Source organism: Mercenaria mercenaria, chromosome 11 (genome assembly GCF_021730395.1).
Source record: "Mercenaria mercenaria strain notata chromosome 11, MADL_Memer_1, whole genome shotgun sequence".
Taxonomy (NCBI): Eukaryota; Metazoa; Mollusca; class Bivalvia; order Venerida; family Veneridae; genus Mercenaria; species Mercenaria mercenaria.
In genome coordinates, this window is record NC_069371.1 from 75,345,781 (window position 1) to 75,479,580 (window position 133,800).

The 133,800-nt window shown below is 34.8% G+C and overlaps 2 protein-coding genes across 2 annotated transcripts; one reads left to right on the forward strand and one right to left on the reverse strand.

The window, feature by feature from the left end:
* Window positions 1–16,801: 16,801 nt before the first annotated feature.
* Window positions 16,802–29,334, reverse strand: LOC123531200 (polypeptide N-acetylgalactosaminyltransferase 11-like; the record flags this gene model as incomplete). Its single annotated transcript, XM_053518215.1, has 10 exons — window positions 16,802–17,575; window positions 18,417–18,563; window positions 20,736–20,840; window positions 22,029–22,106; window positions 23,814–23,945; window positions 24,694–24,846; window positions 25,871–26,016; window positions 26,670–26,886; window positions 27,884–28,011; window positions 29,121–29,334. Coding segments are annotated over 10 exons (1,458 nt in total), but the record flags the coding sequence as incomplete, so codon positions are not given.
* Window positions 29,335–30,150: 816 nt separating this feature from the next.
* Window positions 30,151–93,351, forward strand: LOC123532218 (phosphatidylinositol 5-phosphate 4-kinase type-2 alpha-like). The gene is made up of 7 exons (XM_053518216.1): window positions 30,151–30,232; window positions 56,278–56,384; window positions 62,292–62,441; window positions 82,292–82,466; window positions 87,256–87,437; window positions 88,424–88,700; window positions 91,122–93,351. The coding sequence occupies exons 1-7, from the start codon at window positions 30,151–30,153 to the stop codon at window positions 91,304–91,306; spliced, it is 1,158 nt and encodes a 385-aa protein (XP_053374191.1). The 3' UTR covers window positions 91,307–93,351.
* Window positions 93,352–133,800: the final 40,449 nt, after the last annotated feature.

Below are 133,800 nucleotides of genomic sequence, written 5' to 3' on the forward strand. Positions count from 1 at the left end.
AAAAATGTCCCATTTCAGAATTGAAAAAACTAAAAAAAATACGGTTTGCGGTTTCGTAGAATACCAACAATTTCATAATGTATAATGTGTCAAGTTAAAAATCTGAAAATTCTATCCACCAACTAATTTGCGTTTCAAAGATATGAATATTTATTTATAAGGACCTAAATTTACGAGTAACGGAAGTTAATTTCTGGTTCATAAGATTTCTTGGGCAACGTATATGTCATTTGATACAACTAATGCACATTTTCAACACTTCTGTACTCTACAAACCCTGAATAAGATAATAAATGTGCTATCAGTCCAACTTAGACAAAAAGTTGCTCTAGATGTGCCTATTTTGATATTGCATTGTTTCCCAACAAACGATTTTTATTTTCTTCTGTTAATATTTTGTTAGCTAGATGAAATTATTTCATATAAGGTATCTTTAGTTATGCAAAAATAAAACGTCAGAATGTGTTCAAAAAGAAGGTGTCATTTTTTTCTGACAATTCATTCAATTATAACGTAACTGTTTGTGATTTTCAAACCAGGTGATAAGTAACGGATGTTAAACTTTTGAATGAAGTAGTTTTATTTTGTAGTATTTATATATTATAGATTACACATTCTTTTTGTTATCATAATGCAACAGTAATGATACTGCCGAATCTGTAACGGAACAGCTGCGGCATTTTAGAAGAGAAATTTTATACATGTACTATGTTTACTATTTCTTGAAGAAATATAGAAAATTGGGAATAAAACCGAAACGAACTGGTGTGATCGTATAACAGACCACTACTTTATGGTATTATCTATTTAATAAAAACTGTTTATTATTGGGAGCTAACATCACGTATGTGCCCAAACTGATATTTGCCAAGAAAATATACTTAAATGAATTAACAGAGATTGTAACGGATGTTAAACAGAGGACAGTGCTTTATGTCGATGGCAGTATAAATATAATTTTAAAGTCGGGAACTAATAACCAGGTATAATGACGCATTTTTATATCTAAAGAAACTTTTATATATCCTGTTTAAGGCAGTGATCTCAGTGTTTCGATAAATTATTTTTCAGGAAGTGATATCAATGTTTCTACATACCCTGTTTCATTGGGTGATCTCAATGTTTAGGGCCTACATATATTCCGTTTCAGGGAATGTTCTTAATGTTTTGATACATCCTGTTTCAGAAAGAGGTCTCAATGTTTCTATATGTCTTGTTTCAGGGAGCGATTTCAACGTTTCAATATGTCTTGTTTCAGAGAGTGGTCCCAGTGTTTCTATATATCTTGTTTCAGGGAGCGATTTCAACGTTTCAATATGTCTTGTTTCAGAGAGTGGTCCCAATGTTTCTATATATCTTGTTTCAGGGAGCGATTTCAACGTTTCAATATGTCTTGTTTCAGAGAGTGGTCCCAGTGTTTCTATATATCTTGTTTCAGGGAGCGATTTCAACGTTTCAATATGTCTTGTTTCAGAGAGTGGTCCCAATGTTTCTATATATCTTGTTTCAGGGAGCGATTTCAACGTTTCAATATGTCTTGTTTCAGAGAGTGGTCCCAGTGTTTCTATATATCTTGTTTCAGGGAGCGATTTCAACGTTTCAATATGTCTTGTTTCAGAGAGTGGTCCCAATGTTTCTATATATCTTGTTTCAGGGAGCGATTTCAACGTTTCAATATGTCTTGTTTCAGAGAGTGGTCCCAGTGTTTCTATATATCTTGTTTCAGGGAGCGATTTCAACGTTTCAATATGTCTTGTTTCAGAGGGTGGTCCCAATGTTTCTATATATCTTGTTTCAGGGAGCGATTTCAATGTTTCTATGAATCCTGTTTCAGGGAGTGCTCTCATGTTTCGATATATTCTGTTTAAGGGATGGATTCCAATGTTTTATATATCCTGTTTCAGGGAGTGGTCTCATTGTTTCTACATATCCTGTTTCAAAGGGAGTATTCTCAATATTGTCAGTATTAGGAGCAAGAGTAGCCACTGCACTGTGATGTTTAAAAACATGAATTCCACAGCTGGTTATCTCATGCTGTCGGGTCTTGGTTTCACGCGCTATGTTACTTTTCTCAGCTTCAGCAGGTAAAAGAAACAACAGAACTACGATAAATTGAGAAAGTGATAGATATATCTTTTATTCCACCATTAAATAAGTTTGCATAAAATGAGTAAATACATACACCAGTAAAAACATACATACAACACAAATATAAACAAAAAAGAATTTCAAAATTATTTGGCAATGTTGAATAGATGGGTAATTTAAGTGGAAAAGCGAGAAATATCGGGTATCTATAGGCCTGTGGAGTTCCGCATTGACGAAATACACTCCTACAATATGTCAAATAGTGCCTACATAGCTGAGTTTTTTTTGTATATCTGCGTGCAGGAGTGGCATTCCCGAATAAAAAAGCAAAACAGATAGCCGAGTCTTTGATCATTGACACTAAGAGTTATTGTAATCACATCTATTCAACTTACTTTTTATAGTTGAAGCTTTATCTAGATAATGCAGTGAAATTATATTTCATGTTCACAGTAGTATTAAAACATTACAACATTCTTTCAATGTCCGATTGGAAGAAACAAACATCTATATATCAAATTTTAACTTCCGTTACATTGTATGCCGTATTCAGGTTGTCACTGTTCGGTTTATGGTTTTTTCCTGCTATAAAAACATTTTTTAAGTTAAAGGAATTAAGATAAATGTTATGTTTCAACAGCAGCTCAAATAGTGTATTAGTAATCCTTAACTTAAGCTTCAAAATATTGTAATATATTTAACCTCTGTTACTACTGACACCAAATTACACCTAAAATTGTTCTCCAGTAAAATATTAACCTAGAGTCACATTACCACTTATGTATTTAACTGGTAGAGTAAGGAGAAAATACATTTCCAAGTAACTGGATCATGGGCAAATTAAATATATTTTCTTTTTCAAAGATTTTAACCTCCGTTACATTGCCGATCTGTTGATTGATAAACCATATATTCAAGTACAGTGGAATTAAAACTGTGTTTCTCTTTCGTCTTTGGTCTGTTAATACAAATCAAACATTTACAACCACTCTGAAACTGTGACAAAATAGAATGTACTAAAATCTATTAAATTTATCTTAAAATATTTACCTTACCCGTTAAAATGCCGTGTCTTTAAAAAAATATCCAATGTTGTCAGTTGCAGCTTGCATGTACGATTATGATGTAGATTAATCTATGACGCAACTATACAGTAGTAAGAAAAACCACGGGTGACGTTGGGAAAAAAAACTAATAGATCATCACTAAATTTGTAACGGAAGTTAGCAGTAACGGAAGTTAAAAAAATGTGCATTTTCTGGCTGATTTATCACGAAAAAAGCAAAAAAGCAACTGGAGTTACATCAATACTGGCAAAACACATTGGCGCATCACTCTTACTAACCTCAGAATAATTCATAATCTCGATATTTTCTCAAAATCCTGGTCACGGAGATTAACTGACATTTTCAACGATCCCAGTCAAATATACATTTGATATTCATATCAAAATATTATGTGATGTATCACTAAAACTTAATAGTTAGATAAAACAAATGACATAAAAGAAGGGCACAAGCACCTTTCTACTGTTATAACAAATATTTATGCGGTATTTTTCATCGTCTTAAGTGTGATAACGGGGGTTAAAGCTATTTTGGGGACAATGGCATAATAGTTGATGAAAATTTATATCTTCTGTGGCTACAAAATAAATGATATTCATTCAAACTATGATTTGTTTGAAATTATTTAGAGGTAGTCTTTTTCTATTCAGCATTGTTTATGCTTCTTTATCTCTTGGTTATATTTATGCACCCTTTCATGGGACAGCCAAAAATGCAAATTTCTGCATGTTTTAGCCGACATTTTAAGATTTAATGACCTTCTATCTGAAAATTTTCATTTTTCAAAGAGAGCACATATATATACTGATAATTGAACACAGTGAACATCCGTATACAGCTCTTTTTCTACTAGTAAAATGACAAGGACACATAAAAATGGCAAATGGGACATTATTTCTGGAATGGCATGATGTATTCCAGTTGTCAAAATTTTCAACAGCATATGTTGGATATGTATGAAATTGGGTTTCTTCTGGTCAGAATTGATTAAATTACAAAATAAACAGCAAATGTCATACTATTGGGATCACTTTTGTCTCCCTTAAGGAGGCAGTAAACAGTTTTCAGCTGTTAGTGTCGAATTGGCCAGGTCAAATTTACAAATAAGAGGCAATTTACGGAATGAAGTGCATATTTGTACTTCTAAATAATAATAATTGCTAGAATTGAAGTTTCAGCGGCTAGAATTGAGTTTCACTTATTTAAAGAAAATCAGTTGAGTAGCCTTAATCTTGATAGTATGACGTGATGACTTGCAGGAGCGTATACATGCTTCCTCTGAGCTAGCTTAAAGTGGGGTTGTCATTTTAGCAGGGGCCTCAGGAAAACTGGAATAGTGAAAAAACGGTACGGATGGCACATATATTTCAGCTTATTTTCAGATTTTACAATGTTACTGGAGTATGGAACAGTGTAGCAATTGGGGCAATCATTTGCAGGGAATTTTCTGCAGCGATTTAAAAATTGGCAAATTTAGCTTTTTTCAACATCAGTTTCCGCGACCGGGAGAGCACAAAATTCAGGTCTTGTAAACAGAAAACTAGATATTAGAGATGTATTGCAGATGGTTTGTAACGATAGACATACAGTGGTGTTAATGTTGCAATATCTTTATTTCAGGTGTGTGGTAACAGACTTTGTGTGAGGTTTTGAAAGTTAGGTAGGCGACTCTAGGCCGAGAAGCTCAGAAAACTGTTTACTGCCTCCTTTGTGGCGAGGGATTAATAATAACTTTCCAAATACCTAAAGGTAAGGGAAATAATTACGTAGAAGATTGAAGAAAAGAACTATTATTTTATTAGTCCGATTTCTTTGTTTCTAAAGAATCAACTTGAAACACTTATGCGGCATTGTTGTTAACTGAACACATTTAAATGTACAGCAACCGATAGTTGCTTTTATAAAACATTCCCCATAAACACACTTTGTGCAGTAAGATGCACATAATGAAACTTTAAAAAGACTGCTTCAGTCAAAATAAGAAAAGTTATATTTTGAAAGTTATTTTTTCGTACTGGTAACAGGAAGAGTTTGGTATATTGGGTTAAAAGCTATATATAATTTCCTCCACCTTTTTTACACAAACATCTATTTCAGCTGGATCGGAAAAGAACAGAAAAAAACAATACACAGTCCAAGTGCTTGCACCATATCACATTTAATGTCTACTTTTGTGGTACAAGTAGTTAATAAAATCTATCAGACGAACCGAACGCAACCACACAAAAATAAAGTTTGACTGCATAAAACATTTTGTACAGTAAACATTGTAACAGGAAGTAGAATTATACATTGTTTATGGAGATAATTTGAGCCGCACCATGAGAAAACCAACAAAGTGCATTTGCGACCGGCATGGATCTAGACCAGCCTGCGCGTCAGCGCAGTCTGGTCAGGAACCATGCTGAACGCTAACGGTTTCTCTAACTGCAATAGGCTTTAAAAGCGAACAGCATGGATCTGACCAGACTGTGCGGTCTGGATCCATGCTGGTCGCAAATGCACTATGTTGGTTTTCTCATGGTGCGGCTCATTCGTTACAGATTTTTTTCAAAGATAAAATACTTGGGTAGTTGGATTTTAAATGTCTCAATACAGATTTAATAGGAGGTATTCAGACAGCATGTTAAAAGATAAAATTATAAAGGTTTACGAATTTAATGAATGTTCATTCAGTAATGATTGTAACACATTATATTGTACGATAAATAATTTAAAGTGTGTAAAAAATATCGGAACTATATTTTATAAAGCGTCTGTTTGTACTTGAAAACAGACTATCACAAAGTTAGGTCGTAGGGAACCAACTAAATTTCCATATGTCCATATTGTAATGTTTCCGGTCATGGGACTTTCCTAACATTTAAACTTTTGATGCCACCTACTCAGGTTGAAAGAACTATCCAAGAACAGTCGAAAAACTGCAGGAAATATATATGTTGACCATCACTTTTGGGCACTTTTCTCTCTTTGAACTCGGTTACCCATAGTCCGGCAATGATTTTTTTTTTATTTTTCATAAAAATGCCCTACTGATAGAACATGCATATTTCTCACACAAAATGCATCATTTCATATTATTTTAGCCAGTAATCATGGATTACAGTTTTATTTTATGAAATAAGATATTTTTCAAACACATCCAACATATTTTGCACCAATGGGAGATCACTTTACATGATAGATATATACTGCAGAATACCATATACTTTTTCAATTAATCAGAGGCCTCGTTGGTTACTTCCCTCTGACCTTTAACAGAAAGATGTTTGGTAGCCACTTGATTTAGGATCAACTGAAACATTTGAAGCTTGCAATATCTGTTTGTTTGTGTTAACTTGTCAAAACAGTGTTTTATTATGTTAATACGGTATATTATTAGTATTGTGTCACAGTGTGATGTTAACTTGTCCAGATAGTGTCTTATTATGTTAACTAGGCATGTTATCTTGTCTAAGTGTGGTGTTAACTTGTCAAAACAGTGTCTTATTATGTTAAATGCTATGTTATTATGTCAAAATACCATGTAATCTTGTCTACCCAGCGTGCTGTTATGTTAAAAAGCTATGTTATCTTGTCAAAGTGTTGTGTTAACTTGTCAGAACTGTATTATTATGTTAATATGTTATGTTATCATGTCAAAGAGTGATGTTAATTTGTCCAAATAGTATCCTCATTATGTCAACTAGTCGTGTTATTATGTCAAAATGTGGTCTTATTATGTTAATATGCTATGCTATCATATCAAAGAGTGATGTTAACTTATACAAATAGTATTATATTATTAATATTATTATGCTATGTTATCTTGTTGAAGTATCACATACTTGATCTTGTCTAACTTTTTTAACATAATGATACGCTCTTTAAACAAGATCACACTGTACTTTGACATATTAACATAGCTTTTTGACATAATAAGACACTATTTGGACAAGTTAACATCTCACTTTGACATGATATCATAGCTTTTTAACATAATAAGACATGTTTTGACAGGTTAACACCAAACTTTGAGAAGATAACATGACTAGTTAACATAATAAGACACTGTATTGACAAGTTAACACCATACTTTGATATGATAACAAAGCTTTTTAACATAATAAGGCACTGTTTCGACAAGTTAAGACCACACTCTGAAATGATAACATGAAATGTCCCGACATAAGACAGCTGCGGCGTTCCATATTTAAACGTTTATGAAATTTACTACATATTGGTTCAGTGTATAAAACAAAAAGATGGATACTACGATGTGTTAGATTTTAAAAACGGAAATTAAAGAAAAATGGGAAATACTTTTGCAAAGATCTGTAGAGGATTTATTAAGCGTCTGTTTGTAGATGAAAGGACATATGGAACTCAGACTATTACAAAGTTTACAGAAAGGCTAACAAACTTCGACAGTGTTGATTTAGGATCAACGGAAACATTTGACCAAGCATGTAATATCTGTGACTTATACACGGAAAAGGAAGCAGTAGGATATTGTTGTGTCTGTGAACAATATATGTGTTTAAAATGTTGTAAGCACCATGAGAAAATATCCTTGAGCCAGAACCATAAAATTGTTGGAAAAGAGGATTTTGGTGACTTGACAAGAGAAACGTTATTGTTTGACATGCATTTGGTACCTGAAACTGTTGGGTATCTGCCTGGATGTGAACATGTACCTGGATATACATGCTACGATAAAATGTACTGCCCTCATCGCAGTCATTTACTCGCAGTCTTTTCCATACAGAGCGAAGGCCACATATGTTATGTAATGTGTCCAACTAAAAATTTCAAGAAGTCTGATAACATAAAAGTAGGACTTTTCACTCGTGATGGTTCATACAAAAGGATTGAGCGTATCAAGAAAGACAGCATGGCAAAAAATGTAACCATCAAATACTTTGCTTTGGAAGGAATGGTTTGGTATATGAAATATGATAATGACGGCGTCTTCTACGAGTTATTAACAAGTACAAGCGGAACATTACACAGAGTTGTTCCATTTGACAATGGCTTGGCAATTTTGGTACATATACAAACCGGATTTTCCCTTCCAAACTGGCAAATACAATACATCGACTTTAAAGGCAACATAAAACGACAGATATTTTACGATTCCACTGGAAAACAGCTTTTTATAAGTCCAAACCACCTAGCATCAAATGAAACAGAAGATATTCTATTTGTATCAGACAGTGAGGATAACTCAGTTATTGCACTTGGTCCAAAAGGGAATGTTATTTACAAATTTACTCACGACTCTATCCGATGTCCTCGGGGATTAGCATGTGATGAAGAAAACAATGTTTATGTAGCTTGTACAAATAAAGTCATTCAAATTGACAAACATGGAAAAACATGCCGAGTTTTACTTAATTCAAACTCTGATAACAGCATTACGCACCTTTGCTATGACAAAATGAGAAAGAAATTAGCAGTTGTTGAAACCAGAACTGTAACACTTTTTACTTTCTATCAATAGTATGTATTTACTTGCAATTTGTCTGTCTGCAATCAGTTGTCAGATTTCTATAAACAACTGAATGCCTAATGATGGCTAGTGTCTCATGCTAATTGCCAAAAGCTAAGTGCCACATAGTTACTTGAAAATTCTATTTGCCAAATGTTTAATTAATGTCAGATATTGATTAAAGAAGTGGTAATTGTCAAATGATACATATGCTAATTGTTAATTACGAAATGTCGAACAAAAAATGCCAAATGTGTATTGCTAAGTGCATTTACAAATGAAGAGCTGAATATATCAGTAAATAAATGCACTATTAAAAAGTCAATTATCTCCCTTTCCATTGAGAATAAGAAAAACATTAGAGTAATAAATATAAATTTAATGCCATAAATCAATGAAGAGCTGCATATATCAGTAAATAAATGCACTATTAAAAAGTCAATTATCTCCCTTTCCATTGAGAATAAGAAAAACACTAGAGTAATAAATATAAATTTAATGCCATAAATCAATGAAGAGCTGCATATATCAGTAAATAAATGCACTATTAAAAAGTCAATTATCTCCCTTTCCATTGAGAATAAGAAAAACATTAGACTAATAAATATAAATTTAATGCCATAAATCAATGAAGAGCTGCATATATCAGTAAATAAATGCACTATTAAAAAGTCAATTATCTCCCTTTCCATTGAGAATAAGAAAACACTAGAGTAATAATATAAATTTAATGCCATAAATCAATGAAGAGCTGCATATATCAGTAAATAAATGCACTATTTAAAAGTCAATTATCTCCCTTTCCATTGAGAATAAGAAAAACACTAGAGTAATAAATATAAATTTAATGCCATAAATCAATTAAGAGCTGAATATATCAATAAATAAATGCGCCATTAAAAAGTCAATTATCTCCCTTTCCATTGAGAATAAGAAAAACACTAGAGTAATAAATATAAATTTAATGCCATAAATCAATGAAGAGCTGCATATATCAGTAAATAAATGCACTGTTAAAAAGTCAATTATCTCCCTTCCCATTGAGAATAAGAAAAACACTAGAGTAATAAATATAAATTTAATGCCATAAATCAATGAAGAGCTGAATATATCAGTAAATAAATGCACTATTAAAAAGTCAATTATCTCCCTTTCCATTGAGAATAACAAAAACACTAGAGTAATAAATATAAATTTAATGCCATAAATCAATGAAGAGCTGAATATATCAGTAAATAAATGCACTATTAAAAAGTCATTGGTCTTCTTAAATCATTTTATCTCTATTAAATTTGTTTTTCTAAACATTTTAGGGGAAATAGTTTCAGTCGATGTTCACATGACCAGAAGACCATGTTATTGCTTTGAATCAGACTGGAAGAACATAAAGTGTTTCCAAATAATTAAATGTTATATTCATTATTTTAAGAGATCTGTAACTCATACAACTAAAGAATTTGACAAAAGCAGGTACCATTTGGCAATAAGCTTTAGTCATTTAGTAATTAGAATTTACACATATGGCATATAGCATGTAGTGTGAAGCATTAAAGTGGCATTATGCGCATTTTTAGGTAAAAATCCAGCTGAAATAGATGTGTATGTATAAAGGGTGGAGGAAATTATAGCTTTTAACCCAATATACCAAATACTTCCTGTTACCAGTACGAAATAATAACTTTCCAAATATGACTTTTCTTATTTTGACTGGGGCAGTTTTTTTAAGAAAAGTCAAACTGCACGCAGGAGTTGCTTCCCTTCAGCCTCAGAAATCTCTACCTATAGGTAAGGGAGATCACTGCGCAAAAGATTTAAGAAAAGAACTATTATTTTATTAGTCCGATTTCTTTATTTCTAAAGCATCAACATCAAATACTCATGCGGCATTATCGTTAATTTAACTCATTTAAATGTACAGCAACCGAAAATTGCTTTTATAAAACATTCACCAAAAACACACTATGTAAAATGCGCATAATGCCACTTTAAGTATCTGTTTATGAGCGAAATAAAAACTAAGCTGCTGTTCTTATTCAATCTTTGTCTTTTCTTTTCTTTTCTACTTTTTGCATGAAATATGTGCACATGATGCATGTGATGCACATAATGCATGTTTGTTCAACCTATTAATATCTTGAGACAATCATTACAATGTAAGTGATTTAGTCATCTGTTCTTGTTTACACACTGAATAACAAGACGGATTTTGTTAATGAAAATGACACTTTCATAATTGCACCAGTGTTTATTTTGTACTTTGTACATTGTATGTATACATGTTGCAGAATAAAATATTTTACATCTCTTACAAATGAATACATGTTTCTTTACTGTAAGGAAGACCCTATACATATCATGGTAGTTTAACCATGGACTCAAGTTCGAGACATTAAAAATGTGCATGTCTTAAGCCCAGACAAATATTTAACAAACCAAGCTTTTTAACTGCTTACACTAATTCCCCCAATTCCCCCAATTTAAAACAACCATGGAAGATTCTTTTATGTGCAAGGTGTATAGTGCCTTAACCTACTAAATTTCTATAATGAGCTTGTCCAAATTTCAATTTGGACAGTACCATTAACTGTTAAAAGGGGTGTTTACCAAAAAGATACTGACTGAATAGCGAACAGTGCAGATCATGATCAGACTGCATGGACGTGCAGGCTGATCATGATCTACACTGGTTGCAAAGGCAGAATCAGATGTGTCCAGCATGATAAGGGTTAGAGTGGTCACCACCTCTGGTTTCATAGTGTCTTACCTCTGGATGTTTTATCTCTAACACAACATAATTTCAGTACTTATTGTTTTCATAATTTGGGATATAGGGATATGGATATATGGATAGATTTTTCAATTTTTAGCTCTGGAGGCCCCTAAAAGGGGCTAAGATAAACAATCTGAACAGACTTGATAGAGGTGCATGCAAGGATGCTACTGACCAAGTTTGGTGTAATTCTGACCAGCAGTTTCAGTAAAATTGCTGACGCAGGACGATGGACCCAGGACAAATCCAACTTTACTGATAACTCACCCTTCACATAGTTCAGGGGAGCTAAAAATGTAACATTGGCAGACCTTTGAGCAAGCACGAAGTTTGGGGTTTTTTTCTCATAGAGATGATTTAGCTCCTCCTTTTACGGAGAACTCCATTACTAGTATCTTTCCAATCTTTTTCCAAGGGGTTTGTAATTGAAACTACTTGATTAACTCTAGGTTACAAATCTAACACCGAGTCACTACACTGGCTCTCACTATGCTTGGCATTCTATTTGTTAACACTTTAAGGTAATAACTGAACTATCATGTAATATATTCTTATATATAAATGTACATATATATGTCAACAACTGTTTAAAAATATGTGTATTAACAGAACAAATAGGCCAGTATATGAATATGTACACAGAATGTAGTCAATAAATAACATGTAAACAATTTTTTGAAAAATGAAATTGATTATATCACAAGAAAATAAATCAGTAACTTCAAATGGATTACACATTTACACCCATGTATTTTATGGCACAGAAACAGGATAAGGTACACTATAGATATATATAATATAGGCTCTAAGAAACGATGCAGAAGATGACCTTTCAGAAATGAGGTTTTACTTTTCAATGTTCGTTCAAACACTGATTGTCGGCCATAGAATGTATTTCTTTTTACATATATGAATCTAGGAAAATACAGTATAAAATACTGTAAAACCATTAACATTTGTGGTGGGACTAATTTTTGTGAATTTTGGGGTTGGGTCAATCCACAAAATGAAATCCCAATCAACTAGTAAAAAAACTTCCATTCATTTTATGTTGAACAGTTGAAATTTACAAATTCATATGCAATGAAATGGTCATTTTGGCATACAGCACAAAATTAAATTATTTCACAGTAGATAGAAAAGCTAGCATAATTTTCATTTTGTTCATAATTGACAGTATTTCTTCTCATCTTTCCGAAGCATAAATCTGTATCTAACAGCATTACTTAGAACAAATCCATATGTAACATTCAACCTAACATACAGTCGAGACTGTTTTAAAAGACCGACTTTGGGAAGCAGCATATGACAGGGAGTCTCTTAAAACAGTCTCACTCAACTGGCTGACGCTGGTTTCATATATACAGATATCTGCTTGATTTTTCATGTATATTGGATACTTATATATAGGCCTCTTTTAAGGTACGAGTAAAAATGTTTAAATACTATTTCTTTACTTACATTTTGATAAAATATAACATTTAAAATAGTTTGCATAATTCGTTTGATGTTGATAAAACAAATTTAAGCTCATGATCTAGCAAGAGAATAAAGGCGAGTGCGAGTAGTATTTGGGATTTTAAAATATAAATGTTCCATTAGATGAACTATTTACACACTGAGGTTAATGTTCATTTTTTCTTTGTGTATTAATGGTCCCGTGATATTTATTCGTTTATTGACAGCATCTTAAAACCATGTTTACTTCGTCGTTTTCTGTTAAATATTGCCTTCTTTTTGTTCCACAGGGAACATTGTTAATGTATGCCCCGACTCCGAATTCTTCAGCGACTTTATACTCTGGTTTTTCCAAATCGAGTAATTCTAGTGCCTTAACACGCTGCTCTAATGTCAAAACAGTTATTTTTTCACATTTTTCATCGGCCATTTTTTTTTAGAAATAAGTTCTCGCCTCAAACAACTTCACGCGAGATACAAACGGTAACTCTGTCATGTAAAATCTTGTGAGGGAGCGTCTCAAAGTTGCTGAAAACGGTCTAATAATCGATTCTGGAGCCTAATTTCACAGTCGCTGGTCGCGTAAGGCAGGGGTTGCTTAATTCAGACTATTTTAATAGTAAATTGTGTCAGGAGCATAAAATAGTGTCGCATATAGGGAGTCGCTAAATTCCGGGGGTCGTTAAGGCAGTCTCGACTGTAGTTCTTAATATTGTTTTAAGACACATTTCTTTTTATTCAAAATAGGTGAGCAATTTTAGGTTAAGGAAGGCCAGTTAATATGAAAAACTCTTTCTGAAATTAGCATATAGGTAGTTATACAGAATTTCAGACAATTCTCCTATCTTAAAGACCAAAAAGATAAATAGATTGGCAACTTGAAACGCATATAAAGAAAATCTCGCCAACATCACGTGGCAGCTGAATGAGATCTTGTTTTACCGGTGTATGAAACAGACAGCAGAAGGATAAAAATCTGTGTTGTGAAAAACTTTCTATCAGATCGTTTGTTTGTAATGATAATGGTGTTTTTTTTTCAAATGTTATTAACATTTTCTACACGGGGAAGGAATGAATTTATTATCGGAAGTCTGAGATATCAACAGTTGTCATTTGAAAATTGGACCCAATTAGATTTATTACGTGCCGGCCATATCGCCAGTGTAATACCATAATAAGAGTCTGTTGACTTGATCACGATTGATCAGGTCGGCAAATGCTTCAATAAGGTAATGTGCTGACACGAGCTTACGCGGGATTATCTCCTGTTGCCATTCTGCGTATTTTGTACTTCTTTGCTGGAGCGTATAGCAATTTTATAAGAAAATCGGTCTGAGCGTGACATGAAATTTGCCTCGATCAAACCCTTTATATGAAATTCAGTCTAAATTGGACTGATCACATTTTCACTCCTTATGAACAACTATAAATATGAATATGAAAATCTGTCAGAAATTAAAACTTTTACTGTATAAAATATATGAAATATTTCTGAATCAAATGACTGAATATTGAGACTGACTAATAATCCACTCTATCTAGTGTCTTAAATGACAAAAATATCAGCAAACATTTAAGTGGTACATTGTACATAATCTGTTCATTGCTTAAATGCTATCACTATCTCCCTTTCATCATAAAAACAAAGTTAGTTTTACATATTGTTTCAAAATACACAATCATACAAAGCACTAATGGGATTAACTGGAATGTTATTCTATATTATACAACCTTTCAAAAAGACAGGATAATCAAATGGAAACTACACTCAACAAAATTCCTAATTGGTCAGTTTATATTGTATTACTATTTTGTTAATAATGCATGTATTCACACAAAATTTCACATACCGACATTTCAATAGGTACTGCAGGTAATTATTGATTTATTTTTGACAACTCACAGCCAAAGTAACCGCATTAGGCGTTTTGACTAACATTACATATTTTGCACGTGCAGGGCATGTGCGCCAACATGCACATGTTCGTTTACACTTTTGGCATTACTGACAAAAGTCCTACTAGAAAAACACATATCATGGTGAAATTGACACAAAAGCAATGCGGTCGAGCTGTCGGAATGTTGCTAGCCGGGATACATTTACGACACGTGTGTAACAGGGCTCCGGAAATTTTGATAACTCAATCGGTCCGAAACGAAAATCCTGACATCGGCGCTACCCCACCCACCGCATTCCCAAGGCAATATTACATATTTTGTAAAACGTGATAGGGTAAAGAAATAAGCATGTCATGCATTAAAACTGAGTTACCAGTCACCACGCGTTACCATGCAATGAAGACAGTTATTCAGTGTTATGTGTGATCGTTACTTTGTTTAAATTTCGATGTTTTTCCGAGATAATACGAGGCATTGACACCGTGTGCGTAACTAGTCTAAAAGCCAACGCACGTGACTTCGCTACCGTATACACGGCAGATACTTTGTGATGTTTCCTCATTCTTTGATGGAATTCTATAAAATACAATGCGTCAAAGTGAGTTACACGACACATATTCTCTGCTTAACAGCCTCAGTATTTAAAGAATACTCTGCCGCGGACCGAATGTGTACGTTATTTGAACGCTGAGATCGAATTTCCCGCATGTATAGTACCAAAACGTCACGCGGGTTGGCCACGGATATTTCATTTCACTTACGTTGTACTTCAATAAGCAACTATATTTTATAAAGTTATATGCTCTTCTGATGTCAACAAAATTTCATTTTGGAACGTTTTTTAAAAGACCGATTTGATAAACAGTGCCACTCCAGTTTTCTTTATCATTCGTGGTTGCTCGTCCATTTTTTTCTTTTTTGTACAGTCGGGTTGCAAAGACGATTTTCTGCATTTGTTTCAACTGGAGCCCCAACAAATGAATCATGTAATTTTTTCAAATCAAGTAATTATGAAAATTATTTTTATCGGTTTTCCGTGTGATGTCTCATTAAATCAAAGACCTATAATGTACAATTATAGCTCTTTGATTAAATGCAGCGACCATTTGTTTCTTACCGTGATCAAACATAGCCTTTTGAAATAAACCATCCGTCGGATTCTAAATAAAAGAAGTGGATCCCCGTCGAAATGATTTGGATCCAGTCAGAAATGTTAGGAAACCAGTCAAAAATGTTTAATACACCGCAGTCGGCTGTCTGCAAACATTAAAGGATGTGCCGCGCGAGCACTGATTGCGTCACGCGCTAATTACGGACCGATTCTCAAAGTGACAATCAGACCGATTGACACGTTTATTGATTATCTGAAGGTGCGACCAACAATTTCCTACTTGGCAGGTGATCGTGAGTTGAGATATCAGACCGAAATTTATACTTTTCTCCATTTTTACGGGACCGATTTTTTTCGTTTTTTCACTTCACGAATCGGGCTGAAAAGTCAAAATTCGGTCCAAAACCGACAAACCGGCAAATTTCCGAAGCCCTGGTGTGTAATTATTTTTGCTATTTAAAAAGAATTTTGATATAATTTGTTTGCAGCTGTTACTTTGATGATTATTTCCATTTTTAACCTTATTTTCGTTTACAAGAACCTTCAATCGTTGGTTATCTATCATCCGCACACTTTTGGCAAAATTTAACCCAAGGACAATTCTAAGAAGTGACTGATTTTGAGATTTGTTGTAAAATTCCGACAGCCCGGGCGCGTTGCTCTTGTGTTAATTTCACAATGATAATGTGTTTTTCTAGTAGGACTTTCATCAGTAATGTCAAAAATTTTCACTGACAAGTGCATATTGGTGCACATGCCCTGCTCATGCAAAATATGCAATATTGGTCAAAACGACGAATGCGGTTACGCTAGCCGTGAGTCAGCCAAAAATAAATCAATAATTAGCTGCAGTACCTATTCAAATGTCGGTATGTGAAATTTCTTGTAAATACCTGCATTATTAACAAAATAGTAGTACAATATAAACTGACCAATTAGGAATTTTTTTAAGTGTATTTGTAGCGACATACTTGTGATAAAAACTTATAAATTATTCAATAATTTAACAAACATTAACATTTTATTGTCAGTAATCTCCTTCTTTTGTAAAAGAATGCCAAAGAAAACTTCTGAAATTTTGTAACACTTAAAATGTAATATTGATTGATGAAATATTCAATAACTAATCAAAAATGTATTTCATGTTTTTTCTTCAATCATAAATGGTTATATTTTATTGGTTGATGCTATCTTTCCTCCATCATAGATACTGACATTTTATTGTTCAATGCTATCTTTCCTCTTATCACAAATGTAGACATTTTATTGTTCGATATAATTGTTCCATCATAAATGCCAACACGTTACTGTTCAATCCTATATTCCTCCATCATAAATCGTTACATTTTATTGTTAAATGCCATCTTTCCTCCATCATAAATGCTGACATTTTCCTGTTCAATGCAATCTTTCCATAAATAAAATGACGACATTTTATTGTTCAGTGCTATCTTTCCTCCATCATAAATGCTGACATTTTATTGTTCAACACTATCTTTCCTCCATCAGAACACTGCCATTGTATATTTCAGTATTCTTCCTCCATCAAAATGCTTACATTTTATTGTTCAATGCTATCTTTCCTCCATCATAAATGCTGACAATTTATTGTTCAAAGTGCAAATTTCCAATGTTAAATGATATTTATCACCGTCTTTTACTGGTGCCAGGCATTTTCCACTGGTTGGGTTATACAACTGGTATACATAGTTCTGAAATGGAAAACAGAAATTATGCGCATAATGTCACCTTAAAGGAAATGGGGAAATATTTTTGCAATGATCATTATATCATCCACTTCACAAGCACAATCATGCTACCAAGTTTGAAGGTTCTGGGCCAAGTGGGTCTTCAGTTATTAGGCAGAAACAATTCACTCCTTATAAACGGAAAAACATACTGACTGAAATGACTGACCGGGGGGTTTGAACCTCTATAAGCAGCTCGTCTGGGCATACCATGTGATGCTTTAAGCACTGGTATTAGCAATAGGGGTAAAATGACCTCAAGGGGAGTGGTGCGGTCATGACTGTTTGTTACAATTAGGCTGTTATTATTATTGTCATTATTAATATTGTTAAAATAATAATTATTATTATTATGTACAACTCCATTGAATATAATTATCATTGTATAAAAATAGGCGTTTAATCAAATTATTCAGTTTCAGTTCAAAACTGACAGAGCAAAGTCAAAGGTGTTAAGAAATATACCACCGCTTCTTCGAAATGGGGCATAAAATGCATCACAATCATAAATAAAATGCTGTATAACTATAAGTAAACTGAGCCGCGCCATGAGAAAACCAACAATGTGGGTTTGCGACCAGCAAGGATCCAGACCAGCCTGCGCATCCGCGCAGGATCCATGCTGTTCGCTTTTAAAGCCTATTGGAATTGGAGAAACTGTTAGCGAACAGCATGGATCCTGACCAGACTGCGCGGATGCGCAGGCTGGTCTGGATCCATGCTGGTCGCAAACCCACTATGTTGGTTTTCTCATGGTACGGCTCAACAACTTAAAAAGATGTAACACAGTTCTTGTGTATCTTACCTTTATAGACCAGACCCAAGCCTGTGTACGTTTCATACCATCACACTTGCCAAGTTTGGCATACACATTTTTACGCATACCATCTTGAGCATCTAGACAAAGATTATACACCAGCATCAATTCTTTGTCCTCCGTTTCATTCCATACCTGAAATAGTGCACCTCGTTAATGCAAGGTAATACTACCTAATTCAATTAAAGGTATATTAGATCCAAATATCATATTTAAAAACATAAAAAATTACTTCATATAGTTTATGTAAACATAAAATTAACCAGTTTATGTGCATGTAGTACTATGAATTAGGTTTAAAATAATACACACTGTATACACATATAGGTAAACACAGTATAAATGTGTATTTCCACTAAAAAACTGGAAGTTTTTTAACACTCAACTGATACTACATGCCATTTTATTATGAATGTAGTTTATATGCAAACATGATTTATATATTTGGTGAAGTTAAATACATTTGTTGAGGATTTTATACATCAGAAGCAAATATCTTGAGATAAAGTATTTTAGTGAAAGATAGCCATTGGATAATTAATTTTTAGACGTAAATTTTTTTTTATGTATTTGTAAAACGCCACTGAATATGTTTTACGCAAAAATAGGCGTTTCATCAAATAAAACAGTTTCAGTTTAATTAGCACAAATACTAGTACATTAATTTTGTTTCTGTGTTTAGAGTCACAGTGACACAATCTAGATGATATTACAAGTTTTGAGGCTATTTGATGCTGGAAAAGGATCTAAGGTGCCTTTCACGGCATTATTTCAAGCATTGGCAGGCACCTATGCCACAAACATTTCAAGTTTATGGATGGGCTACACACTAAGCATCACAAGAAAGCTTGTTATCATACTACAAAATCATTTACTTTCATAGGAATTTAATTTCATGGTTTTGGCTTAAATGGCTATTTTTGCATGGTCTTAAAATCATGCATCTCAAACAAGAGCTGTCTGTTGACAGCGCGCTCGACTATTTGAAGAATTGATGAAAGTATGGGGTCAAAGTACTACCAGAGATTTTCAGACAAAAGAAAAATAACAGATAAGACGAACAATGTACCTGTATTTGTGGATTTGGTTAAGTCTTGCACTATATGGCAATATGTGACCATGATGGTAAGCAAGTGTTCAAAGTTTCAAAGCCATATATCAAACAGTTTAGACAAAAGATGGAATGGTATGGAAAACTTAACTAATTTCTATGTCAAAATAGGGCAATAACTGAGCTAAAGTCCTTGTCCTAGTTATGTAGCCTTACCTACATATGTAGAATATGATGGTTAACAAGTGGTCAAAGTTTCAAAGCCATACGACGAACAGGTTAGGAAAAATATGGACAGTTATGAAAATTTTAACTGGTTTCCAAGTCCAAAAAGGGCCATAATTCAGCCAAAATAGTTGACAGAGTTATGTACTCTTGCCTACAGATGGAAATCATGATGATAAATAAGTGTTTAAAGTTTCAAAGCCACATGTCAAATACTTTTGACAAAACACTGACTTGTACGAAAACTGAACCAATTTCCATGTCCAAAAAAGGCCATAACTCAGCCAAAATAGTTGACAGAGTTATGTACTCTTGTCTACAGATATAAATCATGATGATTAACAAGTGTTCAAAGTTTCAAAGCCACATGTCAAATACTTTTGACAAAACACTGACTTGTACGAAAATTGTACCAATTTCAAAGTCCAAAAAGGACCATAATTCAGCAAAATTACTAGACAGAGTTATGTACTCTTGCCTACAGATAGAGACTGTTTTAATAAACAAGTGATAAAAGTTTCAAAGCCATATGTCAAACACTTTACACAAAATATGAACTGGTACGAAAAACTTAACCAAGATTTCTCAGATAAAAGGGGCCATAATTCAGCCAAATTCCTTGATAGAGTTATTTACTCTTGCCTAAAACTGGACATGGTGATGGTAAACAAGTGTTGAAAGTTTCAAAGCTTTATCTCAAAAGGCTTTGTCAAAAAGTGGACTGGTACGAAAAACTTAACCAAGGTGTGACGCCGATGCCGTGGTGAGTAGGATAGCTCTACTTATTCTTGGAATAGTCGAGCTAAAAAGTAAAACAAATAGAAATTTAAAATCTTGGATTGACATAACCAAGGAGAAATGCATGAAAATTAACCCCCCTCCCACCCCCCACATGGAAATCTATGATTTTAAAGTACATGAAACAAATAGTGGTTTGTTTTATTGGGTTGCCATAATAACAAACCTTGCACTACTCAACAAAAACAACCAAATTTTAAACAAACAAAATATTTAACAGGCAAATATTTTACCTGATATTTCTTCTGGATATCACAGCTGCCTAAAGTAAGTAAGGAATTTCTCACAGGGACTTCATCTTCTGATACAATACACAGCCCTGTCTCTTTGTTCTTTATCTGTTAATAATGAATATGAAAAAAATGATACAATTATGCATTACATTTTATGAGCCAAGGACGTAGTCAAAATGTGCAGCAACAATAACTTCTCTGTATTACCAACATTTTTTTAAATTCAAGAAGTGTCTGCTACGTTGCTCATTTCACCCCCAAATAATCCTCCCCCAATGAATATTCCAATCCAAAAATACAGGTAGGTTCTAAATTTAGCATCTCACATACATCACATGATGGTCAGTGGATTGGAACAGGCATTAGGATCTCAAAAACAAATTAATTCTTATATGGACATGACCATTAAAACAAAATAAAAATATTTTCATAATAATCTTGCTTTTAATGCGAAAAATCACTTTCCTAAGCAATTATAATGGCGCAATATACCCTTTATTTTAGAACAGCATCATCCTACAATAAATTCAGTATTGAATACTTACAGGATAATGTACCTTATAAAGTTCTACTATAAATTCGGTATTAAACACTTACAGGATAATGTACCTTATAAAGTTCTACTATAAATTCGGTATTAAACACTTACAGGATAATGTACCTTATAAAGTTCTACTATAAATTCGGTATTAAACACTTACAGGATAATGTACCTTATAAAGTTCTACTATAAATTCGGTATTAAACACTGACAGGATAATGTACCTTATAAAGTTCTACTATAAATTCGGTATTCAACACTTACAGGATAATTTACCTTATAAAGTTCTACTATAAATTCAGTATTAAATACCTGCAGGATAATGTAGCCTATAAAGTTCTACTATAAATTCAGTATTAAATACTTGCAGGATAATGCAGTCTATAAAGTTCTACTTTATAACCGCCTCGATAGCTTAGTGGTAGAGTGTCCGCTTCGAGTGTGGGAGGTCGTGGGTTCGATCCCCGGCCGCGTCATACCAAAGATATGAAAAATGGTACCAGTAGCTCCCTTGCTTGGCGCTCAGCATTAAAAGGGAAACTGGCCTCTTCTCTCATACCCTCGTGGCGATGGACTCCATCAGGAAAAAGGTGTCGAGAGTGATTAATATAAGTTGTAGAACTTGTTTCACAATCGACCTAAAATAAATTAGTATAAACTAAACTAAAGTTCTACTTTGAATTCTATATTAAATACTTGCAGGATAATGTAGTCTATAAAGTTCTACTTTAAATTCAGTATTAAATACTTACGGGGCCTCCTCTTTTAAATTTTGCCTTATATTTTGGAGGTAAATTTCTAGATCTACCATGATCCTTATCTGGTATAACCTGAAAAGTAATATAACTCAATTATTTATATAGACTATAAATAAATGGTTTCTGATTGGCCAGAATGACCCCGCCCCCAAAAGAATGAAATACTGCATGGTGTTGAATAGTTTATAGCTCAGTATTAAGATATTGCTGAATGCAGAATCACTATTCTAACACGATCCGCAGCAATTGCTATATAAATATATAGCAAAATCGCCTATACATGAATCTACGATAAAATATGGATGGCTGTTACATTTCACTCCCCTATGATTGTGACATAAGAGAATCAACTTCAGTTCCATTACATACGAATTATTTCAGGGCCAAACGGTTGAAAACAGCATTTCAGAAGACATAAATATGATAAAAAGTCATACTGACTTATGTTAGAACCGTAAAACACGTTTTGATCTTTACGAGCGAATTCAATTAGCTCAATTATGATTCAGCGGTGACGTCATAAATGTATGACATAAAGTATGACGTCATATTGATGTGACGTCATATAAAAGTTAAGCTCGTAACTCGTAACACAGGGCCAACTCGCCTAATTTGATGATTTTGTTCATAATTAGTTTGCGAGTTGTTAGATTACTAATTTATAAATACTTCTCAAAATTCTGATAAAAAAGAAACAAATATCTATACGTTCCATTGGCTATGCAACACCTTCTAACCATAGGGGGTAAATTGTAACAGCATATGACCCGAATGACGTATTACGCTGAAAATGTAGTACTGTAAAATGCGAATTATTTGCGTTGTTAGAATCGAAATAATAAATATGTTCCAATAATTTTATCAATTAATAAAACATGGGCAGTCGTCTGGATGCGAATAATTAAATCAATCGTGCTACGCACTCGTGATTTAATTATTACGCATCCAAACTCCTGCCCATATTTTATTAACTGATAAAATATAGGAACAGATTTATTATTTCTTAAACAGAAGCTGTTTAATGACAGTTTGCTCAACTATTTGAAACCCTTCCAAATAAAACTAGCTTACATACAAAAGATTTACAAAAAATTTCTAAATCAAAATGGGTGCCTAAGATTGTAATCTATAAGTCTGAGTTATGTAACCTGGCTAATAGTATTCATACCATAAGTAACTGAATTAAAAAAAGAGGAAACATTCTTACAAAAATGTAAGCCAAACTTATAAAACCAGTCTAGGGAGATCAACTCATGATGTCAAAGGCTAGTGACGAGTTTGAAAGCATTTAGTCACATAGTTATGTTACTTGCCCCGTGAGGTCATCTCATGATGCAAAAGATTTGTCTTGAGTTTGAATGCATTTGGCTTAGTAGTTTCTGAGATACCTGCTTAAATGCAAAACTGTGATGCCAACAAAAGCTCAACTATTTGAAAAAATTCAAACAGTTGAGCTAAACAAAGCTTGTCAAGCTGGCCAATGAGAATTCATACTTTATGCAACAAGTTTATAAGATTTTTATGCATGTTTATAAGTTTTTAACTTTTCAGCTGTGCATTATGGCGTGGCCTGCAATGTAATATGTTCTGTTTTTGCAAAGATCTCATCATATAGCACAACACAAAAGCATAATACTGCATGCTTGCAGATTGAAACATACGATAGAATTAATCATGATAAATCATATAAGAAGGCTATGCAAAATTCCATTTTACAAGATCTTGAATCAGTACAGAGGACAATGCATATGAAAGAAGTTTAACTACAAAAGATATAACCTGTTCCGGATAGATGATTCTAAGATACCACTGGAATGGTTTACATTCTAATTTCTTCCTCAAATCAATCCTTGCTGTAATGTTTCCATAGTCTATACTAGCAGCCGCTGGTTGAACTTGAAAGAAATATTGCTGAAAAAAAGGAAAACAGACATTAGTTATCTCATTCTGCTTGTTAAAATATCTTATCTGTTAACATGCTTTCCACAGGTATAGACTTTTTTGTACAATGTGGTAAATTCTTCATTACAATAAAGCCAATTGCTTACAGTTGTTTTTTGTTTTTTGCTTATTTTTTGTTTTAAATCAGCATGACACAGCACAAGTCGTATGGCAACTTTTCAGCTTTTAATAATGTACGAGGACTCCTGATGCATTATTTCAAACACAGGCACCATAGATTATACTAATTTATTTTAGCTCGATTGTGATGAAAGCTATAAGCTTATCTAAACCACTCTCGAGTCCGCTTTCTAAAAAAACCTGTACTGGTGTCATATAAGCAGTCATGGTCATGACCCCAAATGGGGCTCAAACCCATGACCCCTGGGTTGAGAGGCCGACACTTTGACCACTAGACCACCACTACCCTTATGGCACAGGCACTTTGATACAACCATCAATCTTCTACAAACCAGCTTGTGTGCTTAGTCATGTTAGGCCTACATGTTGCTCTAACCCACAGAGGTGAGGAGCAAGTGATTTGAAATCAGAGATCTATACCACTACAAAAATATGTTTTATTCTCAACTAAGGTCGACAACAATATATTCCATCTCATGCAAAATAGTCTATTTCTAACAACATTTTCTATCTAACCCTATATTGTCTATTTCTAACAACCTATACTGTGTCACCAAATATATAGTCTGTTTCTTACAATATAGTCATCCATCCAAACACGAGCTACTCTAACGGAATTTCTCAACATGCTATCTCCACCCCCGGGTGATCCGTATGGACGTCTCTGTCGGAAAACATGACCAACACGTGAACAAGGAATGATCTCTAACCTTCCTCCACATTGCCAAAACTGTTAATGAATACAAGAAAAATCCATTCTGATAAACTAAAGACATAAAAAGTAAAAGAAATATTTATTTTTTATGTTCAACAAACACTGGTAAGTAACATAAATACAAAGACAAATAAAACTGGCAACAAGGATTTAACATCTGTTACAGAAAAGTAGTGATATATTTAAATGGTATTATTTCTTTTTTGTCAATTATGTCTCATCCTTTTTCACTTTTCAATCGCAATTGACAGAGAGTAACAAAGTACCTTGGTAACTCTTTTAGTGTTGTAACATTGTGAAATAATTAACCCTTACCCTGCTTAATTTCTAAAATAGACTAGTCCATCATTCAATTTGGGCAGTACCATTTATTATTCGAAGGGGTTTTCACTAAAAATTTACTGACTGAACAGCAAACAGTGCAGGCCATGATCAGACTGCACGGATGTGCAGGCTGATCTTGGTCTGCACTTGTCGCAAAGGCGGAATCACTTGCCGCCAGCAGGCTTAAGGTTAATATTCATGGGCTACTCAGCATCAATCTACAAAATTAAATGCAAACGAATAAGTCAATTTTACGTTCATTTTGTCCTTAACATTTTGAAATCCAATTCATGTTCCCATAAAATAGTAATTTTTCAAAAACCAAAAAAAAATTATGCACCAAATTAAATAATTTGCAGTTATTTAGGACAGTGTACATTAAAAAAGCTGCTCAAATTCCAATTATCTCCCTTTGCTCATTTGTAAATAGTACATGTATCTTGCTTAGAACATAAATCAACTAACAGTTTTATTCATCAAGAGAAGCTAAACTGAATTAGTGGCTGCTAGTTAGGTATTCAAATTCCTAACTAGAGGTCACGTCCACATTCAACAAAGGTTTGATTTGCTAACAGATTTTTAAGTACAAAATTATATATTATAAATTAAACTATCATATCTGAAAGGTTTGCACTAATGGAGAATTGCCAGTATAAATTTGTTTTCATAACTTACTATCGAGCAAAAGTTACATATCTTTCATACAAGTCCTTACCCTAAATGATATTTCTAGATTTTCTCCACCCCACGTGTCCAGACCAGGGTCATATTCTCCTTTCTCTCTGAAATACTGTCTGTTTACAGCAAACAGTCCACCTGCCATAGTTGGTGTCTCTATTGGCTCAATGTAGCTTCTCTCATCTAGAAAAATTTGATAGGGGGGAAATTTGAATAGGGTTCAAGAACCAAATATACACAGTGACAGGCCAAAAGCTGTCAAATGTCAACAGTTGGTAATGACTATTTAGACATTTCCACACTTAGTCTAATTAATGAAACATTGAATTTAGGAACAAAAAATTGAGGTTTAGTAATTTTGGAAATTCCTCATCTATTTCATCAAGGAGGCATGGTCTAAGATGAAATTGTATCATAGCTCAGTGTTTTTTCTTAACAAATTTGGTGCAGGTAATTCGTATACTCTGAGTACAGAGTGCGGTAACTAAAAGTGTGCAGGTATTTAATACCCGCACGCTAGTTACCGCACTGTTGGATAGGAAAGTATGCCAGCGTGTCTGGAACAGTACAGACAGCGAGGTGTATTTTATTGATTTTCTGCTCTAGCATTGGTTTATTTTACCTGGGCTTTACACATTTGTAAAGCAAGGATTTTAAGTACTCACTGAACTGCTGTATATGGCAGTGTGGAACGCCCACAATTACCATATATGGATGGCTATGATACAAAACAGAAAGAACATTAAAACTCTCGGGTAAACGATTTATACTCGGGGGCTACGCCCCCTCGTACAAATCGTTTACCCTCAAGTTTCAATGCTCTTTCTATTACATACCTTTAAAGTAATCTTGCGGTAAATGTTCCCATGTATAATGCATTCCCCAGTTGAAGCCACCTTTAACCAGAGAGGACTCCTTGTATTCAAACGTGCCGGAATTTATCATGTCAATCACAGGTATGGCTATAGTCCTACGACTGTCTGCAACTTTAGCAAGTAAAGGTTCCAGCCACTGTTTATTGACCTCACAGTGACTGTCAAGGAATACCAAAACCTGTATCAATAAAGTAAGTTATGATATATACTTTTCAAGCACCTATATGTACTAAAACAAATTCCACAGCTAAAGATATCTTTCTTGGTATGCTTAAACATAAAATCAAAGCAGATAAAAATGATGTTAAATAAAAATGAAATCAAATAACGTTTTTTTTTGAAACTGTGCTTTATTTTACCCTTAGCATGCATAATTTCTAAAATGGACTGGTCTATCATTCAATTTGGGCAATACCATTTATCATTCGAAGGGGTGTTCACTGAATATTTACTGACTGAATAGCGAATAGTGCAGACCAGGATAAAATGTTCTATGCAGTAAGCAAGCATTTTAGTGTACTTTTAACACATATAAAAATTATAATTTACTACATTTAACAATACATACCACCTTTAACGTATAGAATCGTATTGCCTTTACTATATGTACACAACAGCATACAAAATTAAGTAATTTCAAATAAATTATGATAAATAACTATCTTCTTTAAAAGTCACTTCTTTATAGAAAAAAAAACTTGGAGATCACATAAACTGCTTGTGTAAACCCTGGTATTTGAGCCGTCGATGCTCAAACAAGTAACGTTTCTCTGTACCAAAGTTCCAACTCAAAACTGATTGTGATTTTAGTTGTTATAATGCTATTGGCAAGTATAAGTACTGTAATTAATAAATACAGTCTCCACCTCTGTTTCAACCAGAGACTTCAGTATGCTATAACTTGATTAAATCTAAGTACAGTAAATAATACTGAAATGTGTGAAATCCTCCATTACATGTATATACTGCAAAGTTTCTGATAAATTTTCAAACAAATTTTATATGTGGCTACGGTACTAAAAACAGAGCAATGAATAATTATTGTCTTTAGTTTCAAATTAATTGATGTGATACAGTTTTGTTTTTTTTATTGGAGAAAAAACTGCTAACTAACTGTACAGAGGCAAGTAGGGACTTATTACCTCCCTTGTTCAATGTGGTAAGGAAAAACTTACCTCCCCTGTTGCCACATGTGCACCATACAATCTGGCTCGGATGAGTCCCTGTCTGTCAGGTAATCTCACCAATGTTATGTTTGGATGTAATGACCACAAATACTCCGCCAATTTTGCTTGCAGATGAGCTGAATAATGAATATTAATGTGAATTTAATCAGATTTTAGACAATACCTTAAAATAGTGACCAACTAAATGCATAAAATTGTTAATACATCTACTGAATAATCATGGATATTCTCATGCTGCCTTTGTTAATGTTATCAAAGGAAAAGTATCTAGTGGGCCTCACATTTACTTTCTTTCTCGAACTGCACAACAGTAAATCCAATTTTAGTAGCATGGTTTCTACGTAAGTACAAGTAGATCTATCTCCACAAATTTTTTTATCTCATTTTTATTGCATTCTTTTTCAATCAGTATTGAATCTAACAGAAATTTAATAGTTATTTTAAAACTTAATATATAAATACAAGTTTTTACCCAATTGTACTGTCAAACACACATTTCGGATTCATTAGAATAAAAACTTTCAGGCAGCTAGCCATTGATATTGTCACTATAATGACTTAGTTTTTTCTTAGGTAAATAATCCAACAGAATTTCTGCATTTTAATCTGCCCTTCTTGGTACTGCGCCAGCTAGGACGGTTAGTTGCAATGGTAATATAATATTTACCCGTTCAATGCTATGGCTGTACTTATTAGCTGCTATGGTGATGCTGTACTTACCAGTTGCTATGGTCATGTTGTACACTAGCAATGCTGGATATACCAGTTGCTATGGCAATGCTGTACTTACTAGTTGCTATGGTCATGTTGTACAGTAGCAATGCTGTACTTACCAGTTGCTATGGCAATGCTGTACTTACTAGCTGCTATGGTCATGTTGTACAGTAGCAATGCTGTACTTACCAGTTGCTATGGCAATGCTGTACTTACTAGTTGCTATGGTCATGTTGTACTTATCAGTTGCTAAAGCAATGCTGTACTTCCCAGTTGCTATGGTTGTACTTACCACTTGCTATGGTGAAACTGTACTTACCAGTTGCTATGGCCATTCTATATGTATTAGCTGCTATGGAAATTATGTACTTACCAGAAGCCATGGCATTTCTGTAGTTGCTATGGCAATTCTGTACTTATTAGCTGCACTTACCGGATGCCATGGCATTTCTGCACTTAACACATATGGCAATTCTGTACTTATCTGCTGCTATGGTGACAGTGTACTTACCAAGTTCACTGGCATCGTCAACCAGAACAATCTCATGCAATAACTGTGCTGGAGTTCTGTTCAGGACTGAATGAACTGTGCGGATCAAAGTCGACCAGGCTTCATTGTAGAAACAGATAATGATACTAGCTTTTGGGAGATCAGACCGATATTTCTCTGCTTGACATCTACAAACAATACAAAAATATATGCGGTTTCTTTTGCTACATCTATTATATAATCAGACAAGTGGAGTAGGACAGTGGCATGCCCTTGATTGATATGACATCTCCATACAGGTTTCATTTTTTCGTATATGCAACCACACATGTTAGCGAATATTAATATATCTCATACAGTGGTTTGCTCAACAGATGTGTTTGTTGTAAATTTCTTCATGTACATTTAATATTCTTAAACTTTGTCCTATTTAGCATGCCACCCTATGGCACTGGTACAGCAGATATGAAAAAGGAACATGTATATTTCTACGAAACATCACTTTCCAGATAACATATGTTATGTATCGTGATATGGTGTTGGCCTATCATAATATATCACGATATGAAATTTTTGACAATATAGGGATAACACGTTTTTTCATGTTATAACACCTGCAGAATCCCGAGGGATTGGCTGGTGCCAGAGACCAGAAGGGCGAGGATACCAACATATCGAGAGGATTCTGAAGATTTTATAACATGAAATGAACATGCGCTAATGCTATTCTAGCATAAAACGCGTAAAAACTAATAAATGAATATATTGTCCCTCAACGTCATTAAATTTCCATAAAATGCGCGGGAATGTCCGAGTTGTTTTTTCACGTTGACGTCATTTCTGTGCCACGGAACAAGCATACATAAAAAGGTGTTTTAACAGCACATGAGTATGAGAATCTCTCTAATAACACACGTTTTCTCTCCTGTTAAAACACCCCCAAAAATTGACAAGAACAGCAGTTTTATGCTAGAATACCCATCAGTAATGGTAAGTGTAGGTAAAACTGGATTTAGGTGATGAGCAATGTAGAAGAATGGGAATGTAGATAATGGGGAAAGTAGGTGAAGAATGTAGATGGGGAATGTTGGTGATGGGGAAAATAGGTGACAAGAATGTTGGTGATGAAGAATGTAGGAGAGTGGGGCTATCATTAAACAAGAGGGCCAAGATGGCTCTAGGTCGCTCACCTGAGAAACACACCATAACAGTGTTGTAAACATGTTTGACCTAGTGATTTCATGGAAATAAATATTCTGACCAATTATCATTAAAATTGGAGCAAAAATCATGAGTATAGATAAGCATTTTCTTTGATTCGACTTGTGACCTAATTTTTGACCCCAGAGCACGAGACCCATATTCGAACTTGACCTAGATTTCATCAAGACTATCATTCTGACAAATTTCATATAGATCAATTGAAAAATACAGCCTCTATCGCATACACAAGGTTTTTCTTTGATTTGACCTAGTGACCTACTTTCTGACCCAAGATGATCCATTTTCAAACTCGGCCTAGATTTCATTAAGGTTATCATTTTGGACTTAATTTCAGGAAGATCAACTGAAAAATACAGCCTCTATCGCATATACAAGCTTTTCCTTTGATTTGACCTAGTGACCTACTTTTTGACCCCCAGAAAACCAATATTCGAACTTGACCTAGATGTCATCAAGGTTATCATTCTGACCAAAATTCATGAAGATTAATGGAAAAATACAGCCTCTATCGCATACACAAGGTTTTTCTTTGATTTGACCTAGTGACCTAGTTTTTGACCCCAGATGACCCATTTTCGAACTCAGCCTAAATTTCATCAAGGTAATCATTCTGACCAAAATTCATCAAGATTAATTGAAAAATACAGCCTCTATCGCATACACAAGGTTTTTCTTTGATTTGACCTAGTGACCTAGTTTTTGACCCGAGATGACCCATTTTCGAACTCAGCCTAGATTTCATCAAGGTAATCATTCTCACCATAATTCATGAAGATTAATTGAAAAATACAGCCTCTATCGCATACACAAGGTTTTTCTTTGATTTGACCTAGTGACCTTGTTTTTTATCCAAGATGACCCACTTTTAAACTCAGCCTAGATTTCATCAAGGTAATCATTCTGACCAAACTTCATAAAGATCAGTTGAAAAAAACAGTCTCTATCGCATACACAAGGTTTTTCTTTGATTTGACCTAGTGACCTAGTTTTTGATCCTAGATGACCCATTTTCGAACTCGGCCTAGATTTCATCAAGATAATCATTCTGACCAAAATTCATGAAGATTAATTGAAAAATACAGCCTCTATCGCATACACAAGGTTTTTCTTTGATTTGACCTAGTGACCTAGTTTTTGACCCCAGATGACCCACTTTCAAACTCTGCCTAGATTTCATCAAGGTAATCATTCTGACCAATTTTCATGAAGATCAGTTGAAAAAATCACCCTCTATCGCTAACAAGAAAATGTTGACAGACAGAGGGGCCCGGGACCCCGGGCGCAGGACATAGAGCGTTCAGAAAAAGTCCCCGCTCAGGTGGCTAAAAAACTTTTGTTTGTGGTATCCGGGCCCTTATTTCCTACCCGTGAAAATAAACTGCAACCCAATTTTTTTCCCGGGCCCAGTCAGTTGAAAAAGGGTTTTTCCCCTATTTTTTTTTATATGAAAAAAAAAAAACCCAAACCTACCTACCCACACAAAAACTTTGGGGTGCTTTTCCCAAAAACCCAAAAAAATTTTTTGTTTAAGGCCGGGGGGAGGGAATGCAGATAATGGGAATTTAATTCAGGAAGGAAGTTGCCTTACAGTTTGGTCTTGTGTCTGGTAACCCCTGTTCAAGCTCAGTCTCCCTACTTATCAGATCATTGAAGGGCTTCAACCCTTCCCCAAATTACAAATATAAAACTTTTTTAAAATCACTCCTGTACGATTGGATGCAACAGCTAGAAGTCAACTAAAAAACTATTCCCAAAAAACTTAAAATTTAAACAGGAGTTGATAGGACTAAAAAAAAAAAAAAATTTTCCAAAACTTTGAAAAAAAACAGGTTTTAAACCCAAAAATTATTCACTGTATCTAAAAAAAATGAATCTCTAAGGTAGCACTTCCCTATTTGTATCATGAATGGGAAAAAAAAGCCCCTTTTAAATTTTATACCCAATGTTCTCTTAAATTTTTCCCTTTTGACAATTTGAAGCTCTTCGACCCTAATACTAGCTTACTTAAAAAATTTTTCAAAAAAAAAAAGATGAAATGTTATACCCCCCTTTAAAGTAAATTTGAATTGGTTTTTTCAAATTTTGGTATTTTTCCCGACAAAACCCAAAAAAACCAGACTTGGGACCCAAAAAAATTTTAAAAAAAACTTGTGTTCAGTTCAGAAGGTTTTCATGACAAAGAACTAGATGGTAGACTATCAAAAAAATTTGTTAAGCAAAATCTATTGTGACGTAGGGGAGATCTATCTGAAAATGTTGAAAGGTGTTTACTTAATTTACAAAAAAAATTTTTTTTTTGGGTGAAAAAAAACCAAAATTTTTGTTAATGAAACTGTTCTGTCTTTCCCTATCCTTCCCCAAATGATTTCAAAGTAATTTAAAATTTAAAGGTAAAAATTTAAGCTCACCTTTTTATAACATAAAAAACTCAATTGTTTTTTTTAAAAAAAAAAATTTAAAAAAAATTTCTTTTTGGGCCCAGTTTTGGCCCACTTTTTCTTTTTAGGATTACTGCCCAAAACCGGGGTTTCCCCCAACCCTTGGAGGGTAGTCCCCAAAACCTGGCAAAAGATAGCAACCCCCTTTTTAAAAAAAAAATTTTTTTTTTAAAGCCCCCAGTTACAAAAATTTGTAAGTGTTGTCACCCCAGGGATCCCAAAGATGTGTATGGGAATATAAAAACTTTTGGGCCGGTAGTTTTTGAGGAAATGTTACATGAAAAACTTAATCTGAAATGGGGCAAATTTTTGACACAACAGAAGCTGATTTGATGTGACTTGCCCAGGAGGAAAGATCATGATGCCAAATATATTTTAAGAAGGTTGCAAGCGGGAAACCCCAAGTATTTTTAAAAAAAAAAACCTGCTTACTTGCGAAAATTTTTTGGGATGCCATCATTGTTAAAAGGGTGCCCAACAAAAGCTCTAAAAACCCCGGTATTTAAAAAAATTCAAATTGTCAAGCAAAAAATGACTAGTTTTAGTCCCTTTCAGTTTTTTATCTTCATTTTCCTTTCCCTAAACTTGTCCTAGCAAAACCAATTGTTCTGGGTTATTGTTTAAAGATCCTGGGGGGGGGTTGACTAAGAAGTTTACCCGTTTTTAGAATCCCTCTCAAAAGCGAAAATTTAAAATTGGTGTGGCTGTGCTGCAATCAAGCGTTGCTTTCGTACGTTGCAGAATCATTTCCCCAGTTCTTTAATTTTTAGATTTAACACTTTTAAATTTGCCCAAAAAAAATTTATGAAAGGGTTTCCAAGTAAAAAATTTGACACGTTTCGTCTTCTTTGGTATTTTTTCCTGCAGACAAATTGCTTTTCTGTCCCCTTTCTTTCGTTTTTTTTGTTTGCATGGGGGAAAAAAAATTTAAACAATTTTTTTGATTATTATTTTTATTAGCATTTTTTGAGGATAAAATAATTGCCGGGGGTTTTTTTTAATTTTCTTGTCTTTAATATATAGGCTTGGCCGAATGTCCCAAAGCACCTAATTAAAAAGGGTTTCAGTTGGAAGGAAACTTTTAACGGTTTCCCCTTTCAAACGGGTTTGAAAAATTTGTATAGTGAAATTCTGAAGTGTTTTTAATTCCCTTTGGGTTTTTGGAAAAACACATTTTGGTTGTTTTTGGGAAAAATTTTTTTTAAAACTCTAAATTTTTTCTGCGCATACCCCAAAAACCCTCGGGTTTATTTTTAAGCGTCTGGTGAATATGTTTCCCTTTTAATAGACCGGGTTTAACTTCGGGGGAATTTTTAGCATTTGGGGAAATTTCTGCCAAATCCCGAATTTTCAAAACAAAGGCGCAGACTCCCGGGTTTTTTGATAAGGGAAAAGTGTTGGGTTGCGTTTTGGGTGGTTTTTCTAAATTTTGCAATTTTTTTGTCCCAGTCCTGCAAAAAATCCCAAAAAAAAAAAGTTTCTTTTCCCTTTTAAATATAATGGGAAAAATTTTTTTCTTTTTTGTTGCCAATTAAAGGGCAAGCTTTTTCTTATTTATTTTGCCCCGTATGAAATTTTAACTGACACCCAGCTTGGTATTTTGACAAAAAAACCTTTTCCCCGGGTTTTCATTTTTTTTTCGGTTCTGTGCTTTTTGAAGGGGTTTGGGTTTTTTTTTACTGCAATGAAAAAATGTGTGCTATTGTTTTTTGACCCCCAAAAATTTTAGGTTTAAAATTGAGTTTTTTTAAAAATGGAATCTTAAAGGGGATAAAGTTGTTTTTGGTATTTTTACAATTTTCAAAGTGCAGTTTCAGCAAATTAAACTTCGTGTTTTTTCACTGGGGAAAGCGTTCTTCAACAAAACCCTGGGGTTGGGCCCGGCTCAGTCGTTTTTATTAATGAATAATTATTTTCAAATAAAAGTTCTTTCAAAAGAGGCATAATTGGATAATTTTCCTGCTTTAAATTAAAATGCCCGGGAAAACCCAATTGATTTTTCAAAAAAATTCAAAAAGGACTGTCCCACATGCTGTAAAGATCTTTCCCAATATTCGGCACAAAACAAAATTTAAAAAAATAATTATTTTTTATAATACAAATTTCCCTTGGGAAAGAGCGCAGACTGTCTTTTTTAACATTTTATAAAACTACTTTTTTTGGGTTTTATTTGTATTACCCAATGCAGTCCCCAAGTTTTAGGCTTTTACTTTTATTTTCCGTAATAAGGGTAATTATGAGTATGTATGGAAATGAAGTTTTCTTATGAAAAGGGGAAACAGGAATTGTGTGAAGAACTCCAGTAAAAAAAAATCAATTTTTTTCAGTATTTTTATACATGTTAAAAAAAGAAAAAATTCCGTATTTCCCCAAAAGGGGTTTTGGGGGACAGCATAAAAAAATTTTTTTTTCCCACTGCCCCAAAGTTTCTTTCCAAAAAATTAATTATTTTAAAAAGGCCCCAAAAAATTTTATGCCACAATTCTCGGTCTTGGGGTTTAAAATCCCCCACCCACCCGTGTTAAAAGGGAAAAATTAAACAAACGATTATCGGTAATTTTTCTTTTGGGATAAACAAAGTCTTTGGGCCCTTTTTTTTCATCATCAAAAACACCCCCTCAAAGAGCAAAAAGTTTTGTCGGTATCATGAATTAGAAGTGGAGTTTAAAAGCGGTTTTAAGTTTCCCCGAGTTTTCAGGGCTTTTAAGTCATGTTTTCCCCAAAAATTTGTACTTTCACGGGTTTGATGTACCCGCCTAAATTTCCCTTTTAAAGAGCTGAGAAGTAGATTTAGTGTTGTAAAAATTTCAATAAAAAAAATTTTCTTTTTTTTTTGTTAAAGGGAATGTGAAAATTTTTCCCTAATAAACTAAAGGGTTTAAGTTTTTAAAAATAAAATTGGGGTTTATCTTACCTCGTGCCCTATTTCCCCTAAAGGGAAAATTTTAAAAACGGTTTGGGAAAAAATTTCTTATTAAAAAGTGTCGTTTTAAAAAAAACTTTTTACATGCCCCAAAAGATTCTTTAAAAAACTTTTTTAAAAAAACGAAACAACATCGTTTTTTTTTGTTTTTTTTAAAACCGCGCCCCGGGTTTTTCTTTTTACGTTCACGGGTCCGTAACGGGAAATCTGTTTGCCAAAATCTTTTTTACTTCTTTTTTTTAAAATTTTGCGCCGTTTTTTTCTTTTTTAAAAATTTTTCTTTCTTTTTTTTGCACTTTGTGGTCAAAAGTCTAAATTTTTATCCCTATTTTTGCATCATTTTTTTACTTTTAGAAAAAAATAAGTATTTTGGTCGCGCTCTTTAAAATTTTGAAAGAAATTTTATGAAAATTGGGACCGTTTTTTTAAAATTTTTGCCTACATTTCTGCGATACCTTTTTTAAAATCGTTTTTTAAAATTTTAAAATTAAATATTACTTCTCAATTTACGTTGAAAATCTGAACCCGATAAATAAAAAAAATAAAGGGTGTGACGCGCGTTTTTTTGTAAAACGTGTCAATAAACAAAAGTAACGGCGTTGTAATTTAGACTTTCGATAGGTCGCAGGGGTGCTGGGAAGGGAAAAATTTACGGCATGGCGTTTTGATAGCTTTTCGATTGCGGGAAAATTTCCCAGTCGTGGTAAAAAAAAAATAACTAACTAAGGAAAACGGAAATTTCCCTGGTGCAGTAAAAAAAAAAATATCCCAACACTTAACGGGGTATGGTAAAAAAACACTTTATGTCAAAAGTTTTTCAAGTAAAAACAGGGACACGAAAATTTTTAAAAAAAAGTAATCTTTGGTTCTTATAATTATTTGCCCATTTTAATGGGATCCCAAAAAACCATAAAATGTATAAACGGTATTTGTTTTCATTTTAAAATCAGAAAAGGGTTTAGCCCCAAAACCCTTGGGAAACGAAAAATATGCTGGGGAAAATACTTGTCCGAAAAATTAGGGAAAAAGAAAAATAATTTTTTTTTCCCAGATTTTTTAAGGGGGGCCCCAAGTTTTGGGGGGTCCAAAAAATTTTTGGGTAAATACGGTATTGCCCATTTTTAAATGTGTCCCCCCCCAGCAGTCTTAAATTTTGGAAAACAGGGTGAAAGTTTAACTCTGAAATTTTAACCGGGGAAGGGGAAAAGGGTCTATTGCACTTTAGAACAGTCCCAGTGAAACAGGGCTTGCTTTTCAGCATCAATTTTTAAAAACCCCCAGGCTCTCTCAAGCGTTCAAACTTTCCGGGCTGCTTTTAATTGGTTTTTTTTGCATCCTCTAAAAGATTGTTGTTTACCGTAGGTATCAAAGGGCACCCTTGATTTGCCATTCAACAAGGGGGGTGGGTTGTTTTGAAGAAAAAATTGAAAAAATTTGGTTGTTGGAAAATTTCCTTTTGTTTTAAAATTCCCGTTACTTCTTCTCTGTTAGGTTTTTTAAAAGAATCACTTTTTAATGGCCTTCTTCAGTTTTGGGCATGGGGCAGGGGGTAATTTTTTTAAAAGGGGAAAACCCTTTAAAAAAAATTTCTTGCCCAACGTTTGGAAACTTGAAGCGTCGCGAAAACTAGAAATAATTGCAAGATCCGTTTTTGTAGCAGCATTTTTTGGGAAATTTTTACTTTACCTAAAAAAAAAAATTATTAATAAACTTCAATTTAAGTAATCTGAAACAAAATTTAGTAAATAGAAACCCACAAAATAATTTATTTTTTCGGGAATTGCCCTTTTTTGCCGCTTATTTAAGACACAAAATTTTGAAAATTTAAAAAAATTTTTGAGCCGTTCTTGAAACGAGAAATACAAAAAGGGGCCCCTTTTTCTAGTGTTTTTTTTTCCAAATTTTACGCCGTTTTTTTTTTTTTATATATTTTGAATCTCAAATGCGGGTTTACATCAAAGCCCAGTGCCAATTTTCGTTTTTTTTAAAAACCCTAGGGGCCTTCTTTTAAAATTTTTATACCCCTTTTTACTTTCTATATTTTCTTTTACTTTTAAAAATAAAGTGAATGGACCCAGTTTTAACTTTATAACGGGGCTGCATGTTTGGTCCCTAGAAAGACGGGACTAAAAAAAAATGACTTTGAAAAAAATATTAAAATATTAAAAAAAACGATTTAAGTAAGTACTTTTCTGTAATGTTGCATGTAAAAATTTTTTTGGATCTCCCAGAAATTATAAACTGTGTCTTAAAGTTGTTTGTAGAGATCAAAAAGTGAAAATTTATACGGGAATTTTTTGGGGAAGCACCCAAAAATTGACAAAACAAAGGGAAAATTTGGGTTTTTGTCTTTAAAAATATCATACTAGGGTTTAAAAGTTATATTTTTCCCAAGCAGTTTTTTTAAAAAACAGACAAATCCCGAAAAAGGGATATAAAAAGAGAAAAGGTCTGGGGGGACAATATAAAGGATCTGGGAATAATATTCGAGAAAAAAGGTTTTCGGGTGAACAAAAAATAAAAACAAAAAACATTAGGAAATTTGGTTTAATTGGGGAGATTTCGAAGGGCCTGAAGGGGGGAAAATTGATTGTAAAAACCTGTAAAAACGTTTTTCCGGGAAAAACTTTAATTTTGCATCGATTTGTATAGGGAAAATTTGTGGTTTGGTATATTTCTTGAAGAAAGAAAAACCTATAAATTAAAAAAGGGGAAAAAATAAAAGCTCCCAGAATAGGGTTTTTCCCATTTTTGGGAATTTAGCGGGAATCGACAATATGACCCAGGTTTCCCAAACCCTTTTTTTTTAAAATTGATAGGAATTAACTTAAAAAAGTGGGTAAATGATTCATTGACCCGTGGACATAGTTTAAGTTTTTTAAAAAACTAGATGTGTGTCCATGGGACGGGGCTCCGCTTTTTTTCTTAAAAAGGGCCCATGTTTTTAGTTGAAAATGCAAAAAAAAGCAAACATTTTTTGATTTGGGGGGAAAGTCGTGGTGTGTGTTTACGGGAGGGGTCTAAAAACAAAAAAATTAAAGGGGAAAGGGACGCGCTGGGAAAGGATTTTTAATTCAAAAAAAAAAAAAGCAGGTACAAAAAAATTCTGAACAACGTTTTTGGAAAAGTTCATGACTCCAGGTAAAATATTTTCTTAGAAAAAACGGCGGCTTTTTTTTGGGGGCCCTTTTTCCCATATTTTTGACAAAAGTGAAAGGTCATAACTCTGGGTCTTGCAGAGCAAATTTCCAAAAAAACTTTGGGGTTCAAAAATTCTATGCTAAATAATACTGTTTCCCTTTTATAATTTGGGCATGGCTCTTGGTCAAAAAAATTTTTGGGGATTTATAAAATTTTTAATTCCTTTTTAAAATATTTTGGGCCCAAGGGGTTTAAAATTTTTTCGGTAAAAAATGAAATCCCAAAAAAAAGGACCAGATGCACAACTTCAGTTTTTCTCATCCATCAAAGGTTCGTCAAAATCCCGAGAGTGACAGATGAAGGTATACTCGTACATTAGGAACAGTACATATATGATAAATATACAAGTATATATATATATATATAATTATATAACACAGTGTACACGTCTGTTGTAAACTTTATTTTTCTACTTAAAAAACAAAAAAATACGTAATGTCCTTTTTCGTCAAAAAGTTTTTTTAATATTGGGTTTCACTTGGGGGAAAGTTGACAGACAAAAAAGGGTATTCAAAGTTTCCTTAGGTGTGTTTTTGATTGTTTTCTTTTTGGCCAACTTTTAAGGGTTTGTTTGTCATTTAAGGACCCCTTTAAACCCAAATGGGTTTGTTCCCTTTTATTTTAAATTATAAAAATTAATTTTTGAATTCTATTGAAATTAAGTTGCGGGAAAAGTAACTTTGACGTAGGGGAAAGAAAAACCGTCACTCTTTTAATGTGTTTCAATAAATGATCTATAATTTTTAAATTAAAAGGGCCCCTTTTAAATTTGTTTTGGACAGGTCCGGGCGACAGAAATTTGTCTAAAGGGTTAAAAAAATCTGTTTTGTTTCCCCATTTTTTGAGCCTTTGTTTCTCTGTTTTTGTTTTATTGCATTTGGGGGATGTATACAAAAAAAAGGGTTTGTTTTTCAGGGCTCCAAGGTTGGCCCCGCAAATTAAAATCGCCCATATCTAAATTATTTTTCCCAAAATTTAAAGACGTGATGAAAATGGGGGGAAAAAATTAAATTAAAGTAATAATACAAAAATTAAATTGGGTTTTATTTGCGGACTCTTGAAAATTTGGGTTGGGGGGGCGTGAAAGTGCCAAAAAGATGCGAGAAAAGAAAAATTTTGGGAATTTTTGCTTTTAAAAGGGGAAAAAACGCGAATTTTGTTATGATTTCTTCTTTTGCAAAACTTGGTCCGTGCTTATTTTGTTTGTTTCTAAAAATAAGCCGCCCTGTAGTTTGGAAATTGCTCCCCCTCTTTGATGTGTTTTTTCCCCTTTCCGTAGGCGGAGCTATAAAAACTGCTTTTAAATTTTTGATCCACTTTTAATTTTTTAAAACCCTTTTTTCCCTAAGTTTTATAATAATGTGAAAAAGGGTTAAAAAAACCCCTGGCTTGTCGTTTGAACTACAAGATATTTTTATAGATTAATCATTGCCTTTGATGAAATTAACTTTTGAAGCAAATTTTAAAGCGATAATTTAATTTTTAGGTCTATAAGTGATTAAAACCCTATTTTTTAGTTTTACATTTTAAACTTTTATTTTAACCATTAGAAACCCAATTTATTTACAAAATGATCTTATTAATTTTCATATCCCTGTATTTTATTATTTTTATTTTTTTCCTTTTTTATTATTATTATTTTGTTTATTTTATTATTGTACTTCACTGACAAAAAAATAAAATTTTTTCAACCCCAATTGCCCACAAAATTTTTCATGGTTTTTTAGGGGCCCCCCCTGCTTTTTTTAATTCCCTTTCCAAATTTTCTTTTACTTAATCGTGATTAGAAGCAAATAAGACTGGGTTTTTTGGATTTAGGTGGGGACATTTATATGAAATTGGTTTTTGGATTCACTAAATAGGTATGCGAAAACCTGGCATGAAAAAAAACAAATTTTTTTAATGTCATCTCGGTTGCTGTTTTGGTTTTTTTGGGAAAATTTTAAAATTATAAAAAGGGGTTTTAATTTGAATTTAGTCCCACGGAATGTGAAATGGGGAAAATGGGGTTTTAAAGGGAATGGGGTTTTTAATCCCAAACGATTAAAATTTTTGGACAAAGAAAAAATTTTAACCCCTTACAGCGTTATGTAAGACAATGGGTATAAAAAATTTTTGAAATTGTTTCTTTAAAGAAAAAAAAAAAAAAAAACATTTTTAAAAAGAAAACTCAATGCATTTAAAAAACCCACGCTAATTATTTGGCGACACAGGCCAGATAGTTAGTTAGGGCCTAACGGAATTTTTCGCGTGCAAAGGTAAAACCACAATCAAAGAGAAAGGTATAGAGTTGAAGGGCGGGAAAAACCAAACATGCGGCGAGTCCCCAAAACAGCGGGGTCAAAACCCTTTCTTAGTAAAAGGTTTGATAACTTTACAAAAATTGGCAATAAAAACCCAATTAAGTAGATCGTTTTAAAAATAAAACGAACCCAAACCCAAAATGATAGCGGGATGGGTTTTTGACGGAGTCTTTTTTTTTTTCATGAGAGGTAATGGAAAGTCCCAACCCCCCTCACCCCCCCTATAGCACCGGAAAAGGGGAAATTTTTTCCAACGTATTAAAAGGGGCCCCCCCAACCCAAAAAGGATCAGAAAAAGGGGTAAAACACTGAATCCAGAGGCCCTTTTGGAGCCTTTTTTGGTTTTAAAGTTTAAAGGTCTGTTTGGCCCCACCTTTTAAATTTTTGGTTTAAGGGGGAAATTTTAAAAAATTTTTTTGAAATTTTTTCCCTAAAATTTATTAAAATGAAAAACCCACTATTTTTTTTTTTTTGTTTTTAAAAAATCCCCAGATAGTAAAAAAAACTTGTCACGGTTATCATGCATAGATATAGGTATCAAAAGGGAAGAGTATGTTTTTTCCTATACCCTTTCTTAAAACAAGGCTTACTATATCTAAATTTTTTTTTAAACCCCCCGTCGTTTTCCCGGGACTGTCATGGGGGGCGCTGTCAGAGAAAACAGTTTTTTAAAAGAAATGTTATGTTACAAATGTTAAGGGAAAAAAAAGCAAAAAAAAACAGTAGGCTAAGTTAAAAAGGCAAAAAGCAATGAAAATTACTATTAAACCACCCCCAGCTCTCTCTAAAAGTTTACTGAGATGGGGCTAGATTTGACTTTGGGGGGTAGGGATTTTCCGGGGTCGGATGGCCTTGGGAAGTAGGGTTAAAAAAATTACGGGGTGTGAGACATGGGGATTAAGTTGGGTTTTCCCTAGTTGGGAAAATTTTTGGAAAATTGGTCGGCTGAAAACTGTCTGGGACCTTATTTTTTTAAAACTTTATAAGGGCGGTAGGGACCTTCTGTATTGGGTGTTTTTCATTCTAAAGTGTTAAAACATTTGGGAAAACCGTTTATTTAATGAAAACTTTTGTCGTACATGAGTACCTGGAGCTGCCCTTTTAAACTTTTTGGGACTTTACTTGTGGTTTTTTTTTTTTTTCCCATGGATCCCAGACGTTTTAAACAGTATCCAATTGTGGACGAACTTTGGTTTTTTGTCTGAAGCATTTTTGGGTTTTTTTTATTGTCTTTTTTTGACATTTGTTTTTTATGAAGCAAAGAGGGGAAAGTTGCTTTGGAAGTAATATTTTTCAAGGGGTTTTTTAGAACAGTTTAAATTTTGGGTTTGGTTACCCCTAGGTTTTTTTAGCTGCCTAAAGGGTTTTAGTCGGGGGTTTGATGTTTGTGGGGGGTAGCCCAAGGATTTTTCTTTTTTAAAAAATTTAATGATTTCCCCTTTGTCGGGGTTTAAAAACTCCAGGAAAAGGGGCTTTTCCCAGGTTTCTAAGCTAGTGAGATCTTTTTTGGCGAGATTTCTTTTCTGAAATGGATTTTTGATGGAAAGGTTTTATTTGGTTTTCTTCGAAAAACATTCTTGCATTCCTTTGGACTGGTTTGGTAAGTCATTGTATATACCAAAACAAGCCCCCGGGCCCCACGGGAAAAATTTGACCATCAAAAGCGATTTTCTGGGTTGGGTTTTTTGCCGGGAAGGGGAATTTCCCCCCATTTGGGATTTGGGGGTTGACTTCAAGGCTTTGGTAGCTTATTTTTTAAACCTTTAATTTTTTTTGCCCTTTTTAAAAACGTTGGGAAAAAAGGCTTCCTGTCTCGTGTCTTTAGAAAAAGGGGTGCGCACCTTTAAACCCGGTTTAACCCCCCCAGTGGTTTTTTGCCACTGACTTTCCCCAAGGCGGTCCCCCCTGTTTTCCCTTTGTTTGTTGTTTTGTCCCCCGTTTTGGGCTTTGTGGGTGTGCGCGGCGCTTTGTGTTTGTGTTTGTGTGTGTGTGGTGGGGTGTGTGTGTGTGTGTGTGTGTGCCCCGCGCGTGGTGTTTTGTGTGTGTTTGGGGTGTGCACTTTCTGCGTGCTGGGGGGTTTCGTTTTGGGGAGGTTTGCGTTTTTGGTACTTTGGCATTCCCTGTTTGTTATTTTTTCTTTGTTTTTTACCGTGAAATTTTGTATAAAACCCGGGAAATTTTCAGGGACAGTTCGAAAGTATTGGGAAAGAATAAGAAAATTTTAAAACCAAAAGGATGTGCATAAACCATTTTTTTAAAAACCTTTGGGAAATGTTTAAAACTTTGGGATGGGAATTTTTAAAAATTTTTTCATGTAAATTTCCCGCGTAAGTTTTGAAAAGAAAAAACTACGGGGTTTTAGGGAAAAAAAAAAAATTGTAAAAATTACAGGCTTCTTTTTACAATCAAATGATTTATTATGAAAGAAATTTTCTTGAATCAAAAATTTTTTTTGAAAAGGTCGGACATGAATAAAATTTATTGCATTTTAATTCCAAGGAGGATATTGTCGGGGCCTTTTGATTACCTACCTTACGGGACAAAATTTTGGGGGTTTATTAAATTCGCCATCATTTCAGGAAAGGGGTGTTTTTTTTTTGACAAAAAAAAATCGATTTTTTTTTTCCATTTATGAAAGACTGTGGTGATCGAGAAAGAAAACGATTTTTTTTAAATTGAAAACATTTTTTTTTTTTCAATTAAACCAGTGTTTTTCATTACAAGTGCAATATTTCGCAAAAAAATGGCGGTGTTCAGACTGTTAAAGAAAAAAGTGTTGAAAGTGAAGGCTGTTTATAGAAAAAAAAACTGTTTCGTGCAAAATGGCCTTTTTAAGTGGGTTTTTTGTGGGGCAATAACACCCGGGAAGCAGTTTCTTCTGTGGCTTTTTTCCCATTTTGGGTTTTATTTGTTTTGAATTGATAATAAGCCTTGAGTTAAAGGTGTCACGGGCTTGCTTTAAAAATTTCAGGTGGTTTTCATACCCAAAGGTTTGGTTCGGATCTCTGCTGAACAAAAAACCCCTATTGAAATATTACAGGGGAAATTTTGCAAGAAATTTGTTTTCCCCAGTAATTTATCACTTCAAAAGCTCCGAATGTCTTTCTCTTTTCTTTGCAAAGGGGTTTTTGACAGAAATTTTGGAAAATAACCTGTTCCCCCAATTCTCGCCGGGGGGGACATTGCCCGTTCCCCCTTTTTCTCGCAGGTACTAGGGAACCCAAAAACCGTAAGCAAGCAAAAAAAAGATTAAAGTTATTTGTTTAATAAATTTAAATTTTTTTAAAAGTTCAATTTTTCTATCAAAAAAGTCAAAATTTTTTTCAAAAAAAATAATTAAATACTCCAGCAAAAACGTGTCAACTGTACATTGCGCAATTTCTACCTTTTTGATTTTGTTGTCTTGGTTTTTTCGCGTTAAAAGGGGTTGTTGTAGTTGTAGAAATTTTTGTTGGGTTACAAACCCCGAATTTGTTTTTTCTGTTTCACTGCGGACTTCTGTGTTGTTTGTAAAAAATTTTCGTTTTATTATTAAAAGATCTGGTTTTTGGTAAAAAATGCGAAAAAGTTCCACACCCAGTACTTAAAAAATTTACTCATTTTTTCAGCGTGTTTCCCTTTAAAGAATGTCCCTTCTCAGACCCCGACCCTTTTAACCTTTTTTATGCGCCACTAAAACCCGGGCCCTTTCCGAAATTATTTGGGACCAAAAGGGGGGAATTAAAAGGGAAATTTGGGGATTGCGGGATGGTTTTTTACGAATCGAGCCCGTTTTAACAGCGACATAAACAAAAAATCGGCGAAAAAAGTGTTAAAAAGTGAAAAATACAGAATTTTGGGTTTTAAATTTGTGAAATTTTTGTACTTCAAAAAAATTTTTAAAGCTAACTTTACCAAAAAATTCTTTGCATTCTGGTGAAAAATTTTTAAGATTTGAACTGAAAATGAAAGTAGGTTGTTTTTAAACTTTTTCAAGATTTGGGGCTGCGTGCAAAACGGGGAAAAAACGGGGAAAATTTCCCAAAGCCGAGAATTCCCCGGTCGACTAAGGAAATTTATTTTAGACATTTTTTAAAAGATTTAAATTTTTAAAAATTTTTAAACTGAAATTTTTTTTTAAACTGATGTAAAAAAAAAACCCTGAAACTCAAACTAAGACAAGTTTTTCACAATATAAAAAAGCCCTACCCTGTCGGCGATATTTGGCCCAGTGTCAAATGGGGTACCACTGTTAATTTAAAACTTGGGCCCCGTGGGCTCTGGGGCATTCAAACATTTGCCCAAAGGGAATTGTAAGCATTGTCATTGAACCTTTAAATTTTTCAGGGGGTCGGAAAAATTTTTGAAAGCAAAACCCCCCCGGCGGGAAGGGTTTTTCTAGAAAATTTTCCCCTTGTTTCCCGTACAATTTGTAATATCCTGCCCAATTTACTAAGAAAATGAATTTGAAAAAAGATGATCTATTTTAAAAGGGCTGTTGAAAAAAAAGTGTTTACAGGAATCTTATTTTTGACTTTTCGAGCATCTAGCTAAAACGTTTAATGGGGTTGGGGACCGAAAAAGAGTTGGAGGGTTTAGAGGTGCAAAAACAAAATTTTAAATTTCGTTCTAGTTTTTTAGCTGTTCCCGGGTTCTTTTACGGCTCCATTTTAATTTGATTTATTGTATTTGTTTTCAAAAATTGCACTGTCCTTTCAGGAAGGGGTATTACCAAAAAGTTCCCCTCCCGGTGTGGTTTTTTTTTCGTAATTAAGAAACGGCAAGTGGGTTTGTCGAGCCCCCTATTTGCTAAAATAGCTTTGTGTTTTTTTTTAAAAAAAACAGCCAGTTTAAAATAATTTCTTTGTAAAGCCCCCAAAACCAAAAAGTGGCAAACCTGTTTGGGCGCCCGTTTTGTTTGATTTCTTATTTTTCATAAACAGTAACTAAAAAAAATTTTTTGGGATTGAACCCCAAATTGGTAGGGAGGATTGTTGTTACCGATGGGATGACCATGGGGCAATTTTGAGGGTTGGGGTTGGGCAGTGTTTGTAAGTAGGGAAATTTAATTTAATGTTGTTGTGGGGCAGGAAAAGGGGGGGTTTGGGGGGCTGTTATTAATGGGATCAGTAGGTCAAAGGTAAGGTCATAGTTTTGCCCAGTAATTAAAGAGCTTTTGGCAGTCGTCTTTTTTGGGTTGTTGTCCTTTTTAGTTAGTAGATGAAACCTTTTGATGTTATTAGATAATTTGGCCAAGCCCCAAAAATTTTGGGCACAGCTTTCAAAAATTACATACCCCTAGTTTCTAACAGGGCCCTCTTGTGTTTTAAAAAATTTAAAGCCCCCTTGTGGTTATTTCTCAGACAATTCCCCAAACAAAAATTTTTTTGTATCTTTAAAATGGGTTTTAAATTTTATATTTTTAAATAGATTTTGAAATTGAGAGTTGGGTGGGACCCTAAAAGTAAATTTCTAAAATTTTCATGGGTTATTTGAGTTATTTGGGAAAAAAATTTTTCAAAACCCGAGTGGTTTGTCCCAAATGGTTTTTATTGACATTTTGGGGGTGGAGCCATTCCTGATTTTCCCTTTTATACTGAACCCCATCAGATTAAATTTGTTTGTTTCGGTGAGCGAGTTGAAACCCTGTTGGCTATTCCGTAATGTTGATGCCCAAAAGACTTCAAAGCTTAAACTAAAGTAGGGTTTGACAATTTCTCTTTAACAAGTAAAATATCCCTTTTTATGGTTTAAAGGCAATTTTTTGAAAAATTACATAACTTTTTGTTATCATGGATTGTTTTTTGGAAATAAAGGACAAAAAATCAGTGTCCCGGTGGTCCCTTTTTAGCAAAGCCGGGAAAAAATAGGGAGGGATTGTCCCGGGGAAGATACCAACAATGTGGTAGACAAAATGTTTTATTTGGTTAAACTCCGGGTGGGACCCGTTTAGATTTTCCGGGCACCTTTGAAAATTTTGTTGGGATTTTTAATTTTTTTAAAATTTTATTTACAATTTTTCATTTGTGACCCCAAAAACCCCTACAAAAAAGTTACGAGTTGAAACTTTTATACTGTTTAAAAAAGTAAGCATTACTTAAAAATTCTGTTTGGGTTTTGTTTTTTTAAAAAAAAGTGGGATTTGCAATTTTTAAAAGGGGGGGTTTAATTTTACTAAAATTTAAAGGGAAAAATTTTCTAACCTCACGGGAAATATTTCATTAAAAAAAATGGAAATTGGTTTTTTAAAAAATGTCGTTTGTATTAAATTTGGGAGAACAATTGTGTTTTTTTTATACTTTTTTGATGCAGAGTTAAAATCAACCCATTTTTTTAAGGGGGTACATCATTTTAAAGGGGTTTCAATTTGTGGGGGGGAAAAATTTTTACACTTCACAAAAAAATTTTTGTTTTGGTAGAGAAAAACATTTTTTTAGTTATTTTAAAAAAAAGGAAATCCTGGGGAGTGATCTTTATTTAACAAATAAACAAGGCCCTTTTAGTGGTTTGTTGTTAATTTACCACCCTTCACAGTTACGCAGGAATTTCCTTCGTGGGTAAATATCCAAGCATTGAACATGGACCGTGGTAAATTGCGATAAACCACAAGAGGGGGTTTATTGTTTTATTCTTGTTTGTTCTTTTAAATATGTTTAAAAAAAAATTAAGCTTTGGGTTTTATTTTTACGTTTTAGTAATGGGAAATGGACATCAAGCATTAAAAATTTAAGGGCCCTTTAAATTTAACTTTAAAATTTGGCCGGGGCATAATGCTCCTTACCCGGTAAAGCGCTTTAAAACGTTGGGTTTTTTGCAAAAACATTCCTTCGCTTGAAATTTCTTCTTTGTTTAATTTGGGGCAAATCAAAACGAGCCATGTTAGAAAAAAAAATAACCCCTTCCGAAATTTGGGTTTTGAAATATGCTGAGATTTAAAGTTATTGGTTGGTTGGGGGCACATCAGTCAAAAAGGAAATTTTGCGACCCATGGGCTGGATTTTTTGGGGTTTTTTGGGGAAAAATAATAGTATTTTACCAGAAATAACTAGGACAAGCAATGCAGGTTAATTTTTTCTTCTTTAAATTTAAATTTTTTAAAAAAACAAATTTTTTTAAAAAAGTGTGTAATTTTTTTGTCCCGGAAAAAAAAAAAATTTTTAAAAATTTATATAAGACCCAAATTTTTAAAATTTTTTTTGATTTATATGAAATTTTCTTCAAAGTTTATATGAAAAAAATTTAAAAAAAATTTGAATTTTTGTTTTTTGTGTACAGGTGTTAAAGGGTTTGGGAATTTTTAAAGTACCATTCGTTTAGGGGCTAAAACACAGTTTAAATGTTACTTCCACTAAAAAAAACTGGAAAAATAAAACATGTAAAAATGTTATAGTTACATGGGCTTTTAATTGTGACTATATCTCGAAACCCCAAAACCCCGTTTCCCGGGACCTATTAATTACTCATTTACAAGTTTAATGCATTTGATGAGGATTTTCTACCCTTTTAAAAGTTTGGTTCTGAAATTGATAGATAATTTTAGTGACAGATGTGTTTGGATAACTTTAAAATTTCCCTTTGGGACACCCCTGGGGTCAATATTTTTCAAGTTTTCGGGGAAATGTTTTGACATGGTGCTGAGTAAAAAGTGAAATTTTGTGATCGTTTCGGCCTTTAAAATATTTCCTGGTTTTGGAAGGGGGCATTTCCCGTTTAAAAGCAGCCCTAAACCAAAAATCCCTTTAATTTTTAATTGATGTCATATTTCTTATTTCCCGCTAAAACTGGGTTTTTAAAGTCTGTGAAAACAGTAATCAGAAAGTTGGAAAAAAGGGTAGAGTGCATATTATTCATCAATGTTTAAAAATCTGAAAAATTTTACCTAGAATTTTGAATGGCACGTACAGAATTTGGTTTGGCAAACCCCTTTGGGTTTTTTAGTTCTTTAAAAACCCAAAGAAAAATTTTCCTGAGATGTCTGTAGCCGCCAAAATAGGCCTTTGTCACTAGATTTTGGGAAAAACTTTGTCACAAAATTTTAGCTTTTTTGAATTTTTTTTTTGTTGTTGTTTTTTTGCTCGACCATTTATAGAATTGTAGAGGGTAAATTTGGGCTCGCCCATGGGACGGCGTTTTGGTCGGGTCCCGCGTCCCGATTTGGTTAAGGTTTTGTATGTAAGTGGTATTCGTAACCCAACCCGTGGGGGAATGGATTGAAACTTCACAAAACTTTTTTCACTTTGATAGGGCTGACTTAAAAATTTCAAAGGTTCCATAACTCTATTTTGCTTTTTTACAAAAAATTTTGGGCCCCTTTTTTGAAATTAGAAAAAATTTTTGGTTTTAAAGGGTTTTTTATTGGGAAGCGGTAACTCAGTTAAAAAACTTGTGGGGGTGGATTGGGGAAAATTTTACAACTTTTCACTGTGATTAAAACTGAAATTACATTGGCCCCAGGTTTCCCTAAAAAAAAAATCTATTTTGGGGTTTTTTTCAAAATTATGCCCCTTTTTTGACTTTTTAAAAAATTTTGGGTTAAAGGGGGTTTTTTAGGGAAAATGGTTTTTCTTTAGTACTTACTTTTGGGAAAAAGGGAAATTGGGCAAATTAATACTTTTTATTTTATGATTGCATGACTAAACCCAATTTCCCCAAAATCTACTCTTTTTTTTTCAAAATTTTGTCCCTTTTTTTGATTAGCAGTTTTTTGGGTTTAAAAATTTTGTATTTAATCTGATATTCCGTATCCCCTAATTTTGGGAATGGATTGAAACTTTCCACACTTGTTCAAATGTCATGATCCTTAAAAATGCACTGTGAAGGTCCCATAACCCTTTCTTTGCATTTTTACAAAAATTTTGCCCCCTTTTTGACCCTTTGCCCCGTTTTTTGGGTTTAAATTTTTGTTGTAAAATGGTATTCAGTATCCAAAATTGGAAAGGATTGAAACTTTCCCAAATTGTTTTAGTCATGATTGCCTTTCAGTACAAAGGGTTTAATACCCCTTCTTTGCATTTTACAAAAATTTTGCCCTTTTTTAAATTTTTATTCTTCAATTGAAAGGCTGTTGAATTTTCGAGCGTTTTCTGGGCCCCCAACAGCTCTTGTTTGAAAAAAAAATTTTATGAGTTATTGTCTCCCTGTTGTCGGTGTCGGGTTCGGCGTCTGCGTCGGCGTTTCCTGGGGTTTAAATTTTTTGGCAACTTTTTCCTAAACTTTTCAAAGCTATAGCTTTGGGAAATTGGAATACTTTTTCACCATCATAAGCAGGGCCCTGTTAAAATCAAGAAACATAATTCCATCTTGCTTTTTGCAAAAATTTTTTGCCCCTTTGGACTAGGAAAATTTTCATTAATTTTTTTGGTTAAGGTTTTTTGTTTAGGTCAACTTTTTCTCTTAAACTATCAAAGCTATTGCTTTGAAAATTGCAACACTTGTTTTCCCCTCATAAATGACCCTTTTTACAGCAAGAAACTTTAAATCCCTCCCGCTTTTTCAAGATTTATGGCCCCCTTTTGGGGCTTGGAAAATATCATATTTCTTTGGGTTTTTAAAATTTTTTGTTTAGGTCAAAATTTTTCTCTTTTAAAAATATCAAAGCATTGTTTGCCCCTTGAAACCCCTTGTTCCCATCATAAGCTGACCCTGTACGCAAAAAAATAAAATCCATCTGCTTTTTGCAAGAAAATTTTTGGCCCCCTTTTTGGGCTTAGAAAATATTTTTATTTTTGGTTAAGTTTTTTTGTTTAGGTCAAAATTTTTTTCTTTAAACTTTTAAAACTATTTCTTTGGGAAAATTGCAACACTTGTTCAAAAATCATAAATGACCCCGGTTCAGCAAAAAAATAAAATCCCTTTCCCGCTTTTTGCAAGATTTATGGCCCCTTTTGGACTTTGAAAAAAATTTTTATTTTTTTGGTTGGTTTTTTGTTTTTGGTCAACTTTTTTTTCTTTAAAATATCCCAAAACATTGGGTTTTAAATTTTCAACCCCTTGTTCAAAATCCTAAAACTGGACCCTGTACAGCAAGAAAAAACATAAAATCCCTCCTGCTTTTTTTTTCAATAATTATTGCCCCTTTTGGACCCTTTGAAAATCTTTTCTTTGGGTTTAGTATTATTTTAAGTTTTAAATTTTTTTTCATAAACTGTCAAAACTTTTTGCTTTAAAAAATTGCAACGTTTTTCACCATCATTTAATTTGGCACTGTACATCAAGAAACATAAAATCTATCCCCGTTTTTTCAAGAATTGGGTGGCCCTTTTTTTGACTTTAAAAAAATCATTGGGGGAGGGCAAAATTTCTATTTTTCAAAAACAAAACAGAAAGAGCATCAGCACCCCCAAGGCGGTTTCTCTTGTTTATGTTTTTTTATGTTATGTTTTAGTGACAAAAAGCCGTTTTGTTTTTCAGATTTTTTAGAGAAAATGAAAGGGAATTGATTTTTTTGGGCCTAGGATAAAAAAATAAAAGAAAAGTATCGTAGTCGGTTTAGTCTACCGCCACCGTTTTTTAAAGTTTTTTAAAATCCCTTGAGGGGCTTTTTTATACAAAGTTTGTGGGCCCCCTAGGGAGTGATTAAGGTCACCCAAATGTGTCATTTTTTCCCTTGCCTTTTTAAGTTTTAGGCCCCCGAATTGTCGTGAGAAGAAAAAAATCGGGTGAGTTGTAGAAAATGCCGCCATCAAAATGAAAAAGATTTTGAAGTAGCACAAAGGAAAACGTCAGAAGTTCAAAGTGTTCGGGTAGCCAACCCATTTTGACTTTTGGATATCGTTCCACAGTTTTTTTTTCAGGCCAAATTTGCCCAAAATGCCAAAAAAGTGTATGTTTTTCTCCATTTTACGGGAAAAACATTGGGGGGGAGGTATTTGAAAAAAAGACTGGGAACTGAAGGGGAGACGCTTTCTGTGAAGGAAAGTATTCATTTTTCTGTCTTCGACACATTTATTTTTTGAAAATCCATCAAGTTTTAAAAGGGAAAAATTTTGGCAAAATCAAAACATTTTCTCCATGTGTTGCGCAGGTATCCAAAAGTCCGTGGGGGCCCTGGTTTTTTCTGTAAACTACTTAAATTCAGTCAGTCCAAGGGCCCCTTCCTTATTCTGGTAAAGGGTTTCCCTTTTGAAACTTAATTTTTTTCTCTGTAAATTTTTTGCCCTTTTAAAAGAACTTTTTTTAAAAGGGGTTTCCGGGGGGCACTTTTAGAATCAGTCTGAAGTAGTTGTCACATTTTCTTGGTTAAAATTTTGATTTTTGTGGCAGGACAAAAAAATGATTTTAAAATGGATGGAGGGGCGGGGATTGGGGGAAATATACGGGAAAGGTTTTAAATTTGTAAAAAAGTGGGTGTGAAAATGTCACCATCTTTTAAGGATAATGAGAGCCCATGTTGATTGTGATTTGTAGGGAAAATTTCGATTTTTGTTTATTCCCGTTTTAAAAGTTTTTAGTCACCTGAGCACCCAAAATGCCCTTTGGGGAGCTTTTTGTGTTACGTGTGTCCGGCGTTCACCTGCGTTTTTTGCGCCCTCGGGTTAAAAATTTCCTTTTTTTTTAAATTTTTTAAACCCCTTCAATATTTATCGGGAAGTTTTTTGCCACACCCCCCTCAGCCCCCCGATTTCTTACTTGATTGTGGGTCTCTTTTTTAAAAGGTTTCCCTTTAAAATTCAAAATGTACATTTTTAAAAAAGCAAAAAATTGGTGCCAAATACTGGGAAAACAGAAATTTTTTTCTAGTTACCTTCAAGCTTTATTTCCTTTTTTCCATTAAAATTTTAAAAGCTAAGCTTTTTCAGTAAACATATTCCATTCAAAAAAAAATTTCATTAAATCGGATCAAAAGTAACTTAAAATTTTTTTTGTACACTTAAAAACCCTTTATTGAGGCCCCTGCCTTTTGGGCAGGCTTTGTGGGGTTTGCGACCCGCATGGATCCAGACCCGGGCTGGGGGGGAAAAGTGCAGGCTGGTCTGGATCCCTGCGGGTCGAAAGCCCTATGTTGATTTTCTCATGGAGGGTTTAATTTTGTTTTTTGTTATATGAATCCTGACTTAAAGAAATTATTTGTTTTATTCATTTAAACTTTTTGAGGGAAAATTTCTTTGCCATTCCTCACCACAAACCCCTTCGGAGGGGATACCAGTTCAGGGAAATTTTCTTGTTTCAAAAAGTATTTTATTTAAAAAATCAGGCAAAAAAAAAAACCCCCCCGGGTGTTTTTGATTTTGTGCCCCAAAATAATTGTTCCACAAGTAACTTCGAAATTTCATGAAAACAGGGGGTTGGTACAGTTTAAAGTCAGACCCAATGACCCCAATTTTCCTTATCAAATTCCCACGGAAAAACGTCGTTTTTACCAGGAAAATCAAACCACAACCCGTGATCCGTAGAAACATTTCTTTCTCAATTGATTAAGCTGGTGAGCTATCTTTCTTCTTTTTCAATCTGTTTATCTTTCTTTCTTTCATTACATTATTTTTTTGTATATAAATAATGAAACAGCCACTGTGAGTCACAATAAGTGCACAACAAATTCAAGTGTCTATTTTCAGGGTAGGCTTATATTGACATAAAGAAATTTGCACTAAATGACATGCAAGTTTTCCTGTATAAAGTACAAACAATGGAAAAAGTTTGAAACACAGTATTTAAATTTTTAAAAAAAATCAACATTCAAAAATTTTTTGGCACTTTTTTATCTTAGTTTTTAACTTTTTTGCTCTTTCCCGAAAATTTTAAGGGGTTTGCTGTATAAGATACCAAAGGGTGGTTTTGGCTGTTGTCAAAATTTTTTGTCCTGTTCAACAATTTTCTTAACATCTTCTGCTGTGAAAACCATTTGGGAAAATTACACCCAAAAAGGTCTTTTAGCATTTTTTTATGGACTCTTTCAAGTTGATGCGGGGTGGTTTTGCTTGGGCCCCTTTTTTGGGAACACTGGGCTTTAAAAATTGGGAAAAAACCTTTTTTAAAGGGTTTGAACCCATGATTGTTGGTCCGTAGCATCCTTTAATGGAATTCCCACCCGTTCTATTCAGTGGTGCCATTATTTTGGGCCTTTTTTGGGCCCGGGAAAAGCTAAAAATAAAAGGGTAAAAAAATTTTAAAGACTTTTTCTTATTAGCAGTGATCGGGGGTTAATAGTCTTCCCAAAAAACCCAGTCTGTTGCATCTTTGTATGGGAAAAACCCGTCAAAATTTTTTTTTTTTTTTTTCCTATGGGGTCTGTTTGGCCCTTTTTTAGGGGCTGCCCCGTGACTGCCTTAAAAAGAAAAAAAAACTTTTTTAAAGGGCCTGCTCCTGTCCCACCTTTTAACCCTTTAAATTTTCCTGAAAAAGGTGGAAAAAACTTGGGCTATGAAAGATGAGCCCGTCAAAAAAGAGTCTATTTTTATATGAAATTTGTTTGAAATACCTGTGGTTTTTATGTAAAAAGGTGGCCGTGGTGTTAAATGTTACCTTTGTAATCATTGGTTTATACACACAAAAGAATTTGAATAGCTGCGGAGCAGGGCTTTAATAACTTCTCCTGTACCGTTCATGGATATTCAACCGATTTGGTTATTGGGGCCCTTTTATTGTGATTTTTAAAAGGCAGAATCTTTGTTTTGTTGTTTGTTTTATTTTTGCAATTTCAGTTATCACAACAGTTGGGGCAAGTTGTTAGGGAAATACGATAAAAAACAAAAGCCAGTTGCAGAATTCTTTTTATTTATAAAGGGTGCATGCAAATCATCGAATTTTTCTACAATAAAATTTTAGGAGAAAACATCTTTTTTATCTTCAAAGAGGCATTCCTTGAATGAGTTTCAAATTTTCCAACAAAGTTTGCAAATTAACAGTCTTGATTGCCAATTATTGTTTTTAGGGGGGAATAAGTCATTATGTGCTCATTCTGCTATTCTAGTTAAATTCATGATGATAATAGTATTTGAAAAGCTCCAAGTATCTGTCATTTGGCACTTTGTGATCTTTATTTTTCTTCTCTAAGATATACATTCAAACCTGCTTTAAGCAGCCAGTAATGGTTTTAACCTTTAGCCTGCTGGCGGCAAGTGGTCTTGCCACTGCGACCAGTGCAGACCAAGATCAGCCTGCAAATCTGTTTGCTATTTAGTCAATAAATGTTTAGAGAACACCCCTTTGGAAAAAAATTAGTACTGCCCAAATTGAATGATGGACCAGTCCATTTTAGATATTTAGCATGGTAAAGGTTAAGCAGCCAGTAATGGTTTTAAGTGACACAGTCTGACTGCTTAAGGCAGGTAGTTGCTTAAGACAAGTTGAAATTAGAATAAAAAGTCAATTTGGGAAGTTAGCTGAATGGCTTTCTGAGGCACTAGTTGTTCAAGACAGGTGACTGCAAAGGCAGGTTCAAGCTTTAGCTGAACAGAACTGATCCATAGTTAGCACTGAAGATTTATTTCATGTTGTTTTAATTTAACTTTTTTAGCTCACCTGAACCGAAATTCAGGGTGAGCTATTAGTATAGGTGGATGGTCCGTCGTCCTCCGTCCACATCTGAAACTACTGGTCAGAATAACACCAAATTTGGTCTGTAGCATCCTGGCGATGTTCTCTATCAAGTTTATTCAAATGGAGGCATATGGCCCCTTTTAGGGGCTGCTAGACCTGAAAATAGAAAAACATTTAAATGACTTCTTCGCATGAATTGCTAGATAATATCTCCATCAAACTTGGTCTGTAGCAACATTATAAGGCCCTCTCCCAAATTTGTTCAATTTTAGGGGCCACTAAAGCTTAAAATAGAAATACCTTTAAACGTTTAACTTATCATGATGGATCTTCATCAAATATGGTCCTCTCCCAAGTTTGTTCAAATGGGGGCACTTGGCCCCTTTTAGGGGCCACTAGAGTTAAAATAGAATTACCTTTAATACCTTCTGATGGTTATGCGTTTTTGGTGTGTGACGGCAAAATAAGCAAAAACCTTGAAACAACTTTTGTTTTAATGAACAGCTTAAAGGATTTTCACCAAACCTAGTTAGAAGCAAAGTCAGAATGATGATTAAGGTTTTCTTCAGGTGAGCAACTTGTAATTTATTTTCCAGTATAGTACAAATAAATACAACAAATTTTGTTGTTGTTTTCTTTCAGGGAGAATATGCCAAGTCATTTCAAGGTAAAAGAGTACTGCCCGATTGTGTTCAGAAATTTACGCGAGAGATTTGGAATAGATGATCAGGATTACATGGTAATTTATTTAACATTCTGTTGTTAACTTTTTTGTCACATTTTTGTACAAGCTTCAAATCAGTAAGGTGCTTTTAAGCCTGGTGAGAGCCAGGTTTCACAACACTTTGGAAATAGTTTTAATGCCATTCGAATAAATCAGTGAGACTTCACCTTTAAAATGGTCGTACATGTATTGCCATTGTAACAAATCAGTGAGACTTCACCTTTGAAATGGTCATATTGCCTTTTTAACATATATCAGTGAGATTTCACCTTTGAAATGATCATATTGCCTTTGGTAACAAATCAGTGAAATTTCACTTTTGAAATGGTCATGTTGTGATTAGAACAAATCAGTGAGACTGCATGCACCTTTGAAATGGTCATATTGCTATTGTAACAAATCAGTGAGACTTCATTCTGTAGTGAGATGTGCAATTTCAGAACTGTAATTGTAACACACCATGTACAGTTCAACATGCAGATTTAAAATTTGTTACGTTTCAAATATAGTTGTAATGCCTGAATTTAAAATGGAGAGCAGCTTGATTAGCAGGCATTAATTTACTGTTTATTGAGTTTGTCACTGGTGTAACATGAGTTTGTCCTTGGTGTAACATGAGTTTGTCACAGGTGTAATAGAAGTTGTCCTAGGTGTAACATGCATTTGTCCTTTATGTAACATGAGTTTGTCACAGGAGTAACATAAGTCTGTCACAGGTGTAACACAAGTTTCTTACTTTCAGTTTCAACCAAATGCTACTCATCTTCAGCATAAAAAATAATATCTGGAATTACAGTCTGGGCTTGTACACTAATGTCATTTCAAACATGAATGGTTAATGTTCTTGCAACTAAAACTTCTTTATAGGAATCAGTTGATTAAGTTCAACCTTTTGAATGGTATCAAATATTTCAACTCATCTTCAATATTTTATGACATTAGAGTCATTAGAATATGGCACGTATCATTAGAATACGACACAATATGTAATCAGTCTGGAGTTGCAGCTTTTTCAAATGTAAAAGCTTAGATGAATTCAAACACAATTGATAAGCCGTTAGACTTTTTTTTCTAATTCAGGAGCAAATTAATTTCATTGAGCACTTGCTGAATGGTTTCGCTTCTATTATGTATAGACAAGACTAGCATGGTGTTAAACAAAATGATTCAATAAATAATGTATAAAGATACTGGTAAATTATTTGTGATATAAAACAGACTGTGTCCCCTTGGACCAGTGTAAGACAAGCCAGTCTGTAGAATTGTTGCATGTTAACATTTGTCTGTAGCCTTTGGCTTGTGGAATTTCTTCTTCTTTTTTTTTCTGCTGTTCATTTGAAAAATTGGGTTAACTGGATTGTTGTCGATTGTGGCATTTTTGGGTTGCTTGGTGTATATTTGGGTCATTTAATCTTAAAACACCAGTAACTTTTTTTGCAATGTCAGGAATTTGCTTCTGAGGCCCACATGGTAGATGGGGACACCCAGTGTGTAGCCTCATTAAGTAAAGTTGTTACTTACTTACTTACAGCTTGTTTGCAAGGTTGCTTGGTCTGTTCCACTGTTTCGCATTTAAAATCAGGCTATTCTTGGATGTTTTATGCCCAGGTCAATTTGCTACAGTTTGGTAGGATGCTGAAATATGATTGAGTATTTGTTATCTATATTTATTTTCCCTGATGTATTTTATCTATTTATATTCTCCCTGGTGTATGTTATTTCATTTGAAAATAAATTACTGACTGTTAAACGACTAATTACATTATCCAATAGATTTCCAAAGGGAAATGGTCTGTTTTTCAGAGGAAAGATATTGTTGAACCAAATTTATTTATTTTGTTCCTAATTACCAAGGTTGTATTTGATTTTAATGGCAAGAGTTGTGGCCCTTTGAAGCTAAAAAAAGAAATAATGTTTATCTGTTACACTGTCAATAAGAAAAGTTTGTATTTAATCATTTTTATGTTTGTACAAAAAATGAACAATTTTTGTGGAATGGCGATGTCCGTCTGTCAACATTTTCTATTCTGAACTCTCACGTCACAAAATACAGTAGCTGCAGCCTTCAAACTTTTCAGGATGACTGAACACCACTTGAGGAGGGATCCTTGTTGTTTTGGGGTCAAAAGGTCAAAGGTCAAGGTCGCAGTGACCTGGAGACTGAAAATGGTTTCCAGACTCGTAAAGTATAACAGTTGGGGCTTTCAAAACTATTAAATACCACTAGAGGAAGATACCTGTTGATTTTGGGTTCGGTGGCTTAAAGGTCATGGTCAGAGGGACTTGACTGAATTTCTGGGTTTTTTTTTTCATTCTCATGTATATGAACAACAGATTTCAAACATTACAGGATAACTTTGCACCACTTGAGGATGATCTCTATTGTTTTTTGGGATTTAGTAGGTCAAAGGTCTGAAAGTTTTCGAAACGTTTTATGATGATGTACGAGGACAATTTATAAAAGCTCAGCTTTTTGTGTAAGCAGATATCATTTCACATGGTTGTTAATTACTAGATAAACATCTAGTAAGTGATGACCTTTTCAACAAACATAAGAACATAGATCGCGCTAGGACATAATAGGGGAGGAGCAGGTCTGATGGCCCTTTCCTGCTTCCGTAGAATCAACATTAAAAATTTTATTACACGAAATTCAGTTGAAAATATTTCTTGAATGTCTAGGTCTGCAGCTCCAAATATGGAAATATCTGACATACGAGGCATATACTGACACTTTTAGACAGCATCAAAAAAGATCTTTTGAACGATTTAATGAAGTTCCAGAAATCTCCATACACCCTTGCTCTGTTAAGGACCCTTGTGGGATTTGTGTTTATTCAGAGTTCAAAGACGAAAAAGCTGAAGGTCATCTGTGTTGTTAAAAAAAACATATGTATGCCTGGAGAAATTGTATAAAAATCTGCTGGCCGCCCTAAGGATATGGACTTGCAGCTTGGTAAATCAGTGGCATAGGTTAGCTGTTAACCCTAACCCTGCTAAAGTCTTGTCCATCTTCCAATTTTGACAGTACCTTTAACTGTTACCAAAAAGATACTGGCTGAATAGCGAACAGTGCAGATCATGATCAGGGCCCAGTTGTTTTGAAACGGGCTGTTAATTTAACTAACCGCCTGTTAAATTTTGATTAAAAATACTAGTCTTGGTGGAAAACACTAGTATGATGTTTTAATTTTACTGTAAAGAGTTTTAGTGTTCGTAATACTTAAAGTCATACATTTGATTTTCTAAGTTTTCTAAAGTGTCGAAACATTACTCTAAAAGTTAATCAACTGTTAGCTTAATCAGCTGTTAAAGCTCCAGACTGCAAAGGCTCCTCCGTTGCAACAAAACTCGCTTTAGTAATCCAGGATTTCGTCATTGGCGACCATCTTGATGTACTTTTAATAAATTATAAAGTGATGTTGTTTATATCAGACACTTAGTAATTTGAACTGTCTGTAAAATAAATAAATGGGTTAAATTAAGTGTTGCTTTGTAGAAATAAGTCATTGTGTATGAGTTTGTAAAACGTCTACTACTCCCACACGATAATTTAAACGACAACATGTTTATATTATTGTTTGATTGTTACGGTTCTCATGCATTGTTGAACTCAAAAAGGTTGTCAATGATAGAAGTTAAGTGCATGCTGTAATGTTATACCAAAATATTTTCAGCCCGCCCGCTTAGCTCATTAGGTAGAGCGTCAGTCTACGGATTGCTGGGGCGTGAGTTCAATCCTCGGGCGGGGCGTATGTTCTCCGTGACTATTTGATAAAAGACATTGTGTCTGAAATCATTAGTCCTCCACCTCTGATTCATGTGGGGAAGTTGGCAGGTACTTGCGGAGAACAGGTTTGTTCTGGTACAGAATCCAGGAACACTGGTTAGGTTAACTGCCTGCCATTATATGACTGAAATACTGTTGAAAAACGGCGTTAAACCCAAAACAAACAAACAAACAAACAAAATATTTTCTGAAACGTTTTAATGAAGAAAAATCATAATTATCAAACATGTTACCGTTTGAGTTATCATGCGGGATTTATACTTAGATTAGTTCTAAATTTTCTCCATGAGACTGCTTGATTTCTGTAGAATGTCGTATTGTAATTCTTTTAGTTCTTGTAGTTTTTATTAGTTCCACAGAAAAGAAACTTGCTGTCAGCAGATTATATTGGAGGATCAATAAGTCGGTTATTTAGTACCCTTAAAACAAGAAGTTCATTTAATTAGTGTGTAATAAATGTGCCATTAACGTGTACAAGGTTTTTAAGACCATATTTTGTAGTCCAGAAAAACAGAATTTTTCGCTAGATGGTGTGTCTTAGGTAGTTATATTATCTGAGATAAAAGACATGTTAAAATAATGAAAGAGAAAAAAAACAAAGGTAATTTCTCTCCATAATGATTAATAACTTGAATTTTCCTCTAGCAGTAGTAATCATTTTAGAAATCTAAGTTTTTCCATATTTTGTGAATTCATTAATATTCTTGTGGAGTAATTTTTGTTGATTTCAAAGGGTTTTTTTTCCCATGAAATTTAATCCCAAAGAACATAAACAATATTCCTAATTATCTCTAAAGTTTGAAATAATTGAATTCTCATCCCCACGAAAATGCACTTTTTACCAATGGAATTAAATGATTTTGAAGTATATTTGTATTTTGATTTTGATATTATATTTCATTTTGACTTTCTTTGATCTGAGTATTTTGTATCCACTGAAACAGTCGTAATTTTTTTTAAGGGAAGGATATGGTTACATTGTACTTCAATGCTGTCATTTTTAGCTGCATTTTCATGAATAAGCATTTTAATCTTTATACCCTCTTAAATGTCTAAAATGGACTGGTCTATCTTTCAGTTTGGGCAGTACCATTTATTTTTGGAAGGGGTGTTCACTGAAAATTTACTGACTGAATAGTGAACAGATCAGGCTTGGTCTGCACTGGTCGCAAAGGCAGAAATGCTTAAGGTTAAAAGAACTAAAGAAACTACCATGAACTTTTATCATTCTAGTATAGTAGTCGCAACTTGACCGCGATGGTTGACCTTAGGCTGATTATTCATATCGATTATTTCATTATAGAAATCAAGGGTGCTTAGGGTAGCCGTGTATATTTATATGGAATTAGTTTGTATACTGTGCAGTATCAAGGATATATATTTACATTTGATCAGTTAAAACTTTCCACTACACTCATTTAAATTTACACAAATTTACATTTCCCTTTTCTCGTGCAGCTCGTGTTTTACGTACACTCCTTTTCAACAATAGGTTGTGCCTTATTATGTATCATAGTGCAAAGGTCAACCATCGGGGTCAAGTTGCGTCTACTATAAGTCTTTGATCATGGCCAAGTGTTTTAATGGTCATTGATTGTAAATAAATAAATTGCCCCTTGCCTCTTTGGGCTAGACCGGCTTAGGTCATCCTTGGATGAAGCTGCCAAGCTTGCTTGCAGAAGGTCAGTTGTTCAACCCAGGTTCTGGCCAATGGCTGAAAATAATGTCTGAAGGGGCACATGGGGGTCTTCCCCCACCTTTATACATTTGTAAGCTGGTAAAAATCTATATGACCTTAGGAAGTGTTGGTGATATATAACCCTAACAAAAACAAAATGTCACCACATTCTCATTTCACATTTGCAGAAGATGTAGTGTTTTTTTTCAGATTAACTGTTAGGTTAACATAAACTACATTGAATTTGAAGCAGTGTCTTCAGATCAATTTTGATCCTTTTAACATTTATGGAAGATGTTGATCATTTACTGATAAACTTCACTGAAAAAGTTATAGAAATGTCTTCATGATTTTCAATCCTCATTAGCATTTACAGATGTAGTCTATTTTCTGTTGAACAACATTGATCTTTGAAATATTGTCTTTTTTATCACATTTTGATCTTGTATTTCAGAATTCATTAACAAAACAACCAGTTGGCACGGACTCTCCCGGGCGCAGTGGGGCTCGTATGCTAATGTCTCATGATAAACGTTACTTCATCAAAACTCTAGTCCAAGAAGAAGTGGAACAGATGCACCACCTACTCAAACAATATCATCAGGTAAACAATATCATCTGGTAAACAATTCCATTAGTTAAACAATATCATCTGGTAAAAAAAATATAATTTGGTAAACAATATTATCAGGTAAACAATATCATCTGGTAAACAATATCATTAGGTGGACAATATCCTTAGGTAAACAATATCATCTGGTAAAAAATGTAATCTGGTAAACAATATCAGTAGGTAAACAATATCATCTGGTAAATAATATCATTAGATAAACAATATCCTTAGGTAAACAATATCATCTGGTAAAATATATAATCTGGTAAACAATATCATTAGGCAAACAATATCCTTAGGTAAACAATATCATTTGATACATCATCTGGTAAAAAATATCATTAGGTAAACAATACCATCAGGTAAACAATATCATCTGGTAAACAATATCCTTAGGTAAACAATATCCTTAGATATATCATCTTGTAAACTATATCATTAGGTAAACAATACCATCAGGTAAACAATATCATCTGGTAAACAATATTCTTAGGTAAACAATATCCTAGAGTAAAAAATATTCTCAGGTAAACAATATCACCAGATAAACAGTATCGGCAGGTAATCAATATTTTTAAGTTTTAAGAAGTTTCATTATACTATTTCATTGGTCCTGTTAGAATGAAAATAATCTTAAGATGGTTTGGAAGCATAGAATGCAACCAGGCAGAAAAAAATAGCAGACTTTAACTGAGTCTGTTATTGACCATCAGGGCTTTAGTCCAATTTGTTAAATATCTAAGCATCTTCAGGGTTTTTTTACGGCCGTTTTTATAGCCGTTATTGGGCTATATTCCCAATGCCAAAATGTATGTATTTTTCCCAAAATGAATGCAAAAATTCCCAATCTACATTCTGAAAAAAAAATCATCAAAATTGCACAAATATTGACCATATTATGGACAATTTTGTAATGGCAGTATGTTAAAAAAGTTGTACAATATGAAACAAGTGTATGAGAAAGTGCTTGAACACATCCTTACTATATCCTATGGTACTACATATTTCCCAATTTGGAACATTTACGCATCAAAATTCCCAATTTTGGGGGTATAGGCTATGTTCCCAAATTAGCTAGAAAAAACCCTGATCTTGAGGAATGCCCTTAGATAGAACTTTTGTGAAAGCAATAAAGTGTTTTTCAACAAATGTGTTATGTGATAATGAACAGTAAATTCAAAGTTAAAATAGCATGCTTTTTTGTTGCACTTTGGACAAATTTGACCATATTTATGGTATTTAAACTTTGTTTCAGTATTAGATGATTGAGATACGTTCTCTGGTTCTTAAATTAAATTAGTTTAAGAGACTGCAATATTTCATTCATCTAAAGTTAAAGCAAATGTTTCATTTTGTGGGGGAGAAAATACCCAGTGCAGCATTTGATAAGCAAAAGTGTAAATAATATACTTAAAAGGCCTTTTCATTAGATTTGCATGTCTGCGTAACTCTGTACAAAACAATTTATAGTAGTCAGGTTTCTCATTCACGCAAACTAAATTGAGAAACTTGTTTTTTTTTTCTGCGTTAAATATCAGTGAAGTTTACTGTTAAAACTTTCCTATTTGTGGGGGGGATTAATTTTCTTGCATTTTGGGTTGTGTCAGTCCAAAAAGTTAAATCCAGAGGAACAAATAAAATTCCACTGGTCATTTTGTCTTCAAAGGTTGAATGCCACAAAATTGATATGCCCATGAAGTAGTCATTTTGCCCAATTTATTATCCGCAAAATTTTATCAGGGCTCCAGAATTTTTTTTTTCCCTGGGCATAGGTTTTGAAAACATAGTGGTAACTTAGAAAAATATGAAAAATGTTGGGGTATTTGAGATGTTTTAACTAATTGTGCCGGGCAAGAGCAGACTTCTCATTATTTACAGCATTTTCATTCCGTCGTTTCATTGCAAATTGTACGTTTATGCTAGATGACATTGAACACTTTAAGATGCCAAAAAAAGGTATCCAATTTTCAACTTCTGTTCTTCACACCAGATGTGTCCTTCTATTTGTTAAAACTTGACCAGTTACAGACATCACAACAGACATAGACAATAGCTTCTGCAGAAAAGTTCTTAATCATTCTTAGTTTTTGTATTTTCGAATTGAAACAGTAAACTGTTACTATATATATTATACATACAAAAATCTTGTTCAAAGTAAAAAAAAAAGCACCTAGACTCCCACAAATTGCACTTAAATTTGTGTCTTCACGACTTGGAATGTACCTGAGGCTGGTTTACATATTGTGCACACAAAAACCACTTTCCACAAATATAATTGCATTTAAACAGAGCAGCAGTTCAAGAGACTACCTGCAAGTGAAAATCAGCTGTTCAGAAATTAAATGTGCTCTTGCGTTTTTCGTGTTCTGTGCGTAACTTCTGGAGCACCAACATAATGGTATGCAAGGATAGTTGATTAAAAGTTTTTTAAGAAGTTCAGTGTCATATCTCATTAGTGTGACAAGTTGTGTAACTCTACATGCAATATTTACAGAATTATGCCCCTTTTAAACACAGCAATTTGGTTACAGTTTATATAAAGTCCCAATATCATCTTCGTTACTTGTTATTCAGAAGAAATATAGTGTCTGTACATTAGTCTGACATGGCGTGAGACAACCCTTATTAAGAGAATACAATTTCTGTATAATCTTGTTCACCCAGAAATCACGAAACTAGGGCACCAAGAAAGGCACAAAACACAATTATTCTATTTTTGCTTAAAAGCTAGCATCTAACAGACAAAATTAGATTAAAGATCTTTAGATTTTGAACTTATGAGGTTTTTATACAAGAAATAATCTCGCTTAACTATACAATTTAATTTCCTCTTTGAAGATTGTGCGGAATTATTTTTAGTATTTTCGTATAATTTGTGAAAACATTAATCATGCTTTATGGTTGAGTAACAGAATATTAAGCTAGTATGTTGCCCATAAAACTGTTTTCCTGCAATATTAGATGAGTGATTCATTGAAAGATTGTAAAAATAGTTTTTATGATAGATCATGCTAAGTTTTATTTTGGCTTAAAGATTAACAACCACTGTAAAAGGATGAAAATAGCACAGTATAAATCCCGCACGATAATTCAAACGATAACATGTTTGATAATTATGATTTTTGTTCATTAAAACGTTTCAATACAGAAAATATTTTTGTATATTATTACAGTATGCACTTAACTTCTATCTTTGACAACCTTTTTGAGTTCAACGATGCATGAGAACCATAACAATCGAACAATAAAATAAACATGCTGTCGTTTAAATTATCATGCGGGAGTAGTAGTTTGTCATGTTATTGTTGTATAAGGATGTTATTGTTGTTTAAGGTCATATACCGGTATATTCAGTTTCATGAGTGGGCCCTTGTATCTGTGATTAAGTTTTAGAAATGCCTATTGAGGACTGTTTAAAATTAAAATATAAAAAAATATGTTAGCAGAAGGAATATATCCGTTGATATTTTGGTTGCAATTTTATATCCAGAGCACTTTATAACAAGTTAATTTTCATTTTTATTAGCTCATCTGATTTTTTTGAAAAAAAATGATGAGTTATTGTCATCACTTGATCGGTGTCGGCATTGGCGTCGGCGTTGCCTGCTTAAGTTTTATGTTAAGGTCAGCTTTTCTCCTAAACTATCAAAGCTATTGCTTTGAAACTTGCAACACTTGTTTACCATCATAAGCTGACCCTGTACATAAGAAACATAACTCCATCCTGCTTTTTGCAAGAATTATTGCCCCTTTTGGACTTAGAAAATCAGTTTTCTTGGTTAAGTTTTATGTTTAGGTCAGCTTTTCTCCTAAACTATCAAAGCTATTGCTTTAAAACTTGCAACACTTGTTCACCATCATAAGCTGACCATGTACAGCAAGAAACATAACTCCGTCCTGCTTTTTGCAAGATTTATGGCCCCTTTTGGACTTAGAAAATATCAGATTTCTTGGTTAAGTTTTATGTTTAGGTCAACTTATTCTCTTAAATTATCAAAGCTATTGCTTTGAAACTTGCAACACTTGTTCACCATCATAAGCTAACCCTGTACATCAAGAAACATAACTCCATCCTGCTTTTTGCAATAATTATTGCCCCTTTTGGACTTAGAAAATCAGTTGTCTTTGTTGAGTATTATGTTTAAGTCAGCTTTTCTCATAAACTATCAAAGCTATTGCTTTAAAACTTGCAACAGTTTTTCACCATCATAAGCAGACGCTGTACGTCAAGTAACATAACTCTATCCTGCTTTTTGCAAGAATGATGGCCCTTTTAAGACTTAGAAAATCATGGGTAAGACAATATTTCTATTATACAAAAAAAATCAGATGAGCGTCAGCACCCGCAAGGCGGTGCTCTTGTTTACTTTACCATTCAGTTTAAAAGCAGATTTCTTATTTTCCTCAGTGTGCATTTCACTGCTAATATTTTCAGTATATTTATACAGGGGAGATAATTCTGGATTGATCTGAAAATCAGAATTTGAAGGTTTTGAGATCAGTGTAAATCCATTGAGCTTTTGTTGAGAGGGGCTGATAATATCAAATGCACAACCGAAAAATGGGTGAAGGTCGCCAAAAATTGGGAAATTAATGGACAACATTAAATGTAAAGTGTGATATCTTATTTTTCATTACAACTAATTATATAATGGTAACTGTGTTTTTATGCCCCCCGAAGGGAGGCATATTAGTTTTCAACTGTCCGTCCGTTCGTTCGTTCGTACGTCACAACTTTAACTTTTTGCATGAAGGCACTTTACTCGTGAACCACTGCACCCAGGACCTTCAAACTTCACATGCTGATAATACTTATTGAGTACACGACCCCTACTGACTTTGGGGTCACCAGATCAAAGGTCAAGGTCACAGGGGCCAATGTTAACTTTTTGCATGAAGGCACTTTACTCGCGAACCACTGACCCAGGACCTTCAAACTTCACATGCTGATAGTACAGTTTGAGTACACGACCCCTACTGACTTTGGGATCACCAGGTCAAGGTCACAGGGGCCAATGTTAACTTTATGCATGAAGGCACTTTACTCGCGAACCACTGCACCCAGGACCTTCAAACTTCATGTGCTGATAGTACTTATTGAGCACACGACCCCTATTGACTTTGGGGTCACCAGGTCAAAGGTCAAGGTCACCAGATCAAAGGTCAAGACGCTGCGGGGGCATTTGTCACCATTAGTGACAGCTCTTGTTTTCCATTATGTTAGACATATTCTCGCACAGCAGTCTAAGATATGTAAGGATGAAAACTCGGTCAAAATCATGAAAAATCGGTTTTGCTAACTATATTTTCCTTGAAATTCTGCAAGTGAAAATATCTTGCCAATCTAAAAGTTAAAGTCAATGTAAAATTCTTGCCACCGTTGAATATTTTTCCCTATTAAGCACATCTTTTAATTAGGTTAACACTTATCGTGCTGGACACGATTGATTCTGCCCGTGCGACAAGTGCAGATCAAGATCAGCCGGCACATCTGTGCAGTCTGATCACGATCTGCACTGTTCGCCATTCAGTCAGTATCTTTTTGGTAAGCACCCCTTTTAACAGTTAATGGTACTGTCCAAATTGAAAGATGGACAAGTTCATTTTAGAAATTTAGCACGGTAAGGGTTAAAATGTATGTTTTGTCCTCATATACTGTAATGTATTCGTTGGGAATATTTCATATTATAAAGTTTTCCTCATCAGGTGGTATTTAAAAGCAGACTGTACTTAACGGGAGTCCTTGACTGAATTCTAGACCATAAAAGTTGTTGTTTTAATTAAGCCAGACTTTAGGTAATTGACAAGTATGATGCATACACTGTCTGACAAATGAATTAGTAATGAACAGTTATCACTTGATTGTTTTATATACACAGTACTAAACTTTTTCCATTAATAGGTCGCAACATAGTTATATTTCTAGTACGCCTATGGTTACCAAATAAGGTTAAAGTTTCTGATATGATGTGGGTTGCTGGGCAAATAATTGAATGTTGTCCCCAAATTGAATTGACGGAACAACTTATTTCCAGTCAAGTCCACTGCAGGTGTTCTAATTAACCTCCCTATAGTATCTGTCCTAGGTCGATACTGCTCGAAACAGTACCAGTTTAACCTTTAGCCTGCTAGCGACTTTGCGACCAGTGCAGACCAAGATCAGCCTGCAGGCTGATATGGTTTGCACTGTTCGCTATTCAGTCAGAAAATTTTCAGTGAACACTCCTTTGAATAATTATTGGTAATGCCCAAATTGAATGGTGGACCGGTCCATTTTAGAAATTTAGCAGGCTAATTATATAGGTTAAGTAAATCTCCCAGCACTGACCGTGTTAGTCTGGATATCAGTTGGGAGTGGGGATTGAACCAGTATTGCTAGCAGTACAGTCCAACCTGCATTTCTCTGTGCAAATATCTTTCTTCAGTGTTGTTAGTATAAAAAAGTAGTAGCGTTTTTTAGCTCACCTGAGCACAAAGTGCTTGCCCTGTGTCCGTCGTCAACAATTTGACTGTTAACACTCTAGAGGTCACAATTTTGGCCCAATCTTAATGAAACTTGGTCAGAATGTTACCCTCAATAAAATCTTGGATGATTTCGATATTGGGCCATCTGGGGTCAAAAACTAGGTCACCAGGTCAAATCAAAGGAAAAGCTTGTTAACACTCTAGAGGTTAGTTTTTGGCCCAATCTTAATGAAACTTGGTCAGAATGTTACCCGCGATAAAATCTTGGACGAGTTCGATATTGGGTCATCTGGGTTCAAAAACTAGGTCACCAGGTCAAACCAAAGGAATAGCTTGTTAATACTCTAGAGGTCACAGTTTTGGCCCAATCTTAATGAAACTTGGTCAGAATGTTACCCTCAATAAAATCTTGGACGAGTTCGATATTGGGTCATCTGGGTTCAAAAACTAGGTCACCAGGTCAAATCAAAGGAAAAGATTGTTAACACTATAGGGGCCACATTTTTGACTGTATCTTCATGAAACTTGGTCAGAATGTTAATCTTGATGATCTTTAGGTCCAGTTTGAATCTCGGTCATGTAGGGTCAAAAACTAGGTCACCAGGTCAAATCAAAGGAAAAGCTTGTTAACACTCTAGAGGTCGCATTTATGACATATCTTAATGAAACTTAATCAGAATGTTAATCTTGATGATCTTTAGATCAGGTTCAAATCTGGGTCAGATGGGGTCAAAAACTAGGTCACTTGGTCAAATCAAAGGAAAAGCTTGTTAACACCCTAGAGGACTTATTTATGACTTTATTTTCATGAAACTTAGTCAGAATGTTAATCTTGATGATCTTTAGGTCAAGGCCGAATCTGGGTCATGTGGGGTCAAAATCTAGGTCACCAGGTCAAATCAGAGGAAAAGTTAGTTAGCACTTTAAAGGCCACATTTATGACCATATCTTAATGAAACTTGGTTGGAATGTTAATCTTGATGATCTTTAGGTCAAATTTAAATCTGGGTCAGATGGGGCCAAAAACTAGGTCACCAGGTCAAATCAAAGGAAAAGCTAGTTAACACTGTATAAGCCACATTTATGACCATATCTTAATGAAACTTGGTCAGAATGTTAATGTTGATGATCTTTAGGTCAAGTTTAAATCTTGGTCAGGTGGGGTCAAAAACTAGGTCACCAGGTCAGATCAAAGGAAAAGCTTGTTAACACTAGAGGCCACATTTATGACTGTATCTTCATGAAACTTGGTCAGAATGTTAACCTTGATAATCTTTAGGTCAAGTTCGAATGTGGGTCATGTGGGGTCAAAAAGTAGGTCACCGGGTCAAGTCAAAGGAAAAGCTAGTTAACACTCTAGAGGCCACATTTATGACCATATCTTAATGAAACTTGGTCAGAATGTTAATCTTGATGATCTTTAGGTCAATAGGTCAGGTGAGTGATACAGGGCCTTCATGGCCCTTTTGTTGTTAAAAAGTATTATTGAAAAAATGAACATGAAAAAAATTTAACATTATTTGAAGTCCTCACCAATGAAACGCTGTTAGGAGACTAATAAAAACCAAACTACCTGAAAATATTCAAGTCCTTACCGTAATAAATAATTTATGTAACAAAAGTGTGAGAGCAAAAGAAATTTTGAATTGGAGGTGGGGATACTTTTTATTGAATGAATGACTTTGATGATTCTCTTCTATGCAATAGAAACATTATTAGCCAAATTTAGACTTTATTAGGACATATTTTGTCTGTTTTTTCTTTGACACAATATATGCCTTGAAAATGCACACCTTGTGGAAAATTGGTCAAAGACGGCCCACATTTTATAGCTCTTCTGATATGTGAAAAGAAAAATTAAGAGATATTTTTGTTACTTTATGGATTTACATTTCAGTCTATTTTCTGTTGAAAACTATTACAAAAATGTTGTGTAATGTATTGTCCCTATTGCACCATTTATATTGCAGAATAAAATAAGATGAAATAGATTAAAATTTCAGCTGCATGAAAATTCCATTTATTATTATTATTATATTGTTATAAAGCATCTTAATTCAACAGAAAAAGAATTTTACTTGGCATTTACTGAAAGATAATATTCCCACCACGGAATGAATTTCAGTAAGATGAAATTTTCTGTTCAATGCAGATGTCTGTATTATATTACAGTTAAGTTTAAAGTGGCATTATGCACATCTTACTGCACATTTGGTGAATGTTTTATAAAAGCAATTTTTGGTTGCTGTGCATTTAAATGTGTTAAATTAACGATAATGCCGCATAAGTATTTGAAGTTGATGCTTTAGAAATAAAGAGATTGGACTAATAAAATAATAGTTCTTTTCTTCAATCTTCTGCGCAGTGATCTCCCTTACCTATAGGTAGAGATTTCTGAAGTTGAAGGGAAGCAACTCCTGCGTGCAAAAAAGACTGCCTCAGTCAGAATAAGAAAAGTCATATTTGGAAAGTTATTATTTCGTACTGGTAGCAGGAAGAGTTTGGTATATTGGGTTAAAAGCTATAATATTTCAGCTGGTTATTTACTGGAAAAATGTGTATAATTCCACTTTAAAGGGGTTGTACCAAGAAGTAGAAAAGCACAGGTATCTGCATGGATGAATTTTTAGTTTTCCGGCTGAGGCTGAATATTCCAGTTTTCCTGAGTCTAAAATGGTCATTTTTTTCTAAATCAAATACATCTCCAGTTTTGACTTTCCTTCAATATTTGTGAGAGAAGTAAAATGTGTGTACGTTGTCTGTTTTGAGTCTATGAATGTTTGAGAATCTGGTCAGTTTTCTTAAATGTTATAAAACTTGACCCTTATCATGCTGGACACGACTGAGTCTGCCTTTGCGACCAGAGTAGATCATGATCAGCCTGCACATCCATGCAGACTGATCATGATCTGCACTGTTCGCTATTCAGCCAGTATCCTTTTGGTAAGCACGTACCCTTTTAACAGTTAATGGTACTGTCCAAATTGAAAGATGAACTAGTTCATTACAGAAATTTAGCAGGGTAAGGGTTAAGGAATACAGATTTAGCAGCTGACAAAAAAGTTGTCCTTAAGTGTACGTTGTATGGGAGAAAGTTATCTAGCCAGCTTGTGACAAGTCATTGGCCACAATGGATGGTGAACATAAAGCTTCCTTGTTACCTCTGCATATTCGCCTAAACACAAATATAGGAAAATGTTGCATTAACCTGTAGCCTGCTGGCGGCAAGTGATTTTGCCTTTGCGACCAGGGCAGACCAAGATCAGCCTGCACATCCGTGCAGGCTGATCATGGTCTGCACTATCATCAGCCTGCACTGTTCGCCATTCAGTCAGTAAATTTTCAGTAAACACCCCTTTGAATAATAAGTGGTATACTGCTCAAATGTAATGATGGACCAGTCCATTATAGTAATTTAGCAGGGTAAAGGTTAAGATACGTTACCTTATTAAGGTTTTTGCTTACAAAACCAGATCTATGGCGAGAAAATATTGCAAGGTTATGCCAAGATATATATGTAGAATATCGGCCTTGGTTGATTCAATTTGTATTCTGGTCAAAACACATGAACAATAAATGTTTGTCAGCACAACATATTTTCCAAATATTTAGTCAAAGTTCAGTGAATTCCAGCAGAGTACAGTCATAGCTGTGAAACAAATCTTCCTTCCTGGATCTTAAATCTTAAATGTATAAAATGCATAGTGTATTTGAGTCATTAACATATATCAAATGTTTGTCAGTTAAATGTACTCTCAAATGTAACATACAGTAAAACCTGTCTTAAGCAGCCAGCCAAGGGAGTGGGGAAAAAGTGGCTGTTTACAGCAGGGGGCTGCTTAATGCAGGTAATTATAGAATGAATGATCATTTTGGGAAATGAGACACTGGCTGCTTAAGACAGTTTGGCTGTTTAAGACAGTTTGGCTGCTTAATAGAGGTGACCGCTAAAGCAGGTTTTATTTTAATCCCAGATCTTTGAAACAAATAGCATCATGTTATGCTGCCTGATTTGCACTTGAAAATGGCATGTCAGTCTCTTTACCCTACTTGACCCCAAAATGGAAACTGTCTTAACTCTGTTTTTGAGCATATTTTTGCAAAATTTGTGATTGTTGTCCACAGTGTATACCACCTGGTATGTATTGATAAGCATGGTGGGGAACTGAAACTGTTCGAGGCTACTGAACAATATAAATATTGAAGATAAAGCTGTCAACATGTTATTTATCTCTCCATGTAGAAATCAGCATTTTGATCTGGAATGGTAAATTACTTGTTTGTCTGATGGAAAATGTCTCTTTTAGCAATTTGTCACCATTTGACATTTTATAGACTGAACATTAATGGATTCCTCTCAAAATGGCTTTTTGCTGCTGTTCACTGAGTGTAGGAGACTGAGTTATTTGCTGTTAATTGAAGACAAATTATGTCTGTTAGATACTAAGGGCATAAATATCTGTGGGTTTGTTTGCTATTTTGATAGACTTCCATAAGGCGTAAAAAAAAATTGTTTGTTTCCGGTATCCCAACCTACCCTAAATTTTTGGCTCGACCCTAAAATTTAATGTTTTTTTGGCCTTGGAGAATATTTTTTTCAACTTTTTAACAAAAAGTTGCAAAACTGCACTTTTTGTGCTTTAAACATGGTCAATGGTCAGTGATGTTAGAAATCAACTTACTAATGCTCTAAAAGCATAACCCCCTTATTTGTATTCATTTTTTGACACAAAAATAATTTCCGAAAAGTTTCACTTATCCGACCTACCTACCCTAATTTTTTGGGGCATGTTACCGGAAACAAAGAATTATTTTTTTTAGGCCTAACCATAACTCGATAATGTCCTTTATACTCCAGTCACACATACGGCGCGGAAAGCTACTTTAGCCACGCATTTAAAAAAGTTGCAATACTATCTGCCGTATTGATACTTACTGAGACGTACTTAACGTATAATCGTAATCATTCAAACAATCCTTACGGCTCAATATGAACGATATTCGGTAACACGTTTACTTCTGTAGCTAAAAAACGATATATATTTGTAGCTATTTAGCCGCCGTATGTTGATGTTTAAGGCCAACATGAACATCTTATAGCAATGGCAAAGCAAAAAAATGAGCTTAAAGGTATAAGTGCTTTTGCTTAACAGAAGTGTTTTTTTTTTCTTCTAAAATCTTGGGTTTGGGGTATTTTGTAATGCCCCAAAAGGTGGGTATATCAAAATCACAGTGTGCGTCCGTTGTTGAGTGCGTCAGTTCGTACGTGCATCTGCGTAAAATCTTGTCTGGGCTGTAACACTGCCATCCATAAAAGGATTTTGAAATTACCTGGCATAATTGTCCCCATATTGAGACCCCTAGCTCTAAGGTCAAGGTCACACTTAAAGGTTAACCTGGTCTGTTTCTTGTCTGGTCCATAACTCGGCCATCGATGAAGGGATTTTAAAATTACTTGTTGTGTGGGGGGCATTTGTCAATTATAGTGGCAGCCCTTGTTTAGCCTTTATTGGTTGTTTTAAAGTTTAGTCTTTCAAGGTGTTGGTAGAGTTTTGGTTTTTCAATCATTAACAGATCTATGCTTCAATCCTCAGCCAGACTCCATGGGACATTTCTCTGGGATCACTTGATGACCTCTGTTGTTTTGAAGGCCAGTATGTCAAAAGGTCACGATTAATGCCAATGAGAGTGGAAATGTTTTCAGTGATGGTGCTTGTCATTATATGACCACTGCGTTTTTTGGATCATTAAGTCAAAGGTCAAGGACATAGCATTAATTCAAACGGAAGCACACAATGTCATGTTTTACAAACAACTTTTGTTTTGATATTAAAGATTTCACTACTGTGACATTATTATACTGACATATTATATATGGCTCTATTTTCATTAGTTCTCAGGAACTGCTTTGTATCATAAAGGCTGTTATCCTAGTGTCTGCCATTTGGATAAAAAAACGAAACAAACAAAAAACCAGCAGTTTCTTTGTCAAAAAAGTCTTCATTTTGAATTATGCATTAAAAGCCACCTTCTGATAGGTATAGTACCACTAGTGATAAATCATTAATACTAGCGGAGGACTAATTTTTGTGGTAACTTCAATCCACAGAACTATAAATCCCAGCCACAAAATCATATCGGCATGAAATACACATTTTGGCGGAAACAACGAAATTTTATGCTCTTATTTAATATATAAGGGGAGTCATCTTGGCTCATACACAGACAAATGCAGGAAAGAAAAATTCAAAAAAAAATCTATCCAGAGTGTCAAAACTACTTGTTGGTGAAATAACTTCGATGCATTGTCCTATTACTTACGGTCTGTTTCGCGAAGCCTACCTTTGGACAAGAAGGTAGAACTTGGGAATAAGGTGTTTCGTGAACATTATTATCCCCCGACGAAAGTCGGAGGGATATAGTTTTGGCGTCGTCTTTCCGTCCGTCCGTCCTTCCGTCTTTCCGTCCGTCCGGAGCCATATCTAGGAAATGGTTGGGAATATTTATTTAAAACTTCATATACATGTTCACCACAATGAGTTCTTGCGGCCCGTCAAGTTTCAGTCAGATTGCCCAAGTAACACCAGAGTTATGGCCCTTAGAAGTTTCTAGTGTTAACTATATAGGGTACTATAAATATGGCAATTTCTGCATCATAACTTTTGATATATTTGACCTAGAACTATGAAACTTAAACAGAATTTAGATCACCATAATGTGGTTGTGTACACACAATTTCATTTGGATTTATTTGTAAATTAAGAGTTATTGCCCTTTAATTGTATAAAAATCCACATATTTGTACATAACAAACTTACCATTTGGTACAATTTCATTAAATTTCTTTCATTCTTTTCCATGAACATTTATTGTAAACATGTGAAGTTGTGTACCCACACCTGGTCACCCCCTTACCTTGATCACACACCTCCCCCCTTATCCCCTTCCCCCCCCCCCCCCACCCAAAAAAAAAAAAAAAATCATTCCTTATTTTAGATTTCTTTCAAACAAACTTCATATACATGTTCACCACAATGAGTTCTTGGGGCCCATCAAGTTTCAGACAGATTGCCCAAGTAACACCAGAGTTATGGCCCTTAGAAGTTTCTAGTGTTAACTATGTAGGGTACTATAGATCTATAGATATGCCAATTTCTGCATCATAACTTTTGACATATTTGACCTAGAACTATGAAACTTTAACAGAATTTAGAGCACTATAATGTGGTTGTGCACAGACAATTTTGTAAGGATTTCTTTTTGTAACTTCAGAGTTATTGCCCTTTAATTGTCTAAAAATCCACATATTTGTACATTACAAACTTAAAATTACCATTTGGCAGAATTTCATTAAATTTCTTTCATTCTTTTCTGTGAACATTTATTATAAACATGTGAAGTTGCGCACCCACACCTGGTCACCCACTTGCCTTGGTCACACCCCCTCCCCCTCCCCCCCCACCCACTCCCAAAATTTTTTATTTTTTTTTCATTTCTTATTTTAGATTTTTTTCAAACCTTCCAAGTTGTACCATTCCCCCACCTCACTTCCCCATCCAGTCATGCCCACCACTGATCATGCATCCTCTGCCCCCCCCCCCCCCCCCCCCCCCCCCCCCCCCCCCCCCCCCACTCCAACTTCACCCTTTTACCTTTTTTTTTTTTTTTAATTTTTAATTTTCAATCAATATTTATAATCAACATGTGAAATTTTGTTTCCTCTCCCATTCCCCTGCACCCCCACCCCCTAAAAAAATAAATATATACATATATCTATATATAGATATATATATTTCCATTCCTTTTTTTTTTTTTTTTTAAATGTTCAAACCTTCAACATGTTAAGTTGTGACTGCACAAACCTTGCCCTCAGCCGTTTCAAGATATCTTACCTGTGTTCTCTTAAGGACATCTGATCTTTTATGTACAAATGTACATGTAAAACAGCAACACCTGGTGCCAAACCACTCAAAGACAATATTTCATTCCAGTTAACTTCAAGCTCACATTTCAATTAACTGCATTTAATTTTAAAAGCTAAGCTTATTACAGTAAGCATATCCCATTCAAATAAATTCTTAAGTCAGGATCAAAGTATCATACATTTATTATGTACTCTTTAATTAAACATTTGTTTTCTGTTAAATTGATTTTGACTAATGAAATTATTTGCTTCTTATTAACATCCGTAACTTTTTGCCGGATATATCTTTTTGCCATTCCTCACCACAAACCCTTTCGGCGGGGGATACCAATTCATCGAATTTGCTTGTTTCAAGTAAATTCCTTTCAACTTTTTGGCTATTCTTACAAGCTGAGCAAAACAAAATAAGTCAGACTTGTAACAAAATTGAATTAACGGTGAAACTAGCCTCAGGGTCAATTCCCAAGAAAAAAATATGGTTAATGTAAATTTTGTGTATGTATCTAAGAGTTCCTGGCACACAGAACTAAAGAAATATCATTTTAACTAAAGGTTCGAAAATGGTATTGTCATTGGGTCTTAATGGATTGTCGGTGATGTCTGGTATTTCTTCATTACTAACGTGTTTACTGTCTGGTCTCGGCACAGACTTATTTAGTTATAAAGCATTACGTTATTGTAGGGACGGCTGATGCATTCGTAGAATATTAAAGTAAGGTAGGGAAATTTGTCTTAATAAAGACCAATTTTGTAAGGACGGTCAATATATTATTTAAGAAGGTGGAAAATTGCGGAATCATTGAGCCGACTTATTATGTTACAGTCACCCGAAATATCTGCGAAGTTAAGTGACAGGAATGTTGCAGGAAGGTCCAAGGTTCAAGGGTATGTGTATACTTGGTCATTATAGTTTCGAAGAAATCATCTTTGGACTGTAGTCTCTTAGATCTTGTTTGCCCTGCATAAGCATTATACATTGTCCTGTTGGTATAGATGACTGCAGCATTTATTGAAGCATTGGAATTTTGGGCAATAATGATGTTTGGCAAGAAAAAACAGTCATTAATGCTATGCCTTTGTTGCACCATAACTTCTACTGTATTCTGTTGACTTAAATGTAAAATTTGTTGATTTGTGTAAAAGTTTGGAGGTGCAGTGCAAAGGTGTGAAGGCGCAGTACATAGGTGTGGATGCACGATGCAAAGGTGTGGATGCGCAGTGCAAAGATGTGGAGGCGCAGTGCAAAGGTGTGGAGGTGCAGTGCAAAGGTGTGGAGGTGCAGCACAAAATATTTCACCTAGGATCTTGAAGTGACAGGAAGAGCAGAGGCACCAACCTAATTTGTTGTTATCATGCTGTACAAAGGTGTGGAGGCGCAGTGTGTGGAGGCACAGTGCAAAGGTGTGGAGGTGCAGTGCAAAGGTGTGGAGGTGCAGCACAAAATATTTCACCTAGGATCTTGAAGTGACAGGAAGAGCAGAGGCACCAACCTAATTTGTTGTTATCATGACGCTAAGGAGTTTCTAGAAACTGCCATTTGTTGGAGTAACTGATGTTGTTGTTGTCATGCCATTTAGGAGATGCTAGAAATGTCTTGTCATCCTGAATTGAAGGACTTGAATTTATGTCATGCTTTTCTCATTTAACAGAAGAAAAAAAATTTTGCATGATATATATATATATATATAAAAATGTTGCCCTTCAAGTAAAAGAGAACTTCAAAGGTTTTTATGTCTAACAACATTTTTTTTGCTCAATATTTCAGAATTTCCTTTTAAAGAACCAGCAAAACCATCTATAATGAGCAAGAAGAAATCAATCATTGTTCAATAGTGCAATCAGTGTGATCATTTGCTGCCTCCTTAAGTGCAAAATGTTTTTTATAGTAGCATAAAAAATTTTTTTTTAAAATACTGTCGTAATCAGTGTAAAACAGAGTGTATGCAAGTGATTTGTCTTCAACGATAGTGATCGAGTGGTTAATGATGTTGCTCATGGCGCGAGTTACGTGGCAAATCGTGTTATCTGCTTTCAAACGTAAACGTTTTTTACAACAGTTGTGCAATGCATCATGGGAAATCAGAGCGTTTAGTAGGTCTACGTGATCAATAGAATGCTTTACAAAATGACGGGTAATGAAGCATTGCAAGTGGTAATCAGTCATCTACTGCCATAATATATGAACAAACTGAAAGTGATCAATTATCTTTCAACTGCGATGATGCATTTTCAAACTTGTTATTTCATTTTACAAGGAGAGCTTATTAACCCGGTAAATTATTTCAGAATTTTTTTTTATTGAATTTGCAATGTAGCAGTGTTAAATCGTTAAGTGTCATTGGAATGAGGTGGGGTGGGGGGCTAATTTTCATCTTTGAGCCTGAGTCTTTGGAATTAAATTTAGTGAACAAATAAGAAAAATCCCATTACATGTAATTTTATGTTCAAAATATTTGAAATCCTTGAATTCCTATCCCCACAAAACAGCTGTTTTTGACCTGAAAGGTTATCCATGAAATTTTGTGTTGAAGAATTTTCTCAGGATTTAACAAATTGATTCAAGAAAATTTCTGAGCACTCCAGTGCATATCTGAGTTATGAAAAACCCTTTGTCAAATGGTTATAGGTTGTCAGTCATTTAACCCGGGGAGCTGTGGGTATACTGGTTTTGCTATGGTTTAATATGACCACACCATCTCATAATTACTTTAACCAGTACTGGTCATGAAATTAAAAGAAAACGATTGTAATATAAGTAAGTGCAACATCAAATTTCTTTACAAATCATCAAAGTCCCCAACAGAAGACAGTAATTTGTGCAACTTGGAATATTCAAACTGTGTACAGTCAAACACCACCCTTCTCTCTGTCTCAAATTCATCGCCAGGTCACGGCAGCATTCCTGTGTAATGTCAATTGTTTGATAACTCGAACTATCGATAATTCGAAAAAAAATTCTTGGTCCCAACGAGTTCGAGTAAGCGAAGTTTGACTGTAGTTATGTCAGTTTTGATTGTTTCTTTGTATTCAATTTATACAGTCATTGACATCTATGTAAAATGAGCAGCACCATGCGAAAACCAACATAGTGCATTTGCGACCAGCATGGATCCAGACTAGCCTGCGCATCCTCGCAGGTTGTTCAGGATCCATGCTGTTCGCTTTCAAAGCCTATTGCAATTAGAGAAATTGTTAGCGAACAGCACAGATCCTGATCAGACTGTGTGGATGCGCAGGCTGGTCTGGATCCATGCTGGTCGCAAATGCACTATGTTGGTTTTCTCATGGCATGGCTCAAATGGCATTATTTGGCTGGAGGGATGTATTGATTGGTGAAGTACAGAGCTGTTAATGAAGGATGAAGAAAGTCTCCTTGTGCTGAAATTATATTTGACTATGTCTTTTTCTCCCCAGACAGGGTAAACTTGTTTCAATATTTGGAACTCTGTTTCAATATTTGGAAACCTTGAGAAAATGTAGTAAATACATAGTATTAGCAGTGCTTTTAAAGAACAAAGTTCAAGAGCGGATTCAGGACTTTGGACGAGGGGGCGTTGACTTTTTGTTGTGCAGTTTGTTAGGTCTTAAACTAACAATGCCTTAACCCTTATCATGCTCAGGGCACGGCAGAGTCTGCCTTTGCAACCAGTGTAGATTATGATCAGCTTGCACATCTGTGCAGTCTGATCAAGATCTGTACTGTTCGCCATTCAGTCAGTATCTTTTTGGTGAATACCCCTTTTAACAGTTAATGGTACTGTCCAAATTGAAAGATGGACAAGTTCATTGTAGAAATTTAGCAGGATTAGGGTGAACTCTACATATAGTACTATCCACTAATTCATTGTTCAGCTGCACATGAATTCCCATGTCTCTGATATTACCCAACAAATTTAGACTTACTGTTATTTGTGTTAAATATTTTATGAATGATGAACTATTGTGAATAAATACAATGGGGGCTTCCCAGGGAGACATTATTTCATTAGATTGTGAATACTCCTAGCGCAACATTAGTCGTTGTTCGTGGTGTAATTGCAACAAATGCAGAGTAATTGTAACAAATGCATCGCTTCATCGCAGAATTTCAGGGAACTAAATACCAGATCAAAGTGTCCCCTGCGCACAGAACTTATCTATCAATTTCTCTATTTATGTATTATGGAACAACTGTTTCACTTTAAGTAATGAAATTCTATCCAACATGAGAATATTTTTTCAGACGGTCTGCAGCATTGGAAAGATGAAAATAGTGCCACATATCAATTTCTGCCATAATAATGATGTTACTGCCAGTAATTGATGATTATATTTGTTTGTGTTGTTAGGTTTAATGCAATTTTCAACAAAATGTGTTTCAGAAGCTCTTATTATTTACTGTAGATAACTTTTCCCCTGTATTTCTGGGTTTCATATCAACTGGTTCTTTCTTATTGCTAGTAGGTCGACACCCCACTCCCCCCCCCCCCCCCCCCCCCCCCCCACAAAAACAAAATGGTGTTAAACCCCAAACTATTAAACCAATGAACCCTTAGAAGATTTTTTGTTCAGCTGGTACTGAATTAATCCCACTACAGCGGTCACTAATGTAGTTTGTTTACTGTTAACACCAGGGAAAATTCTACAAGCCGTTGATTAATAAAATTTGTCAGTTGATTGTTTTTTTATATCAGTCATGACAGTGTATTCCCAAAAGTCATATACAGTCATTATTACCACTTTTCTGTATTTCGGTGACCTCCATGGCCAAGTGGTTAAGGTCGCTGACTTCAAATCACTTGCCTCTCATCGATGTGGGTTCGAGCCTCACACAGGGCGTTGAATTCTACATGTGAGGAAGCCAGCTAGCTGGCTTACAGAAGGTCGATGATTCTACACAGGTGCCCGCTCTTGATAAAAAAAAAAGCACGGAGGGGCATGTGGGGCCTTCCTGCAACATCAAAGCTGGAAAGTCGCAGTATGACCTATAATTGTGTCGGTGGGACGTTTTACCCAACAAAACAAAACAAACATTTCAGTATTTATCATAGAATGTCATGTACAAATGTTATTACCACATTACCTGAGTTATTTCAGCAGGTTATAAAAAGTCGCACACTGACATTATACTGTAAAATCATTTAATTTCTTGGGCATGAATTTTCGTGGTTTTAGTCAAAATGGCAATTTTGTGGGGATATGAATTCATAGATTTCAACTTTTGAACATAAAATAAATAGGAATTTTACTTGTTTCTTGGGATTATATTTCGTTGATTGACTCAACCATGAAATCCACGAAAATTTGTCCCCCACAAATATCAATGATTTCACAGTAACCATATTGCCTTGGCTATTTCTTGGTACTATTGAATGTTATACACAGACGTTATTACCACATTACTTTGTTTATTTCAGCATATCGTAGAATGTCATGCACAGACGTTATTACCACATTACTTTGTTTATTTCAGCATATCGTAGAATGTCATGCACAGACGTTATTACCACATTATCTTGGTATGTACCGGATCACAGTGAACGATGTGGAAACATACCTGGTCATCATGAGAAATGTGTTCAGCCCACGTTTGCCTCTCCACAAAAAATACGATTTAAAGGTAATTTATTTTTTGAATTTTTATCCAAGTTGACTCTAACAACATTTTAGTGTGATTGTGAAGAAAAGAAGCTTCAGTCACGTACTAAATCAGCTAGTAATACTAACCCTTACCATGCTGGACACGATTGTTTCTGCCTTTGCGACCAGTGTAGACCAAGATCAGCCTGCACATCCGTGCAGTCTGATCATGGTCTGCACTGTTCGCTATTCAGTCAGTAAATTTTCAGTAAACATCCCTTCAAATGATAAATGGTACTGCCCAAACTGGAAGATGGACCAGTCCATTATAGAAATTTAGCATGGTAAGGGTTAAAGTTGCTACAGCCTTAGTTTGGCTATTTGAAGAATAGATAGAGCTAATAGACTCACACATGCATCACATCTACGTCGGCGTTGGCATCAAGATTTGTTTGCATGTAAGGTGGTTATCATGGAAATGGATTCAAACTTTTTCACTGATGAGCTGACATGAATTGCACAGATTTCATAACTCTGTTATGAATTTATACAAAATTATGCCCCTTTTTCAACTTTTAAGACAAGCTTGGTGACCAGTGCTTGTTGTACTGGAAATATATTTATGACCATTGATGGTCTTCAAACCAACAGCCTCCAAATTAACCTTTACCCTGCTAAATTTCTAAAATGGACTGGTCCATCATCTAATATGGGCAGTGCCATTAATCATTTGAAGGGGTGTTTACTGAAAATTTACAGACTGAATAGCGAACAGTGCAGACCATGATCAGACTGCACGGATGTGCAAGCTGATCTTGGTAGATGCACTAGTTGCAAAGGCAGAATCACTTGATGCCAGCAGGCTAAAGGTTAAGCATTTAACTAGAAAGAAATTTCGCTTTCTTTGAAGGTAAAATTATCCTGTGTTTTTTTTTTTCTTTCAACATAATGGTTCTAGTCTGATTATATTAAAGTGTGTGCACCTAGGTGAAATCTTGATCTGAATGAATTCTACTTGATTTGATAATAAAACTCAGGGTCTTGCCTGTAAATGAGCAGTAAATCAAGTTAATTTCGAAGGAAATTGGAAAATTTAATCATCAAATCTGTAGCCTTCAAGAAATATGTTCGATTTTATGGAGCTCTAATTATATAGACATAGAATGTAGACTTTAGAAGAAATGGTTGTGTAGCATTTACATAATTATAAGATACAGGTCTGGGATTTTTAGCTGGTCTGATTTTTGAAAAAAATCTATGAGATATTGTCGTCGCTTGATCATCGATGTTGGCACTGGTTAAATTTTTAGGACCACCTTTTCTCAAAAATTGTACAGCTTTGAAACTTTACACACTTGTTTATCATTGATTTGCATTTTGTCAGAATTATGGCCGTTTTTGTACTTAGAAAATTGAGTTTCTTAAAATTTGAGTTTCTTGGTTAAAATGTTTGTTTAGGACCACCTTTCTCAAAAACTATAAGAGCTACAGCTTTGAAACTTTGCACACATGTTAATCATCATAAGGTGACTATGTAGGCCATAAACCATAACTCTGACCTGCATTTTGTCAGAATTATGGCCCTTTTTGTACTTAGAAATTCTGAACTATAACTCTTTTCTTTCATACTGTCCAGCACTTGCAGACGAGCGATGGCACCCGTAGGCGGTGCTCTTGTTAATGACTGGTCCAGATTTTAAGTTTCTTACTGCCAGAATTTCGCTGTATCTCTGTTGGAAAAAATGGTTTCTGGCTTGAGAATGTAGATTTCCAGGTTATTGATTTTTAACAATCTTGGGTCTGTAAGATTCTAATAATTGGTTTTGAATATTAGTTACATAATACAATGTGAAATTATTTAATGTCACGGGTATGAATTTTCTTGTTTGGGCATGGTCTGCTCTGCACTGTTTGCTAATCAGTCAGTAAATTTTCAGTGAACACCCATTTGAATAAGTGCTATGGCCCAAATTGAATGATGGACCAGTCCATTTTAGAAATTTAGCATTCTAAGGGTTAATGGGGATATAGATTTGTTGGTTTCAAAATTTGAACATAGAATAAATGGGAATTTTACTTGTAGGTTGGGATTTAATTTCACGGTTGGCTCAGTCACAAAACTTTGTTCCCCATGGAAATTAATGATTTCACCATAAAATCTTGATAGCATGGCTTTTGTAATATCATGAATTCAGTATTAGAGATGATGGGAACAGAAGTGGCAAAGGTTATGTAGCCTTGTTTGTAAGCTTACTTATGGTTGCCACTCGTAGCCCATATGGGCAACTCCTCCATTAGACTGTTTAACTTAGTAATTTTAGCTGGAGTAAAAGATGCTCCCTGTTGTAGAAGCTTCCCTGGTTCTTTTGGGTGGCAGGACTGGTGTAGAGCATCCATACATGGGAACTTTTATCCAGATGTTAGAAATTTTAGTTGGAGGAGTGGAGGCTCAAACTCACGACCCCTGGTCTCATAGTCAGACAGTTCATAGACTAACCTTTTTTGATGTTACTTAACAGAATATTAGTCTGTTTGAACTTTCAGTCAAATTTGGCCAAGTTTTACAGAGATCGTGACTTGCGATTTTTTTTCTCTAATGAATTTTAAGTTGTTTCAAAAATTGAAAAGAAGTGCTTTTAAACATCCTTTAATTGAATAACTGTCTGTAAAATGGCTCCAGGTTTCTTTGGTGTCCTCAGAAGAACAATTTCCTTGCCATCAAGGCCTGCTTAAAAGAATAAAAAACGGTTACCGTAAATCTTAAAAGTTGAAAATGATAAACTAGGGCCAATGTTGATGGCTTTTTACTCATTTTTTTTTTCTTAAAAAAATCAGTTTATGCAATATTTGATGGATGTTCATCTGTATTAATACTTTGGATTTTTTTACGGTTTACTGAAATACTGTATATTATCTAATTAATGCCCTCCACCTATTAATTGGGTCCCTTTCCAATTATGATAATTATATTTTTAAATGAGTTAAAGTGGAATTATGCACATTTTTCAAGTAAAAATCCGGCTGAAATAGATGTATGTGTAAAAAGGTTGGAGAAATTATAGTTTTTAACCCAATATACCAAACTTTTTCTGTTACCAGTACGAAATAAAAAATTTCCAAATATGACTTTACTTATTTTGACTGGGGCAGTCTTTTTAAGAAAAGTCAAACTGCAAGCAGAAGTTGCTTCCCTTCAGCTTCAGAAATCTCTACCTATAGGTAAGGGAGATAATTGCGCAAAAGATTTAAGAAAAGAACTATTATTTTATTAGTCCGATTTCTTTATTTCTAAAGCATCAACATCAAATACTTATGCGGCATTATCATTAATTTAACACATTTAAATGCACAGCAACCGAAAATTGCTTTTATAAAACATTCACCAAAAACACACTATGTGCAGTAAGATGCGCATAATGCCACTTTAAGTTCATAAGTGAATACTAACAGTTTGGTAGTGTTAAGATGGTTTAAGTTCATTCATTACAAACTACATAATTATGTAGTTTATAATTATTAGAAGTACCCCATTTAGGGCCTTAGTATTAAATGCCCCCCTTTTGCAAAATGTAACGCCAGGGGGAGGTTGATGAGGGAAGATACGGTATGCTGATAAATCACTTGGTAAATTACTGTTTTTTTTTTGAGAAATCTGTTCTTTTATCCTTGTTAAATTTATAGGGAAATAGTTGGCAATTTTGACAACCATGACTATGAAGCTCAGACACTCATCATAATGAAGTATGCAGGTCAAAATTTACATAATTTTGGAGGCTCAAGAGAAGATGTGTATAGTTGACAATGAAACAAGAAGAATTTTTTACTTTCTTCTACTTTATACAAAAATAATGAACGTCTGTGAGAAGATTGATGTCAAATTTTAGTTTCCACTTCATTTAAAAAATACATGTTCTGTGTTTAACAAAGAAATAAAATGTGACACTTTTTTACTGGCCAGTAAATGGAAAAATTTTTGCCCATTGTGATACTGTTTTGTTAAGTCATCACTCATCACAATTGGTGTTAACCAAAATATTTTATTTAATTATGTGACAGGATGTTAGTGAGCTGGACAAAGGCATAGAATTACATGACTTTTCTGGTGTACAGAAACTTGAGCAAGCTTTAGTTGTCCATTGTCATTTAAATAAAATTTGCTCAAACTACCATCAAATACACTGTGACCCAACTTTGTGGCCCATAATGATTCCCCTTGATGTCAATTTCATCTTTTATAATCACATATATAGAGAAAATTACACATTGTTTACTCTATACAAAATTTTCAATGCCCCATGGTATTTTATGTTGATCTGTAAATGGTAGCGGTAACATACGTCTATGTTGCATCGGTTGTTGAATGCTGCAACTTGGAGCACAGTGGTCCAATTGTATTTATATACATGTGTCAGGTGCAAAATTTTTCGTACAGTGACTGCCTAATTTGCCGGCTAATGTTAGGCCTTGAGATATTTTTTCTACTTTTTAACAATAAAATTGAAAACTGCACATTTTTACGCTTTTGTAGCGATGTTAATCTCTTACTGATGCCAGCATAGACTTATTTGTGTTCGATTTTTGACACATTACTTTCCGATCTCACTTATAAAATTCGGCTACTACTAATTCTTTTTTGAGGCATGTTACCGCAAGAATTATATTTAAGGCCTCACCTGTGCTTGAAATAATACACAGAGGGTACTTTTGGGTCTTCCTGCACCCTTGAAGTCACCGTAATTATGACCTATAAATATGATGTTGCGATATTAAACCCAACAAAAAAAAAAAAAGAACAGCAAAAAAAAAGCCCCAAAAAAATGACTGTGTTTTTGATTTGTGCATTAGTTACTTAATATATTTTTGAAATATTTCCCCAGATAATTTTAAACTTACTATACATGTCAGTGTTAATGTTATTTATTCAGGCAAAGGAGCTGCCTACATATAAAGACAATGATTTCCTAACGGATGGGGGCAAGGTGAATATAGGAAGTGATGCAAAGGAGACATTGATGTCAAGTCTTACTAAAGATGTAGAGGTAAATACTTAAGTAAATTAATATGTTCTTATGAAATCTGCCCCTGTTGGGAAGATTTCAGTGGTCAGGAAAATTTCCTGGTTCTATATCAGTATACATATATAAAGTCTGTATTCTTTTATCTTCGATTTCTTTTATTTTTTTACTGTCTCCAAACTAATGCAGAAATTTGGTTGAAACTTCACACAGATGTTAAATGCAACTGAGCAAGATCACAACATCAAGTCCCGTAACTCTTACTTGAATTTGGACAATATATCGAATCCAGTTTTACTGACATGCCTTCGAGTAGTAGAGCATGCTATCATGAGACAGCTCTTGTTATCATTATTCAATGATCAAATATTAACGTTATATTTGAAGAACAGATAAATTTCTATCAGAAAGATAATGAAATTTAACATAGCCTAACATATGACAAGGAAATTGTTGTTATTATGAATTACAATATGATCAGATACCATGTAACCACACTAGAAGTATAGAAGAGTTTCTGGTGTTCCAGTAATTGATGATGTATTAAAAAATGTAGTTAGGATCACTGGTCCATCTAGCTAATTCAATTTAGAGCAAAGTTGCCATATATCCATATTTTCGTACAATTAAGTTAGAGATTAATGATCATGTGATTCCCCACAGTGTATATTATTAATAAAATTGTATAGATCTATCAGTAAACTGTTCGAAAGCATTAATTAATGCTGGCAGTGCCTATTATAGACATAGTCAGGAAATATTCTGTCACTATATTATATATCAACAAACCATCTGAAACAATCCAGCTGGCTTACGGAAGGTCGGTGGTCCTACCCACGTACCCACTTGAGATAAAAAATGTACGGAGAGGCACCTAGGGTCTTCCTCCACCATCAAAAGCTGGAAAGTCGCCATATGACCTATATTTGTCGGTACAACGTTAAACCCAACAAAAACAAAAAACATCTGAAAGACAAAGACAAGTATTAAATTTTGTTTCTATATTTCAGTTTCTGGCCAGTCTTCACCTTATGGATTACAGTTTAATTGTCGGCATCCATGACTGTGACCGGATAGACCCAGATGGACCAGAAATGAACCAACCAAATACCGACTCAGATGAGCCGGTGAGCGGGGATGAGGAAAACGGGCTGGAGTACGAAGAGAACCAAGACATTGCGGGCTTCGCCCCGACCCCACCAGACAGCCCCCAGCCAAATGTCCTACCTGCATTTAATGGTGACATTGATCCAAATATAGAAAGATTTGGAATTAAAAGTGTTGAAGGTAATGATGTGTATTTCGTCATATTGCATCCTTGAAAAAAAAAAAATATGTCTGCCCGACATTCTCGCCTTCCTTCACAAGAGGTTGTAAATGGCAACGACAAATTTAAATTTAAAATTGAACAAAGTCTCCGATGTCATGAAATTCTCTATTCAGCTTGAAATGGCCCTGGAAAATTGATTGGATCTCTTTCACAGAAGCAAAACTGCTGACAGCAATTATAGTAATGAATCCGCTCCTTGCATTGTTTATTATTACGAGAAGGCGTTTTACGACTAAACTTGTTCAATTAAGTGGGCTCCTAATACTTGATTGTGGTTAAATCGGGACAAAAATTTATGAGTCTTTAACAAACTGGTTAATTGTTGCAGTTACATGTTTAGGTTAGCAACTTCTCAGCCTAATTCAAATACGGTAATGCAATTTGTATATGTAAACTGTACTCTTAAATTATATAATTTTAAACTGAACAGTTTATCATTTCGTGAAACTTGAACTTCTGTTATTCTGCAATATCTGTTTTCTGAAACATCTCTCTCTCTCTCACTCTATCTTGGCTTACACGAGCAGAATTTATACAGAAATTGTGTTGTTGTTTTATTATTAAATGGAAAGTTAGCAAGTGGTTTTAGATATCAAGATCATTGTAGACAGTTCTTACCTGAAACATATCACACAGGATCCTAGACTCAACTGCTTACAGTCGATTCTGTGAAGTCCTTAGTATTGGCACGGAAACAACTTTTTGTAGATTTTCCTTTTTTATCAGTCCACAAAATTAAAGTTGAACAAATAAGTAAAGCTTCTTTAAAATTAGATATACTCAAATTTTTAACCCTTATCATGCTGGACACGATTGATTCTGCCTTTGCAACCAGTGTAGATCATGATCAGCCTGCACATGTATGCAGTCTGACCATGATCTGCACTGTTTGCCATTCAGTCAGTATCTTTTTGGAAGCACCCTTTTTGTTGACTGTCCACCCAAATGGCAGTGATGAGTAGCAGTATACCATGAATTAAAAGATTTCACAGTCTTTACTTTTTAGTTTTCTTTTTGCCTGTGCCTGAAATAGAGATGATGTTTCTGACTACGTTATCAGAGAAAAATAAATATGATCATCCTGTATGAACAATAGAGTTAAGGGACCAGGAGATCCCCTATACTTAAACGCAAACAGAAAAAACACACCAAAAGAAACGGCCCTATCTTACATGTGCGGCCGACAATCCCGTTCGAGAAGTGTTCGATTGTTATGTGCACAAAACTTTACAACATAATATTTTATCATATTATGTAGTTGTGCAACCATGTACCTACGTATTGATGGCGCTATAATCATCGTCATATTATTCATGTTAGAGTTCCATATTTGAGATTATAGCACCCTTGACTGTTGAGTAAAAAACATTATGGTCATTTTTAGTGAGGTCGGTGGACCGATAGTTTCCAGAATTTTATTTACGTAAAGTACTATAACTTTAATTGGGTATATTTGTGTCACAGTATTACTTTAACAAGCCTGGGGTATTAGCGTGCGGATTCATTCATGTCAATGTATCAGAGTTTAATGGACCCGTATTTGGGAACAAGTTTTTAATGTGATTGCAACGGAGTAAGCTCCAAAAAGTTTTGCCACAGAGTGCACCAAAAGTCTACAGGAATTTGTCAGCTGTGCATTATCACCGGATTTGTGGATTCAGTTGCAGATTGTGTAGAGATAATGGACCTCTGACTAGATCAAAATTGGTTTAGTTAAGTGTGTTTGTTCCGATGCAAGCTCCTTAAAAATTTGACCTAAAGTCACTCAGTTTAGTAAGAATGTATGTCAGCATCAGTTTTGGACCTTGGGGTTGTAAATCAATTCATTTTTCAGTATTTCGTAGTATGTTATGGCTCCTGATAGGAAAAATTTTCTTTAAAGGTTTTAGTGTGTGCTACTAGATTAGATGGAAATATTTTACCATTCAGTCATTAATTTATACGATTTGATTATTGTGTAAAGATTTACGAAAAAAAAAGTTATTTGTTCAGAAACAATAATTAGAAAGATTGACCAAGTAATCATAAAAAGTTAGAAGTATTATGTTTATAATAGCATTTGAAGTTATCCCATTGCAGGAAATTCTTATTGCATAAGGCCGACAGGTTATGAGCTGAATAAGTGAAAAACTCATTATGATAAGGTTCTTTTAAATATGTATTCAGTGATGTGCAACAACATATTAAAAATTGAAATGATAACCCGTTCTTTGACATTTAGTTTTTAGCTTTTACATTTATTTTTAGCCTTGCTGAAATAGTAGAATTATGTTTCTGAACTATCAGTTTTCAGCAGACCAGACCAAGTGAAATATGATTACGATCCATTTTTTTGTTATGGTGTGTATCTAAATAGTTTTTGTTTCTTTCTGTTTTAGGTGGACCAAAAAGAGAAGTATATTTTCTCGCATTGATAGACATTTTAACGCGCTACGGCATGAAAAAACGAACCGCTCAAGCCGCAAAGACTATGAAACATGGTTCCGGAGCGGAAATATCAACAGTGCATCCTGAACAATACGCAAAACGATTTCTTGATTTTATTGACAAGTGTATCGAATAAAAAAGTGCTTGAATGTGATATAAAAATTTACTGTATATGTGCTAAATCTATAATATTTTATCATTATTTATGACCGAGGGCTCGTGCAAACCTATGTTATCCCATACGTAATTTGATGGGCGCGTATGAATTTATAAATCATCGTCATAATTTATGTCATGTTAGAGTATCCATATGTGGAAGAACTATTTGCACCGGAACTATTTGCACTGTTGAAAGTCAAAAACGATACATTCTATAGGTCAGTTTTTAACTACGGAAGGTCAGACAAGTGAGGACACTGAATTAGTTTTTCAGAATTTCATCCTTACTGATCAAAGTAACTTATTAATGTTTATTGGGTAATATTTGAATCTGTGTAAACAGTACTTAACATTAAACATTAGCTGTCCGGGATAAAAGCGATGAACAGGACTTAAAATTTACATATATCAGAAATGCTTCAGTAATGTTTAAAATTGTGAACTCAGTTTTCGGGACCAAGTTTTTATGTGAATTGAAATGAGAGAAGCTGCCAAGATAAGACTTTCTGCACACAGAGTTTGACAGCCATTATGAAAGTCTACAAGGAATTTTGTCGGTGCTGCATTGAATCACAGAGATGTTTGAAGATAACTGACCAGCCTGCAGAATTGTTGTACTGAGCAAAGGGAAACTACTCTGTCAGTCATAATAGGTTTTAGTTAGAGTGATGTCTCTTGAGTTACCAGATGCAAAAGCTTGCTTTAAATATTTGAAGCCTGTATGCATCAGTTTTAGTAATAAGCCTGGAGTATGTAGCAGAAAAAAAATCTGTTTTGGACTCTATTTTGGAAGGTCTGAAAATTAATTAGTAGAAACAGCAATTTTTGTTCATAATTTCTTCATATGTTTTAAATGTAACTACTTATAAGATAAGAAGACACTGTTTTCTTATAATAGTTTTTAGGTAGTGGCTTACATAGATTTAAGATTTGTGAAACTTGATTCTCCAATAATCAAGCTACTTTAATTTTGATCTGATTTGATTTGATTTGGTTTTGTTAAAAGATGTTTCGATAACAGCATAACTAGTTATTTCAAGTTCATTGTAGATGACAATGGGAATTATGGGGAAAGATTGACAGAGACAAAAGTAAGTCAGTATAAAAGTAGAAATTATTATGTAACTGAATAAACAAATTATAAATATTCAATTTTGAATTAATCACCAGTGCAAGGGAGAAATTACGTTATTGCATAAGGGAGAAAACTCCGACAGGATTAATATGAGCTGAATAAGGGAGAAAACTCTGATTTGTATGATAATTTGGACTGTATCATTATAAATATGCTAAAATCAGTGATGTGTACATACAAAATATATCAAAAAAATAAGGAAGGAAAAAAAGCACAGATTGCTTGGAATAGTCAAATTGACAAAAGAGTGAATATACAGTCAAATACTGATCGTTCACAGTGATGAGGGGCTGGTCAGAAATGCTTGATTTATCCAGGGTTTGGACAGTCCAAACAAACATATAAGGGAATTTGTTGAGTGTTGAGTCAGCCCTGTTGCTTGAACAAGCAGTGTTTTCCTGCAGCGTTATAACTCTACTTTCATTGTGTTACTTATGCTAGCTTTCATTTTGTATGGAAACTTGATAGATTTCAAGGGCAAAAAAAAAACATTTTTACTTTAAATTGATTTGGATGGAACTATTCCTTTCTGCCAGAACTTCATTGTGTTGTTGTATTCTAGATATTTGTCTATTTTTACTTCTTTATAAAATTATTTTTATTAATGACAGTCCTTCTTTTTGATGTATATTTTGTGTTCAACTACAAAGTTGTAACTTATTATATGAATGTATAAATGTAAAGCAACCAAATAGGTCACTGAGCTCAGCTTCAGCATTTATTGAGCTTAGCTTCAACAGTCACTGAGCTTAACTTCAACAGTTACTGAGCTGAGCATCTGTGGTTACTGGGCTTAGCTAGCTTAGGTTCAGAGGTTACTGTGCTGAGCTTCAAGGGTTACTGGGCTTTGCTTCAAGGGCTACTGAGCTTAGGTTCAGAGGTTACTGAGCTCAGCTACTGGTTACTGTGCTCAGCTTCAACAACTCACTGAGCTTAGCTTCAACGAGTCAAAAGCTACAGTTTTTGAAGTCTCTTTTCTAGTAGGTTTAGAGTTAATGGTAATGATGAACTGTTTGAAGCACTGGTATAAAACACATAAAAATAAATGTCTCCTACACCTGTCTTGAGGCATTTACTTACCTGAAAATGTGATAAGATAGTAAGGAAATAAGAAAAAGGTTAGAGCCAGCCAAAATACATTACATTACCTGCCATTTATATCAGTCCTTATGGAGTACATAATTTGTGTTCATGTCTATAAACTATTTTTGTCTCTCTGCCTTTTCATCAGTGTTGCACCATTATATTGGCAGTTTTCTTACCCACATTTTTTTACTAGCTTTTGAAAGTCCTCTAAGTTTCTGATTTTTGTTCTGTTAAACAGAATTGGGTTGGGGGGGGGGTGGGGGGTTGCATACTGAGGTTCCTCTGTCACTATTACAGCATCTAGCATTTCTAACAAGCACTAATCAGTCAGATATATTGGCACTAACTGAAGGTGACTCGGTCAGTTTTCAGATTCCATTCTCTTGTTAAATTATCACCCTTACTACATGTAATCCAGCTGTTTGTGATTTCATCAAAACAACGTCTGTACTAAGAAAGTCCCACTGACAAGATTTATTACGTGTCATTGCAAATCATTTGGATGTTTGGTCCTAAAAGAATGAAATCACAATATAGTTTTAACCTTTACCCTGCTATATTTCTAAAATGGACTGGTCTGTTATTCAGTTTGGGCTGTACCATTTATTATTCAAAGGGGTTTTCACTGAAAATTTACTGACTGAATAGCGAACAGTCTGCACTGGTCGAAAAGGCAGAATATCCTCCGCCAGCGGGCTAAAGGTTAACAAAGCTTTTGATCAATACATTATTTTTACTGTATCAGTTGATGAAATAGAGAAGTGAAATGATCAGATAAATACTTGAAAGAGATTCTACATAAGGAATAAATGAGTTGCGCCATGAGAAAACCAACATAGTGCATCTGCGTACCGCTATCAAGACCATGCATGAGAATCCATTAGTCGGACCATGTGTTCTTTCAAGCCTACTGCATGAGATGCCAGTTGTGACTGATGGATCCATGCTGGTCGCAAATGCACTATGTTGGTTTTCTCATGGTGCGGCTCAAATCATGAATATCTCATTGCTTTCATGTTTTTGCTATGTGTGTTGAGGAAGTGAGTATTTTAAAGGGGCATGCTTGCATATTTATGTCCTTTTTTTTCCGAAATTCAGATTTAGCGCTTTTCATCTTGTAATTGGAGAGTAAAGTAAAATCCAAGTGTTTGAGTCCTTGGCAATGTGTGTTTGTAATAAAAACATCCATGTTATTAGTAATGTACATGTATATGAAAGCTGTCAGCAGTGTTAACCAAACTGTTAAGCTGTGCTTTGGTATCACATAAAATTTACTGATTTAAAGATTGAAGAAATATTATAGAAGTTTTGGTCTGTTAATAATGTCCTGTTCAGATGTATATGTGTAGGCATGCCTTTTTAATGATAAGCCCAGTTTAAATCGTAACTGTTTAATGATAAGCCCCATTTACATCGTGTGTTCATTCACATTCTCATTACAGATCCATTAACATTTTAGCCGCACCATGAAAAAACCAACATAGTGCATTTGCGACCAGCATCCATCCAGACCAGCTTGCACATCCACGCAGTCTGGTCAGGATCCATGCTGTTCACTTTCAAAGCCTATTGCAATTAGAGACACTGTTTGCGAACAGCATGGATCCTGACTAGACTGCGCATGCGCGGATGCGCAGGCTGGTCTGGATCCATGCTGGTCGCAAATGCATTATGTTGGTTTTCTCATGGCGCAGCTCATTTCATATTTGGTAGGAAGCCTGTATGTAAACGTGTTATTTATTGCACAAACAAAAGTTTACCCGATGCTGTCAAGTCATTAAATTTCATGGGCACAAAATTTTGTAGTTTGGGCAAAAATGGCTATATTCTTGGTATATATAAATTCATGGATTTCAATTCTTTCACTTATGATTAAAGAGAATTTTACTTGTTCATTTGGGAATTAAAGGGACCCACCCACAGAGTTTAGGTGAAAAATAATTTCTCTCAAAAAATCCATAAAATTGAGTACACTGAAGATTTGCTTGTAAATAACCAAAAGTATTGCAGTGCTTTTGAAATAATGCAGAAAATTTACATTCTTCTTGCATTTTAACCAATATCTAACTTTTAGTTTCACCCACTTTAACATTTTTCTGTGTCTTAAAATACATTCTATGTCAAACTTGGTGGAAATGAACATGTTTAAATATTTTAACCAAACTGTGGGCGAGTAGCTTTAATTTCGGAGAATGAGTCAAACACAAGGTCCACAAAAATTAGTCAACCACGAATATTAAATGACTTTACGGTACTGGTATTCACTAGGCCTTTGCATAATGTGCATTATGTAAATACATTTAGAAATTATTTAAATGATTTTGGTAATTTTGCAATTTTGTGTAATATTTTTTTTATTCATTTAGATGAAAAATTAATGTCACTGATGAAAAAAATGCAGTTTTATTTTTGTCAATTGTAAAAATAAGTTATACATATAAGCTGTTTAAAGTTTTCAGTAAATTTGTGCACTTTCCTAAGATATAAAAGCTTTTACTAATAGTTGATTTTCTTGATAAATATGCAGCATCTTAACCAGGGTTCAGTTTGTGTGATGAAAAATGAAGAAAAATACATCCGAAGCGCATAAAATATTCCTTATAAATGCCCCCTTGCCATTTTGAAATACGACCTGGTGCGTTTATTATAATGAATACTTCATAATCATATAATCATGTTTGATGCACATATTCATGCGGTAGCTGGGTGCCTGGCTACAAAATACAAAATTTTATAAAAAATGATAACATACATTTCTAATATATATTAGGTCTTTAGATCATTAAGTAAATCTCTTGTTCAATATTCAGTCTGCCCGGTTAGCTCAGAAGGGAGGGCACTTATCCTGTGCAAGGCTTATAATCTCTGTAACAGTTGATAAACAACATCATGTCTGAAATCATTGTCCTCAACTGCTGATTCATGTGGGGGAAGTTGGCAGTTACTTGCAGAGAACAGATTAGTACTGGTACAGGATCCAGGAAAACTGGTTCAGTCAATTACCCACCGTTATATAACTGAAATACTATTGAAAAACTGTTTTAAACCCAAAGTGTAAAAGCAAAAACAAATAAATAGAATATACAGAATGTGAAAAATGTCATAAAATGTTGCTTATACGAATGTGACCTACCACCTTAAATCAGGTAGGGCCAACAATGAAGGCTTTTCTAGCCAGGTATCCAGCTACCTTATATGTCATAGTTTATTTATATTTGAGTATTCCAAAGGTTTTGTATCCACTTAATTGTTTTACAGTGTTGTTCAGTGGTGAAAATCAGTTTGGTTTTTTTTTTTCAAGATTAGTCGACTTAAGTTATGTGTTGTCATGGTTATTGAATTTACCGGTATTCATTGTACTGTTGCCTTAAATAAACTTGAATTTTAACTATGTAAAACATTTTCATTTATATAGATTTTTAAAAACAATTTTGTTTCGAAATTTTATCTATCTGTCCTTACGATCATACACTGATATAGTTCATAAAACTTATTATAAAAGGGAGTTAATTCAGTCAGTAGAAAATATACTTACAAATGTAGTTATCTTCCCAATTTGGGTAATTCACAAAATCTGTCATAATATATTATAAATACTCACTATTGAAAAATTACGTACAACGTGTATACAGCCGAACTTTGTTCACTTGAACTTGATTGGACCGGCAAAATATATTTGAGTTACGGTAGTTTGATCCATTTAACAATATACATTATACAGGTATTTTGCCGGGACCTGAGGATGAGTATGAGCGAGGGGTGGTGATTGAATTATCCCAGTTGGAGTGAACAAAGTTTGACTGTACTTAATTGTGATGCAGTTTTAAGATAATGTACCTTGCTGTAATAAGCTCTTAGTATTTTTAGTCATTTTTTTTTCTCACAACATTGTTCTAATTGAGCTTAATATTTCTATTGTATAGGCTTTGGTTACTACTTTGTTGATAGATCTAGATTCCGATAATCACAAAATTGAATAAAATATGTAGCCTTTTTATGATTCATTTGGTATCAAAGCAAAGTGTATTTCCCATCTACCTAGTAGGGAAAATACTCAGTTGTCAAATCACATGCCAGGAGTAGATAGGGAAAGATACCTTGTCGAAAGTAGTGTGTACTTATGTTAGGTTCATACTGTACTTATAAGTCTTTGACATCATGAACTTGCTACATAAATAAAGCTGGCTAATACTAAGTTACAGCATCTTTTAGCATAATAGGCAAAAAATACTGTACATTTGTTTTCCCAACCCTCCGGGACAGCTTTGTTGAAAAACCTCTTAAGCAGTTGGTTTCTCATTTCCCACAGTCTCCCAGCTAGAAAAAGCTTGACATGCAAAATGCTTACCACTGACAAACATAATATTAAATTGCACTTTAATCTTCAAATTTATTTTTTTTTACTTTTAAAGAGACTCATTGTCACCACCTGTAGACGTAAAACTAAGGTTGTTTGTGTCCTGTGGTCTTGTGTTGTAGAGATGCGCAGGTATCAAATCACGTAGTGATCACAGTGAAAAAGCTTTGACTGAAGGCCATACACCACTAAATCTTCCTCGAAAGTCAGGACAGTTATCTGAACATTACAATTACGAAAGTTTAGGGACAATGTGTCTTAACAAAAAATTGAAGGACACTTGGGGGGGAGAGGGACACCTTGAATCTTCTTGAGTAAAGTTTACAATGCAGGAAAATCACCATATGGCCTTAGTTGTTGATATAAATTTTAAAAAGATTACATGACACTGTGAGTGAAATAATTTAGTATTGCCATACCTGAAATAGTGATGCTTGAGAGAATGATAAACAAGAACACACAGATGAACAAAGTCTGTGAAAACATTGATAATTATATATGCGTCATTTTGTTTAAATCAGTTGTGATTCAGGCTTGTATCAAAACTATACTTGCCAAAGTTTGCGAGCATTTTGACAGCCTTAATTAGAAATTTTAACTGCTGAATTTAATACACAAAATTTTATTTGTTTCTAACTTCCTCATAGTGGTCAAAGGCAAAGTTGTTTAATATGGTAATTCATATTAAGTGTCCTTGTCTATATGACTTTCAATGCATAGGTATAAGATTTGTAATGGAAATTACATACATGTATTGATCAAATGCTAAAAAACCCTGTTTTTAAGCTATATTATACACTAACTTTGCTAATTGAATGAATTGTTATAATTATTCCGATATGTTTACAGTAATATTGACATAAAATTTTATTACTGCATTGAAAAGATATTTGAATATATCTATTTTTAATGTTAACTTTGTTCATAGCTAAAAGTGTTCAAAAAGATAAATTTTATATATATATATACATGGTGACAGAGGGGACTCTGTGGCCAAGAGGTTACGGTCGCCAATTTAAATTATTTCCCCGTCACCACTGCAGGTTAAAAATCAAGATTTGGGTGTAGAATTTTTTTTCATATGAGGAAGCCATCCAGCTGGCTTATGGAGGGTCGCTGGTTCTACCCAGGTGCCCGCCCATGCCTGAAATAATGCTCGGGATGGGGTGCGATTGGAAATGCACCTGGGGTCTTCACCATTAAAAGCTGGAAAGTTGTTTGATAACCTATGATTGTGTCAGTGTGATGTTAAACCTAGCAAAAAATAATATCTTCACAGTTCCTGCATATCAGTTTGTTTATATTGTAGGTGACTTGAAAAGAACACAAATACACAACCAGGGATCAGCCTACAAGGCGATTTGAGCGATATCGTCGCTTTAAAGTCGGCCACTTCGCCTAATTATCGCTTCCGGGCGAAATCCAAATCGCCGAGTTTTTCAGCGAGTTATTATCTGTTTACTTAAAGTTGCAAAACTTGATGCATATTCTAGATTAAATTATCGATAAATCCATAGTCAACCCCGCCTACTCGCCTGTCAAACTTCAGCCAATCGTAGCGTTAATATCTAACAGTGTCAATCAATAATATTGTAAGCCGCCGCCATTTTGAAAATTTTCAATCGGCGTGTAAAAAGCCGATAAACTTAACGAGAGCATGATTTTATGCAACAATTGTATATTATTCTTTCATTTTATTAAAGATTACTTCAAAAATTATTTCAATTACCATAATTACGGTCAATTTCTGTAAATGAACGGCTCGGCCGGGTACTGTGGATAAAAAATGATTTCGCGGACGTCAGAACTGCCGTACAAAATATTGTAAAAAGATCGCCATTAACTACGAGTTTGGTATTATTTTCGAAAAAAATAATAAATAAATAAATTAAATGTATAAATCTGAACAAGTTGGTGCAAAAATCGGGCATTATAAAAGTACGAGAATCGAAACATTAATGAAAATTTTCACGCCGTTTTGATCGTGCACCTGTTAAATTTACGAATTTCGGACATGTAAATTTCGGATAAAAATTTAAAGGCGACTTTTTCATAGCTAAGTTTATACTTTATTTAGAAATTCATGAAAATGATAATGCAAGAATCAATTTCCTTAAATAATTACTGTTTATAAGTTACAGCTAGACCCACAGAAAGTGGATATATATAGGCAAGAAACTGAATGCTATGCCGATGCTTCTCCTTAAATTTCTCAACTTCTCCCTAAATTCTGTGGAGGGAGAAGTCACTTCTCCCTAAAATTTTGACCTAGGCTGATCCCTGACAACCTTTATAAAAATTAAGAATTTCTTTTTAGCTTGATTATTTGAAGAATAGGTAGAGCTATATGACTCACCCAGGTGTCGGCGCCTTTGTCCCAATTTGGTTAAGTTTTTGTATGTAAGCTAGTATTGCAGTAACCACTTACGTGAATGGATTGAAACTTCACACACACTTATTCACTGTGAAGAACTGACTTACATTGCACAGGTTCCATAACTCTGTTTTTCATTTTTTTACAAAAATTATGCCCCTTTTTCAACTTATATTTTTTCAGTTGACAAGGCTGTTGATAGTCGAGCGCTGCTGTCCTTAGACAGCTCTTGTTTGACCAAATGATTGTGAACAGGTCGCTTAAAACATTTGATCAATGTGCTGCAAGTAGTAGGTAAAATTTTTAATTATAAGCACTAAGTTTTCATTACACACTGCTGTAAGTTATTAGGTGTTCTTTTGTAAAATGTGTTTTCTTTTTCATTTTTTTTTTTTATTTTTTTTTTAAGTTTTATTGTATGTATATGCTTGCAGTAGTTTCATGTAAAAGGCTGATAATAACTGTGCTCCATGTAAAGAACAAAAAAACTTCTTTTTTGGAAGTTTTAGATTAGTATCTGTTGGTTATTATATTGTATTGAGAAATTGGCACGAGTTCTGCAGCGAAATTATATGGCATGGCTTTAGAGAGTAGTTGTATTATTCCGCAGAAGGAGACTCGGTGCATATTTCTTGATGCAAAGATATTAATCTTTTTATTACATATATATCATCTCAAACTGATATTACAGAAATGATAACAAAATGTTTTCTATAGCCAGAGAAAACTTGAAAACATGGGCATCAATAACAAACGTTCTAACACAACATCACACTTGATAATGATGTTACAAATAACATCATACAACCGATATGAAATATGAAGGCAGTAGGAAAAATGTTGGCGTTTAAGGTTCCATTGAAGCTTAATGGACTTTAAAAATGAGTATGTAATAATTGCCTATATTCTGTCGTCCAAATAATGTAAACATTACTCTTCTATCCAAGGAATGCTTTAATAACGTTGCATAAAACTTTGAAATCCATCTGTGAATTTTGATTGACATTTTTGCAAAAAGTCAATTTTCTGTGTTCTATTTTTATTGAATGTTTCACTTAAGTTTTAAGTAATATTTGAGCGGATATTTATAGAAATTCTATAATCACATTTTGTGTCTATACTGTGAAATCATTTAATTTCGTGGGCATGAAATTTCGTGGTTTTGGTCAAAACGGCAATTTCGTCAGGACGAAAATTCGTGGATTTCAACTTCTGAACATAAAATGAGTGGGAATTTTACATGTTCGTTGGGATTAAATTTCGTGGATTGACTCAACCACGAAATCCATGAAAATTAGTCCCCCACGAACATTAATGATTTCACAGTACTTCAAGAGCTGCTGAATCTCTTAACCCTTACCTTGCTGGACACGATTGATTCTGCCTTTGGCGACCAGTATAGATCATGATCAGCCTGCACATCATGAAGTCTGATCATGATCTGCACTGTTCGCTTTTCAGTCAGTATCTTTTTGGTATGCACCCCTTTTAACAGTTAATGGTACTGTCCAAATTAGAAGATGAACAAGTTTATTGTAAAAATTTAGCAGGGTAAGGGTTAATATATCAAATAAAATGGAGGCATTATTGATAGATTGGTGCAGTTATCTAGTTATCCAGTGCATCATTGAAACACAGTTATCCAATTATTCAGTTATCCAGTGTATTTGGCAAGAGCATTTATCCAGGGCATTAGTTTTCAACTTTGAGGTCTCACAAGAAATAACAGATATTGTTTTTGTCGAAAAAATGCTATTTAACTCTAACTCCGCTTTGTCATTGTGTCAAGATCTGTTAGAGATGTTTAGATCACACTTGGTTGTCACAAAATAACTACTGGTAAATATATGTTGCCATAATATGATATAAATTTTAAGATAAATTGTTTTTGAAAACCGGGCATTTTCACTGCTTTGAAACTGCGAAAATATAAATTTTATTTCACTGATATAATTATTCCTATATTTCACTGAAAAATAGAGAATGAAACCTGCAGATGGTGTTGAAAAATTTAATTAGTTTCTTTCCTTTATGTATGATTTATATGATAAATTGCTAAATATATTATATTGAAAGGTTATCAGATGTTTCAATTTTTTAATTGGTACACTGATTTTCAAGATTTCAGCAAAGCCATGTATTCTGTATGAAAAAGTATACTGATAACTTATTTAACCTTTAGCCTGCTAGATTTCTAAAATGGATTGGTCCATCATTCAGTTTGGGCAGTACCATTTGTTATTTGAAGGGGTGTTCACTGAAAATTTACTAACTGAATAGGGAATAGTGCAGACCATGATCAGCCAGCACGAATATGCAGGCTGAACTTGGTTGGCTCTGGTCTCATATGCTGAATCACTTGCTGCTAGCAGGCTACAGGTTAATGAATGTTTAGGAGAATGTAACCAGTAGCATGGTATATTCTCAGAAGTAAAAAATGTTATTATATTGTAATAACATTTCTCATAAGTACAATCATGTTATTACAATGCTGTAATAAGTTCAAAGATGCTGTTACATTTTCAGTTGTATGATACATGTTATTACAGTTTTGATAATTTTCTCAGATTCTGACAATTTGTAACAGTTTTGTAACATTTTCCAAAACTACACGTTTTATAGCTGTGTACATTTCAATACAAGTTATATAACTTCTCCAGTACAAACATTACACATATTATCACAGTGTTAAAAATGTCTATGAATTGTCATTCTTTGATCGATCAATATTTTTTTTTTTTCACTGGTACAAATTATACAATATGTTTACTGCAATTATGTAACATTCGTCAGAATTATTTCACATGTCAATATGACATATTAAAGCTGCACATGTACAGATTTTCGTCATTATTGTTTTGAACTTTTGAAAGTAATTTTGTAATTCAGTAATTACATTCAAAAGAGATTTTAAATGAGATCTACTTCCATTCAATTTAGGAATTTCTATGTCAATAAAATATGTAGAAAACTGTCAAAAGCATTGATAATGCTGTTTAAATTTGGTTTTAAAAAGCAGTACAATTTGCTCACTTAAGAGATCACTTAAGAGAGGGACAAAAAGTGGTCTCTTAACACAAATAGTCTTTTAATACGACATACTTTTGTTATTTATCAATACAAAAAGGAACTGAAAAAGTAGTTTTTAGCTCACCTGTCACAAAGTGACAAGGTGAGCTTTTGTGATCGTGTGGTGTCCGTCGTCCGTCGTCCGTCCGTCCGTCCGTGCGTGCGTCCGTCCGTCCGTCCGTCCGTAAACTTTTGCTTGTGACCACTCTAGAGGTCACATTTTTCATGGGATCTTTATGAAAGTTGGTCAGAATGTTCATCTTGATGATATCTAGGTCAAGTTCGAAACTGGATCACGTGCCATCAAAAACTAGGTCAGTAGGTCTAAAAATAGAAAAACCTTGTGACCTCTCTAGAGGCCATATATTTCACAAGATCTTAATGAAAATTGGTCAGAATGTTCACCTTGATGATATCTAGGTCAAGTTCGAAACTGGGTCACGTGCCATCAAAAACTAGGTCAGTAGGTCTAAAAATAGAAAAACCTTGTGACCTCTCTAGAAGCCATATATTTCACAAGATCTTCATGGAAATTCATCAGAATGTTCATCTTGATGATATCTAGGTCAGGTTCGAAACTGGGTCATGTGCCTTCAAAAACTAGGTCAGTAGGTCTAAAAATAGAAAAACCTTGTGACCTCTCTAGAGGCCATATATTTCACAAGATCTTCATGAAAATTGGTCAGAACATTCACCTTGATGATATCTAGGTCAAGTTCGAAACTGGGTCACGTGCCATCAAAAACTAGGTCAGTAGGTCAAATAATAGAAAAACCTTGTGACCTCTCTAAAGGCCATATTTTTCATGGGATCTGTATGAAAGTTGGTCTGAATGTTTATCTTGATGATATTTAGGTTAGATTCGAAACTGGGTCACGTGCGGTCAAAAACTAGGTCAGTAGGTCTAAAAATAGAAATAAATTGTGACCTCTCTAGAGGCCATATATTTCATGAGATCTTCATGAAAATTGGTCAGAATGTTCACCTTGATGATATCTAGGTCAAGTTCGAAAGTGGGTCACCTGCCATCAAAAACTAGGTCAGTAGGTCAAATAATAGAAAAACCTTGTGACCTCTCTAGAGACCATATTTTTCATGGGATCTGTATGAAAGTTGGTCTGAATGTTCATCTTGATGATATCTAGGTCAAGTTTGAAACTGGGTCACGTGCCTTCAAAAACTAGGTCAGTAGGTCAAATAATAGAAAAACATTGTGACCTCTCTAAAGGCCATATTTTTCATGGGATCTGTATGAAAATTGGTCTGAATGTTCATCTTGATGATATCTAGGTCAAGTTTGAAACAGGGTCATGTGCGATCAAAAATTAGGTCAGTAGGTCTAAAAATAGAAAAACCTTGTGACCTCTCTAGAGGCCATACTTGTGAATGGATCTCCATAAAAATTGGTCAGAATGTTCACCTTGATGATATCTAGGTCAAGTTTGAAACTGGGTCACGTGCCTTAAAAAACTAGGTCAGTAGGTCAAATAATAAAAAAAACCTTGTGACCTCGCTAGAGGCCATAATTTTCATGGGATCTGTATGAAAGTTGGTCTGAATGTTCATCATGATGATATCTATGTCAAATTTGAAACTGGGTCAACTGCGGTCAAAAACTAGGTCAGTAGGTCTAAAATTACTAAAATCTTTTGACCTCTCTAGAGGCCATATTTTTCGATGGATCTTCATGAAAATTGATCTGAATGTTCACCTTGATGATATCTAGGTCAGTTTTGAAACTGGGTCACGTGCAATCAAAAACTAGGCCAGTAGGTATAAAAATAGAAAAACCTTGTGACCTCTCTAGAGGCCATATTTTTCTTGAGATCTTCATGAAAATTAGTGAGAATGTTCACCTTGATGATATCTAGGTAAAGTTCAAAACAGGGTCACGTACCTTCAAAAACTAGGTCAATAGGTCAAATAATAGAAAAACCTTGTGACCTCTCTAGAGACCATATTTTTCAATGGATCTTCATGAAAATTGGTCAGAATTTTTATCTTGATAATATCTAGGTCAAGTTCAAAACTGGGTCACATGAGCTCAAAAACTAGGTCACTATGTCAAATAATAGAAAAAACGACGTCATACTCAAAACTGGGTCATGTGGGAAGAGGTGAGCGATTCAGGACCATCATGGTCCTCTTGTTTAATAGAAGTGGTCTCTTAACCCTTATCATACTGAACAAGAATGATTCTGCCTTTGCGACCAGTGTAGGTCACGATCAGCTTGCACATCCGTGCAGTCTGATTATGATCAACGCTGTTCTCCATTCAGTCAGTACCTTTTTGGTATGCACCCCTTTTAACAGTTAATGGTACTGTCCAAATGGAAAGATGGACAAGTTCATTATACAAATTTAGCAGGGTAAGGGTTAGTAGACGTTGTGTCTTGAGCAAGTTAGACTATAGAGAGAACTTACATATACTTTATGTCAAAAATGTTGAATAATCTGTTTGAACAGTCCTGATTTTCTCATTTTCAGTATCTTATATCAGTTCCTATCAGTTTTAAGATAATTGAAAATTTGACGTTGACCTGGAAGGGTGCAGCTTTAAGATGTTTGAGATATAAATCACTGTCATGACACATTAATTTGATGCATATTGTTACTGCTTGTAGTCTGTGAATACTGCAGCTGTATCCTCACTTTGTCTACTTTAAATGTCCAATTGATAAAATATTAAAATCTTGTTAAATCACTGAATTGGTTGAGTTTTATATACTAGTAACCATAGGAGCTGTGCATCTAGTTCATTATATGCGTTGGAAAAAAGGTGTGTACCTGTACTTTAATTATGCCTCCCAATATTGGCTGCAGAACTTATGCGTATATCTCGATACAATATATGTATAGTGCTTGAATTATGCCTCCCCATAATGAAGCTTGAATCATTCCTCCCCATATTTGGCATAAGTATGGACCTGTGCTTGAATCATGCCTCCCCATATTTGGCATAGGTAGGACCTGTGCTTGAATCATGCCTCCCCATATTTGGCATAAGTATGGACCTGTGCTTGAATCATGCCTCCCCATATTTGGCATAGGTAGGACCTGTGCTTGAATCATGCCTCCCCATATTTAGCATAGGTAGGGCCTGTACTTGAATCATGCCTCCCCATATTTGGCATAGGTATGGACCTGTACTTGAATCATGCCTCCCCATATTTGGCATAGGTATGGACCTGTGCTTGAATCATGCCTCCCCACATTTAGCATAGGTAGGAGCTGTGCTTGAATCATGCCTCCCCAGGTAGGACCTGTACTTGAATCATGCCACCCCATATTTGGCATAGGTATGGACCTGTACTTGAATCATGCCTCCCCACATTTAGCATAGGTAGGAGCTGTGCTTGAATCGTGCCTCCCCATATTTAGCATAGGTAGGACCTGTACTTGAATCATGCCTCCCCATATTTAGCATAGGCAGGACCTGTACTTGAATCATACCTCCCCATATTTAGCATAGGTAGGGCCTGTACTTGAATCATGCCTCCCCATATTTGGCATAGGTATGGACCTGTGCTTGAATCATGCCTCCCCATATTTAGCATAGGTATGGACCTGTGCTTGAATCATGCCTCCCCATATTTAGCATAGGTAGGACCTGTACTTGAATCATGCCACCCCATATTTGGCATAGGTAGGAGCTGTGCTTGAATCGTGCCTCCCCATATTTAGCATAGGTAGGACCTGTGCTTGAATCATGCAACCCCATAATTGGCATAGGTATGGACCTGTACTTGAATCATGCCTCCCCATATTTAGCATGGGTAGGACCTGTGCTTGAATCATGCCTCCCCATATTGGGCATAGGTGTGGACCTGTGCTTGAATCATGTCACCCCATATTTGGCATAGGTATGGACCTGTACTTAAATCATTCCTCACCATATTTGGCATAAGTAAGGACCTGTACTTCAATCGTGCCTCCCCATATTTAGCATAGGTAGGACCTGTGCTTGAATCATGCCTCCCCATATTTAACATAGGTAGGACCTGTGCTTGAATCATGCTATGGACCTGTACTTGAATCATGCCTCCCCATATTTAGCAAAGGTAGGACCTGTGCTTGAATAATGCCTCCCCATATTGGGCATAGGTATGGACATGTGCTTGAATCATGCCGCCCCATATTTGGCATAGGTATGGACCTGTACTTAAATCATTCCTCACCATATTTGGCATAAGTAAGGACCTGTGCTTGAATCATGCCGCCCCATATTTGGCATAGGTAGGACCTGTGCTTGAATCATGCCTCCCCATATTGGGCATAGGTATGGACCTGTACTTTAATCGTGCCTCCCCATATTTTAGCATAGGTAGGACCTGTGCTTGAATCATGCCTCTCCATATTTAGCATTGGTAGGACCTGTGCTTGAATCATGCCACCCCATATTTGGCATAGGTATGGACCTGTACTTGAATCATGCCTCCCCATATTTAGCAAAGGTAGGACATGTTCTTGAATCATGTCTCCCCATGTTTTGCGTATGTATGGACCTGTACTTGAATCATGTCTCCCCATTTTGGGCATAGGTATGGACCTGTGCTTAAATCATGCCACCCCAAATTTGGCATAGGTATGGACCTGTACTTGAATAGTGCCTCCCCATATTTGGCATAGGTATGGACCTGTGCTTGAATTAGCCTTCCCATATTTGGCATAGGTAGGACCTGTGCTTGAATCATTTCTCCCCATATTTGGCATAGGTATGGACCTGTGCTTGAATTAGCCTTCCCATATTTGGCATAGGTATGGACCTGTGCTTGAATCATTCCTCCTTATATTTGGCATAGGTATGTACCTGTGCTTGAATAATGCCTCCCCATATTTGGCATAGGTATGGACCTGTGCTTGAATTAGCCTTCCCATATTTGGCATAGGTATGGACCTCTGCTTGAATCATTCCTCCTTATATTTGGCATAGGTATGTACCTGTGCTTGAATAATGCCTCCCCATATTTGGCATAGGTATGGACCTGTGCTTGAATAATGCCTCCCCATATTTGGCATAGGTATGGACCTGTGCTTGAATAATGCCTCCCCATATTTGGCATAGGTATAGACCTGTGGTTGAATCATGCCTCCCCATATTTGGCATAGGTATGGACCTGTGCTTGAATAATGCCTCCCCATATTTGGCATAGGTATGGACCTGTGGTTGAATCATGCCTCCCCATATCTGGCATAGGTATGGACTCTGCTTGAATGATTTCTTCCCATATTTGGCATAGGTATGGACCTGTGCTTGAATCATGCTTCCCATATTTGGCATAGGTATGGACCTGTGCCTGAATCATTCCTCCTTATATTTGGCATAGGTGTGGACCTGTGTCTCCCCATACTGGGCATAATTGCGAACATTTACTCGAACTATGCTTCCACATATTGAGCTTATGTATGAACCTGTATTTGAATTCTGCCTCTACGTATTGAGTTTGTGTATGAACCTGTGCTCGAATTATGCCTCCCTATATTGGGCATATCTATGAATCTGTGCTTGAATTATATTTTTCTTAATGGGCATAGATATGGATCCCTTGAATTATGCCTCTCCCATACTGGGCATAGGTACAGCCCTCTACTTCAATTATGTCTCCTGATATTCCGAGTTATATTGCCAGTCATTCTCCCAGTTATGTTGTCAGTCGTTCTCTGAGCTATATTGTCAATCATTCTCCGAGTTCTATTGTCAGACATTCTCCGAGTTATGTTGTCAGTCATTCTCTGAGTTATATTGTCAGACATTTTCTGAGTTATATTGCCAGTCATTCTCCGAGTTATATTGTCAGACATTCTCCGAGTTATACTGTCAATCATTCTCCGAGTTATATTGTCAGTCATTCTCCGAGTTATATTGCTAGTCATTCTCAGAGTAATATTGTCAATAATTCTCTGAGTAACATTGTTAATCATTCCCCTAGTTACGTTGGCAGATATTCCTCTAGCTTTTTTGGCAATCATTCGCCTAGTTACGTTGGCAGATATTCCTCTAGCTACATTGGCAATCATTCGCCTAGTTACGTTGGCAGATATTTCCCTAGCTACATTGGCAATCATTCGCCTAGTTACGTTGGCAGATATTACTATAGCTACATTGGCAATCATTCCCCTAGTTACGTTGGCAGATATTCCTCTGGCTACATTGGCAATCATTCGCATAGTTACGTTGGAAGATATTACTATAGCTACATTGGCAATCATTCCCCTAGTTACGTTGGCAGATATTCCTCTGGCTACATTGGCAATCATTCGCCTAGTTACGTTGGCAGATATTACTATAGCTACATTGGCAATCATTCACCTAGTTACGTTGGAAGATATTCCCCTAGCTACACGGACAATCGTTCTCCAAGTTACGTTGACAAATATTCCCCTAGTTACACTGGCAATCATTCGCCTAGTTACGTTGGCAGATATTACTATAGCTATATTGACAATCATTCCCCTAGTTACGTTAGCAGATATTCCTCTAGCTACACTGACAATCGTTCTCCAAGTTACGTTGGCAAATATTCCCCTAGCTACATTGGCAATCATTTCCCTAGTTACGTGGGCAGATATTCCCCTAGCTACATTGGCAAGCATTCTCCTAGTTACATTGGCAGATATTCCACTAGCTACATTTGCAATCATTCCCCTTGTTCTATTAGCAATCATTCCCCTAGATACGTTGGCAGATATTCCTCTAGCTTCATTGACAATCATTCGCCTAGTTACGTTGGCAGATATTCCTCTAGTACATTGGCAATCATTCCCCTAGTTCAGCTGGCAATCATTTCCCTAGCTACACTGGCAATCATTCCCCTAGCTACACTGGCAATCGTTCCCCTAGTTACGTTTGCAGATATTCCTTTAGCTACATTGGCAATCATTCCACTAATTACGTTGGCAGATATTTCTCTAGCTACATTGGCAATCATTCCCCTAGTTCAATTGGCAATCATTTCCCTAGCTACACTGGCAATCATTTCCCTACCTACACTGGCAATCGTTCCCCTAGTTACGTTTGCAGATATTCCTCTAGCTACGTTGACAATCATTCCCCTAGTTACGTTGGCAGATATTTCTCTAGATCAATTGGCAATCATTTCCCTAGCTATACTGGCAATCATTCGCCTTGTTACGTTGGCAGATACATTTGTATTCCTCTAGCTACATTGGCAATCATTCGCAAAGTTACGTTGGCAGATATTACTATAGCTACACTGGCAATCATTCGCCTAGTTACGTTGTCAGATATTCCTCTCGCTACATTGGCAATCATTCCCCTAGTTCAATTGGCAATCATTTCCCTAGCTACACTGGCAATCATTCGCCTAGCTACAGTGGCAATCATTCCCCTAGTTACATTTGCAGATATTCCTCTAGCTACATTGACAATCGTTTTCAAGTTACGTTGGCAGATATTCCCCCATCTATACTAGCAATCATTCCCCTAGTTACGTTGGCAGATATTTCTCTAGCTACATTGGCAATCATTCCCCTAGTTACGTTGGCAGATATTTCTCTAGCTACATTGGCAATCATTCCCCTAGTTCAATTGGCAATCATTTCCCTAGCTACACTGGCAATCATTCCCCTAGTTACGTTGGCAGATATTTCTCTAGCTACATTGGCAATCATTCCCCTAGTTACGTTGGCAGATATTCCTCTAGCTACATTGGCAATCATTCCCCTAGTTACGTTGGCAGATATTTCTCTAGCTACATTGGCAATCATTCCCCTAGTTCAATTGGCAATCATTTCCCTAGCTACACTGGCAATCATTCCCCTAGTCACGCTGGCAGATATTTCTCTAGCTACACTGGCAATCATTCCCCTAGTTACGTTGGCAAATATTTCTCTAGCTACACTGGCAATCAATCCCCTAGTTATGTTGGCAGATATTTCTCTAGCTACATTGGCAATCATTCCACTAGTTACGTTGGCAAATATTTCTCTAGCTACATTGGCAATCATTCCCCTAGTTCAATTGACAATCATTTCCCTAGCTACACAGGCAATCATTTCCCTAGTTACGTTGGCAGATATTTCTCTAGCTACATTGGCAATCATTCCCCTAGTTACGTTGGCAAATATTTCTCTAGCTACATTGGCAATCATTCCCCTAGTTCAGTTGGAATCATTTCCCTAGCTACACTGGCAATCATTCCCCTAGTTACGTTGGCAGATATTTCCCTACCTACATTGGCAATCATTCCCCTAGTTACGTTTGCAGATATTTCTCTAGCTACATTGGCAATCATTCCCCTAGTTCAGTTGGAATCATTTCCCTAGCTACACTGGCAATCATTCCCCTAGTTACGTTTGCAGATATTTCCCTAGCTACACTGGCTATCATTCCCCTAGTTACGTTGGCAGATATTTCTCTAGCTACATTGGCAATCATTCCCCTAGTTACATTGGCAATCATTCCCCTAGTTACGTTGGCAGATATTTCTCTAGCTACATTGACAATCGTTCTCCAAGTTACGTTGGCAGATATTCCCCCAGCTACACTAGCAATCATTCCCCTAGTTACGTTGGCAGATATTTCCCCAGCTACACTAGCAATCATTCCCCTAGTTACGTTGGCAGATATTCCCCCAGCTACACTAGCAATCATTCCCCTAGTTCAATTGGCAATAATTCCCCTAGTTACATTTGCAATCATTCCCCTAATTACGTTAGCAATGCTTCCGGTACCTACGTTGGTAATTCTACCCCTAGCTATTTTCTTAACTATTCCACTAGCTGCATAGTTATTCCTGACTACAAAGGAAAAACAGCGACTTTTAGGAAGTTTAGATGAAACTGGAATGACGTACCTCCAACAACATATATTAAATGCTCTCCAAACTAACCCACCAAACCTCCGTCCCTTCCACATTATTTTCAAAGACAAAATAATTATTCAAGGATAGAATGAAGAGACAAATGAACAAAGTCGGGTTTAGATGACTACCTCCCCGGCCCAAGCGATCAACCCCCTGCCCCTTGTCACCACTCCACCTGCCCCGCCCTATACAATCTGGAACAACTGATACGTATTAGATTGCAATGACCTAACTGAGCGTATGTTTTATATTTTCATATTCAGAGCAAACGAAGTTTCAAATGATATTATGTCTGCAAGCAATGAATATAAAAACATGTATACATATTTGTACATTTCTGTCAAACAAAATTGGCGGAAAGAACTTTTATTGCCAACAACTGTCATAAAGCAACTTAGCCTGAAAACATTTTACGACAATTAAAATTTTCGCTCACCATCCCTATATACATTGCCTGTTTCCGTCCATATAGATAATTGTAAATGGTCAGTGTACGGACCAATGTGAGAAAAGATGCATGCCTGAGGACCCAGCAGTAAATTTAGACCCAAACGTGAGGCCCGACAGAACTTAACAATCAAATTTAATAAGCGATCAAAAAAAAGGGAAAGAGAACAAAAAAAGGGGGCCAATAATTTATTTAGCCGTACGATCGGTCTCTGTCTGGCTGTCGGTCAGCAACCAGCCATCCAGCGAGCCAGTCAGCCAGAAAACCAATTAACAAACTGGAAGTAAAATACCGCCAACAGTAAGATAGTTATTGTTAGGGTCGAAATTCATGAAGTAGCAATGCACGGGAAATAGTTTGCTAGTATAGCAGGAGACGTTGACATTTTTAAGTAAATAAAATCATCCCGACATGAGCCCTTTTACTAAAAAAAGGCATGAAAATATGTGTCAATGTTCAAAAGTGTACTTAAATGGTAAATATTTCTAAAGTGACGTCATCATTCTGAAAATTTAAATTGTCATCTTTTGCGAAAATGATCTGATTTTGAAAAATCTTTAACTAAACTGAAAATGATCTGATTTTGAAACATCTTTAACTATACTGAAAATGATCTGATTTTGAAAAATCTTTAACTAAACTGAAAATGATCTGATTTTGAAAAATCTTTAACTAAACTGAAAATGATCTGATTTTGAAAAATCTTTAACTTTACTGGTTTTAAAGTCTACTTAAATGGTAAATATTTCTAAAGTGACGTCATAAACTTTTAAAATGACTGCCTCCACCATCCGCCATTTTCTGAAAATTTATACTGTCATATCTTTTGCAAACAAATGATCTAATTCTGAAAAATATTCAACTAGTTTAAGACTCGTCTTTCTATGAAAGAAGAACATTTTTGTGTCTTTTTTCTAAAATAAATGCGAGTTGTATTATGATTTCCTGTCCCTTTAATTGCAACACCGTATTGTTCAAATAAAACAAAGTAAGCGGTGTTTATGTAATATTTTCATTATTAAACGCTGCTTTTTGATTACTTTTAATTAGAAAACAGATCATTTCTGGCCAAATCCTTGATCATATTTAAATATTGTTATGAAAGGTCGTCAAGTGAAGTCAAGAAAAAAAGTCGCTTTGCGGAATTTTGTAACATTTCAAGTTCAGAGGCAGGGCCTCTCTATACCGCGTGATTATTTAAACAAAGTTTGTGTTGTTTTATTTTACTGCACGGATTAGTTTGAGTTCGACAGTCACCGTCGTAAGTTGTTACCCATATTGTGTTCTGAAGTGTAGAAAAAAAAATTACATTCTATTTTACGAAGTGGAATATTGCAAATTGTATTATTTTAGCGGCGTTTGAATAAGTCTGTCATTTCACAGATACTTTGATAAAAAAAATGAACTTTTCACAAAATATTTCAAAACAAAATGTTTTTGGCTATGTGTTTCTGGATTTAATTTTGCCGAAGTTTTCTTGTATTGTACGAAGAGCAACTTTGTGTCGATATATTCCAAAATACATGTATTTTATACCGGTTCCCAACTTCAAATACTTTTCACATTTCATACCAAAACTGTTTCAGCATAATTATATGATAATGAAAATTATGTCTCTGAGGACGAGGCGCGTCACTTCATTTGAAACAGATATACAAAATCTGTGTCCGACCAATTCAAAGGTTATTTCAACGAATAAAAAACAACAACATATTTTAGCGCATTTTCTTGATCTGTACATAGGTACGATAGTTTGCGTCGAGGTGGTGGCTTACGTCAAGATTATTTTTTTCATATGAAGTATTTTTCGAATTTTTTTTTTCTAATTTTTAGGCAAGATGAAGCCCATACTGGTTGGGCTCCTCGCTCTGGTTGTTGTGATAGGAATTGCGCGGTCACAATTTATTGGCAACCCCGGCACCACCGGCGCCGCCGGCTTTGGAGGCAGCAACTGGGGAATACGTAAGTGAGAGATACGTTGTCATGGTGAAAGGGATCCGACTTTTTTGTGTTGGAATTTCATTTATCATAGATATATAAAATATTGATTGTAAAATTAAACGCTCATCTGAAGTTAAAATTTAAAGTGGTATTATGCGCATCTTTATATAATACTGCACATAGTGTGTTTCCGGTGATTTATATATATATATAAAAGCAATTTTCGGTTGTTGTGCATTTAAATGTGTTTAATTAACGACAATGCCGCATAAGTATTTAAAGCTGATGCTTTAGAATTAAAGAAATCGAACTAATAAAATGGTAGTTCTTTTCTTCAGTCTTCTACGCAGTGATCTCCCTTGAATATAAGTAGAGATTTCTGAAGTTAAAGTGAAGCAACTTCTGCGTGCAGTTTGACTTTTCTTAAACAGACTACCCCAGTCAAAATAAGAAAAGTCATATTTGGAAAGTTATTATTTCGTACTGGTAACAGGAAGAGTTTGGTATATTGGGTTAAAAGTTATAATTTTCTCCACCCTTTTACACACACATCTATTTCAGCTGGAGCTTTACTTGAAAAATGCGCATAATTCCACTTAAAAAATCTTGAATATTTACGACGTTATTAAAATTCAATTATTTCATGTCATTTCTCAAATGATCTTCTTATCGTAACGTATAGGACACATCAGTATTATTAAAAAAAAGAAAAAAACAACATTTTATAGATTTTATTTTCCGTTTCTCATAATTTGTCGGAATGGAAACAAGAGATGTAAAGTTTTTATTTGTGTAGTCCAGACTGTTTGGAAAGAGAAATTTATCTAAATAATGATGATGATAATATTTATTCGCTAATTTTTGTATAATATGGTGATTTATCATAATTTTGCTTAATTGCTGCCGCGAAAAAAAATATGTACATTATTAAAACAAGCAATTGTCTTATTTTCTTATAAATACAGTTTAGAGATTTAAAGATGTGATTTTCGAAACTATAAAACAGTGTTTATTTTTGTAAAATGCTTCCAACAAGGCTACGTAGCCCAACTGTGCAAGTTGCCACATTGATATGTAAAATCTAAATGATGACATTTCAAGTAAAAATTCGGGCTATCTTTTCCATTTTCTACTATCAAAAACATTTTTTTTAAAAAAAAAAACAAAAAAACTCAATGTCATATAAAGTAATCATTTATAAAGCATCACCAATATATTTATAGAATCTATCATCCTGAAGACAAAAACAATAAAACGTCCAACTAGATGCCGCCTGTTCAGAAATTTAACCTCACTTAATAACGTAAACGTCATTGCATTGTTGTTGTTTGTTGTTGTTTTTTTCAGTTTCGCTGATTGGATGCCTAGTTCTATTTCTAGCCATATTTGGCAACAGAGGTACAGATTATCACGTTGTGTATGGAAACTTTACGAGTGATGACTTTGAGTAGTAAGTATATAACGTAACGTAGGCAGGTGACGTGATTTCATTGCAGCGTTTTTATATATTTCAATATATTTATACCCCTCCCCCACCATTTTTTTTACAAAGTAACGTGTAATTGTGCCGGACATATTCTTTAATTTTTCGTTTAATAATTCTCTGACAACAAAAGTACCTTTCTTTTTTTATATACATGTTATTTTCAATTTATCAAAATGCGGTCCAACAGCGTCGTCATCTTGAACTTTTTGTTGTACAGCTGCATTTTTTTTTTTTTTTTTTTTTTTTTTTTGCCTGTAAAAATGTTTATTCTAATATGTTTGTCGCTGTTAAAACACTCTTACGCTATAATGACGTGCGGTGACGTCAAAGTTTTTGTTGCGACCAAGAAAGAGCGCTTCTATATTTTATCTACTGTTTCAGATTAAGGGCATATTAGAATCGAAATAATTTATAGCAAAAGAGTGTTTTAACACTATTTATACACTCGGGCGGTAATACGTCGTACAAATAATTTCACTCGGGCTGGGCCCTCGTGCAATTATTACGCCCGACGTATAACCGCCCATCGTGCGTAAATAGTGATAAAGCACTCTTTTGCTATACATTATTTCTTAATTAGTCGAAGTTAATGTTAGGTTATTAATGTGAACAATTTATCAAATCATCACACTGAATGTAGTATGTGTTATGTGACAGTGTTTACTCTGCGTGTAAGTTTATATTTATAATAATTCTTCCTCAAAAGTTTAATTCTTAATGAAAATTTAATTTTACAAGTTTGTTCTACTTAGTACGCCCGCTTTTAGTATCTATATGATTTTCTTTCTTTTTTTCAGCCCTGGTTAATTTGCTGCTGGAGATGTGGTGACTGTTCACTTTCATGTCATATTGTTTACTGTTTACAAAGATGTTGTGTTATTTTATCTGTTAATACTAAAGTTCTCGTGTCGAGTAATGTTTACATTTTGGAATAAAAACTACGATCCTGCAGTCATTGTTTCCTAAATATGTGTTGTTTTTAGTGCTCCCAAAATTTGAGCCGCGCCAATAGAAAACCAACATAGTATCTGCGCAGTCTGGTCAAGATCCATGCTGTTCGATTTCAAAGCCTATTGCAACTAGAGAAACCGTTAGCGGAAAGTATGGATCCTGACCAGACTGCGCGGATGCGCAGGCTGGTCTGGATTCATGCTGGTCGCTAACGCACTGTGTTGGTTTTCTCATGGCGCAGCTCATTTTATACTTTTGTTTTATCTGCCAGAAGATTCTTGTATTTTCATTGATTAAAAGGTGGTCAGAACAAAACAAATCAACACACAACAGAGGGTACAGACGACAAACGGCAAGCTCGAACCCCCGAGGAACCCGTGGGGCTGCAGTGCCAAAATACAGGACATACAGGCCAAAACCAACATGCGCTAACTGTGGCACTATTCACAAATTCGGAGACTGTCCTGCAAGAGGAAGAAATGCCTTAATTGTGGCAAGGTGACCCCCTATATTTCTCTGTGTGTGTTTGGGGGGGGGGGGGGGGGGGGGGGGGGGTTGGTCACTAGATTTTATTAGGACTGGGACGATTTCAAAATTTTGAAACCGGTTAATCATTTGTTTGAAATCTAATCGAACCGGTTAATCGGCCGTCATATAGAAAATGCTGTTTTCTTCCTGTCGACCGTATCAGGGTAATTCTAGCAGCTGACTTCATTAGAAACTTACCGATTTTATCGTTTGCAAGCAGTGTGGCAATTAATAAGTCATATTTTGGTGTATTTTATTTCAGATATATCACGACATGCAAATCCGAGACTATTGATTATGTTCAGTTGATGTGTTTTAGCGGAAATATACTGCGGATCTATATGCTGGTCAAAGAAATGTATAAAGATAAAGTACGACATGTGATGTTTATTGTATGAGAGCGATTACCGGTTTTGCAAAATTGAAACCGGTTTCACCTAGTAATCGAATCGGATCCGATTAACCGAGTAATCGTCCCAGTCCTAGATTTTATGTCGATCAACGCTGTAAATAAGCGGTCTATAAAACAAATCAATTATTAGGTTTGTTATTGATCCTCCACGGAAAATGTGGGGTCAGTATGGTAAATATGGGGACTCGACTAACACCTGACCACCCCCGACCCACTTATTATATGACCCCACATATTTAAATGGAGGGCTACTAATAAGCCCAATTATTGATAATATTACTGAAGCCTCAAATAAGGACTACATAAAGGTCTTGTCTGATTTTTAAAAAAATTTCGTTCGAACTGCTAGTGCATCTAGTATAAAACCAATATCCGGAAAAAAACTTAAAGACCCACCACAGAATAACTGTCTTCTTTTGTGTTTCCATGATGGCAATCATACACATGATTTTCATGAAGAAAAAGGAGACAACAAAGTATTCATTTACAAATTATTATGGCATATTTCAAGACTCTTAACATTTTAAGAAAATAAATTAATTCAGGTTTAAGAAAAACGCGTAATCTTTGAGCTCCACAGTCTCATTGGAAGTCTTAATAAATGAAATATGTATAATTTTTTTTTGTTGTTAATAGCCACTTTCTGGACGGAGATCACAATGAAATACAGGAACACTTAGAAAACTTAAAAGGCTCTGTATATTCTTGTTCAAAAGAATGTGATATAGTAACTTAGTTACCTCCCTTTGACCGATCAAGTGTGAGCATTTTTGCGCTAATGCCATTCGGTTATTTGAAGAAATTGTAAACAGTTCGTTTGAATAAGCCTACCTAAAATTTTACTTTTTAATCCTTATGTCTGACTTCTTATTGAAAGAAATATCATTTTTACGGCCACCATGCAACTAGTAGCATGTTGCTGCCATCATAATAAAAGGCTATGGAAATATTAATAGCAGTACGCAGTACCTGGCCCTCTATGTATAGAAGTCGCAACTTGACCGCGATGACCTTAAGCTGATTATTCATATCAATTATTTCATTATAGAAATCAAGGGTGCTTAGGGTAGCCGTGTATATTTATATGGAATTAGTTTATATACAGTGCAGTACCAAAGTATATATACTTACATTTGATCAGTTAAAAGCTTCCAATACAATAATTTATATTTACACAAATTTATATTTCCTTTTTCTCGTGCAACTCGTGTTTTACGTACACTCCTTTTCAATAATAGGTTGTGCCTCATTATGTATTATAATGCAAAGGTCAACCATCGGGGTCAAGTTGCGTCCACTTTTTTTAAAACTGTTCTAAACTTTATCTTCAAATTTTAGTTGATTAAACAATTTTTGAATACTGCTCACACAGTGCTGGATATATATGGTTTGGTTAAGCACTCGTATGGGCGACTGAGCTCGCCTTTATCATAAATACTAAAATAATCAAGCTGGTATATCTCATGTAAAAAAAAGCGCTGTAAAAAAATATTACCATACTTTAGATGCTTCTCATAAATTCACATTTGTGTTTGTCGCGGGTCGCATGCCCCTGATGAATTTTCTCTCTTCCGTTGTACGAGTCTTGCATCCCCAGCCATGGCATTCAAGTGTCTAGTCTGATTCAGCTCCTATATTTTGATTGAAGGAGATAACGCCTGCAGTTAATCATTCATATTAAATATTATTATGTCCATTTTCTCCTCAAAACAAATAATCAGAGCTAAGACGAAATTTTCCTGAGATAGTAAAGGCGAAGAGGAAGAAATGAAGGAAACTATTTGTTGAAAAATTAAAAAAAAAACAAACTTGTCGGTACCTAGACTAGTAGACTGGTGCGATATCTCTACAATATAAAAAAAAGGCATTTCAACGGAAAAAATAGACATATTTTACAAATGATGTTTTCATAATATTAAGAAATTTAAAGTATTAGAAAAAGAACGAGTGGATCCACTGAATGTCGTCGGAGCACAGGTAATATGTCTTTTGTTCTGGGTGAAAAAAGTGCAAAATATGCATTTTTTCTCGCTCGATACGCTCGCACACGTAATTTGTCTCTTGTTCTGGATGAAAAATATAAAATACGAATTTTTCTCGCTTGCTACGCTTGCATAGGTAATTTATCTTTTGTTCTGGATGAAAAAAATATAAAATATGGACTTTTTTTCTCGCTACGCTCGCATAAGTAATTTGTCTTTTGTTCTGGGCGAAAAAAATAAAATATGTATTTTTTCTCGCTCGCTACGCCCGCACAATTAAAATGTGACAAAGTTTGCATGAGCTCCTATAACACTCTTTACCATTTCTATGTTATAGCCCTTGGTAACCCCTCCCTATAAAAATTCTCAGAAATCGGGCTAAGAAATTCCATTCCGAGATATTTATGCAAGAATAAGTCTGACAAGTCATAAAACATGGACATTAGCATGTTATTTGGGTTGATTTTGTCACAAAACTTGTCCTTTTTTCAATACCAAATAAAGTACCTCAGAGCGCCCAGAATGCACCAGATGGATTCATTGTTTCCAAAATTTTCCGTGTGTGTGGGGGGGGGGGGGGGAGTGGTAGCTCAACCCCCTAGTTGTTCTACTACAAATATTTTACGCTTCCCCCCCCCCCCCCCCCCCCCCCCCGTTCCCTGTCCCAACACCAAATCCTGTATCCGCCCCTTATAAGCCCTGGCCTTAATGACGAAATATGTACACCGGGTGTAAAATTTGCACCTCCTCAAGTTAGCATAGGGTTCAATGTGCAAATAAATTTTACTCTCATCACTTAGCTTATGAAATTCATGAGCGGTGGATTTCATATTTTTTCCGTTAAACAACCAGTCTAAGGTTGTCAACATAACCATTCTTCCATGTGAACTCGACTTCCACATAGTTACAAATTTTTTTCAATAAATGCCACGAGTAATTATGCGCATGGTGTTCAATACAACGTCGTACAAAATTCTAAGGAAGCAAGTGAACATTGTGGCAACTTTCGGCCGGTTAAAATAATCTAAACCTTCCACACGATGGTGCTTGAGCGAAGGCACGGTGGTGCTGGAGCGAATGCATGATAATGCTAGGGCGAATGCACAATGGTGCCGAGTGAATGCATGATCATGCTAGGGCGAAGGCACGATCGTGCTGGAGCGAATGCATGATAATGCTAGGGCGAATGCACAGTGGTGCCGAGTGAATGCATGATCATGCTATGGCGAAGGCACGATGGTGCTGGAGCGAATGCATGATAATGCTAGGGCGAATGCACAATGGTGCCGAGTGAATGCATGATCATGCTAGGGCGAAGGCACGATGGTGCTGGAGCGAATGCATGATCATGCTAGGGCGAAGGCACGATGGTGCCTGAGTGAATGCATGATCATGCTATGGCGAAGGCACGATGGTGCTGGAGCGAATGCATGATAATGCTAGGGCGAATGCACAATGGTGCCGAGTGAATGCATGATCATGCTAGGGCGAATGCACAATGGTGCCGAGTGAATGCATGATCATGCTAGGGCGAAGGCACGATGGTGCTGGAGCGAATGCATGATAATGCTAGGGCGAATGCACAATGGTGCCGGGATGAATGTATGATAATGCTAGGGCGAAGGCACGATGGTGCTGGAGCGAATGCATGATAATGCTAGGGCGAATGCACAATGGTGCCGGGGTGAATGTATGATAATGCTAGGGCGAATGCACAATGGTGCCGGGGTGAATGCGTATTAATGCCAGGGCGAAGGAGCGGATAGGGTTGAGGCGAACGCACTATGACGAAGTCACGATACTATAATGGCACGATGGTGATGGAATGATGCTACGACAGCAAGATGACGACGCCATCTTGTTTTTCACGCTATCGTTTTGGTCATGTCATCCTGTTATTGTCCTGTCGTGGCATCGTATATGCCTGGCACGAATGCCAAAACGAGACATCATAAGTAAAGACATTTAATTGTTTTGTTAAGTTATAACAGTATCTATCTACCTGTATTTATTTTATTTTCTTCTTTTTTCACTTTTTTCAGTAGAATGAATAATAACATCTATTATATAACCAACCATGTAAGCTGTCAAATTGTTTACCTATAACTGTGTACACAATGTTGTATACGTTATTTAATAAACATTCTGTTCTGTTCTGTTCTGTTCTTGTTTCAATTTAGCCAGTTCTTGGCTGGTTTGGCTAAGTTGAAATACTACTTACTCTTCGATGAATGCAAATTATTACACAGCTCTTTTTATAAATCACAAGCCTATACTTTGTGCTATTGACTAGTCCGTATTTATAGTGGACGCAACTTGACCTCGATGGTTGACCTTTGTATTATAATACATAATGAGGCACAACCTATTATTGAAAAGGAGTGTACGTAAAACACGAGCTGCGCGTGAAAGCGGAAATATGAAATTGTGTAATTATGAATTAGTGTATTGGAAACTTTTAACTGATCAAATTGAGTATACATACTTTGATACTGCACTGCATACATATTTATTCCATATAAATATACATGGCTACCCTAATCACCCTGTATTTCCTCAATGAAATACTCGATATGAATAATCAGCTGAAGGTCAACCATCGCGGTCAAGTTGCGACTACTATACTAGTCCGTATTTCCACACAGGTTTACGAGACTGTGAAGTAATATCTTGAGAAAATAAGAATAAAACTTTGTAAACTTATTTCTAATGTCTTGTGTTAAAACACTTATCAAATGGCGTGCCGATCAATAGCTATATCATTAGCCTTCTGTCATTTGAACCTCGGAAAAGAGATTTGTCTTATTGACCGGCAATCATGAAAGCGCATATCAGTATTTAGATTTATTTATGTGCAGGTATTTAATACTTATAACGTTAAAATGATTGCCGTGAATTTTCAAAAGATAAATAAACATGAAAATAGTATGCAAAACCAGACGAAACACTATTAGTTCCTACTTACATAAGAGGCAAAGTTACTTAAACAGTTTTTCCGAATAATCAAAGCCCTATAACTTAACGGAAGGACATCGAAAACCTTGGTAAATGTTAGTTCCTGCCAAGTGTGCACAAAATCCCGAATGTACCGACATACGAAGATTTACATGTATAACGTAACAACGTCTTTAGATGATAAACGATGTTTAATGGTTGAAAATATTAACCAGTAACACCAACAGGTATCTGCTATTTCACATAAACCTGTATGTCACTGGAACTTCGAATGAAAAAAAAAATCTTATAAGTATTTTTTTTTCACTCGAAACTGCGGATTTTGAATATAGAAAAAAATCTTTTTGTTACGATTAGTTATCATAATTAGTACATTTTGTAACGAAATATGCATGAAATGGAAATGTTTACTTTCGTTCAGTAAACAACATGGGTAGGGTCCGAACACAACACATAATGATATCACATCTGAGCATTGTTTTTTTTTCTTCTACTTCTTTTTTTTCTTGTTGCTTAGGTTCTGCTTGTCCTGTGTTCCAACTAGCTTTAGTCTCCTCTACATTCTGGACTTGCTGCGGGGGTTTTAGGCAAGAAAAAATTACATAAAAACGGACCAGCTTACGTCTCACAAAAATGTTTTATTTGATAAGAAAGGGGACGATAGGGAAGCGGAACTTGCCGAAACGCGTGGTTGGACGGCAGTAGTGACAAGGGCGTATACTTGGTTGGTACTAAAGCAGTTTTGTATCAGAGTTACCTCCCATGTACCGATTGTTTTGAAACAAAGAGAAAAAAAAAAAGAGATAAAAAGAAAAAGAAAAAAAATGTTGATTTATAGGACTCTATCTAGCAGTAATATAAAATATGCTTGATTCAGACAAGATTGGATTGCTGAAATTAAGATAGATGTTTTATGTAAGCCAAAAAAAAAAAAAAGATATGATATCCTAATATTTCATATAACTGTTATGCCAAAATAATGTGGTGTGCATAAGTGCAGATGCACTTACTCGCTCATGGGCTGAAATTTTGTTTTGTCTTTGCTTCGTATAATATTTGTCCATTGTTTATTTGCGATTTAGAACCTTTTATGCGGTCAGCCTCTTTAATCTGAACTCTTTTTTTAAACGACGTTTGAAAATCATCCAATATCTTTTGAAGATTCAAAATACATGTATATACAAATAATATATCTCATCCGAAAAAAAAACAACAACAGGTGTTTCTTTTCAATTTTGAGACTCGTATATATATATATTTTCGTATAAAATCCTACAAGTCGCGAAATCATCGGTTTATAAATTTAGTGTCCACGTCGCTAAACGTTCGAAGGGATATTTATACACAGTACAATACTTTAATTTTATTTAATGGTCACACGTTGTTGTTGGTGTTTTTTTTTTTTTTTTTTACAAAACTATGCTTGTGGAAAGACCTTATCATTGCTATTTTGCATATTTTTTTTCTGTAGCACAAATGCATTTTAAGAGAAGTTATAGAAACATAATTGTTTCAAAGTTTAGTACCTAAGTCGAAATTTCTGACTTAATTTATGAATATAGGCCTAATGCCCATTTCAACGTATTTAATCTGAAATAGAAACTTAGACTTTTCATAAGCTTAATTTTCAAACTAGCGCACTGATTTTGTTTAAAAGCAGCAGTTTTTGGCGCAAAGTACTTGTATTTAGAAATAGGTCTTCAAATGTTGAACAACAATGGCGGTACCACAGAAGAAATTTGATTTTTAGAGATTTTTGAAGTCAAAATTAATAATATCTAGTGCTAGGGATTTAATTAATAAGCTAACTGTCCCTTAATAAGTTGTCGAAACTAAAATTCCAGTGAACTTTATAAAACATACACAATGGGTGTCGCCATTTTGCTTGTGCACGTGCTTTTAGGCAAACTCAAAATCTTTTCCTAAGTGCTAGCCAGAAGTATCCCCATGTTTATAATCAAATATAAGCCTTAAAATTATACTTATTCTTGAAATACAGTGTTTATATACTTTTTCGCTTGAGTCTGATATTTGATTAATAGTAATACTGGTAGTTCTTTATATAATATAAACGCATTTTTTATACGCATTTTTTGTGTCAATGATCAAAATTACACATTTTTTAGACATCTGTCAGGTAAATACGGAATGAAAAGCATCCCATTTTATGTCTCAAAACTAGGGGAACACCAGTAATCTTTTCTTTCTTTTTTTTTTCTTTTTAAGTAATGATGACCTTATAGTTGGGCAGGAAAAAACTAAGTTTCCTTCATATCATGCGCCTTGTCTGAGATATGTCTTCTTCCAAACTCAATAATGCACTATTGCAGACAAAAAGAGATGCCACTTTATACAGAACGTTTTCCAAATATGAAAGCGGTATTGTATTTCTTTAGATCGATATTATCAACTTGTTCACCAGTTTATTTTTCCTATCAGAAATTCTCAGGCAATCTAGTCACATTCTAAGAACTAATTTAATCGAAATTCGGATATTTCCGGTAAAACAGCGCGCGTGACGGAAAATCCCGAGTGCTTTAAAAGCACGAGAAAATCGATTTTGTGTCTCGGAAAATGACTTGGGAAAATTGATCACTTACAATATTCCTGTGTGGATTGCTGCGCTAAATGAGTTTGTCTATTGGAATGGTCTTTTATCAGAAGGTTTACGAGATATTTCTACAGAGTTTTGGAGCGTATTTTCAACTTGAGGCGTTTCATAACACGAAACCATAGTAACGTGTAATTGAATTTTCCTGTAAATTCTCTTTAGAAAAGCAAAACATGAAATTTTATTCCACGATAATGTAACTCTGGCGTTATAAAGTAGTTTCATGATTTGGAATTTAATTCTGTTTCCAGTTAATTTAATGTTGTGAAAATCGTCGCAATAACAAGCAGATGTGTACAAAGATTTCATTATGTTTTATAGGCTCGGTGTATTTACGCTTCAAGTGTTAAAATTATCAGAGATTCAGAACATCTATTTACTGGTTTTAAAGAGAAAATCTTGTACATATTTTAAATGTTTACTTTATTTAAAATATACATTTTCTGAAAAAAGTTTTCTTCGGTGTATAGGTAAAAAGTATTTCTTTCTTGGACAGTTCAACTCCAGACGACCCCTTCGTCATTTGTAAAATATGTATCCATCAACCATTTTAAACAAAGCCCTCTCTGCTTTGAATTAAAATATAAAAAAAACGAAACGATCGCCGGGCTGCCCTACATTAAATATTATAACAGAATTGGAAAAAAAAGACGTCTTTAATTAAAGTATATATTTCTTACTTACATCTTCCAAGTAAACTCGAGTTCGGAAAGGAATCTCCTATCTGTCCAACCTCGGACAGTAAAGAAAAGTTGATTTCCATGACCCATCCCCCCCCCCCACGCCCCCCCCCCCCCCCCCCCCCACCCCCACACAAAACCTACACAAATTAAAAAAATATATGTTCAAGAATAATGTAAAGTGATAATGATAATAAATTATCAAATCCAGTTTTTGCGAGTGCAGAAAATCTGTATCCCACGTGGTTGGAAAAGATGGAACAATGAACATAAATGCCGGGCATATCATAGTATCATTCATTCTAGTCGACACTAATTTTATAGTACTACGAAGTACGCTCACAGACAGCATAATAACCACTTTTCGTAGAAAGAATTATTTCCTGATAATTTAAAACCAATAATCCTTTTTTCATTGCTAATATTTATCTGTTTAGTATATAAAAGATTAAAACATGAGTTTTCGGTTTACTTTCGTGTTGTGCCAGTCTACTACCAATAACAAAATCTGCAAAATTAGTTTTCTAATCTTTTATGAAAATGTGAACTTCGTAATAACCAGAAAAAAAGCTATAATTATCAGTCTTAAAAAATAACGATAAGATCCTATTTGACCTTCAGAAACTAATTAATTAATTAATTTATATTAATTAATTGATTAATTTTTTCCTCTCATTTCTTTTCATTTCACCAGAACAATTATTAATGGTAAAATGCTCGTTTTAATGCGCAGTCAGAGAAGTAACGTTTAGTCAAATTCTTCTCCCAATAATTATGATAAAAACAACATTTTTTCCGCATTCCCTGAATGTTTTTAGTACTTTTTTTCACCCTGACGTGTATCAAGATAAATTGATTGAACGTAACTGTCAAAACACCTTATTGTTTATTTCATTAAATAAGAAGATTCATCGTTGCTATGGTAACCGTTCCGTAATATTAGGATTTATTGTTTTTTCCTAGAAGAATCTGGAACTCCTCCAGACTTGTATTTTCCTTTGGAAACGCAATTCCAAATGTAATTTATCTCGGCGTAGGAAGATACAAAAATTATAGAGAGAGAAAACAGAACCACCGGCAGTATAAAATCTAATTATTTAAAGGTTGTTCCTTTTTTTAATTCGAAATTAAATTTAATTTCTCAAAAATTTATTGAAGCTGGAAAAAATGAGGCGGGAAAATATACAATATTGGACACTAATATTGTATTTTGTGATGTACTGGGTACACTTTCGTGTTGTTGCCCGATTTCTCAAGTTAAGTCTATATTCCAGAAACTCTGAAGGAAAAGTTCTATCAGTCCGTAAACAGGTCATCAATTATTGTGAAATTACTCTGAAAATGACGCAGGAAAATAAACTATACCGCCCAATAGAGCTTTATTAAACAGTAATATTTATCAATCTATTAATTTTTTTATTGTATGTGTGCACTCGATGGGAACTGAAAATAATGTTATAATATCAATAATCAAATATTTTACATTTATAACTTGGCCACTTGAAGATGCGTAGACGTCACACTTTTTGCATTTATCCATGATTTTGACGATCATGGTAGTGAAAATGTGACAATTCTGAGAAGTATCTCTTTCGAAATAACTGAGTGGTCCTTAAAAGGACCTTTTAATTGGATACGTCTGGATAAGTATCCATCAAGCAAGCGCTTCTTCCACATCCATCTCATCTGGCGAAGACCCAAACGAATCATCATCATCATCGTGCTCATCTTCCAAGTGTTCTAACGAATGAAATAGACTGTCAAAATCGTTATGATCACCAATGCCGCTGTACATCACCACAACTTGGTTGTATAACTGCCGACGAAGAAGAGAGATTTGCGAAGCCAGTTGTTTAGAGTACAGGACGAACATGAATCTAACCCCTTCGGTGATGGAGATACGCACACGTAGGTTGTAGCACGCAATTCTGTGTCCTTTAACCCGTGCAGAATCAAACCGATCGAGGAGAGCTCGAACCTCGACGTCCATAGCAGCAATTTCAGCGAGAGTGCGGGAGAACCGGCGCTCAGTGTACTGTAGCAGAAGACTTGTATAAACCGAAGTTTCAGCCATTTCTTGTACGTGTTTACATTCAATTTTCAAAAAGAAATGGCAAAAATGCCTCGAACATTTGTTTTTAACCCATGAAAATTTGTCACTTCATCGTGTATTCTCACGTCTGCAGAATCTCTGACGCGTGGACTGTCTAGCAACACCAAAAAGTACGTCGACCATTGTAATTGTATTCAACAGAGGGTCCAGAATTGAAACACGTGTGTCTTTATCCCGGCCATATACATGATGACACTAATTGACAATACACAGGTCCGAAGTGTCATCCTCTATTTGCGTGACCAGCGAGTCTCTTCCGTTGAATGTGAATTTACAAAACGTATTTATTTCTATAGAAATAGATCACTGAACAAAGTCAAATATACGGGACCGGGGTTTACCTTCATAAAAAGCAAGACTTTAGAACAAGTGAATAACCTTTCTGTGTCGATTTCCCGTAAATTCCAACCATAAAATATTCTAATTTGAATATGAAATGATAGTGTGAATAGTAACTTATAAAATTTCAAACACCTCGCGACACCTCTTGGCGTACAAAAGCCCAGAGTCCCATATCTCTTCGCCCTGCACTCTCAGTTTCACTTGTTAGGTCCCCGTCCAGCACCCCGCCCCCCACTTTCCAATTATTCAACAAGATTTCATAATTCATGTTTGGTAATGGTAAAATCCTCCATTTAAATACTTAATCATTTGAATCTCAACAAAACTTTGTTATATTTTCACAGGAATTCGTAAACTTTTGAATAATCAATATACAACATGCATTTAAATTTGACAGGAGGACAAAATAATCTTACCGCACTAGAATAATTTTGCATTAATTTTATAACTTTACCGCATTTCACTGTTCAACGTGACCTCACACATTTTGATTTATAGGATAATAAAAATATAAGATATCTTTTTTTGTGTGAATAATAAGATGATGTTTCATATATATTTAAGACATCCTTTTCAGTTTTAAGATAAAGCGTACAGTTTTAATATAAGAAGGAAGGGTGCTACAATTCATTGACATAGCTACATATACATTTTTTCTTTTTAGTGGTGTTGGTGGGGTGGTTTGTGGTTGTTTAACTGTTTAGAAAACAAACGGGAAAAAAAAACACACTCCCGTTAAAATTTCAAGATGGACCATTTCTCCCGCTACAAAGTCAATGTACACTTCTCGCGTCATCTTAAACTGGTAGAACAGCTCTCACCCTAACCGCCCCCATCATCAAAAAAAAAAAAAAAATCATCCAAAAATGTATATAAGATTGAAATGTGTTGCATGTGTTATTTTTCTGGGATTATGTTTGAAATAGTCTATGTATGCACTTAGAAAAAGTATTTTTAGTTCATTTTGCAAACAGTATGGCAAATCATAAAAATATTGAAATATGCACAGAATTCAGTCACCCCTACATCATTTCGGACAAAACCTCTCCTGTAGTCTGTACAGGCAACCATATAAGGGAAAATGGCAACTATGAAATAAAAAAGCACCTTCCGCTAAATTGGCATCAGTTCTGAGCATATTTTATTTCGTGGGATTTTAGTTAAAATTTTATCCACACTACAATTTGTTATATTTTTTAAATTATAACATTTGAGCAATTTTATAATGTATATTGTTGTCATAAAAATCGAATTTGTAAAAAAGTCAAAAGTAGGATGTTTTCAATGAAAAGAGAGGTGAATGATCCTTCGTCCCCCCCCCCCCCCCCCCCCCCCCCAACACGCACACTCCCCCACCCCACCAGAGAAGAAAGGTATGAAAATGAGTATGAAAAAAAATCCTGCGAGCCAATTAGTGTACACGTTTCTTCTCGCATATTTCAAGAAAAGTGACACGTGTTGTGAACATTTTAGCGACTAATCGTACTGCTTTGATTTGTATATTACGTCAATGACACGATAATGTTATTTAATCAAATCGTATTTTAATAAAAAAAAAATCAAATCTCATCGAGGCCCATGACACGTGTGACGGGTTATAAGAATATTTCGAATATACATAGCCCGTGACAAAGTTTATGGGTGATTTAACCAAGTCTTGTCCATTTAAAGATCACGTGCATCTGACACGTGGAACACAGTTATAGAACCAGCGCACACACAAATTTTGTTTTTTAAAAATTATAATAAAACTCGTAAAAACGTAACTGAATTTTCGTGCATTAGAGGCTAGGTCAGTTGAGAGTTTTCCTGAGAGTGAAATTGTTCGTTAAATTTCTTCGATCCAAAATAGACTGACAGGCCCAAACACATGTGTGAAGAATTGCGAAAAATAGAACATTGCGTACACAATTTAATATATTATGTCTTTTATGCATTTTAATCTGTTTAGCCGCACAAACATCAAGCATTTTTTTCGTAAATGTGTTAGACTTTTTGACTATTTTTGTAATTCGTATCAAAGACTGTTCCTCAATGATTTCTTTAATTAATACTGAAAATATCTAGCAAAAAAAAAATACAGAAAGATTAACTACTCAAGCAGAAGCAGTGTCATACAAAAACATCTTTTATTTTGTGTACATGCATGTTTCATGTCTGTCAAGAAAAAACATGACTCGTTCTGTTCTGTTTTTGTTTGTTTTTTTTCTAACCAATATTAGATAAAACTCGGTTGAGGTTATCAAACTTTGATATATTGTTAGAAAGAAATAATTGTGTGTCCAAAAAGATCCGAGAAAGAAACCCGTTAAATTTAGGTCAAAACATATCTTATCAGCCAGTTTAGTTTAAATATTATTTTTTTTGTCTTGTAAATTGATATCATTTCAAAGAGTAGCAAACAAACTCTCATTTTGCGGGGTTAGAAATAAAAACACACGACTTATGTTGGCCCTCTGTATATTACATGTTATTCTTTATTTACTTGCAAAGGTACGAAAGTAAATTATTGAAATATTAGATTGAAATATAACTGTAAATAAAAATTGTCACACCCAAATAAATAAAATCTCAATAGATATGACATAAGAAAAGAAAAACAACATTTTTTTCTTTTATATTGATGATTTAATATATTTCTCATGTGAACATTAGATCTTACATCTTTTAAGATTTTCGTACGCTATAGGGGGAGTATAATAAAGAAAAAAGTTCGACTAAATATTTACTCTCTGAAGCGTAATACTGCATGAATTATTTAGAAAGGCTTTTGATTCTTTTGTCAAGTTCTGCCAAATTGCATTCAGATTGCACCATGTCTATAATGTTAACTGGGGGCATGACACTGTGTTTATATTTCAAACAAGATCAGCAGTATGTAAATAGAAATAAATAATTATTTAGCTACATAACGGTCTCATAGATGAATCAGTAAAGGCTTTTATTATTATTATTATTACTATTGTTATTGAATATTTTCATTACTACAACTATTATTAATATTATTATCATCATCATCATCATTTAAAAAATGTTTATAGTAGTAAAAATACAAAATATAAAGTTTACCAAAACGAGTTTGTATTCTCCAGGGATAAGATTTATTACACACATTTAATTATTTCTTCCTCGATAATTCATAACACTTCAATTAATTTCAGAAGTACTGTTAATTTTACGATTATATTTTCATCAAGGTTAAATATTAATACTCTTATTTTCATTGTTAATTATAATTTTGAGACAGATGTATATCTTATAAATTATTAATTAATTATTTATGCGATATTTTAATTTTAATATAATTCGATATTTCCATTCACTAATGAAATGAGAAAATAAATTATAAACAGAACAGAACATATAAATGATGACTAATAAGCCAGTTTTCTCGAATGGTTTCGTGAAGTTATTTTAACAAAATCATAAATATTGAAACCTTTTGATTAATCAAAGCCGCTAATCTTATTAACTAATCACAAATCACACCTTACGACGGTGTCACAAAAGCAAAGGAATGCATGTCATGTGGGCATGCACGCGACATTTTTGACACCTCTCAAATTGCTGAGTAAACTACATATGCGAAATACTTTAAATTAGCTTTGACACAATTATAGTGAATTATTTGTAATATAATCTATACATATATAAAGGTTGACATTTTTAGTTGGTTAATTTATATCTCTTGTAATTTGCTTGTCAGAGTAGTGTAGTGACATTACGGACTGAATACACGGATATATTTCTTATTTTGATGTACTCTTAATTAACGAAGTGTCAGCATCATTTCGTATAAATATCAGTGGAATTAGGTCTCCAGCATTCATTTGCAATTTAGCAATTGAGCAAATTATTTCATTATGAATACACGATCGAGATCACGTGCTTCTGCTGCACAGACCAACGCCGGGTCGGCATCAACCAACAATGCCGGCGGAGTTGTTTCTACTGGTACTTCCACCACTGCAAGACGTTCTGCCGGCACTTCGACGGCTTCCGACGTGGCGCGATACCGGTTCAACAGGACTCGTCAGCTGATGAAGACCGAAAGGAAACTGGTTCGATCCTGTGAGCATGTCGTTCTGCTCAACGACAGAATCCGAGGGCTTACAAAACGCTACCAAAGAGCACGTGCCGACGGTTTCAAGAGCTTCCGGTACAACTTGCGCATTCGTTTAGCAGCCGTTGAAGGAGTACGAAACATGTACTACGAATATGCTCGTGACAGGGCCGAGGAAGTTGCCGAGCTTCGCAAAGAGTTATACGACCAGAATGTTCAGATTGTTACAGGCTCCGAACCCGACGAATCAGAAGACGAGTACGAAATTGCCGACGACGACGAGCAGTTGGAAGATGACGACGATGAGTCTGAAGCAAACGACATGGAGACCGAGGATGATGACGATGACGACAACTAGTGCTGTTCATCAGCAAAACCAACGGCCCTTTTAAGGGCCACCCACTTTCTTCTGAAAGAAGTACCTCTAAATATTGTCACTTCAAAAACCTGATTATCGATTTTTATGTCAGTTTGATTAAATCAAAGTTTACGAATCTTCATACATATGTTGCCAGCTTTCATCAGGTGATCTCCTAAGCACTGACTTAAACATAAATTTCTTTTAAAGGATATTACTAATTATACCTTATATCATTTTTTAAAAGCTGTCCTAAAACAACGTTTATGGCATAACTACATCAGTTTTGTTCTGCTCAGGTTTTAGAAAAACTAAAAATAGAATCTACTAATACCTGTCTTTTTGTCTGTGTGAAACGCCTTACATCTAATAACGGACCCCAGAAAATAATCACATAGAAATATTTCTCTTTTTTTTTTTCTTCTTCATTTTCACAAATTAATATAGAACCATAACCATTGTAACCAAAAGAGTATCAATTTAAAAAAAAAAAAAGGATAGAAAACAACTCCATTTTTACATTTTTATTTTTTTTCACGTTTTTAATTTGTTTCTAACAAGATTATTCTTCGGGATATTTTGTCAACAGTCAATTAATAATGTATTTATTTTTGACTTGCCTTTCATAGTGCATAATGCCAGAAAATAAAATGATAAAAGCTCGCCGCATTTATAACAGCATTTTTTGCTTGTTGACTTCATTTTGATTTTATCGTTGAGAATCTATACAAACTGAAAATCTACTATATTCTCAC

Excerpts from the sequence above, each read along its gene's own strand:
- LOC123532218 (XM_053518216.1), top strand. The coding sequence starts at position 30,151 with ATGGGGAAAGTAGGTGAAGAATGTAGATGGGGAATGTTGGTGATGGGG. Across the intron at positions 56,385-62,291 it reads TAGATGATCAGGATTACATG|AATTCATTAACAAAACAACC; the intron begins GTAATTTATTTA and ends CTTGTATTTCAG. Across the intron at positions 62,442-82,291 it reads TACTCAAACAATATCATCAG|CATATCGTAGAATGTCATGC; the intron begins GTAAACAATATC and ends TGTTTATTTCAG.